Raw genomic sequence first — 136,334 nt, forward strand, 5'->3', positions numbered from 1 at the left:
CGTCCAAGTGACTTCGACAACTGGGAGAGGATCTGGCATTTTTTCTCAAGTTGGGGGGAGCTAGGCTTGATGAATTTCTCAATACCTCCGCTGCTTGTGCGCATGTTTGAAAGTCTTTCCATAGCAAACTTTGATATTGTTTTGTTTGTTTGTTTGTTTGAGCCACAGTCTCATATTAGCCCAGGTCTGCCTGGGACTTAAGATCTTCTGACTCCTGAGTGCTGGAACTGCAGGTGTGTGCTGCTCTGCCCAGCTCAGAATAGAATTTCTAGAAGATCAAGTGCCTGAAGGATGGGTGGGGCTGTCATTCCTGTGGTCTCAGCCTCAGTCTGAGCAGAAGTCTCCAGGGCAGGTGTCCACACTGGAGACACAGCAGTGGGCAGCGGTGGCCGGATTCAACACCAGAGAAAAGCTGGCCACTGCTGGCTCCCGCCTGTCATGCCAGCTCCTCAGGAGGCCGAGATCTGAGATCAAAGTTCAGAGTCAGCTTGGGCAGGAAAGTCCGTGAGACTTTAAAAAAAATGTTGGGGCTGGGAAGGTGGCTCAGTGGTAGAGCACTTGCCTTGCATGAATGAGGCCCTGGGTTCGATTCCTCAGCACCACATAAGCAAAAAGAAAAAAGCCGGAAATGGCGTTGTGGCTAAAGTAGTAGAGTGCTAGCCTTGAGCTGAAGAGCTGAGGGACAGCGCCCAGGCCCAGAGTTCAGATCCCACGACCGGACCCAAAAAAAAAAAAAAGTTTCAGCTGGGTACCGGTCGCTCATACCTGTAATCCTAGTTACTCAGGAGGCTGAGATCTGAGGATCACGGTTCAAAACCAGCCCGTGCAGGAAAGTCCGAGAGACTCTTATCTCCAATAAACCACTAAAAAACCAGAAGTGGTGCTGTGGCTCAAACAGTAGAGCGCTCACCTTGAGCTGAAGAGCGCAGGGACAGTGCCCAGGCCCAGAGTTCAAGCCCCACGACTGACAAAATAAATAAAAAATAAAATTTCCCTCTGTATAGCATCTTTACAATATTTTTAATCTAAAAATAAAACTGTATCATAAAGGTGATACAGATGGATTACAGTTACATAAGTAAGGTAATGAGCACCTTTTTTGTGAATATGTTACCCCCTCCCTCATTTTCTCCTCCTGGCTCCCCTCCCCCCCTCCCCCCTCTCCCCCGCATCTCCAGTTAATCACAGAAAAAAAAAAAAAAGAAGTGGTGCTGTGGCTCAAATGGTAGAGCGCTCACCTTGAGCTGAAAAGCTAAGACAGTGCCCAGTGTTCAAGCCCCACGACTGACCAAAAAATAATAATAAAATTAATAATTATAAAAACAGGAACGCAGGATCCACACACAGTGGCTGTCTGGGTTGGGTGCCGCCAGGTCGCATTCATTACTTGCATAAGGAATTGCTTTAACGCTGCCAAGGCTTATGCCGCTCTTTCAATCCAAAAAACCGCTCCAGAATGTTATGTAGGTTTTACTACAATTGGAAAATTAGAGGAAACTGGGGGGGGGGGAGCAGGGTGGCTCAGCAGAGCTCAGAGGTGGAAAGGGGGCAGAGGGAGAGGGAAGAGAGGGGTGGGGGGGAGAGGGCGGGGGGGAGGGGGCCCTGAGGGCCAGGGTGTGGAGGCAGGAAGATGGCGTCGGAGAGGGAATTCTCAGCTCTGCTTCCCCAGCCCCCTCGCTGCCCCCCAGCTCTCTCGGAGGTGAGCGCGCACCGCCTCTCCATGGAGCCCATCATACTGCCCTGCCTGGCACTTCTGTGGCACTTCTACATCCATCTGAAGTGGAATTCCGCCAGCAAATGGGCTTGCCTCTGCCCTCCTGGGCCTCTGCCCTCTGCCCCCTCCTCCCTGGTCTGTCTGTGGCTTGTTGAGGATAGACAGCAGGGCTTTCTGCTCCAGGGCTGGGCTCCCTCAGGCTGGCCACTGGTCCTGTGAGCTCATCTGTCCTCTGCCCTCTGCACCCTGTGAGGCCAGGAACTAGACTGTCTGCGCAGGTCCTGCCCAAAGGCTGGGGACATACTTGGTGTCTCATCCTCTCCACTGCCTTCCTGTTGTTTCAGAGAAACCTGGAGGCAGCCTTGGGGTCTGAATGTTCATGTGTCTGTGCATGTGTGTACCAGCCCATGTGCATGTCAGTTCTGGGAAGTGGAGTCAAGATCAGGCTTTCCCAGGGCTGGCTGAGGAGGACCCCAGGGGCCCAGCACTCTGTAGAGTGAGGAACTCCAGGACCCCTCTCTTTTGGCTGAGCTCTGGCTGCTGTCTTCTGCCCAGGTAGCCAGGCCCTGGGTCTTGATGCCAGGCCACAGCTTGAAGGACAAACATCTGAAAATGAAGTGGCCAGGCAGGCACTGTGGCTCACGCCTGTAATCCTACTCAGGAGGCTGAGATCTGAGGATCGAGGTTCAAAGCCAGCCCGGGCAGGAAAGTCCGTGAGACTCTTATCTCCAATGAACCACCAGAAAACAGAAGTGATGCTTGTAGCTCAAGTGGTAGAGCACTCGCCTTGAGCTGAAGAGCTGAGGGACAGAGCCCAGGCCCAGAGTTCAGGCCCCAAGACTGACCAAAAAAACCCAAAAAACGAAAGTGGCCAAAGGTGAGATGCGGTTCCTCCCAGCCCTGCCTCAGCCTGGGCTCGGCCCAGCCCCTCCCTGCCCATGGTGATCCCCAGCCTGCGGGGCCAGAAGGCTGGGGCCGGGGACCCCGCCTTCCCTGCACAGAGGCTGCCCAAACAGACCCTGTCTGCTGGAGAAGCAGCCTTCCATCACGGGCCAGCAGGTAACCACACTGTCCCTCATGGCCCCCTCTGCCAACCTTGTGTGATGGGCTCCTCTCGCCCAGAGCCAAGCTGCACTGACAGCCGGGTCTGCCAGCCTTGCTGGGAGAACGGCCAGGCAGCCTGGTGTCCCGAGGACAGTGGACAGGCCTCCGTCCAGCCAGGGTTCCAGAGGAGGCCTTTCTAGGGTGGGCATGGATGGTCTTCCTCCTCCCTAGGGCTCGTGTGTGTGCGCGCGTGCACACGTGTGTGTGCGGACCAGCCCTACCTGTCTCCCGGGCCTCTGATGGGTACCTGCAGCCCCACACTCCCAACCTCCCGGTGCCCCTAGGTCTCCAAGGGAAGCTGCTCAGCCAGGCGCCCTGGCCTGCTGGGTGCGGAGCGGACCCATCCGGAAGCCCGGGCCGCCAACAATGCCTTCGCGTGGCTGGCTGACTCTCCCCGGTGAGAGAACAGTTTCCTAGAATGACCGCTTCCTGCGTTTGTGCGAGGTCTGAGTGGTGACTCATGCGGAGGCCTCCCCACCCCCACGGCGGGCCAAGGGTCCATCTGCCGACCTTTGACCTTCTCCTCACGGCTTCCAACTTTCTCTTGGACTCCAGACACCAGCAAGGCTGGCCGGTGCCGTGGGGTCTTCCTGGAGGAAGCAGCCTAGACCTATGTGGAGCCAGTGGGTGGCTGTAGGGAGATTCTCAGTGGACAGAGGACTCAGTGGTCTGGTGGGAAAGAAAGGACATCATTCCCTGGACAGCCAAGACCCCAGGAGCAATAAAGTTACAGGCTGGGGCCTCACCAGCCCTGGGAGAGCCGGGCGGCCACAGGGGCAGGGGGGAGCCGGCGCCGGGCCGGGCCTGTGGCAGCAGAACGGGCCGTGGCTGAGCTGCACCTTCTGGGGCATTGCCCTGCTTCCTCCAGCCCCCCCAGCTCCGCTTCACCCCTCTGTCATCTAGACCCGCTCCGTATTTCGTGAGGTCGCACGCCACCAATGCACCTGGGGCGCTCTCTGGCCGTGCCAGGACTGACCTGGCCCCTGCCGGCCCTACGCCCCCCTGCCGGCCCCGGGGTTCTTGCCTGGGCTCTCGCTTCCTCCCGTCCCCTCCCATTCCTCGAAAGACCCCTTGGCGCTCAGAGCCGGCCGGGTCAGCCTCCGGGCTGCGGCCCGGGTCACCCCGCCTTCCGGCTGGCGCTGGCCTGTGGTCGTGCGGCCCAGCCCGGCCCGCTGCCTGGGTCACAGCGCCTTTCAAGCGCCCTGTGGTAGCGCTCCCTGGGGTCCTGGCTCAGAGGACCTGAGCAGCCAGCAGTTCCAAGCTCAGTCCCGGCCAGCCCGTCCTCGTCCCCGGGTGCGGGGCCGCTCGTAAGGCCCAGTGCCGCGCGCTGGCCTCATCTGCCGAGGAAGCTCGGCTATTCCCGGGGAGGGACCGGCCCGGGTCACCTCGCCCGGAGCCATCCCGGCCTGGGGGGGGGCGGACGCCCCACGGCCTCTGCTAGTCCCAGTCCCCCCCCCCGCCCCCGCTACGCTACCCCGAAGGGGCCCCGGGGGCTTCCTCCCCCGCCACGCGCCCCTCCGTGCGCGGAGGGCCCTGTGACGGGGCGGCGGGGCACCCTGTGCGCGGAGGAGAGGGGCGGGGCACCCTGTGCGGGGAGGAGAGGGGCGGGGCACCCTGTGCGCGGAGGAGAGGGGCGGGGCACCCTGTGCGGGGAGGAGAGGGGCGGGGCACCCTGTGCGGGGAGGAGAGGGGCGGGGCACCCTGTGCGGGGAGGAGAGGGGCGGGGCACCCTGTGCGGGGCGGCCGGGGCGGGGCGGGCGGCCGGGGCGGGGTGGCCGGGGCGGGGCGGGGCGGGGCGGGGCGCGGCGGGGTGGCCGGGGCGGGGCGGCCGGGGCGGGGCGGCCGGGGCGGGGCGGGGCGGCCGGGGCGGGGCGGCCGGGGCGGGGCGGGGCGGGGTGAGGCGGCCGGGGCGGGGCGGCCGGGGCGGGGCGGGGCGGGGCGGGGCGGGGCGGGGTGGGGCGGCCGGGGCGGGGCGGGGCGGGGGTGGCCGGGGCGGGGCGGCCGGGGCGGGGCGGGGCGGGGTGGGGCGGCCGGGGCGGGGCGGGGCGGGGCGGGGCGGGGTGGCCGGGGCGGGGCGGCCGGGGCGGGGCGGGGCGGGGGTGGGGGTGGCCGGGGCGGGGCGGGGCGGGGCGGGGCGGGGTGGCCGGGGCGGGGCGGCCGGGGCGGGGCGGGGCGGGGCGGGGCGGGGCGGGGCGGGGTGGCCGGGGCGGGGCGGCCGGGGCGGGGCGGCCGGGGCGGGGCGGGGCGGGGCGGCCGGGGCGGCCGGGGCGGGGCGGCCGGGGCGGGGCGGGGCGGGGTGGGGCGGCCGGGGCGGGGCGGGGCGGGGTGGCCGGGGCGGGGCGGCCGGGGCGGGGCGGGGCGGGGCGGCCGGGCCGGGGCGGGGCGGCCGGGGCGGGGCGGGGCGGGGCGGCCGGGGCGGCCGGGGCGGGGCGGCCGGGGCGGGGCGGGGTGAGGCGGCCGGGGCGGGGCGGGGCGGGGCGGGGCGGGGCGGGGCGGCCGGGGCGGGGCGGGGCGGGGCGGCCGGGGCGGCCGGGGCGGGGCGGCCGGGGCGGGGCGGGGCGAGGCGGCGGGCCCTCGCGGCCCGGGATCCGCCGAGCCGGCGGGGGAGCCCGGTCCGGGCCCGTCCTCCTCCGCTCGCGCGCGGCCCGGGCCCGGCCGGCCGGCCTCCGCGTCCCGCTTCCTGCCGCCCGCCCCCAGCCTCGCGCGGCAGGAAGTGGCCGCCTCCCGAACAAAGGGCTCGGCGGACAATGGCCATTGAATTGGGCCGGGGCGCCCGCGCCGCCAGCTGCCCGCGCTGATAAGGGCCGCCGGGGCCCCGCGCGGAGTGCGGCGCGGCGCGCGCCCGTCCCCGCGGCCCGTCCCCCGGGCCCGCGGGGTCCCCGCCGCGGGGCTCCGTGCCTGGGCCGCGAGGACGGGCCTCCCGGCTGGCGGCCAATGGGAAGCCGGCGCGCTGAGCTGGCCGCCGTCCGGCCAATAGCGGGAGCTCGTGCAGAGCTGGCCCCGCCCCGCGGCCGGCTGGGCCGGTTGCCGAGGCAACGCGCCGGCCCCGTGGCGCCGCGTTCTCCCGGGGCCGCGGCGGTGGAGGTTCCCCGCGGAGCACCGGGCGTCCGTCCTGGCGCTGGGCGCTGGCAGGGCCAGCAGCCGCACCCCCGATGCCCGCTGTCCAGCAGGCTCCGCGGCCCGTCCCTCCCGCGGCCCCGCAGCGCGCTCCGGAGGCGGGACAGCGCGCGGCGCCAGCCAGCAGGGGCCCTGCCCGGCCGGTCCCGGAGCTCCGCCGGGGGCCGCGCGGCGGGGCCGCACACCGGGCTGCCCGAGGCAGGGTGGTGGCAGTCGGCCGGGGTCCGCCCGGCCCGGAGGGCGCACCCCGCCGGCCGCGAGAGTGCTGGGGCCCAGAGGGCCCCGCGGGCTGCCCCATGGAGTCCGGCAAGGAGCCGGCCGCCTGACCTCTGGAGGCGACTCCATCTCCTGTCTAGGTGCAAACCCCTCCCTGCGGCCTGAGCAGACAGACACACCCGCAAGCAAACCCTCCTCCTCCTCTTGGCTAGCCCAGCCCAGGCTCCTCCCTGCTCTGCCCACTCTCCCAACATTCCTGCAAACCAGCTGCCCTTCCTCCTGGCTGCTGCCCACCCCACCTGACCTCGAGGCACAAGTGTGTCCGGTTTTTAGGCCTTCCACATCAGGCCACAGACACCTGGGCCTGATACGCAGATGCCTGGCCCCACCACACGGGCTGCAGAAAGTGGGAGCCCAGCAACGTCCGGCCTCCGCCCTTTGTCAGCCCTGTCCACTTCCCGCGGCCAACAAGGTCTGGGCCCCTTGGAGCCAGGACACAGAGTCAGCAGTGACTCACCCAGAACCTGGCGTGGGGACGTCCTGACCCCATGCCCACTCCCTATGCTCTCCTGCCCGCTCCCACTACTTATGCTAGGACAGCAAGCCTATGGCAGGCAGACTGGCCCTTCCTCTAGCCCCACTGCTCCCCAGCGCCTCCCCCATTGCTTGGGGTTCTGCTCAGCTGTTCTACTCAGGAAGCAATGACCTCCAACCCCAGCAAGCAGCCGTGCACCTCGGGCCTGTGGTTCCCCTACCTCCAGCATGGCTGCAGAGGTCCTGAGACCAGCATGCGCCCTCACCTCTTTGGCCACGTGTCTGGGCTGGCCTCGGTCTGCAGGACTACCTCTGGGAAACCTGGCTCCTCCCGTCGGCAGAGGCCCCAGCCCTTTGTCAGGAGGGTCTGCCCAACTTCTGACACAGCCCTGCAGCTTCAGTGGCAATCTAGTAGGGAGGGGCAGAGAAGGCTCCAGGAAGCCGTCTTGTCTGGTCATGCAGGTGCTTGCTCCTGATCACATCCAGGTGGGGGCAGCTGACAGCTCCTACCTGAAGGGAAATACCAGTCCTCTCTAGAGCGCAGTCCTCTCTAGAGCAACGCTCTGGCTGGGCTTGGAGTCTCCCTAGGTAAAATCCACAAAAGGGACTACAGTACTGCCAGCTCCCATCTCAGGACAAAGCTCCCCACCCCTCCCTGCAGCTCCTGAGCTCAAGGGTGCAGCCCCATGCTCCACATGCATGCCTGTGACCTAAGCCTGTTGCCACCCCTGAATTTAGTATGTGAGTACTATTAATGGGATAGAAAAGCTCATTTCAGAATTGCTGCCTGTCCAGGGCCCAGGGCCAGGCGGGCATGCCAGCTGGGGGTACCCCTAGAGGCATCGAAGGCCATCTCCAGGTCAGTAGGCCCCAGATTCTACCTCATCACCCAAAGATTCTCTCTCCTGGCCGCCCCTCCCAGCACTAGAGCAGTGCTGGGTTCCAAGGCTTTGCCAGTGTAGTTGAGAACCCATGAATAAACGAGAGACATGCACTTTCCAGCCCGTGTGCACTTGATATTTGGTAAGGGGATTTCAGAAGGGGGAAGCGTGGAGATAAGCCCTCAGGGTGACCTAGGGGAGGGCAGCAGTCTGGACTGTGGGCAGATGCTTCAGTGCATTTTCTTTCTTTTTTTGTCCATCATGGGACTTGAACTCTGGGCCTGAGCGCTGTTCCTGCGCTCGTCAGCTCAAGGTGAGCGCTCTACCTCTTGAGCTACAGCGTCACTTCCAATTTTTTGGTGGTTTTATTGGAGATAAGTCTCATGGACTTTCCTGCCCGGACTGGCTTTGAACCGTGATTCTCAGATCTCAGCCTCCTGAGTAGCTAGGATGACAGGCGTGAGCCACCGGTGCCTGACTTCAATGCATTTTTTTCTTTCTCTTTTTTGCTGGTTGTAGGGCCTGAATTCTGGGCCTGGGCACTGTCCCTCAGCTCTTCAGCTCAATGCTAGCACTCTACCACGTGAGCCACAGCGCCACTTCCGGCTTTTTTCTGCTTATGTGGTGCTGAGGAATCAAACCCAGGGCCTCATACATGCAAGGCAAGTGCTCTACCACTGAGCCACCTTCCCAGCCCCATGCATTTTCTTTTATCCCATCACCAGTAATGCAAATACAAGTCCTTGTCTCCCTGCAGGAACATATAAATATAAAGCCAAGAGAAAACCTGGACTCCACCTTGGCTCTACCTGCTTGTAGGATTTCTCGTCAGAGGTTGGTCAGCTAGCTAAGCACCATCCTACCAGCTCAGCCTAAGAGCACCTTGCATAAATATGGGCCACAATGGTAATGGTGCCTTGTTTTCCAGTTTGGAGGTAGATTGGATTGGCTGAAACCACGAGTTCTTCTCTGGGCCCTGCAGGTGTTTTTAACTTTGGAGGGCTGGAAACCATCCTCAGAGCTCCATTTCTAAACATACCACTATGACCCTGCTCAACCTCTGGGCCTACAGCTTCACCTCCATCCCTGATCCCGCCCCCCTCCCCCCAGCCATAGGGGAATCTGCGGGGGGCAGCTTGGCTGGGGGCAGCAGGTGTGGGAGCCAGCCTCGAGGTGTGCCAGGTGTTCAGGCCAGGCTAGTCACTTTCCCAGTTCTGGGTGAGGTGGGTGACTGGCAATGGCAATCACTACAATCTCCAAATGAAGCGAGGCAAAGAACCAGGCACCCGTATGGCCCTGGCCACCTTCCACAGCCTTGGCCTGCAGGCCAGCAGGGCTGGCTGGTACTCAGCCTTGGCAGTGGAAACTTTCCCCCAGACCTCAGCCTTGGAGTCGGCCCTGGCTGAGGAACCTTCTCCACAGAGACCCCATGGACCTGCCCTGAGCATCCCCTCAGCAGGGCACGACTCCTTCCCGGCCTGATCAGCCGGATGGCGACAGACATGCAGAACCAGATTCGGTGATAGGCCAGGGCAATGGTCAGTGTATTGACCCAAGTTGGGACTACCATGTGTGAGGTCAGTTAGGTCCCACAGGCCATGGGCCCTGGCCTTCATGGGCCTCGGCCAGGTCTATTGTGTGGGGACAATGGTTTCCTGAGTCAGGTTCCTCCCGGGTCAGGAAAACCATAAAGGTCTTTGCCACCGCCCATGGTCCCTTTGAAGGCTGGGCAGGCCTCAGGCACCAACTGGAGCGTTGGCCCGGCCGTCAGGCCTTTCCCCTTGCCAATTGGCCTTGCCCAGGTCCCTGGGGATCAGGTAGCTCTCCAGGCACGTAGCAGGAAGTGGGGACAGGTACTGACCATCTTTTATGGCTACCCTTTATGGCTGTAGAGTCCCACAGCCCTACCCTAGAGCTCACCACAGGCCAGGGCCCCCACCTGAGAGCCGAGTCCCACCACGGGCCAGGGAGCATTTACAGGGTGGCTAGGCCCTGGGGGGCGGTGGGTACGGGGCCCAGGAGAGGGCTGACAACAGGGCAGAGACCAGAGCTGGGGGTGAGCAGGTAGCAGCAGGGGCACTGCAGGAACCACATCCGGCCCTCAGCCCTCCAACAACCCCACAGATCCTGAGCACCCCTGCTGGCCCAGCGCAGTGACGGAGCCATCCTTCAGGGAGGTCAGGACCGGGCTTCAGGGTCATGGGTGTCAGCTGTCCCCGCGGGGTGAAGACTAGACCTCTCGCAGTCTCTGGGGAGAGGTCCAGACCGCTGGACGATGGCGTGCCGGGCCCCTCGTGGTGAGGACACACAGGTGCCTGGTTGCCCTGTGACGGGTGGGTGGGGGTTGGTGTCAAGCCAGGTCTCAGCCTCGGCTCTGTCCTTAGCTGGGCCTAGGCCACACCATGGATGGCCACCAGAGGGCAGAGCACGGGGCCAGCCATTCACACCCGTGGTGTGGCGTGTCCTCTAACCCCGACTGTGGGAGCTCTGGCTTCGACTCCAGAACTTCCAGCAGGCCACAGAAGCCTGAGGGTGGGGGCCTGGTGGCCAGTCTGCCACTTGGCTTTCCTGTCCAGCCTTGGGGGCTGGGACACGGTGGCAGTCACCAGAGGACAAAGGGAGCAGCAGAAAGGCCTGGGAAGCTGTGCACCCAGGTTGAGGTGCGCCTGGCAGGCACGTGTGGAGAGCTGGCCACCAGTGGATGGAAGTGCACGTAGAGCAGCTGGGGATGGCGCCTGCAGGCTCACCTGTGTGCACTGTCCCCCGGTGGGCCCACCGCCTTCCAGGTATCTCCTGCGGCATGCTGGCAAAAGTCAGTGGGACTTGGTAGAGGGTAGGAAGTTGCCCGTGAATCTGGGTGGCAGGATGGAGGGCAGGGATCTCCCACTGTACCCTGACCTCGACCTCACCGGTCCAGCGTAGTGCTGGTCTAGGAGAGAGTAGATGGGCCTTTTGGCTGAGGGCTTTGGCCCCACAGAGGACCTGGCACATAGCACTGAACCCCACGTGGGCCAGAACTCCAGAGGCAACCCATTCTTTGTCACTATCCACGGCACAAGTGTAAGCTCATGCCTGCAACACGGATGGACAGGCGTCAGGGTCTGGTGCCAGATCTGGGGAGCATGTTACTGCCTCCAAAATGCCCCAGGCCGTGTCCTGCGCCTTCCCTGTCCCTGGCTAGGACCGTGAGTCCTGGGCACCACCCCTCAGGCATGGAGACGCTCTGTGCCAGCCACAGACACCTCGGGGGCTGCACCCACACAGGCCTCCAGGGCAGGTTGGGGAGTCCGCACCCCTCTAGGACAAAGGGGCAGCAGAAGGCAGCAAAGGCAGACCCCCCCATCCATCCTGGCTGGTGCTGGGTCTGCCACACCTGGGACACATCCTACACACCAGGGGACCTCGCCTGAAGCGTGGGGACGACCATGTTGTCTCTGTTGTGCTCTTCCTGGCTGGGGGTAACAGACTGCTACCGTCCACATCCCAGGTGTACCAGCTGCCGTCAGACCACTGCGGGTGTACACAGCTGGCAGACGTCTGTGGCCACAATGCTCTCATGCCTATGAGACCCTCTAGAGGGCTCGTGATTCATAGGCACAAACCTGACCCACCACAGGCCAGTCTCCAAAGCCTTAAGAGGGCTTGCTCCAAAGAGACGGGGCAGAGAGGGTGCAGCCTGTATGGAATCAATGTCCAGTTTGGGTGAAATCCTACCCGGAGCTTACAGAAGAGGGGACAGACTCTAGGTCTGCAGGAGGTCTGCAGGAGAGGGCCTAGTGTGTCTCAGAGGTTGTCTGCCCTCTGGCTGATGCCAAGGCCCTCCACATGGCTTGCTTTTCCCTGGCTTCCCACCACAGGACCCCTGATCCTGACCACAGCTGCTGGTCAGTGCAGGTGGGCTCCAGGGTGTCTGTAAAGCACAAGGAAGCCTAGAAGAGGGTGCTAGCCACCCCCCCCCCATTTTCTTCAACCCCTGCACCTCCCAGAGGTGAGCCTCAGGGAAAGGCTCTGAGCCAATAGGGTGTCTCCAGGGCACAGGTGCCTCTCCCCCAGCTGCCAGTCTACAGTGGTAGCCATGTCATGGCACCAAGCTAACATAGGCTCTTTGCAAGGAGCAAAGGTCTGTCCACCCTTGCTTCCTCCACCCAGCTGGCCATTGTGCCCAGGCCCATGATGGTGGGGAGGGGGCTCCAGGCAAAGGCAGGGTGCAGAGACAGACGGAGCCCCTTAGCTCTCTAGTCCAACCTCCCAGCTAGGTCTGAGTGACCCTTGCACCTCCCAAGGGGCCTCCAAGTGGGAGCACAGCTGGGCACAAAGCAGCTGGCCCAGGAAAGGACCAGGCTTGGCCAGGCCTGACAGCCCAGAGGGGCAGCCACAGGCTACTTGGTACCACATGGCAACGCCACCCACTCCCCAGCTACAGCAGACAGACCTTGGGCCTCAAGTCTGAAGCTAGCTCCAGGTGGAGACTTACCTCCAATTACCTAGCAAAAAGCCAGAAGTGGAGGTGGGTCAAGTGGTAGAGCACCAGTCTTGAGCCAAGTCTGAGTCTAAGACCCAGAACTGGCACAAAAATAAAGTGGGCACATGCCTGGGCCCCATGCATAGGGTTACTAGGTACCCTGATGGCTATTACCCCATTTCCAAGAGATGGCATAGTACAGCTTCCTCAGCTAGCCAGAATCCAGGATGGGACCTCCAGGCAGCCTGCACCCCACCTTTGGGGGGAGGGCGGGAAGCAGAAGGCAGAGGTGGCACTCACATGTGCACACCTACCAGGGGCCAACATGGAACCCAACATCCTAGGGGCCGACTGGAGGAAGAGCAGGAAACAGACACAGCTGAAGCCCTGGCTCCCCTCGCTCCCTAAGGCCCAGGGCTCTGGCTCCCCTCGCTCCCTAAGGCCTGGGGGGGGGGTCTCATCTGGGGACCAATCCTAAAGGGGCAAGGCCAAGAGGCCTGGCAGGGCACTGGAGCAGGCACTGAGCAGGTTCAGGACAAGGCGCAGTGCAGCTGGGAGCCAGGTTTCCCTGCAGGCGTCAGGAAGCAGCATGCAGACACGGCCCCACATGGCCTGCAGATGGCAGTGCAGGCTCGGATGCCCCTGTGGACCCCACTGCTGATGGCCCAGACTGGCTGCCCCTGCGGGAGATGCGGGCTATGGTGAGTCTAGCACCGTGTCCTCTGGGCCAGGCCTCACGCCGGTGCCTCCACCCCATCTCAGCCTAGCCCCACAGGGCCTGACTCCAGACCACATTCAGGCTCTGCTGCCATTTACGGAGTGAGTCTGGGAACTGCCTACCACGCTGCGCTGTCCCAGGGGCGCTGTGCCCCACCCCCACAGGTTTTCGCCTCCGGCTCCTTGGCCAACTCCCCTAATCAGGCCTTTCAATGTTCAACACCTGAAGACCCCTCCTGCCCGGCTCCCACCCCTGCTCTGCTGGGGAGTCCTCCAGTCTCCCCAAAAGCATCCAGCCGTGCTGCACCCCTTCCCACAGCTGTGGCCTCGCCTCTGCCTGGGGGGTCCCTCACACGGTCCCTTAGGTCTGGCGGCTGGGGTCCTTGATTCTGGCTTCCACATGCCCTATACTTGAGGCGGCGTTTTGTCAGCTTTGCGTCAAGCTCACCCCAGTTTAGCTAAGTCCCCAAGCCCAGCCCAATAATCTCTGGCCTGGTTCCTGCAACCTGCCACGCCCTGAAGGGCATGTCAGGAGCAGTCTACTCTGTCCCACGTAAGCCCCAGCTCCTGACCCAACACCTGAATGGAGATCCCTGCCTCACCCCAGGGAGCCTGGGAGCTTCCGTGGGCAGGGTGGCTGTGAAGCAGGCAGGGGGCGCGTCGGGAAGGACCCAGCAGGTTGTCCGTGGTGTCTACAGGCCAAGAATGCTGAGCTCAGAGCCCGGCCTGCCAGGGCATCCTGTGCCCAGCCGGAGGGTCATGGAGCCAGACACACCAGCTGCCTCGCCAGTTCTTGTTTGGGTGATGGTGTGTGCCTTTCTAACCAGTGCCTCAGCCTCCCACCCAGGCTTGGAGGAAGTGGCTGCAGACTCAAAGGCCCCCCAAGTAGCTGCAGTGGACAGAAACTGGCATTTAGACTTTGATGCTAATGTGTATGAGAGACCCAGCTCTCCTCACCTAGGTAGAAACTGGGCCTGGAGAAGGTGGTATGGCGCAGCTGTGTGGCAGCCACCTCGAAGGCAGGGTGAACTCAGGCCGGGCCCTCAGGGCCTGTCTGGTGCACAGGTATCTGCCTTCCTGCCCAGGGCTGCCTCAGGACAGGACAACTGGGCTGAAAGCCCTGCCAGTGGGTTCTTCCTGTGAGGGGCCAAGACCCCTGGGCAGATGGAGGACTTCCTGGCTGCTCTCTATGCACAGATGCTAAATGCAGCCCTCGCTTAGACAGGAGCTGCAAAGGCTCTCAAGTCTCATTCCCTGTGATGGGAGGGGTCAGGCTGGCACTCGGGACCCCCCTGCCTGAGGCTGGCACCAGCAGTACCCACTCTGGAGCAGGGGGTATACAGCCTCAGTCTACCAAGTGCAACCAGATGAACCTGACTGATCGGTGGGAGGTGGAGGCCTGCGTGGCCCCAGGTGCCGGCACAGAGGGGCTGAGGAGGCGGGGAGCTGAAGCTCTAGGCTGATGTAGCCACCTGTGAAATCTCTTTCTGCTGTCTGCCCAGACTCCAAGCGCTATCAGAAGAGCTGGAGGAGATGGGGCACAGTGCTTGGGCAGGGCTCTAGTGTGCAGGCCTCCACATTTTCTCTAACAGTGCCTACCTTGGAGGATTCTCAGGTGGGCCATGGCTGAGCCCGGCTGTAGGACCTAGGCCTGGGCACTGCTGGCATATCTGATCAGACACATGCAGTTTCCCTTGCTCTGGATAAAAATATTTCTTACATTGTTCAAAACTGACCCCCACAGCAGGTACCCCAGAGGCCACATGTGGCTGTAGATAATTTCAAAGCCAGTGGGACAGAGCTCAGCTGGACCTGAGACTTGGTGTTCACACCTGTGAACTATGGCCCCAGGCCCTGACCCCAACAGACATATTCAAAGTCCAGCGCCAGGACTCCGCCTGGTGTATAGGTTGTGTTTCCAGGTCCAGCGCCAGGACTCCGCCTGGTGTATAGGTTGTGTTTCCAGGTCCAGCGCCAGGACTCCGCCTGGTGTATAGGTTGTGTTTCCAGGTCCAGCGCCAGGACTCCGCCTGGTGTATAGGTTGTGTTTCCAGGTCCAGCGCCAGGACTCCGCCTGGTGTATAGGTTGTGTTTCCAGGTCCAGCGCCAGGACTCCGCCTGGTGTATAGGTTGTGTTTCCAGGTCCAGCGCCAGGACTCCGCCTGGTGTGTAGGTTGTGTTTCCAGGTCCAGCGCCAGGACTCCGCCTGGTGTACAGGTTGTGTTCAGTAGCCATCGTCGTCGTCAGCATCACAGCCATAATCTGCAAAGCACAGGATCATCATGGAAGTCTAGAGGCTCTGCTAGCCTTTCTTGAGGCCCTGCTGCCTGGTCACACAGGCCCTTCACCAACAGGGGCCCCATAGGGTTCGTGCATTTGGTGTGTACCCAGCATGGGGCCTCGGCTCTGTACTGGAACACAGGGAACAATGTGGCCACCTCACCTCACCGTCGTGAGCACAGGTCTGCATCTGTCTATGGGATCCTCACCTGCTGAACAGCTGTCCTACTGACTCTGAGCAAGCCCAGAACCCACAGCCCTCAGTGGGAACCTCACCACCCCCACGGAGTGGGCCTCCCGGACCCTAGGACTCAGAATCAACACGGCCACTTTATGGTGCTTTAGTTCAAATTTCTTTCCTTTAGAGAAGACTTTAGTTTGAAGCCAATAGGCTTGAGTTCAAGCATGATCAAGGGTAGTATGTGCTTTACTTCTCTAGAAGGGCCCCATCTGCCCCCAGTCCTACGTCAGGCCCACCAGCCAGGTGGAGCCACACCCACCATTGCTGCCCATCATCTGCAGGGCACTGACACAGGGCTCCCCATCCTCCTCGTCTGCCTCTTCCTCGTCTGCCTCCTCATCAGGGTGGTACGACACAGGGCCGCTCTCCACCAGGACAGCCGAGGGCCTGACAGGCTCCGCTCCGAGCGCAGGGGAGTTTGGGAGCAAGGCCTGGAGATAAAGGATGATTGCTGAGATGTGAGTGGAGCCTACCCTGTCCTCCTGACCCCTCCCAGGGCACTGTCAGGCTGGGCCCGCCCCACACATGAGCTGGCCAGTGTCCTCCTCTCCTCCTGACTCCTCCCAGGGCACTGTCAGGCTGGGCCCGCCCCACACATGAGCTGGCCAGTGTCCTCCTCTCCTCCTGACTCCTCCCAGGGCACTGTCAGGCTGGGCCCGCCCCACACATGAGCCGCTCAGTCTGCCTGTCCTCTAGCCGGTAAGGACCCTATGGCCAGCCAGTAGCTGGGTTCTCACCCCACCTGACCAGCTCACCCTTGGCCTCATCATCCCCTTGCTCTGCTTCTGCCACCCAGGAACTAATGCATCCTGGGCTGTAGGAGTCCCTGCTGTTGCTAGGCCAGCACAGGAAGTGCTGCCCATGGGTACCTCCTCTTTGCAAGGCCTGACTGTGACCCACTATTCCTAAGGCCCCATAATGCAGATGGGCAGGACAACACACCTCTCCTATGGCTGCCTTCTTAGTGGGCTGAGCAGACACCAGAGGCTTCAACCTGAAAGAAAGCAAAGCATGAGCCTTAGCAGGCCCAACTGCTGCTTGCTAGCAAGGAGGCCAGAGGCAGTACCCAGGAAGATGCATGGTCTCAGCTGGTCCTCTGTCCACTTAGGATCAACCCTACTGCTCAATGGGCAGAAATTCCCAGAGACATCTGCTAGACACTCCACTGAGGCACACAGAGAAGGGGGGCTTGACATTCATTGGGTGCCCGAAGTGGACTCACTCCAGGAGTCCCGTCTGTCCAGGGGCTGAAGGTGCTGGAGTCTGGAATGTACCTCTAGCAGTGTGCTCAGCCTCACATGGCTCTCCTACCTGGCCACATCCCATCCATCCCAGTGCATCCATCATGGGCCCTCCCCTCCCGCTCTGCTCACCTATGACCTCCCGGTGACCTGGGCCCCACTTGTTCCTCAACATCTCTGTGTGCACTGCCCTTGCCACTGCCTCCCTACAAGCCTGGTCGTGTCCATCCTGCGTCTGCTTTGTGGTGTCTGCATCGTTCCACGGTGAACAGGTGGTACGGTGCACAAGCCAGAAGGAAAGGCTCTCCCCTCCTGACCATGTGGAGGACCCACGCGGTCAAGGCTCCTGATGGTCTGCTCCCCCACACATCTGGACCACTGTGCAAAGGCCATGGTCTCATGGGAAACTACCATGGGGCTTGAAATCTGGGCCTGGGCGCTGTCCCTCAACTCTTCAGCTCAAGGCGAGTGCTCTACCACTTGAGCGAGAGCACCACTTCTGGTTTTCTGGTGGTTTATTGGAGGTAAGAATCTCCTGAACTTTCCTGCCCGGGCTGGCTTTGAACTGCAATCCTCAGATCTCAGCCTCGTGAGTAGTTAGGATTACAGGTGTGAGCCACCGGCTCCTGGCTACTGCTGTTTTTTTTTGGGGGGGGTCCGGTCGTGGGGCCTGAACTCTGGGCCTGGGTGCTGCTCCTCAGCTCTTCAGCTCAAGGCTAGCGCTCTACCACTTGAGCCACAGTGCCACTTCTGGCTTTTTTCTTTTTGCTTATGTGGTACTGAGGAATCGAACCCAGGGCCTCAGGCACGCAAGGCAAGCACTCTACCACTGAGCCACCTTCCCAGCCCTACTGCTCAGTTCTTAAGTGTAGCCCATGGAGTCGGGTCAGGGGAAGATGCCAGGACAATGGGCAGAGACAAGGAAGAGGAAAGAAGAGGAAAGTCCAAGTACTTCAAGACCCTTATCACCCCTTTGGCCTGATGCCCTCTATACCACCCATAACTCCTGGGCCTGCCTTCTCCCAAATGGCTCCCTCACATACAAAGTCATCTTTGATGCCAATGCTGGCAAAGGGCAGGATGAAGCCAAGCATTCTAAGGGAGGGCTGTGTTACCTGTGTGAAATCAGGTGGGCTTTGCACCCACATCCTGGCTGCACAGTGCCCACTAGGTCAACAATAGTGGGGTCTAGGAGGAAGACAGGACCTCCTTTTTCTAGGGCAAGCTACAGGGAGGTCGATGGCTTGAGACCCCCCCCCCCCCCCCACCTGCTGCTGAACTCTCAGGATCAGCCCTGCCCAACTCTGACAAGCCAGACACACTGAGACACTGGAAAGGGGACTTGTTTTTTGTTTTTTTGGGGGACGGGGTGCTGGTCCTGGTGCTTGAACTCTATCACTTGAGCCACAGATCCACTTCTAGTTTTTTGTTGTTAACTAGAGATAAGAGTCTCACAGACTTTTTTGCCTGGGCTAGCTTTGAGCCATGATCTTCAGATCTCAGCCTAGAACAGCTAGGACTACAGGCATGAACTGGTGCCCAGCTAGGAAAAAAAAATTTTTTTTGATGCTAGTCTTGGAGCTTGAACTCAGGGCCTAGGCACTATCACTGAGCTTTCAAATGCTCAAGGCTAACACTCTACCACTTGAACCACAGCTCTACTGGCTTCTTAGTGAATAATTGGAGACAAGAATCCCATGGACTTTCTTGCCAGGTTGGCTTTAAACTGTAATCCTCATACCTTAGTCTCCTGATTAGCTAGGATTACAGGTAAAAGCCACTGGCGCTGAACAAACACTGGATTTTTTTATTTTTTGGCTAGTTCTGGGGCTTGAAGCTAGGGCCTGGGCACTGTCCCAGAGCTTCTTTTGCTCAAAGCTAGCACTCTACCACTTGAGCCACAGCACCACCTGCTTTTCCTGCTTTTGTGGTGCTAAGAGATCCCAGGGCCTCAGGCATGCAAGGCAAGCACTCTACCACTAGGCCACATTCCCAGCCCAGTTTTGTTTTGTTTTGGAAGGGAATTTTTTTTTTTTTGGTCGGTCATGGGGCTTGAATTCAGCCTGGGCACTGTCACTGTGCTCTTCAGCTCAAGGTGAGCGTTCTACTGCTTGAGCCACAGCACCACTTCCGGTTTTCTAGTGGTTTATTGGAGATAAGAGTCTCCCGGACTTTCCTGCCCGGGCTGGATTTGACCGTGATCCTCAGATCTCAGCCTCATGAGTAGCTAGGATGACAGGCGTGAGCCAATGGCATCTGACTGGAAGGGAATTTTTTTTTTTTTTTTTTTGGGTCCGGTCGTGGGGCCTGAATTCTGGGCCTGGGCGCTGTCCCTCAGCTCTTCAGCTCAAGGCTAGCGCTCTACCACTTGAGCCACAGCGCCACTTCCGGCTTTTTTCTTTTTGCTTATGTGGTGCTGAGGAATCGAACCCAGGGCCTCATGCATGCAAGGCAAGCACTCTACCACTGAGCCACCTTCCCAGCCTGGAAGGGAATTTTTAACAGGTGGATGGACACAGAACCTAAGCACAGGAAGCCAGCCTGCCCTGGGTGGTTGCTGATGTGACCCGGGAACTGAGATGGGCTGGGCTCATAGCTAGCAAACATAGACCTTGTCCAGAATACCTTAGCCCACAGCCTCTGGCCAGCAAGTTGAGACCACTGCCCCCCCCCATTTCCAAGACCCACCAATGGCTCCAGATGTCAGCCTCTGGAGAACGAGCCACACGGTGGATTCCCATGAGAGCACTGTGACTGGGCATGGTGGTCACCCTGTCCACGTTCCCTCTGCTGGCCAGCATAGAGCACATGTGGGCCAGCACCTCCTGTTAGGCTGAAGCCCGCCTGAGCCTGGTCTGGGAGGCTCCAGGAGCCCTGATCAGGGTGGAGGAAATCCTGGCTCGGACCACTAGGGTCCCACCTCCCAGAAGAGATGCTGAACACCACCATGTACGCCAACCCCACCACCCAGCTCTGAGGCCAGTGCTTCTAGTGGACTCGCAGCCGTGAGTCCTATGGGTTTTCTTCTTTCCCTACACTTCCAACGCTGGGCAAAGGTGGGCAAAGGTGCAAGGGGAAGGTGCTACCAGCTCTGAGGCCTTCACCCCATGCAGGACAGAAGACATCCACACACTGTTCTGGCACCCAGGAAGGCTGATGAGCTTCCTGCTGACAGGAGTGTCAATGGCCCATGCACATGCCCCAGGGGTACTAGAATCAGCACCCTGGGACAGGACTCCCCTTACACCGACAGAGGCTAGGTGGGTGGGAGGGTGAGCCCAGACCTGCTACCTTAGGAGTGGTCCACAGCTTCTGCCACCCACTGACTAGCCACCCACCCCCCCACCCCCACATGTACAAGAAATGGCTCTGCTAGGAATTCATGCCCAAGACTTGCAACAGAAATGGGAAGGAGAGGCTGGAGGGTCAGCTAAGAACACAATGCCCCCTTGGAGGAAGCCCTATCTCAAGCAGCCTCAACACTCTTCCCAGTACTGGGTAACAGGACACCAGCACCGGGCTGCAGGAAGCCTCCTGAACACCAGGAGTCCACAAGGTTCAAGAAACACAAACCTGGCCCCCACCCAGGACACAGCTGGAAGACTTCACAGAAGACTCTGTGGAGGCAATTGTATCACAAGAGAAACACCCATGTGTTCGGGACTCTAAGACAACTGTGCTCTACCTAAATGTATCCAAGAACACTTCCCACCTCAAATGAGGCAGTCAAAATGCCAGTGAGAAAAGGCCCGGCCTAGACATAAGCTGTGCATAGAAAACAGAGGCCTCAGCCAGTGCTCCCCAGGGGAACCAGGAGAGCCAAGTACATACCCAACAGCTCAAGGACCATCAAACAGACCCTGACACAGTCAAGGTGGGGGTTCTTACAGTCCTGTTCACAGCACCACCTAGAACACCAAGCAGGCCTTGTCTTCTACCAAAGTTAAGTCCCAGGTGAACCAGAGACTTATATAAAAATGAAATAATATTCAACCTCCAGTAACAACACAAGTGTGGGTGCGTGTGCATGCACGCGCACGCGCACACACACAAAATAATAGCCATTAGAAGGAGCCAGGTGCCAGTGGTTCACACCTGTAATCCTAGCTACTCAGGAGTCTGAGATCTGAGGATTTTGGTTCAAAGCCAGTCTGGGCAGGAAAGTCCATGAGACTCTTATCTCCAATTAACCACCACAAAGCTGAAAGTAGTGTTGTAGATCAAGTGGTAAAGTGCTCGCTTTGAGAGAAAAAGCTCAGGGACAGCACCTAGGCCCTCAGTTCAAGCCCCAGGAATGCCTCCCCCTCCCCAAAACACAAAACCTAAAACCAACAACTAAAATATTATAAACAACTGACAGCCTCCCTCCTGTGCTGCTAGAGGACCCTCAACCCAGGACCTCCCAGGCCATGGAGTCAGGACACATTCCCACTAACAGCTGGAGATGGCCTGGCATGCAGTGGAACAGGTCTGGTTCCTGGGTGCTCCTGAATCCCACCCCTGGCCCACAACAGCCCAAATCTGAGGCATGAGTTCTCTGTTGGCCTCCACCTCATGATCTGATGTACTCAGCCAGAGGGGACGGTACAGTACCTTTTCCCTACGTTGGTTCCAGGGTCAGGCCCGCTCCTGCTGGCTGGCGTTTTCCTCCGAGGTACCTTCTTGGCACTGGCTTTCTCTGCAGGCTGAGTGTCTTCCCTCTTTGGGCTGGTCCCACCCCTGCTGTCAAGGTCCCGGAGTACACTGTAATTGATTTTGCTGGATATCTTCTTCTGCTCCAGCATTTTCTCGATGGCCTCTCCCGCGGTGCTGGCTAGGATGGGCTCCCGGCGTTTGCAGGACTTCTTGGGCTTGACAGGAACACAAAAGTAATGTTTCTGTCCTCTACTGACCCACCATCTACCACCTGGGGCCTCCTATAGAGCTGCAGCCAGACTCACCGGGAGGAACGAGGCTGGGGGCTCACTCCTGGCACAAGCCTGCTTTAGTCTGAGGCTCAACCCAGAGGCCTGACTCTTCCCAAAGGCACCACCTGGAGGCTAATTGTGTTCAGGCCCCAGCATGGGCAGCAGAACCCAGACACTAAGATAGCCAACAGCGCAGGGAGGAGGGCACCATACCAGGCTTCTCCAGTGGATGTAGACAGTCCTTTTGTCTGTGGCAAGGCATGCAAGTCCAGGGTTCTCAGGGTCCAGTCCTGAGGCTTACCTCAGCCTGACCTGGCATCTGTGCCAGGACCACACCCCCAAACCTGGGGCATGCCCACCCATGAGGGAGCAAATCCCTAGTGCACAGGACCAATACGGGACAATATGATAGCCCAGGGCTGAGTGTCTGGGTCCAGAGCACAAAGCTCCTGTAGCCTGTCCTGGACCCCAGGCTCTATGGTCACAGGGAAGGGAACACTGCTCACTTCACAGCACAAGCAGAAAACCCAGCCCTCAGAGACTCCTACCTTGTGCTCCTTGTAGATACCCAGCTCCTTCTCCTTAGCTATTCTCTCTTCTTTCTCTAGAAATTGAACCAAGTTGCCGCTGTCAGTGGAAGGCTATGCCACAGGGCCGGAGAGGTAACAAACAGCTGCTTACCCCTCTGTTCCCGCAGGTACTCTGCGTTCTCCTGCATCCACAGCTCAGCCTTCACTCGGGCTTCGGATTCATTCAGGATATACTGTGTGAAGCACAGGGAAGGCTTCAGCTTCCAGCTTCTGCATTCAAGATACACTAAGAGCTCTCACATCACACTGCCCCTTTATGTGAGTAATTGCTAAAGGAAGAAGAAATGCTGGCGAGACTCTACGGTAGAAACAGGTTGCTTCTTTACCCTTTTCAGCTGACCAGAGTTCATTTAGCTATGAACTAGAGTCCAAGGCTCCCAGATCCTCACTGGCAGCTCTCAGCTGTGGGACACAAGAGTACAAGCTACAGGCCCCATGAAGATCCCAAGCTAAGGGATAATATAATGTCAACATTATATTGATAACATAATGTCAACAAATATCTTAGGTATGGTAAGATGAGAAGGAGAAAGACCTATAGCAGACCAGTACTACTGAGATAAGCTGCAAAGAGCCAGTGCACACGCCTGGGACCATAGAGGCTTGGGATCTGGAGATGCTCAACATACTTGCATCTACAGAGGCACCCAATCAGATGGCCCAATAGCAGCAACGGCCAAATGCAGATACTAACAGCGTCAGCCCAGAGCCTGGCTCTGGCTGCCAGCAGGAAGGGCATATGGTGGCTGGGGCTGCCCTGGAGAGGAGCTGGAGGAGGGAAGTGAGGAGGCAGGGTCTGGCCGCGAGAGCACGCTCATGCCTGTGTGGACACCCAGGCAAGGCCACTCGCGTGGCAGGGGCTGGGTCTGGAAGACCAATTCCACTCTGTGCTCCAGAGAACCTAACCATCTCTTGGGAAGTTTGCTCACTCTGTCAATCTCAAGGTCGTCAATACCACTGAGGTCCAGCTCGCCATCCTCTGAGGTGTCTTCTAGAAGAAAGTGCACATCAGTGTCACCTAGGGAGAGCTCTGTCAAAGGAACACAGATACCTGGTGCTGAAGGTGGGTCCAGGCCATGGGGCTGTGGGAGCACTGCCCTCCTCTGACCCCACTGCACGTCCACCCTGTCTGAGTCCACAGAGGACGGCACTTACATCAGAACACTACGTGAGAAAGCAGGATATCAGACTCAGGCTGCGCAGGAAGCCCCCACACACCTGTGCCCTGCAGTAAGACATGAATGTCTGTGGACAGACACTGGCTCTGTGGCCTCAGCAAGAAGCACATGGCCCAGAGCAAGAGCACAGTGAAGAGCTGCTAAGAGCAAATACCATGAGAGTGTGACCGAGGCCTGGACTGACACAAGGGAGATCTGGGAGTCCAGGCCTCTAGAGGTCTTGTATGGTCACAGGCAATCTGCATAGCCTGGGGTCAGGCAGTCCCTTCTCCCCACAGACCTTCACCCAATGCCTTTAATAAGACTTGTCAACTCCGATCACACTGCCAATCTTCATCCTTGACAGGTAAGACTTGTGGGCAGTTCTATGGTTAGAACCATCCCTCAGACCCTCTGAAGTCTGCTCCATGGCCTAGCTCTCTTGCTCCAGGGCCACTGTGCCTGGGCTTCTGAACGTCTTTGCACATGCCTTCTGCCCAGAGCCCTGTGGGGGCCCACCCAGGCTTTCCTGCCCTGTGGACAGCTGGCCCAGATGCTGTACTGACTGGGTGGTATCCTGCTAGAATCCCCCTCAGTGAGCTTTGGCACCTGCCAGGAGGAGGGCCTGGGACTGGAATGGGACCCGTCCACCTCTGTAGGAGAGGAAGGGAAATGAGCAGGGCCTGGGCCCTAGGTGCTGTGGGGTGGGGACAAAGGTCCTCTCAGGTGCCTTGTCACTGGGGCTGAGGGTCAGCAGTGTTCTGACTGCACATGCCCAGGCCAGACTTTCCTGCCATAGTATCAGGAAAAGTGCCAAGGGACATTGGTCCCAACCTGTGCAGAACTTCAAGCTACACCAGTGCTACCTCCCAGTTGCATGGCAGTCATTCCAGCCCTGGAACACAGGCCACTAAGGGCTACCTAAGGCCATCAAGGGAATGTGTGACAGTGGAGGGCGCCTGATGGCACTCTGGGGTTTGGTATATACCCCACTTCTTATCACAGAGCTCCATTGTGGCCTGGTAGTACCCCACCCACAGCCTGCTTTCTTCCCTTTCTGAATAAACCATGGGATCCAGTCCATTCCAATGAGACAGTGTGGACTGGACTCCTCCCTGCTCAAGGGCACTCACTGGGGTCCAGGCTTGGGGAGGAGATGCACTCTCGGATGGGATCAGAGATGCCCAGGCTGGCTGCTGTGGGCAGGGGACCAAGCAGGGACTCCAAGGCCAGGGGCCTGCCACCCCCCTCAGTGCTTTCTTCTGCTTCTGAACTGCTGCCACCACCTAGGAGCTCCTGGTAAAAGTCTTTGTTCATGTGGCTGGCGGCAGCCTCCAGCTCTTCATCCTCAGCATCTTCTTCACCCAACGGGCTAGATGTAGCTTCCTCGGCAGAACCTATGGACACATGATGCACAGACCACCAGTCAGCCAGGCAGAGGAGCCCACCTGTGACAGAAACATTCCTGTTAAAAGAAAAGTAGCAGCACAAACACTACCAGAAGCATGCCTCTCCTGTAGCAGAGAAAGAAGTCCTACTGGCCAATGGTCCCAGGGTATCCACATGAAAGAATGTTTTACCATTTCTCATACTCAGACCAGAGGCCTAAGTGTGACAACTAGAAGCAGAGGAATTTCAGGAAAAAGAAAGATGTCTGTGACCTTGGATTAGGCAAAAACATCTAGATATCATGTTAGAGCACAATACATAAAACATTGATAACATGGAGTTTGAAAAATTCTCATAACCATTCCCTCTGTAAAAACATGGAGTTTGAAAAATTCTCATAACCATTCCCTCTGTAAAAAACACTGTCAATATGATGGAATAGACTCAGGCACCGTTAGTGATCACACATCTGACAGATACATCTACAACACGCAAAACTCCTAGACTCCACGAACAAACACACAGTCCAACTAAAAAGCAGGCAAAAGAAAGGATGGCAATGGCAGCACAGAGGACACTGAACAGGGGCGCAGCAGGGAAGGTCCTCTCTGTATGGCTGTCATCAGGAAATGTCAGGTCAGCTGAGTGCAAGCACAGAGTGACAGCACTGCACACACAGAGCGGCTAGGCTCTGACAGGCTGCTGCTGAAGTACATGGGGTGGCCACTATGCAAACTGAACTTTTAAAAACATCTGCATGCCACCTTACCCCTACCTACCAACTCCACTTTCTTCCCAGGACAAAGGAATTAAATGTGGCTGGTCACAGTGGCTCAAGCCTATAATCCTGGCTACTTAAGAAGCAGAGTTTGAATCGAAGATCTGAGGACTGTGTTTCAAAGCCAGCCCAGACAAGAAAGTCATTGAGACTCTTTTATCTCTAATTAGCTAGCAAAATGCCAGAAGCGGAGCTGTGGAACAGTGGTAGAAAAACAGCCTTGAGCATAAAAGCCAAGGGACAGATCCCAGGCCCTAAGTTCAAGCCCCAGTACAAGCACCCCCTTCCTGAAAAAAAAAAAAGAGCAAAGCACTGGTGGCTCTATCCGATCAGGAGTCTGAGATCTGAGGACCTCCGTTTGAAGCCAGCTCAGGTAAGAAAGTCTGTGAGACTCTTATCACCAATTAAGCACCAAAGGAAAAAAACAAACAAAAAACCAAAAAAAACTAGGAGTGAAGCTGTGACTCAAGTGGTAGAGTGATAGCCCTGAGCAAAAGAGTTCAGGGACAGTGCAGGCTTTGATCAGGACTGGTGCACGTGCACTCACGTGGTGCACACACAGACAGACACATAGACAGACACACAGACACAGACACACACAGACACACACAGACACACACACACACACACACACACACACACACACACACACACAGAACAGAGATTAGGGGATTACAGTTTCAGGACAGCCCAGACATAAAAGTTTGAGAGCCAGGTGCTGGTGGCTCACACCTGCAATCCTAGCTATTCAGGAAGCTGAGATCTGAGGATCACAGTTCAAAGCCAGCCTGGGCAGGAAAGTCAGTGAGACTTTTTTTTTGGTCGTGGGGCCTGAACTCTGGGCCTGGGAACTGTCCCTCAGCTCTTCAGCTCAAGGCAAGCGCTCTACCACTGAGCCACCTTCCCAGCCCCTGTTTGTGCTTATTGTACCACAATAAAAAGTGACAAATTAGTGAGGAGTGATTCAAAATAATTACACCAAGTGGAAAAAACAGGGGAGGTAGAATGCATGCACACTGTGTATATAGAAGACTTGTGGGACAGTCTAGCAATGCCACTGCCTCCGTGGCAGAGAGCATCCAGAGCAGCCTGGGCGCACAGTGGGGTGTGTGGCAAAGGGCCTGGGGACATGAAGCAGCGCCAGGTCTGAGGTCTGGGAGTCAGCCTGATGGTGCTGGCTTCTCAGCTCTGCTCAGGTTCAAGCAACAGCCAAAGGGCTTTTCATCTATGTGCAGCTTGCTGTGTGTGTCACACCTCACATGACGAAAATATCTAATGGTTAAAGGCATATCTGAAAGAATCTCCCTGCTTCATCTGCTCTAAGCAGGCCACACTGAGGCTGCTTCTCAGTGTGGCTCACGTCACCAGGGGTACAGGCTGCTACAGGCAGCCACCTTGCCCCAGGCTGCCAAAGTGGACCCTACACCAAGGTGTCATATGCCCGAGAAGTACCGCCAGCGTCCACTGTGCAGCCCCTATCCCGTTCATCTATTGTCTGAGACCTTGCATGGCCCGCACCGCCCCCATGCCGTTCAGAATGCCCTATCTGTGGCCAGCTCTGTGCTGAGAGAGTAGCAGGAACCATGTCTGTTTTCCTTGGGTGGGGCAAGTACGAGCAGACATTGTCCAAGAAACAGAGGAACGAAAAAAGTTACAAAGAACACTGCTAGAATGGAAACAAGACCAAAGTTTAGACAATTCCTTGCAAGAAGCTGATCAGTAAGGATATCAGCTTATTTCAATTAGAAGAAAAAGCTTTTCAGGTCGCAGCAAACAGGCAAAGCAGGTCTCTGCCATGTAAGGCATTCCCAGATAGGCCAACTGATGGAACAGGACAAGCAAGGATGAAGTAAGACCTGTTCTCACTGGGTAGAGGGGAACCTTCAGAGTAGGTGTCCAGGGCAGAAGCCAGACCACAGCCATCACAACAAGGGCAGTTAGAGGGCAGTGGCCAGCCACCTTGTGTTTGCAAGGGTCAATGCAACGAGGACCAGGCCTTCAGGACAGCAGCCTTCTGGCAAGTGAAGCAGTGAGTGCCGATGTCAAAAGTGGCAGAGCCCTACCCATGCCTGGGCCACAGGTGCCTCTACCTCCTTCCCAAGTGCTCTGGAAACTGCACCCCGAAGGACAGCACAGAGACAAGAGGTTCGTGTCTACATTTGACCCCACCCCACCTCCACAATGGCACAACTGTCTCACAGAAGAGCAGAAATAACCCAGGATGGAGAAACTGAAACACTTCACAGTAGGACCAATGGCCACCAGTGGAAAGCTTGCTAGCTAGAGGTGCGGCCAGCAGTGATCCGAGGACGTCAGTGAGGTGTTGGCGGAGGGTAGGGTGACAGGGGTAAAAGGAAGCATGGAGGTAAGCAAAGACCTCCAAAGGCGGAAATGTGAACCAACACAAAGGCTGCCAAATGGGCAGCAATAACCTAGCTAGGAAAAAAACAGAGCAAAACTATGGAAGAAATAATGAAAAAAAGAACAAAGAATCCAAAGTACCTTACAACGTAACTATGTTTAACTCTGCACCGTTAGGACAAAAGCCTAAATGGGCAGGAATGGGCAACCCTGCGGCTCAGTGGCACCTCCTGGGAAGCAGGAAGGCATGCAGTGGGCATGTCAAAATCATGGATGGCACTGGTCCACCATATGAATGCCTGTGGCCTACAAATGCTGTGGATGCCCAGAACACACACTCACTGACCAGACCTCTCGGTGAGTGGTGGGGCCTGTCCTTGGTATTAAAGGTAGAAGGTGACTGGCAGTGCAGATATCCTGGCCTATACAAGCTGGAGGGTCAGGGGGCATGGGGACATAACACGGCTGTCAAGATTCAGAGAGGCAAGGTAGAATCAGGCAACTTGAGGAAAAAAATTAGGATGCAAGAGTTAGTAAAGCTGGGCACTGGTGATCCATACCTATAATCCTAACTACTGAGGAAACTGAGATCTGTAGGATTGCAATTTGAAGTCAGTGCAAGCAGAAAAATCCACAAGACTCCCTCTCCAAAATAACTAGCAAAAAGTAGGGCTGTAGACATGATTCAAATGAAAATGTCAGTCAGGCAAACAAGCTGAGCAAGAAGTGCAAGGCCCTCATAGATCAAACCTTGGTACAACAACAACAACAACAACAAAAGTCTGTAGAGAATTGACTATTATGTATAGATGACACAATTAATTACTTGGAAAAACTCATGGATACACCGAAAACTACTAAATGCAGTAACAAGATTCCTCCCACACAGGAGCAAAATCAGTAGCAAGTCAGCAGCAAGCAGATGTGGAAATAAGAGGAAAAATGATAGCCACACAGAGGACAGAGCCTGGCTGAGCCATGTCTACAGACTTTAGCATGCAGAGAGCGACAGCAGAGCCTGGCTGAGCCATGTCTACAGACTTTAGCATGCAGAGAGCGACAGCAGAGCCTGGCTGAGCCATGTCTACAGACTTTGGCACAGAGGACAGCAGAGCCTGGGCAAACCATATCTACACACTTCAGCACACAGAACAGAAGACCAGAGCAAAGAGATGCCTATTCTCAGGAGGGAGAGGAAAGAGCAGAGTAAGTGAGGTAGCCTCAAGCTCTGCCAGGTGAAGCACAGGGAGGACTGGGAAGATGAGACAGGTGGTCCTAAACCTCACATGAAACAAATGTCTGGAGAAGCTGAGATGATGAGACGCTTGCCTGTTTCTGAGAGCCGTTTCAAAGGGCAGCAAGCACTAGGCGCACAGCCCTGGCTGCTGCTGGTGCAGGTAGTTCCTCCAAACACAAACCAAGGCACAGGAGACCAACGCAAGGATGCAGAGCATATGTATCTCACACTGCCCCCCAAGGAGGGTGGCGGTATGCACTCTCTCATCCCGCTGCACAGCCCAGAATAGAGCCCTGTCTAATAGCATGAATGCTCATGGCAGTTCTCAAAGCCCAGACTGGAAACTGGAGGTGTGTGGGTAGTGGACAGGCATGAGCACTGAGCATCAGCTGCCACGGCCAGTGTTCACAGTCCCGCAATTCATAACTCCACGAAGGCCAGCTCGCACTGTACATGTAAGCTGCTGGCAGCTCCGGAGCCAGAGGAAGGATAATGACCCTGGGGGTGGGGCACAGCTGAGGCAACAGGAGGCCAGCCTACAGAGACTAGGGACAGGAACTCAGATGATAAGGAAGTGCTTGAGTGGTGTGAGTAGCCACGCATGCCAGGAGACATATATGAACAATGACTCCAACACATCAGGACCAGACAGGACCAGAAGGCAGGTAATCAGCAGCCTGGGTGGGCATGGGACCTGCGGTGCAGAACCAACCGTGTTTCCTGGGAAATGGTGGTGAGAAGGGTGGTATCCAATGTCAGAGAGAGGTCCTAGGGCTGCGGGCCTGGAGTCATGTGTGCCCAGGAAGGCAGGGAGTACTCACCATCCTTCGACAAGTTGGCAAGGGCTCCCTTTGGCCTTGGCCGGCTGTTTTCTAGTTCAATCTCAATGGCATCCTGGTAACTGGATATTTCACCTGAAGTAACCCAGTTAAAAGCAAAAGGTAAGTGCAAGCCAATTATCCTAAGCAAACAGAAGCATTGGTATGGGAATTCCGGTTGGTTACCTTCAACTTCCTCCAGTTTTTTGGACAGGACTTGTTCAAGCTGAAAGAGAAGAGAGGACACTTGGTGAGTTCAATGTCTGCGGGGTTCAGTGTCCATCAGGCCATGGGTGTCATGGGATATGTGCTTCACTGGAGGAAATGGAAGTAAAGCGACCTGGGCCCTCTTGCAAGTAACATCACACTGGCACTAGAGACAGGTAGCTCACCTTGAGAACCCAGAAGCGAGAGAGTCCTCTACTAGGCAGCCAAAGCTCACCTCTGTCCTCCTCACTGGAAATAGCAATGGCATGCAAGAAGGCCCATGAGCCCAATGACAAAAACACAAAGGAGATACAGCCGCAGTAGCAGCTGCCTCAGGTGACGAAGCACTCACTTGTGGTATATTCTAAACCACACATTATTTGTGGAGCTCACTCTACATTCTAGCTTTGAAATAAAGCCTAGCTCTGGGATGGGCTCAGTGAGCTGGGCGTGGGAGCCTGGCAGCAGCCCCAACATGAATGGGGCTGGGAGGGTTTCAACACTCAGCATGCCTCTGCGACCTCCTCATTCCAAGGGCTGAGAACACAGCCTATGCCAGGACACAGATGAAGTTTGCCCTAGGTTGCTAAGCCGTTTTTTGGGAACAACAGACTCAAAATGTTAGACCTCAAATGCTCTTAGAAACCCGAGTGCTGGTGGGAAGGGTGCAGTAAGAGGCCCAGATTGGTGCCACCTGCTTCATGCGCAGCTTCCTTTGTCCAGCTGTGTACGACGGTGGATCACATTCCTCTTCCAAATCAATCTTCATAAACTCATCAATGGTCAGCTGACTGGTGGGCGTATCCTCAAATTCTGTGAGCCTAAAACAGGTAAGTAAGGTTCAATGCCATGAAAACTTAAAAAAAAAATTTTTTAGCAGTCCTGGGGTTTGAACTCTATACCTTGTGCTTGCTAACCAGGTACTCTTACCAACTTGAAACATACTCAGAGCCTTTATTTACTTTAGTTATTTTTCAGATTTAAGTCTCACAGTTTTTGCCAGGACCAACCTCAGACCATGACCCTCCTACCCTTTGTCTCCAGGATAGGTAGGATCACAGTTACATACCACCAGGCCCAACTTATTTCTTGAGATATTACTAAAACTTTTTGTCTCGGAGGGCTTTGGACAGCAATCCTCTCAATCTCTGCCTCCAAGGTAGTGAGGATTAGAGGGACAAACCACCCTGCCCAGCCTAACACTTAACTAAACCTGTGTCTGCAAGCAGGTTCTCTCATAGACCCTGGTCACACTGAGGCAGGAAGGCCACGGGAAGTGAAGTATGGAAAACAGCAGCCATAAACTCAGACATAAATACTGGATTAATGAAAACTACTGAATGGTTTGATTACGAACACACAAGTACTATTTTACTTCACACCTGACACCCTTTCAATAATAAGCTGCAACATTCTAGTAAAAAGAATAAAAGGGAAGAAAGAACAGCTCTCTCTGTCTGTCTCTGTCTCTCTCTTGCCGGACTTGGGGCTTGAACTCAAGGCCTGAGCACTGTCCTTGAGGTGTTTTTTTATTTTTTGCTCAGGGCTAGTGCTCTACCATTTGAGCCACAGCTTCACTTCTGGCTTTTGTGGTGGTTAATTAGAGATAGGAGTCTCATGGGCTCTCCTGCCTGGGCAGGAGAGCTGCAATCCTCAGAATCAGCCTCGAGTAGTTAGGATTATAGGTGTCAACACTGGTGTCCAGTGGATCAAGATATCTTAAAAACAAACATCCTGGGGAAAACTTTAGGGAAAAATGACTCTTTGGTGCACTAAGAATATTTGCAAGGGGAAAAATGAGGGGGTGAAGGAAAAAGTGACATTGTCAAGAAGCACTGTACTTATAACCTGCAACCCCCTTAATACAACTACTTAGTAATAACAATTTATTTCTTTTTTGGGGGGGGGGGGTTCCGGTCGTGGGGCCTGAACTCTGGGCCTGGGCGCTGTTCCTCAGCTCTTTAGCTCAAGGCTAGCGCTCTACCACTTGAGCCACAGCACCACTTCCAGCTTTTTTCTTTTTGCTTATGTGGTGCTGAGGAATTGAACCCAGGGCCTCATGCATGCAAGGCACGCACTCTACCACTGAGCCACCTTCCCAGCCCAGTAATAACAATAAAGAGAATTTGCAAAGGAAAATACCATGTAATGAATACCTGTCTTGAAGGAAGCACCTGGCAGAACCCAGCCTTTGTTTAAATCAGGTGTCAAGGGCCATATGGATATTATTTTGATGTTGTTTTCAATTTACTATTATTTTTTAACTTTTTTCCAATTTATTTTTATTTAGAGGTGATACACAACAGGGTTGCCATTCATGCATCAGGTAGTAAGTACATTTCCTTCTGTATAGTGTCATCTATTCCATCGTTCTCTCCCATTACCTCTCTCCCCTCTCTACCCACGAGGTGCACAGTTCACTTTCATCTATGTCCAGTGCACTCCACTGCTGCAATTCTTCATCCTTTTATCTGGGATTCTGTGCCCTCCCTCCACAGATGTGCATGTGAATGTACTATGTTTAGGTGCCGGGGGCTCATGCCTATAATCCTAGCTACCCAGGAGGCTGAGATCTGAGGATCGCAGTTCAAAGCCAGCCTGGGTAGGACTTTCCTGGCTGGTTTTGAACCGCAATCCTCAGATCTCAGCCTCCTGAGTAGCTAGAATGGCAGGCGTGAACCACCAGTGCCCGGCCTATGTTTAGTTTTTTGAGGAACCTCCAGACTGTTGTCCAGAGTGGTTGTACTAATTTACATTCCCACCAGCAGTCTAGTAGGGTTCTTTTTTCCCCACATCCCCTCTAGCATTTGTTGTGTGAATTCAAAATGTTGGCCAATCTTACTGGGGTGAGATGGAATCTCAGAGTTGGTTTGATTTGCATTTCTTTTATGGCCAGTGATGATGAGCATTTCTTCATGTGTTTCTTTGCCATTCTTACCTCTTCTTCTGAGAAGTCTCTTCTTAGTTCCCTTGCCCATTTAGTGATTGGTGTAGTAGGTTTGGGAGAAGTCAGTTTCTTGAGCTCCTTGTATATACTAGATATTAGGCTTTGTCTGATGTATTGCTGGTGTGTCTGGTGTATTGCTGGTGAAGATCTTTTCCCAGTCGGGCTGTTTGTCTTTCTAGTTTAGTAACTATGTCCTTAGCTATGCAGAAACCTTTTATTTTAATGTAGTCCCACTTGTTGAGTCTCTTGCCTCTCCATTGTGCTCCTGGGACTCTGTTCAAGAAGTTCCTGTCTGTGCCTGTAAGTTCTAATGTTTTTCCAGAGTTTCAGGTCTGACACTGTGGTCTTTGATCATTTGGATATTATTAACAGAGGCAGATGGCTATGGGCAGCTGACCAAAAGCACACGAGAGAAGCCAGGTACGGTGACTCACACGTGTAATCGAAGCTACTCAGGAAGCTGAGAGCTGAGGATCGCGTTTTGAAGCCAGCACAAGCAAGAAAGTCTGTGACTCTTATCAACAATTAAGCACCAAAAAAGCCAGATGTGGAATTGTAGCTCAAGTGGCAGAGTGCTAGCCTTGAGCAAAAAAGCTCAAAGGACACATACACACACACACACACACACACACACACACACCACACACACACACATGCACGTGTGCGAGCATGCCGGTGGCTCACACCTGTAATTCTAGCTACTCAGGAGGCTGAGATCTGAGGATCACAGTTCAAAGCCAGCCTGGGAAGGAAAGTCGGTGAAACTCATCTCTAATAAACTACTCGGAAACCGGAAATGGTGCTGTAGCTCAAGCAGTAGAGCGCTCGCCTTGAGCTGAAGAGCGCAAGGACAGCGCCCAAGCCCAGAGTTCAAGTCCCATGACCGACAAAAAAAAGCATATGAGAAGCATATTTATCTATCCTATGGTGTACCAAATTATTTCATGGACCATGGTTTAAAGGAATACTCTGACATCTATGTCATAAGGACTCAAGCTTTAAAAGCAGTCTAATCTTTCAATCTCTGGATCTGATAGATAAAATAGTGTAACAGCAAGAATAATTACATATACCAGGACTACCATTTTGAGCCACCAGCTCTGAGCTTTTTTTTTTCTCCTTCATCTTAAATACACATGATATTAGAGCACTCATGGCACTTGTGATCAGATATGCCAGCAGATATGCTACTTATCTCTCCATTCCTTTGCTTTACTAATAAACTTTCTTGGTGTCTTACCTCCATGAGCAAATATTCTTTTGCAATAGTATCACAGCCGCAGTATCTAAAGGCCAGGTGGAAGCCTCTCCTCCCTAAAGCATTGCCAGCTCAGGTAACCCAACCACAACCGTGGGCTCATCAGTCTCCTTCTGAAAGCTTCTCAGTCCCCACCCATCCTCTCACAAGCTCAAGTCCCTGGGAGAAAAGCCTACAATACTCTCATCTTTACGGTAACTCCCCCTGGGTTCGGATATAAGACAGGAAGCCCCAGAATCTCCATCTGCCCTAAGTCAGGGTAGAGATTAGACATGTCTGTGTTGGCTAACAAGATTATCAACTCCTTTCCATTGTATATGGTCTTCAAAATGTTTAATGAAATGATTTTTAAAGATAATTGGAGTCTAAATATTCAAAGCAAAATAATTTCCCTCCTGCTTCTGGAAAGCTGCTATAACAGACGAACACAGCCATGGGATGGCCAGGTCTACGATAAAGGCAATAGTGATTACCGTCTGCAAGCAGGTCTGCCTCCTGTTTATGTCATGGGGGCTTTTCCAGATAGGCTGTGAACAACTTGTCAACACTGCTGCCAAAGCAGGGGTGCAAAGCCTCTGCCACATAACTGGCTAGCTAGCTATGCCACTGGGCAAACAGACATAGTGACACTTGTCTAACTCTTAGCTTCCCATAGGGAGACAGCTCACTCAGGCTCAAAGACTGCACTGAATGGGTAAGGAGGCATCCACTGGACGCCAGAGCAGTCTTCCTGCCTGTTCCCTGACGTTGATGAGTTGGGGCATGGTGCACACATCTCGTATTGCTCTGCCCTGATTTAGCTTAGACACTAGAGCAGGAAGGCTGAGTGCCCCTGCAGGTCAGGCTGGTCCTAGGGGAGCAGCCACAGTGCCAACAAGCAGCCTCCCCTGGTGGCCCCCACACCACGCCCAGCATACCCACCTCTTCCGCAGTGTGGATTCACATACTTTGACCACACTGATGACTTCTTTCACAGTTCTCCGGAAGTCATGCATTCGGGCAGCAACCAGAAGTGCTAGAGAAGAGCAAAAGGAAAACTGAACCACAAATGGTAACTAAGAAAACAATGTTTTCCCTTTCTGGTACTATGCTTGCTAGGCAGGAGTTCTATTATTTGAGTTGCTCCAGCAGCTTCTTTCAGGGTTGATTTTTGGGTTTCGTTGCCAGTCCTGGGGCTTGAACTCTGGGCCTGGGCACTATCCCTCAGCTCTTCATCTCAAGGCTAGTGCTCTACCACTTGAGCCACAGCACCACTTCTGGCTTTTTCTGTTTATGTGGTGCTGAGGAATCAAACCCAGGGCCTCATACATGCGAGGCAAGCGCTCTACCACTGAGCCATCTTCCCAGCCCAGGTTGGTTGTTTTTGAGATAGATCCCTTTATGCCTCCCTCTGGCTGGGCTGAGCTGTGATTCCCACCTGTGCTTCTCTCATCACTGTGATAACCACTCACCACCTATTCCAGCCATCTGTTAAAATGGAGTCTTCAGGGCTGGGAACAGGTGGCTCAGTGGTAGAGCGCTTGCCTTACATGCATGAGGCCCTGGGTTTGATTCTTCAGCACCACATAAGTAGAAAAAGCCGGAAGTGGTGCTGTGGCTCAAGTGGTAGAGCGCTAGCCTTGAGCTGAAGAACTCAGGCCCAGAGTTCAGGCCCCACAATCAAAAAAGAAAAAAGAAAAAGATGGTGTCTTCAGCAGGGAGCCAGTGGCTCATGCCTATAATCCTAGTTATTTAGAAGGCTGTTGGGCCCTGAGTATCAAGGTTTGAAGCCAGTCCAAGCAGGAAAGCCTGTGAGACTCTTATCTCCAATTAATTACCAAAAAAGCTGAAAGTACAGCTGTGGCTCAAGTGGTAGAGTGCTAGCCTTCAGCAAAAGGAGCCCAGAGACAGGACCCAGGCTCTGAGGTCAAGCCTCAAAACTGGCGTGCGTGCACGCACACAGACACAGACACACAGATGGAGTTTTTCAGAAAGAAGTCCAAAGGTACAATGGTATAATTCTTCTGAACAACTAACTAGTCATTTAATGAAAAGAATACCAGGAAGCTGAAACACGTTTTTTTGTGAGGGGAGAAGGAGAAAAGGTAAGCAAATGCAATCATTATACAATATTAAACATGGCATAAAAGTTGAACTATGTGACTTGAGGGTAGAGATGGGATAGGGAGAGATGGGGGAGAAGAATGGAAAGATTGACATTGTCAGGATGCATTGTACTCATCATCTAACTTGTGGAAGTGAAACCTCTTTGTACAACTACTGAAGATTTTTAAAAAATTTAAAAAGATGGAGCCTTGAAAATTTTTTATGCCTAAACTGGCCTCAAACGGAGATCCACTGATCTCTACCTCATAAGTAGCTAGGATTACAGGCATAGAAAACAATTCTGCTAAAATCCTGGAGGGTGAGGGCTGAGCCTGGGCAAGATGAGTCTGCCACCAGGGCAGTGGTACACTTGCCTGCTGCAGCAGCTCCTACAAGTGAGCAGAGAGGGATAGAATGATACCCACCGTCCTTAAAGAGACAGATGCGTGGTATGGAATTGCTAGGCAAAGATGTTCCCCAACTGTTAGGTTGTGGTAGCATTATATTCTACTTTGAAATACAGGGAAAATTAAAATAGGAAGTCTGAGAACGCCATATAACATTTCAAAGCACACAAGCTACCTCAGAAGTCACTGGTCTGTGAAACGCTGGTTGCAACAAAAGCTGAGGATCCTGAGGATTCTGAGGATGTGGCCAAGGGCATGGAGCCACAGGTACTGGTGAATACATGTTCACCAGGGCCACTGCAGACCAAACGGGGCTGGAATCTGTAGCACAAATGTGGATGGCAGGCTTTAAGTGAAAACTGGATTCAGCTAGAATCAGTCCTGCTTGTGGCTGACTGTAGAAGCTGGTGCCTGGCACTCTTGAGAAGAAATAGTACCAGAAGGGCAATAGGGCTTTGCTGTCACTGGGGTTTTCGTAGGCAGGAGCCCTGGGCCACGGTCCCATCCAGAGCAATGCACAGCATTCCTCTGCGGTGGCCAGTCTGAAGGTCCTCATCGTGGTGACCCAAACAACCACACTGCTGGGCCCAGTGGCATCTCTGCCCAGGACTCAAGCCTCGGAGGTCACACCCTCACCACACTAAGCACAGGTAATCCATCGTAAGTGGACAACCTGGAGTCAAGGCTAGAGCTCCCAGTTGGTCCCCCTCAGCCTCTGAGGATCTTGTTCCTTATGTGGGACCTACCACTGCACGGTAGCAGGAAGGGTAATGCAAGTCCTCAAGGGCTGAGGACCCTCCTGGGCATACAAGACAGCTCTTAGTATGAGGTCTGCTCTGGAAACAGAATCTACAACTCCCATGGGCTTGGCTGCTCCAGGGTCCAGGTAGAGGGCTGAATGGCTTAACTTAGTGATGCAGATTTGTTCACCATGGTACAGGTCCTGGATTTGATTTCCAGATCAAAGCATCAGGGAAGTATCAGGAAAAAAAAGAACAGCACAGAAACATCCAGCCAGTGACTGCCTCCTAGGGGCAGGCCCAGGGCCACCGCACCTGCTCCACAGAGACATCCAGCCAGTGACTGCCTCCTAGGGGCAGGCCCAGGGCCACCGTACCTGCTCCACAGAGGCCTGAGGGACGCCGGCCTGTGTGCATCCAGTCTCTCTTCATCCTTTGCAGGAGCCTCAGGGCTGTCATGGACACTTCATGGTTCTTCTCTCCAAACTCCAGCAGGTGGGCAAAGCGTGGGATGTACAGGCATGGATCTAAAGCAGATATATCACCTCAGTGTGTGTACACACATTCATGACTGTGTGTTTATACCAGACAATAAAACACACCCCACACAACACTGCCCAGAGTGAGTGACCCTCTCCCACCTCTCCACGTACACAGGTCTCCCTGACCTTCTGCTGGAGGAGTGTTCTCACTGCACCTGGGAAGCTGCTGCTCCCACAGAGGACTATAGAAGGACTTCTACCCAGCAGCCTTTCATCAGAGAAGGCAACCCAACCCTGTCCTTAGTGTTTAGAGGGGTTAAGAGGTCAAGAACAGACAGGTATAGGCTCTGCATACAAACCACCTTGTGAACTCACTGGGTGACTTGTGTCAGCCCACGCATGCTGAGAGGTGCTTGGATGGGCAGTGACAGGGCTTCCAGGGACAGGCTTATGTGTACACACATGCACACAAATGCTCCTTAAAGCAGCGGGCACTCAGTCATGTACTGGGAAAGCAAGGGTTTTATAGAGGTCATGACTGGGGCCAGCAATAATGACCAGGTCACTTGATGAATTCTGTTTATAATACAATGTCTTAAATGCACTGAAGGAAACAACACATAGGGACAGAGACGATCAAGAGAGATTGTCCAAGAGAGCCTCACTAAAGGTGGTCCATTAAGACTCAGAGGAGGCAGTCAAGAGAGCCAGGGCAGCAGACAGGCCCTGGGAAAAGATGAGGGAGAACAATGGCTAGTAACAGAAAGCCCTGTAAGTGTGGGGAGTCAGTTAACTCACCTTGAGACAGCAGGGAGGTGGAGACTAGCGCACAGAGGCTCACTGACCCCCAGAACCCTCCTCCCTAACTCCCAACTGACCTCCCTCCGTGGCTCCTGCAGTCCTAAGGGCTCAACTCTCAGCTCAAATAAAGACCCAGAGAAGGAAACGGAGCACTTTGCTGCATGCCTGTGATCCAAGCTACCGAGGAGGCAAAGGCAGAAGGATCCTGAGTCAAGAAGTCCCAGGTTATCCTGGACTAAAACAAACACTGCTTCAAAAAGGAAGAAAGGGTGCTGGTGGCTCACATCTGTAATTCTAGCTACTCATCCAAGCCAGCCCAGGAATACAAGTCCAAAAGACTCTTATCTCCAATTAACCCCCAGAAAACTGGAAGTGGGATATGGCTCAAAGTAGTAGAGCACTAGCCTTGAGCAACCTTGAGCAAAAGAGCTCAGGGATAATAAACAACCAACAACAACAAAGGAATAGAGGGAGGGAGGGAGGGAGGGAGGGAAGGGAAGGGAAGGGAAGGGAAGGGAAGGGAAGGGAAGGGAAGGGAAGGGAAGGGAGAGGGGGAGGAGAGGGGCGGGTAGAAAAGGGAAGAGGAGGGAAGGAAGGAAGGAGGGAATGGAGAGGAGGAGAAGGAAGAGGAGAAAAAGGGGAGAGAGAAAAGGAAAGAAAAAGAGAAGTGGAGGCATAATTCAGCTGTAGAAGATATCAAACTCTAATACAGAGAAAGACAGAGATAGAGAGTGAGAGAGAGTCAAGTTAGACAAAGGTGGAGAGGCCATGTGGCGTATGTGGGATTACAACCTTAACATCTTTACTTTCTAGCAATGTTATTTATTCATTTATTTATTAACTCATTTATTTTTTGTGCAGGTACTAGGACTTGAACTCAGGCCTGGGCATTCTTTTTTTAGCTTTTTCACTCAAGGCTGGCATTCTATCACTTGAGCTATAGCTCTACTTCTGTTTGTTTATTTTTTGGAGGTGCGGGGGATGATTAATTGGAAACCAAGTCCCACACTAGGGTGCTGGTGGCTCCTTCCAATAATCCTAACTATTCAGGAGGCTAAGGTTCAAAGCCAGCCTGAGCAGGAAAGTCTATGAACTCTATGTATGTAATGTATATATGTAGATTGTAGAGCTTGAACTAAGGGACTGAATGCTGTCCCTGAGCCTCTTTGTGCTCAAGGCTAGTGCTCTACCGCTGAGCCACAGTGCCACTTCCAGTTTTTTAATTAGTTGGAGATAAGAGTCTCACAAGGATTTTTTTACCCCATGGTGGCTTCAAACTTCAATCCTCAGATGTTAGTTTCCCAAGTAGCTAGGATTACAGGTATTTTTTTTCTTTTTTCTTTTTTTTTTGGGTGGGGGGTCCAGTCGTGGTCCTGAACTCTGAGCCTGGGCGCTGTTCCTCAGCTCTTCAGCTCAAGGCTAGCGCTCTACCACTTGAGCCACAGCGCCACTTCCGGCTTTTTTCTTTTTGCTTATGTGGTGCTGAGGAATCGAACCCAGGGCCTTAAGCAGCAAAGCAAGCGCTCTACCACTGAGCCACCTTCCCAGCCCTAGGATTACAGGTATGAGTCACTGGCACCTGGCTTATGAACTACTTTTTCTTTTTTGTTGTGGGGCTTGAACACTGGGCCTGGGTGCCTGTCCCTGAGCTCTTCAAGCTCAAGGCTAGCTTTCTGCCAGTTGAGCCACAGTGCCAATTCCAGTTTTCTAATGGTCAATTGGAGATAAAAGTCTCACGGACTTTCCTGCCCAGGATGGCTTTGAACCCTGATCCTCAGATCTCAGCCTCCTGAGTAACTAGGATTATAGGTATGAGCCACCAGAGCCCAGCTATTCTACTTCTAATAAAACATTAGCCTTCAAAATTAGACCTTAGCTGGGTGCTGGTGGCTCACACCTATAATCCTATCTACTCAGGAGGCTGAAATCTGAGGATCTCGGTTCAAAGCCATCTGGGGCGAGAAAGTCTGTGAGACTTTTATCTCCAATTAACCACCAGAAAACCAGAAGTGGCACTGTGGCTCAAGTGGTAGAGCACTAGCCTTGAGCTGAAGAGCTTCAGGACAGTGCCCAGGCCCCAGAGTTCAAGACCTACAACCAACAAAACAAAACAAAAAAACTAGACCTTATTTTGATCTGCATGGGACTTTGACACTAACCGCTGACATAGAAAATTGTGAGAGGGATGGTAGATAACACCTGTAATCCTAGCTACTTGCGAGGTAAAGACTGTGGTACCCCAACTCAACCAATAGAACGATGGATTTAAGCCAAGAGTTGGTTGCTCACGCCTATAATCTTAGCTACTCAGAAGGCCTTGAGATCTGAGGATCTCCGCCGTTTGAAGTCAGCCTAGGCAGCAATAGTCCATGAGACTTTTATTTCCAATTAAACAGCAAAACGTTGTAAGTGGAGGTGTAGATCAAGTGACAGACTGCCAACCTTGAGCAAAACACCAAGTGAGGGGCTGGGAAGGTGGCTCAGTGGTAGAGTGCTTGCCTTGCATGCATGAGGCCCTGGGTTTGATTCCTCAGCACCACATAAGCAGAAAAAGCTGGACATGGTGCTGTGGCTCTAGTGGTAGGGCACTAGCCTTAAGCTGAAGAGCTGAGGGACAGTACCCAAGCTCAGAGTTCAGGCCCCATGACAGACAGAGAGACAGACAGACAGACAGACAGACAGACACACACACACACAAACACACACACACACACACACACACACACACAAATACTTGTTGGGACAGGGAAGTTGGCTCAGTGGTAGAGTGCTTGCCTCACATGCATGAGGCCCTGGGCTCTATTCCTCAGCACCACATAAGCAGAAAAAGCTGGAAGTAGCTCTGTGGCTCAAGTGTAGAGCGCTTTACTTGAGCTGAAGAGCTGAGAGACAGCACCCAGGCCCAGAGTTCAGGCCCCACGACCGACAAAAAAAAAAAAAAAGGGAGAGTGTGAGGCACTGAGTCTAATGCACAGCACCAAATGGCAGCATAGACCTCTGTCTGGAATCTCAGCACTACAGAGGTAGAGCAGGCAAACTTGTGAGTTTGAGGCCAGTCTGAGCTATGTACGAGTTTCAAGGTCAGCCTGGGCAATATAACTAGACTGTCTAAAAAAACAGTACTGGTAAAGATTTTAAGATAAATAAATCAGGACAGTAGGGTGAAGCATGAGAGGAACACAGCACTTTAGGGAAGAAAAAATAAAAACTATGTGAGATTATTGCAAATTCAAACATAAAGCACATGATGTTATTTTGAATAAAAAGGAACAGGAAATACTGTTTACAAGTGTCACCCCTGGTAACACATGCCTGCAAACCAGGAATTCGGGGAGTTGAAACAGGAGGACCACAGTTCAAGGATGACTTGGGTGACCAAGTCAGACTCTGTTTGAAAAGGTAGCTACAGACCTCCAATTAACATGACTAACAGGCAAGGGGATGTCAAAAAGGATAAAAATGATCGGTGTATATGCAGGAAAATGTCAGTAATACTCAAGATAAAATAGTCAAATTTGTAGTTACATACTAATAGAGCTGGAATAATACAAACCAAGGAGCACTAGAAATAGAAATTTCAAAATCACCATGATGAGTGCTTTTAACACAATTTTTTCATATTTGAGAATTAGGAAAAAAGGAAAGAATAAAGGGAAATTAGGACACATCACTCCAGACTCAATTTAGCAAATGGATTTTAAATTCTCTATCTTACAAAGTAGGAAGAGGGGAAGAGTTATGAAAATGGTTGTGTTTAATTGAAGAAAGGAACTCTCAGAAACCTCTTGAGAAGAGAAAGCTCAAAAAACAAGGCCTTTGACCCCCCCCAAGTGAATAAAATTACAAAGAATAATAAACAACAATCTTCTTACCTCCAAACATTATTGGAAAATCTTAAAAAGAAATGCTTTGGATAAGTTTCTATACTTAAGCACCTTTCATAAATAAGGAACAATAAAAGTAATGAAGGGAGCAGTTAAATAGAAAATAAAATTATTTAAAGTAGACAAAAGGACTTCTAAAAATTATGAATAAATCTGTAAAACTTATTAACCACTACAGCATAAAGACATACAGACTTATGTAACAAAGAACAAGGAAATAAGCCCTTGCATTCAGGTCACATGATTTCTGACAAGGTGCCAAAAAGACACAATGGGATAGAGTAGAGTCTCTCCTGAAAAGGAAGGGGTAAAGTGGGGTGGGGGAGGTCAGATTTCCACATGCAGACCAGTGAACACCAAGCTTTTTATTTTTTTTTTTGGGGGGGGGGGGGTCTGGTCGTGGGGCCTGAACTCTGGGCCTGGGCACTGTCCCTCAGCTCTTCAGCTCAAGGCTAGCGCTCTACCACTTGAGCCACAGCGCCACTTCCGGCTTTTTTCTTTTTGCTTATGTGGTGCTGAGGAATCAAACCCAGGGCCTCATGCATGCAAGGCAAGCGCTCTACCACTGAGCCACCTTCCCAGCCCTGTGCTATTAATTTTTATGTATGGTGCAAGATAAAGCTTGGTGTTCAGGGGCTGGGAAGGTGGCTCAGTGGTAGAGCGCTTGCCTTGCATGCATGAGGCCCTGGGTTCGATTCCTCAGCACCACATAAGCAAAAAGAAAAAAAAACCAGAAGTGGCGCAGTGGCTCAAGTGGTAGAGTGCTAGCCTTGAGCTGAAGAGCTGAGGGACAGCGCCCAGGCCCAGAGTTCAGGCCCCACAACCAGACCCAAAAGAAAAAAAAAAATTTAACAGCACAGGCCAAAGACCCCAGCGTAAGACTTGAAACTATAAAGGTCCTGAAAGGAAACACTGGAAAAGCATTCTTGGCAATGATTCAACAAAAGTAGAAATAGACTTAAAAGAAAAAGAGAAGGATAAAGGGATGGATGAGGAAAGAAAGGAGAGCAAGTCAATCTACAAAATGGGAGAAAATATATACAAATCATATATCTGATCAGGGTTAATTCTCAGAGTATGGAAGGTAATTCGACAAAGAACACTGAAAGAAACTGGTAAGAAAAAGGACAAAGAGCCAGGTGCCAGTGGCTCCTGCCTGCAACCCCTAGCTATTCAGGAGGCTGAGATCTGAGACTGTTAGCTCCAATAAACTACTCAGAAAAAGCTTAAACGGTGCTGTGGCTCAAGTGGTAGAGCACTAGCCTTGAGCCAAAGAAGCTCAGGGACAGTGCCTAGGCCCTGAGTTCAAGCCCCAGCACTGGAAAAAAAGAAAAAGAAGGCAAAGAGCTTGAATATACATTTCACCAAAGGAAACATGCAAATGAAAAGATGCTCGACATAATCATTAGGAAAATACAAGTCAAAACCACATGATACTAACTCACACCCACTATTATAGCTACTGTAAGCATTATGCCCACCTTTGGTCCTCAGCTCCTCCCAGCCCTGGAGTTCTGGCCATACAGCTGGCCCTTCCCTCTCTCTGCCCAGACCCACCTGAGCTCCCACCTACCTCACTTCCTGCCCCAGACCTTCCTGCTACCTGGATAGGAAAGGGTGCCGTGTGCTGGGGGGGGGGGGGGGGGGGAGGGGGGGGAGGGGGAGGGATGTGAGGGGGAATATGGCTCCACTAGTAAACCTTGTAATAATCTTTATCCTGTGCCTGTCTGCCTCTGCGTGGTCCCCTGGGATGGATGTGATAGATCCTTTCAGCTACCTACTATCAAAACAACGGAAAATTAACGTGTTCTCGGGGAGAAATCAATCTACCTGTGCACACTGCTGGTGGGAATGAAAATGTAAGAAAGGACTCTCAAATCTTCCTCAAAAATGAAATGAAGCTGGCGCTGGTGGCTCACGTCTGTAATCCTAGGTACTAAGGAGGCTGAGATCTGAGAATCGCATTTAGAAGCCAGCCTGGCCAGGCAAGTCCTTAAGACTTTTATCTCCAAGTAACTACCAAAAAAAAACTGGAACTTGAGCTGTGGCTCAAGTGGTACAGGGGTAGCCTCGAGCAAAAGCAGCTCAGGGGCAGCCCCAGGGCTGGCATTGAAAATAATGGCCAGCTGCACGTCTACAGGGGTGGCGACAGCATCATCACAACGGCTGAAGCACCCCCCCAGGGTGGCAGGTGAAGATAGATGCACACGGTGGAACGGTGGCGGGACGGTCCTCGCCAACTAACACATTTGATCAGAAAAACAAAATACGGGCGGGGGGGGGGGGGTCGTCTCCCGTTACTGGGCTGCTGAGGGCGACAAGGAGCGCGCCCACAGGCGCTGCGGGGCGGCAGTGCGTGGCTCTACAGCGCATGGGCAGCGGCCTGCGTGTCCGCCGGACAGGAGCACCCGGGGGCGGGGCCTCGGGCGCGGGGCGCTCGACGCACTGTGGAGGCGCCGGTGACGCGCCGGTGACGCGCCGGTGACGGCGGCGCGCTGGCGTAGCAGGTACGTGCTGGCCGGCGCCCCGGCCGGGCGGGCTCGGCTGGGGGCGGGCGCGGGCTCCGCGGCCCCATGCTGCTGCCGCTGGCCTGCCTGCACGGGCGGGTGGCGCAGTGCCTCACCTCGTTGCTGGTGCTCGCAGAGCCGCTGCCCAGGCCGCGGCGCGGCGCGCGGGAGCCCGGCGCGGCCAGGGCCAAGGCCGCCCCCGCCGCCCCGCCCGCGAAGATGGCCGCCGAGCTGTACCCCACCCCCGGCGCCGCGGCCGCCACCGACATCGCCAACAGCAACGCGGCGGCGGGCAGGAAGGCCGGCCCCCGCAGCCCGCCCCGCCCGGCGCCCGCGCCGCCGCCGTCCCCGCCCGCGCCGCCCGCCCCCGACAACAACAACCCGGAGAGTCCGCACTGGCAGTCCTTCCACCCGACCCTGCGCGAGAGGTGAGCCGCGACCGCCCGCCGGGCCCCGGCCCCGGCCCGATCCCGGCCCGACCCCGGCCCCGGCCCCGACCCTGATCCCGGCCCCGACCCCGACCCCGGCCCCGACCCCATCCCCGGCCCCGACCCCGACCCCGGCCTGACCCCGGCCCCGCCCTGGCCCGACCCCGGCCCCGCCCTGGCCCCAGTCCAGCCGTGTGCCTCTGCCTTTGCAGGAACGCGCTGATGTTCAACAACGAGCTCATGGCCGACGTGCACTTCGTCGTGGGGCCCCTGGGAGCCTCCAGGCGCGTGCCCGCCCACAAGGTGGGTAGGGGCGCGGCCCTGGTCCTGGCCGGCGCGGCTGGACGCAGTCTTCCCGGGCCTTCGTGGCTGCCCACTGGCTAACGGCGACTCTCTCTCACCCGCAGTACGTCTTGGCCGTGGGCAGCTCTGTCTTCTATGCCATGTTCTACGGGGACCTCGCGGAAGTCAAGTCGGAAATTCACATTCCCGACGTGGAGCCTGCTGCCTTCTTGGTCTTGTTAAAGTAAGTGCTCTGCTCCAGGGCTGAAAGGATGGATGGGGTGGTTCCTTTCTGATGGTCCCGGGGAGGCCTCTGCAGACCCGAGCCCAAAGGGTCCTCCCCCGGCAGCCCCCCGAGTTCATGCCTTGCTCAGGTACCTGTACAGCGACGAGATCGACCTGGAGGCAGACACAGTGCTGGCCACGCTGTATGCTGCTAAGAAGTACATTGTGCCCGCGCTGGCCAAAGCCTGTGTCAACTTTCTGGAGACAAGTCTGGAAGCCAAAAATGCCTGCGTCCTGCTGTCCCAGAGCCGGCTATTTGAGGAGCCTGAGCTGACCCAGCGCTGTTGGGAGGTCATCGATGCCCAGGCAGAGATGGCTCTGCGCTCTGAAGGCTTCTGTGAAATTGACCGGCAGACACTGGAGATCATTGTGACCAGGGAGGCCCTCAACACCAAGGAGGCAGTGGTCTTTGAGGCTGTCCTGAACTGGGCGGAGGCGGAATGCAAGAGGCAGGGCCTGCCAGTCACCCCACACAACAAGAGGCACGTCCTGGGGCGAGCTCTCTATCTTGTCCGAATTCCAACCATGACCCTGGAGGAGTTTGCCAATGGTGCTGCACAATCAGATATCTTGACCTTGGAGGAGACCCATAACATCTTCCTGTGGTACACAGCAGCCAACAAGCCTCTCCTTGACTTCCCTCTGACCAAGAGGAAGGGCCTGGCCCCACAGAGGTGCCACCGGTTCCAGTCTTCTGCCTATCGCAGCAACCAGTGGCGGTATCGTGGGCGCTGTGACAGCATCCAGTTTGCAGTGGACAGAAGGGTGTTTATTGCTGGTCTGGGCCTGTATGGGTCCAGCTCCGGGAAAGCCGAGTACAGTGTGAAGATAGAACTCAAGCGGCTGGGAATGGTCCTGGCACAGAACCTGACCAAGTTTGTATCAGACGGATCCAGCAACACCTTTACAGTCTGGTTTGAGCACCCGGTCCAGGTAGAGCAGGACACCTTCTACACTGCCAGTGCTGTCCTGGATGGCAGTGAGCTCAGCTACTTTGGGCAGGAGGGGATGACAGAAGTACAGTGTGGGAAGGTGGCTTTCCAGTTCCAGTGCTCCTCAGACAGCACCAATGGGACTGGGGTCCAGGGTGGGCAAATCCCAGAGCTCATCTTCTATGCATGAAGCCGTGAGAGGGCTTACCACCTGCCCTTCCTTGTAGGAGGCCTCCTGGCAAGTGTGTGGGAGGTGCAGGACACTGCTGACTGCCTTACTGACACTGGTAATGCTTCTCCCAGCAGCCAGGGCCCAATGTCCCCGATGGCTGAGTCCTAGGTGTTTCCTGTACACTAAGGTACATGCCTCAAGAAAGTGGGCAGGTATGAGGCAGGCCCCAGACACCTGCCCAGTGGCATTCAACAACTTTGAGGGTACATGGACATTTCTCCTACCCTTCTGGATTCTAAGTGGCTATAGGCTTACCTTGAGACTTTTCCTTCAAACCCCAAGTTGCTGAAAAGTCACTTAAAATACTTTTATCTATTTAAGTGGATTTTTATAATAAAGGTTTAACAAAACCATGTGTAGGTAAAGTGAGTAAGAGTTATAAATTGGGGTGTTCTCTTTCTCAGCTGAGAAGAGCTGCCATGGAAAAAGCCATAATTGCTGAACAGTGCTGCGTGGTCAGAAACACATCATCAAGGGAGCTATTCTGTCCCTGAGACTCCTGTATGGTATCCAGGTTGGCTTTCTCTCCAGGGCTACAGCTAAGGACACTGTGGAAGGCCAGGTATATAGCCATTCCAGAGCATCAAAGTCTTAGCCGGGCGCTGGTAGCTCATGCTTGTAATCCTAGCTACTCAGGAGGCTGAGAACTGAGGATCGCCTTTCAAAGCCAGCCCAAGCAGGAATATCCGTGAGATTCTTATCTCCAATAAACCACTAGAAAACCGGAAGTGGTGCTGTGGTTCAAGTGGTAGAGCACTCGCCTTGAGCTGAAGAGTGCAGGGACAGCGTCCAAGCCCAGAGTTCAAGCCCCATGACCGACGAAAAAACAAAACAGTCCTATTGCAGAAGACATATTCAAGAGGCCAGCTGTGCTTCACTGTGGGTAAAGCAGCTCCCCAGCCCTGGTCTTTATTCTCCATGGCTGTGTACACCCAGGTACTTGCTTTGTCCTGGAAATCCTCAGCTTGACTACCAAGGATAGGAATGGCCCCACCAGCAGTGACCTGGCCTCCAGGGACATGCTGTAGGCCCCAGCCTAGTGTGCTTGTGTGGCTGCTGCCAAGCACCAGGATCTCAGCCCTCCACCCCAGCCCCTGGTAGTGCTTTGTTACCACAGAGAGACACTGATGGGTCAGGAGCAAGAAAAAGGCCACCTCCCCTCTTGATAACAAAACTCATAGTAGCTGGGAGAGTGCCTGCCTCCAAGAGCTGCGCTCATCCCTGTGAGGAGGCTGTGCCTGCCTCAAGGCACCTGCAGGCCAAGCATGATCAAAGCCTGTAAAGATAAGACAGGCTTCCCCAAAAAGAAATGTACTCATTACCTTTCTTATGAAATGGTAACCGCTCTGTGCAACACCTTAGCAATAAAAATAAAATTATATTAACAAATAAGGCAGGCTCCCAACATGTGGTACTATACCCTTTTCCCTCTGTCTACGCTCTGGTGCACACTCAGGCTCTGGCAGCAGGTCTAGGTTTGCTCCAAAACTAAAACCCTACCCTGCTGTACCATCAGCAGATTTTAGGAGTTTTTCTTGCCTTGGGGTCCTACATGTTTTATTCCCCCAACTCTGGAGCACCTTGGCAGGCTAGTTTGCAGGTGTTCCTGCCTAAGTGCAGCCTACCGATAGCTGGCGCGGTGTTGCAGAGCTCCCCAGGGCCGAGTGGCACCTGTAAAGCCTGCCAAGCTTACCTATGGCTGGCGCGTTGATGCAGAGCTCCCTCGCCAAAAGCAGAAACGTCTTTCCCAGCACATACACGTTTACCTGGAAAATAGCCAGAAATGCATTGGTGTTAAAAGAATGCGTGTGCACGTGCACAGCCTGCATGTATGTGCTGTTTCTGGGCTCAAGCCAACACTCCACCACTTGAGCCACACCTCCACTAGTAGCTTTTTGGTGGTTAATTGGAGATAAAATCTCATGGACTTTCTTTTCTAGGCTAGCTTCAAACTGTGATCCTCAGATTTCAGCCTCCTTAGTAGCTAAAATTAACTGACCTGACCTACCAGTGCCCAGCTCTTTTTTAATCTTTTCCTTTTTTCTGGTCAGTCATAGGGCTTGAACTCAGGGCCTTGGGTGCTGCCCCTGAGCTTTTTTCTGCTCAAAGCTAGCACTGTTACCACAGCTTGACTTCTGGTTTTCTGGGAATTGGAGATAAGATTGTCACAAACTTTCCTGCCTAAGCTGGCTTTGAACCACAATCTTCAGATTTCAGCCTCCTGAGTAACTAGGATTACAGGTGTGAGGCCACCTGACTATCTTTCTTTCTTGTCGATCGTAGCACTTGAACTCTGGGTCTGGGTGCTGTCCCTCAGCTCTTCAGCTCAAGATGAGCACTCTACCGCTTGAGCTACAGCACCACTTCCGGTTTTCTAGTGGTTTATTGGAGATAAGAGTCTCACACACTTTCCTGCCCAGGCTGGCTTTGAACCATGATCCTTAGGTGTCAGCCTCTTGAGTAGCTAGGATTACAGGTGTGAGCCACTGGCACCCGGCCTGGCTATCTTTTTCTTAAAGTGCCTCTTTTTCTGCTCAGACTTCAAAGAATCCAATGTCAGAGCTCCCTGCTGGCCCACAGAGTACCCAATCTCTCAGAATTAGGTGGTCTCTACTGGCCTGCAGATCAGAAGTGTCTATTTCCTTACTAAGCAGCTATTTAGGCTCCTCTCCAAATTACATTTGCTGTGGGGGGGGGGGGGGGAAGGAAAACAAAATACCTGTAGGGTGTGGTCAGGGTGCCCACTGTACTTGATTCAGAATCAGTATGACCTGCTTGCCATCCTCAGGTCAGCCACACTTTAACCCTGTACTCCCAGGGGTGCACAGATCTCAGCTTCCACCTTGTTGCTGGGGGGTTCCTCCACTGCTCCCTCCTCAGGGTGCCTGCCATGGCTCCCTCCTTGCCCTCGTGGGAACATGGTCGCATGGGTCACATATCAGGAAAGCAAGGACCTAGCCTGTGTGTAGAACCCCAGGCGCTCAGGGCAGCCCTGTAATGGACCATAGTATCAGCCCCAAGGAACCCAGCACTGGCCTGAGGTGTGGGCAGGTGGGGAGGGGGATGCTTCTGGGTGGGACCAGGCAGGTTCAGAGCAGGCCACACAGTGTGGAAGATATAAAGGGCCAATAAAGCCCAGGTTCCCTAACCCATCCAAGTCTCTCTTGCTCTTAGCTCCCTGAGGACCCAATTGCTACTCTGGCCCAGGCTTACCCGAGACTCCAGGACTCACCATTTAATCAGTCTGGCCTTGCAATACAGCTTTTCCAAAGAATTCCTTACCTAATTAATCCTGGCCTATGGGCCCCTAGGCAAAGCCCCTTTTCCTGACATGAAGGTAGCACCCATGGGTGCTTGCAGACTTCAAGGAGCAGGGAGCCTAAGGAATGACACACTGTGAAGTTCACATCAGAGGCAGGAACTAGAGAGAGGGTTTGGGACACGTCAGCAAGGAGTCAGCCTGCGGGGAGGGCTGGGGCTGGATCCGACATCCAAGCAGCCTAGGCGGTGGTTTACGGGTTACCTCCTGCCTCTGGCTGAGGTTCTCCCAAGGCTCCATCGTAAGCACTGATAGCTCACAGTGCACCTTCTAAACCAGTGCTACCTTCTACAAGTCCCTAGATCATCCTCCAAGCTGTATGAATGGACTGAATCCATGTGTGGTGTGTGAGCACGCACGTGGGTAGTGTGTATAAATGTCTAATGTGTACAGTGTTAGTGACATTGGTGTGCAACAGGAGCACACCAGAGGCAGGAGCTGGAGGGAGAGCTTAGAACATGATAGCAGTGAGTCTGACATGTGCCCTTTCCAGAAGCATTCTGGCCCTTGTGCTAGATCTGTGCAAGCCTCTGTTTAGGCCACGTCATTCTGATACTGGGACACCCAGCTCCCACTGAAGAGCTGGCCCTAACCTCGGTCTGCCCACTTCCCTCACACTCCTTACCATCTTAACCCTGGGTCCAGAGGGACACGGGTGGATGAAGAGACATGAGTGCTGGCCCTAGTGGTACCAGTCTTTCCTAGGAAGTCACTGGGCTGGAAACCAGGTCATATGGCCTTGCCCTGAGCTGAGTACAATGCGTCTGAGAGGCAGTCACTAAATTATCACAATTCCAACAAGTTATTTTTAGTCTGACCACAAAATATTTCACCAATAGCTGCTTAGAGATGCCATATATAAAGACAGCTGGAAAGACAAAAATACAAGGTACCATCTGAGTCAAGTCAGTCTAACTGTTGACCATTCCTGGAAAGCACTGAGCTCAATCATCAAAAGTGGTAGCCTGGCCTACAGCTCTCGGGGTCCCTGAGGGCACCCCGATCTACATGGGAGATTTGTCTTTGGCATGAAATCCATGGTATCTTCATGCTGCTATTACCTTCCTTTTCCATGACATATCTCTTTCCTAGTTCTCAGCAGATGATTAAATAGACCTCCAGCCTTGCTATAACCCAGGGAATGGTCTGAGGACTTGAGTCAACCTACAGCTAGCCCCACAGTCTCAGTCCACAAGCTCCCCGGACACCAGTTCCCCACAATGTTTAGTTGTCTGAAAAAGAGCAAGGCAACAGAAAGGGCTTTCTCAGTACTAGGAAAGCAGGTGACTCCACAGTTCAAAATGCATGCATAGGGGCCAATTTTCCTTACTTTGTAAAGACTCTCCCTTGCCTAGCACCAAAATTCACATGCATTTCCCAAATGATTCTAATGATGGACTGTATGGGTCCTGGATGGAACTATGACAGTGAACTTCTCCCACCCGACAAGCCTGAACTTCTCCCAGTGAACAGCTGCCTTCTCCCACCCGACAAGCCTGGGCCCTCCCTGCACTGCCTGTCTACCCTGCAGAGGAGGCTTTCTACCACACAGGCAGCACAGATAGGCCCCAGGTGTGTGGAGACAGGCTAGGCCCCAGTCACCCCTGCAGGTAGGGAAAGGCATAGAAACAAAAAGATATACCTGGAGCAGGTCACTGAGGTCGAGGAGCATGTCTGCAGCTGGAGTTAAGGAGCATTTACACAGAGGCTACCAGGACCACTCATCTAGGGAGCTGAAGCATCACTGTCAAATCTAAACCAGCACCTGGTCAGGGAGGTGAAGGCCACGATGGAACTGAGGCCTCACATCAGGCCTGGCCAGAACCTTTGCTGCTTCAGAAACAGAGGGAGAACTCCTGGAATCTACTTCCAGGATGGGGCATAGGAGGTATGGGGAGCAAGATTTGGGAACCATAAACAGGGCTTTAATTCTTGTACACCTGCCACTTGGTTGTCTGCCACACAGGGTCCTCTGACTCAACACAGCATGGAAACACACATAACACTCAAGCTGCATTTTTTTTTTTTTGGTCGATCATAGGGCTTGAACTCTGGGTCTGGGCGCTGTCCCTCAGCTCTTCAGCTCAAGATGAGCACTCTACCGCTTGAGCTACAGCGCCACTTCCGGCTTTCTAGTGGTTTATTAGAGATAAGAGTCTCACACACTTTCCTGCCCAGACTGGCTTTGAACCACGATCCTTAGATCTCAGCCTCCTGAGTCACTAGGATTGCAGGTGTGAGCCACTGGTGCCCGGCTCAAACTGCATTTTTAAGTGCTTACTGAGTGCTTGCCAGATACCAGGAACATCCTGGGGTAGCAACCAGAGATTCCTTGGAGACAGACACTGGTGCAGCAAGGTGATGAATCCCAGCAGGCACTGCCATGGAAGGGCTGAGGGACTCCCACATGGGACCTGTCCTCACATTCAGCAGATGAGTGAGTCCAAGCTCACATGGGCACTTGACAAGATATGAAACAAGTAAGGGGCAGGGCCCACGCAGCGGTCAGGCTGAAAGCCACACTATTGGCTGGAGGTACAGCCAATGTACACTGAGCATTTAGCAACCCCGAGGCCCTAGGGTACAGATCCACACACACACACACACACACACACACACACACACACACACACACCATTCACATTTAGCAACCCCGAAGCCCTAGGATACACACACACACACCATTCACATTTAGCAACCCCGAAGCCCTAGGATACACACACACACACACACACACACACACACACACACACACACACACACACACACACACACACCATTCACATTTAGCAACCCCGAGGCCCTAGGAGACACACACACACACACACACACACACACACACCATTCACCTGCTACTGGCTTGAGAAGAAACCAAGAAACTCTCCTAGTGCTGAGTCAGAAGTCCAGAGCAGGGGCTGGGAAGGTGGCTCAGTGGTAGAGCGCTTGCCTTGCATGCCTGAGGCCCTGGGTTCGATTCCTCAGCACCACATAAGCAAAAAAGAATAAAGCCGGAAGTGGCGCTGTGGTTCAAGTGGTGGAGCGCTAGCCTTGAGCTGAAGAGCTGAGGGACAGCGCCCAGGCCCAGGGTTCAGGCCCCACGACCGGACCCCCCCAAAAAAAAAAAAAAATTCCAGAGCAGGTGTCTAGGGGAAGTCCTCAGGACCAGACATACCAGATGGAAGAAAGCCCATAACATCCTAACCCTAGAACCATAGCAAAGCACAGGCTTCAAGCCCTTGGCGGTAAGGACATTTATTAACTCTACCTGGCCTCTACTGCATTATGGAGTAATAACAAGACTTAGTAGCAGAGAGAACTGAGAAGAACTGAGCAAAGAAAAGCACAATCAAAATGAAAAGAGGAAGACAGACACTGGTGGGTCATGTCTGTAATCCTAGCTACTCAGGAGGCTAGATCTGAGGATCATAGTTCTGGGCAGGAAAGTCTATGAGACTCTTATCTCCAATTAAAAAGCTAGAAATGGAGCTGTGGCTCAAGTGCTACCCTTGAGAAAGGAAAATGCTTAGGGCCAACGCATTCAGTCCTAGGACTGGCACAGAAAAGAGAAAAAAAATCAGGTAACAGAAAAAGGTACATGCTTCAACTCTATAAATCTGGAAAAGATTGCAAGAAATAGCAACTATTGGCTAGGGCTGAGGAGAGCTGGGGGAGAGGTACAGCAAAAGGGATTTTAGTCAGGCTCTTATTCCACAGGATAATGTAGTGGTTGATACATGTGTCTAGATCTACAATAGACACAACAACACAGTGAAGGCCGTGGACTTGGGGTGAGGATGTGCTGATCAGTCCATTAACCGTGGACGAACACACCAACCAGGTGTAGAGGTGCTCCCTTACAATCCCAGCACTCTCAAGCTTGAGACAGGAGGACTGCAAGTTTGAGCACAACCTGAGCTAGTGAGACCTTCACCTAAAAAAAAATCACACTGATACAAAGCTTGGCAAATAGGGAATCAACGATGGGATATTGTGTATATTTTCCACATAATCTTTTGTAAGCCTAAAACTACTCAAAAAGTAGTCTATTAAAATTATACTGACAATCCCGGTGCTGAAGTATGTGCCTGTAGTTTCAGCACTAGAGAGATGGAGGCTATAGGATCACTTGAGCCCACGAGTTCAAAGACAATCTGGCAAAGACTTTTTTTTTTTGGGGGGGGGTCAGTTGTGGGACTTTTTTAGGGGGGGTGGGAAGTCAGTTGTGGGACATTTTTAGGGGGATGGGGATCAGTTATGGGGTTTTTAGGGGGAGGTCAGTTGTGGGACTTTTTTGGGGTGGGGGTCAGTTGTGAGGCTTTTTTTAGGGTGGGGGACAGTTGTGGGACTCTTTTGGGGGGGCAGAGGGGTCAGTTGTGGGACTTTTTTTAGGGTGAGGAGGTCAGTTGTGGGGCTTGAACACTGGGCCTGGGCCCTGTCTAAACTTTTGTGTTCAAGGTGAGCACTCTACCACTTGAGCCACAGCTCTACTTCTGGTTTTCTGGTGGCTAAATGGAGACAAAAGTCTCACAGCCTTTCCTGCCTAGGCTGGCTTTGAACCGTGATCCTCAGATCTCAGCCTCCTGAGTAGCTAGGAATACAGGAGTGAGCCACCGGCACCTAGCTAAGAGAGGCTTAAAAAAATACAATAAAGGGCATTCACACACAGTGAAGATCAAAGGAAGATACTCTTAGGAGAGGAACATAAAGGTACAATGCCTATGTGCCTTTGTGCATACAAATAGTATTTATCTAAATGAACTCCAGGAACTCAATGGAGGGGGGGGTATTTTATTTTTGTTATTTGTTCGTTTGTCTTTGGGAGGGTAAAAGGAGGCACAGAAATGGAGGAACAAAGGGTAAACAAATGCAGACATTATGCTGAAAATGAACTACACAAATTGTGGGTGGTTATGGGAGGGGAAAACTAGGAGAGTGTAAGGGAAGGGGTCATATTGTCTAAAAACTGACATAAGTAACCTCTCTGTATATCACTTTTTTTCTTTTCTTTTTCCAGTCCCAGGGTTTGAACGCTGGGCCTGGGCTCTGTCCCTGAGCCTGTCTGAGCACAAAGCTAGTGCTCTACCACTTGAGACACAGCACCACTTTCAGCTTTTTTAGATTATTGGAGATAAGAGTCTCATGGACTTTGCTGCCCAGACTGGCTTAAAACTATGATCCTTAGATCTCAGCCTCCTGAGTAGCTACGATTACAAGTGTGAGCCACCAGCACCCGGCTATACATCACTTGTATAACAATAAAAAAATTAATATAATGAGGGCCAAAATATGGGCAGTTTGTGAACAGAAGCCTCAGGGGGAGAAACAGTTGACACATACATGAAAAGAACTTGACCACAGCCATGCTGGCGCCCACCTGTAACCCTAGTACCAAGGAGGCCAAGCCAAGAGCATCACAGACCCTAGGCTAACCTGGACTTCACAGTCAGACTGCCTCAGAAAACTGAAAACAGGGCTGGGAAGGTGGCTCAGTGGTAGAGCGCTTGCCTTGCATCCTCGAGGCCCTGGGTTCGATTCCTCAGCACCACATAAGCAAAAAGAAAAAAGCCGGAAGTGGTGCTGTGGCTCAAGTGGTAGAGCGCTAGCCTTGAGCTGAAGAGCTGAGGTACAGCGCCCAGGCCCAGAGTTCAGGCCCCACTACCGATAATAAAAAAAAAAAAAAAAAAAAAAAAAGCCGGGCACTGGTGGCTCACGCCTGTAATCCTAGCTACTTAGGAGGCTGAGATCTGAGGATCGCGGTTCAAAGCCAGCCCGGGCAGGAGAGACCGTGAGACTCCTATCTCCAATAAACCACCAGAAAACCGGAAGTGGCGCTGTAGCTCAAGTGGTAGAGTGCTCGCCTTGAGCTGAAGAGCTGAGGGACAGCGCCCAAGCCCAGAGTTCAAGCCCCACGACCGACAAAAAAAATAAAAAAATTAAAAATAAAAAAAAATTTAAAAAAAGAAAACTGAAAACAGCAACAAAAATATCTGGGTGTGGGACTAGGGGTGTAGCTCAAGTGGTAGGGCACTTGTCTAGCAAGCACAAGGCCCTGGGTTCAACCCCCAGTGCCGCCAAATGGAAAAATATCTGGGTGTGGTGGCACACATCTGAAATCTCAGCACTTGTACTCAGAAGAGACAAAAGGATCACCAGTTTGAGTTAGGTCTACTCTATAGGGCAAAATCTTGTCTCAGAAACAGCTATGAGGCTGGGCACCGGTGGCTGATGCCTGTAATCCTAGCTACTCAGGAGGCTGAGATCTGAGGATCCCAGTTCAAAGCTAGTCCAGGCAGGAAAGTCTGTGAGACTCTTATCTCCAATAAACACTCAGAAAACCAGAAGTGGTGCTGTGGCTCAAGTGGTAGAGCACTTGCCTTGAGCTGAAGAGCTGAGGGACAGAGCCCAAGCCCAGAGTTCAAGCCCCACAACCAAAAAAAAAAAAAAAAAGCTATGAAAAAAAATTCAGGCTGGGAAGGTGGCTCAGTGGTCGATTGCTTGACTCACATGCATGAAGCCCTGGGTTCCATTTCTCAGCACCACATACACACTAAAAAGCTGGAAGTGGTATTGTGGCTCAAGTGGTAGAGTGCTAGCCTTGAGCTGAAGAGTTGAGGGACAGCTCCTCGGCCCAGAGGTCAGGCCCCACAAAAGGAAAAGAGAGACAGACAGACAGAAAGAAAGAGAGAGAGAGAGAGAGAGAGAGAGAGAGAGAGAGAGAGAGAGAGAGGGAAGGAAGGGAGAAAGGGAGAGATAAAAAGACAAAGAAAGAAAGGAGAGGAAAAAAGAAAGAAAGAAAAAAGAAAGAAAGAAAGAAATGAAGTAAGTTAGGAAGGAAGGAAGGAAGGAAAAGAATTCAACTGTGTTAGCAGTCATAGAAACAAAGAGCTCATAGCAGTACCAACTACTGGTGAAACTACACAGCCATGGCTCACCTACCACCCTGGTGAAGAATTGGTAAGTGACATGAAACAGACACTGGGGAATGGCCAGGAGGTTCCTTAGAAAAAGCAGCACAGGCCGGGCGCCGGTGGCTCACGCCTGTCATCCTAGCTACTCAGGAGCCTGAGATCTGAAGACTGCGGTTCAAAGCCAGCCCGGGCAGGAAAGTACGTGAGACTCTTATCTCCAATAAACCACTAGAAAATCGGAAGTGGCGCTGTGGCTCAAGTGGTAGAGCGTTCGCCTTGAGCTGAAGAGCACAGGGACAGAGCCCAAGCCCAGAGTTCAAGCCCCACGACCAACCAAAAAAAAAAAAGAAAAGAAAAGAAAAAAGAAAAAGCAGCACAGGCTGGGCGCCAGTGGCTCACGCCTGTAATCCTAGCTACTCAGGAGGCTGAGATCTAAGGATCGTGATTCAAAGCCAGCCCGGACAGGAAACTCTGTGAGACTCTTATCTCCAATAAATCACCAAAAAACCACAAGTGGCACTGTGGCTCAAGTGGTAGAGCACTCGCCGTGAGCTGAAGAGCTGAGGGACAGCGCCCAGGCCCAGAGTTCAAGCCCCATGACTGACCAGAAAAAAGAAAAAGCAGCACAAGGACACTCTTGACTAAGCTATGTACTCTTAGGCATTTACCCAAGAAAAAGACTTCACAAGAATGCTCATAAGACCCCCAAAACTGGAAAAGCAGAGGCACCCATCAACAATAGAACTGGTATGCCTGTGTGCACACAGTGATAGTAGTCAGAATGAAAGCAGTATGAACAAAGCATGTCAGTACAGAAATCTTATGGAAAAAGAGTTCAGCTTAGGGGACTCCACTTACAGTGGTTGTTAATGCAGACAGAAGAATAATCACCCCTGTGGGGCCAGGGATCTGAGGCATGTTCAGTGATAGCAATGCTATTCAAAAATGCATACAGGTGCATGCATTTGCTGGAACTCATCAAATGGTACAAATAAGACTTGTGTACACAAAAGACCCATAAATAGCTGGGCACCAGTAGCTCACCCGTGTAATCCTAGCTACTCAGGAGGCTGAGATCTGAGGATCGCAGTTCAAAGCCAGCCCGGGCAGGAAAGTCCATGAGACTCTTATCTCCAATTAACCACCAGAAAACCAGAAGTGGCTCTGTGGCTCAAGTGGTAGAGCACTTGCCTTGAGCTGAAGAGTTCAACAGTGTCCAGGCCTAGAGTTTAAGATCCACAACTGACAAAAAAAAAGTCTCATAAATATCCCTTAATCAAGTCATCCACTTGCTCCACAGGGCTGAGAGAGATGGCAGAGGACTACAACTTGCTCTGAAATAGGCCAAAAATAAAGACAGAGAGCTGGGGAAGAGGGGACAATTGGGACAGAGAACCACAAAGTATTTCATGGAAGACTACCATTTCTTCAATTCTATAGGTGTTTGAAATTTTTCTTAATAAACCAAAAGCACATAAGAGATTTAGAGAAGACTGGAACTTTTTTTTTTCTTTCTGCTTATGTGGTGCTGAGTTCGAATGAACCCAGGGCCTCAGGCATGCAAGGCAAGCACTGTACTGCTGAGCCACCTTCCCAGCCCTGGAACTAAACGTTTAACTAGGTTAATCTGATCCTTTTCCTTGACATGACAAGCCCTGTCCAAGGAAGTTTCCAGTAAGTGCAGCCACATTCCTGGGCACTCAGGGCCTGGGCGCTGTTCCTGAGTGTCCCTTGCTCAAGGATACAACTCTGCCATTTGAGCCATAGCACTACTTCTACTTCCAGCTTTTTCTGTGTATGTGGTACTGAGGAATCAAACCCAGGGCTTCATGCATATAGATGTAGGCGAGCATTCTACCACTAAGCCACATTCCCAACCACTTTTTTTTTTTTCAAAATAAGATTCATAATTGAATTTCTAAATTTATTGGAAATGAAATAACCATTCAAAACTCTACTATACTTTTATATGCTAGTACAGAAGATGCCACTCACATTAGCTCTAACCATCAAGTACTTAGGAGCAAACCTAAGTATGATATTGGAAGATGTTCAACCCACTGAGAAAGAGAAGAATATACACAGAAGGAAAGGACAGTCACCATTTTGAAGAATCAAATTTGTTCAAATTGATGTCACTTTTCCACAAGGCTCTATAAACCCAATATGCTTAAAAACAAAACAAAGCAAAGAGGCCCAAAGCAACCAATTACAAACAGAAAATTGTTTTTAATCTTTTTTTTTTTTTTTGTCGGTCGTGGGACTTGAACTCTGGGCCTGGGCGCTGTCCCTCAGCTCTTCAGCTCAAGGCGAGCGCTCTACCACTTGAGCTACAGCGCCACTTCCAAATTGTTTTTAATCTTATGTCACATATACCAAGACTGTATATGCAACTGTACTGTGTGTGTGCACACACACATGCATACCAGTGCTGGGGCTTGAACTCAGGGCCTAAGCCACAGTCCCTGAGTTTTTGGGGTTTTTTTTGGTCCGATCGTGGGGCCTGAACTCTGGGCCTGGGTGCTGTCCCTCAGCCCTTCAGCTCAAGGCTAGCACTCTACCACTTGAGCCACAGTGACACTTCCAGCTTTTTTTTTTCTGCTTATGTGGTGCTGAAGAATCGAACACAGGGCCTCATGCATGCAAGGCAAGCACTCTACCACTGAGCCACCTTCCCAGCCCTCCCTGAGTTTTTTTGCTCAAGGCTAGCACTCTACCGATTGAGGTAAACCTCCACTTCCAGCTTTTTGGTGGTTAATTGAAGGTAAGAGTCGCAGGACCTTTTCTTTCCAGGCTGGTTTCAAACTACGATCCTCAGATCTCAGCCTGGTAGCTAGGATCATAGGCATGAGCCACCAGTGCCTAGCTCCAGACAATCTTAAAATACAGTTGTAAACGGGTGTTGGTGATTCACACCTATAATCTTGTCTACTCAGGAGGCTGAGATCTAAGGATTGCAGTTCAAAGCTAGCCCAGGCAGGAAAGACTGTGAAACTTACATCTCCCATTAACTGCCAAAAACCCAAAAGTGAAGCTGTGGCTCAAGTGGTAGAGTGCTAGCCTTGAGCCAAAAAGCTCAGGAACAGTACTTTAGTCCCTAAGTTCAAGCACCAGAAGCCTGGTATTACATAAGTTTGAGCAAACAGAACAAGGGCCCAAGTCCTGGCAACAGACATATATTTACAGGGTCCACAAAACAGTGGGATGGGAGAGGCTCTCCAGAAACAGGTACCACCTCAACTGGACACCAGGTGAGAAGGAAAGGGTTTGTTTATTTTCCCCCTGGTCCTGGGGCTTAAACTCAGGGCCTGAGCACTGTCCCTGAGCTTCTTTTGCTAAGAGCTAGTGTTCTACTACTTGAGCCACAGCGCCACTTGCAGCTTTTCCTGTGACTAACTGGAGATAAAGAGTCTCGTGGACTTTCTTGCCTGGGCTAGCTTCAACCTGCGATCCTCAGATCTTAGCCTCTGAGTAGCTAGGATTACAGGCATGAGGCACCAGCACCTGGCTGCAAAGGATTTTTTTTTTTTCATTTCTTTATTGTGATTAAGTGATTACATAAATTTCACAGTATTGCGGGATAGTGATACTTAGCTAAAGTAACAAACACATTCTAACCTTCACAAGGCAAACTGTTATTATTTTGGTCTATGAAACTTATGAACTCTATGAACTTTGACAATACGAAGCTTATGAACTCTATGAACTTTGACAATATAACTATTTCTTCCACGTTGGGTGATATGTACATTTCTTTCCTTTTGCTTAATGTAAGCTGTTCCCTCTTTCTCACTCATTCCCTCCCTCCCATCGCTGCCCTTGTGTTGCTTAGTTCACTTTCATCAATGTCCAATACAGCTGATGGGCCCCTCTGCTATATTTTTTTCACCCATTTTCCTCTGATTCTGTGCCTTCCTCCAAGCTTCCCTCAGATGTACACATGTATATACCATATGTGGGGTCAAGAACATAAGAATCATCTAAAAACAATGGGACAAAGTAAGAAGCGGTCCTTTAATTCTTGAGTCCTGTTGCAAAGATTTCTTAGGACACAAAAACACTACTCACAAAGGAAAGGATGGATAATTAGGTTTAAATGAAATAACGAGTTTCTGCTCAAAAAATGCTACTGATGGGCTAGAAAAGCAGCCAAGAATGCAAGGGTAATTTTCCCAGGACAAACAAAGAACCCTGGGGCATCTGTTTGCCCAGATGATGGACATGATGCTGTATCCAGTTCACTACTGCTGAAATGCTCAGCTCTAAAGGCTGAGTACAGCCAAACTGCTGACCATAAGGTGGGCACAAGTAGGCCTGCTAGTCTGCAGGCCTGGGATCCAATACTGAGTACAGACAGCCCTTTACGTGTTAGTCTTTCGGAGGTATGACAAGGCAACTTCTTTATGTCTGATGATGGCTACTGGACATTTGAGCATCTATCCACTCAAAAAGTTAAAATCTAGCTGGGCATTGGTGGCTCACACCTGTAATCCTAGCTTCTCAGGAGGCTGAGACCTGAGAACCACAGTTCAAAGCCAGCCCAGGAAAAAAAGTCCATAAGACTCTTATCTCCAATTAACTACCTGAAAACTGGGAGTGGCACTATGGCTCAAAGTGATAGAGTGCTAGTCTTGAGCAAGAGCACAGGGATAGTACCTAGGTCCTAAGTTCAAACCCATGACCGACAAAGAAAGAAAGTTTAAATCCACTATCCTTGAAGAAGTGGGCAGTGTTTCTTCCCCAGGCAGGGCGAGCCGGGGAATCTCCTGGCAAGAGGACGATCTATCATAGTCACCAAGCCATAACAGCCTGCCCAGTCCTTGCCAAAAAAAGGCAAACTACAATTAGGTGTTGATATAATCCTAGCTACTTGGAAGACTGAACATGGAAGTGAAGATCTATCCTAGCCCAGGCAGAAAAGTTTGCCAGACTCCTTCTCAAATCATCACTGGCAGTGGCATGCACCTTTCATTCTAAAATACATAGGAGTTGTGAATGAGAGACTCATGGCTCCCGGCACTCTAAGCTGAAAGTCCAGAAGATTCCATCGCAACCCAGAGAAGCTGTACAGGGTAGACTGGCCTGTCATCCAGCAACAATGGGAAACCTAAAATGGATGAGAGTTCAGGTAAGTGCTTGAGCACAAAGAAAGGCCCTAGATAGCTGATCGTTCTTAGCCTTGCCAACCCCTGCCCCACCCGTGGCCCACCTAACAAGAACAGATTTTCTCTAGGGTAAGGTCTGGTGGAACTCAGCTTTTCTAGGAGAGTGATAGAGATTGGAAGGGGTAGAGCCCTAGTACTGTGAATGGTCCTCTTAGGACTGTGTTAGACATACTTTGATGGTAATAATAGGTAGAGAGGAGGGGAAGAAATGAGCTTGTCCTTAATCTTTTTTTTTTTTTGCCAGTCCTGGGGTTTAAACTCAGGGTGTGAGCACTGTCCCAGAGCTTCTTTTGCTAAAGCTAGTGCTCTTACCACTTGAGCCACAGAGCCACTTGGGCCTTTTCTGTTTATGTGGTACTGTGGAACAGAACCTAGGGCAGGCTTCATGCATACTAGGCAAGCACTGTACCACTAAGCCACATTCCCAGCCCACCCTTAATCTTCTGAACAAGGGCTTCCTGGACTGAACTGGGTACAAGAAGAATCCTGAGATGCCTCTCTGGGGCAGGGCCACACGTCCCGTCCTCATCACCACATTGTGACTCACAGCCCAGGACTTTCCATGTCCCACCAACAGAGGTAAGTATCAGAGTGGTTGGGAGTTGGCAAGACAAATGGGAAGGGGGTTGAGGGTGCGCCCCATCTAAAAGGAAGGACTCCCAGAGGACCAGGTATTTTTTTTTTTAATAATTTTATTATTTTTTTTCTGTGTATGTGGTGCTGGGGAATTGAACCCAGGGCCTTATGCATGCTAGGTGAACACTCTACCACTGAGCCACCTTCCCAGCCCAGGACCAGGTATTCTACAAGCAGTGTGAATCAAACATGGAAGGAGATACACATCACACTTCCAGCACACCACAACATCTCATGGTCACATGTCACAGAGACCCCTGGACAGAGCAACTCAGAAAAGCAGAGACTCAAGGGATGAGAGCTCAAACACTACCTCCTACAAGGTAAGAAAATGACATACCCATGAAGAGTGAGAAAAGAAGAACTATTCCAAGCACATAAAGAGTTCTTTGAAGTAAAAAAAAAAAAAAAAACATTTCATGAAAGCAAAAATTTCTCCTCTGTTGGGAAGAAACATCTAGGAACTACCCAAAGCCAACACGGAAGTAAAGGAAGCAAAGTGCTCCCAAGGCCCTTGGTAGGCACGCAGAGCGACTAAAGGAAAGCCCAGGCAGGAATCATGGGATCCAATACAAGCTCAAGGCAGGAAGCAGGGCAAGGAGAGCCCACTCGGGAGAAGATGCCCAGGCCTCAAAGCAGCAGTGTGGGGCCAGGAAGATGGCTCAGTGGTAGAGTGCTTGCCTTGCCCTGGATTCGATTCCGCAGCATTACATACACAGAAAAAGCCGCAAGTGGTGCTGTGGCTTAACCCTGAGCTGAAGAGCTGAAGGACAGCGCCTAGAGTTCAGGCCCCACAACCGACCAAAAAAAAAAAAACAAGCAGCAGTACAGTCCCACATGAAGAGCTCAGGCTCAGAGAGCCCCAACCCTGAACCAAGCACCTGGGAACAAGGAGCTGGGACAACGCTGCATTTTTAGATGTACAAAGGTTGAAGCAGGTCTCTTTCTAAAGAGCTTTCAAAGAAGATGCCCCACAAAATAAGGAAGGTGTGAACCAGGGAGATCAGACCAAACAGCCCATGCATGACAGGCCTGGATAGTGGACAATAGAAGATGAACAGGTTGGAAAGGACCAGAAGAAGTGCTCATGTACCTATAGAGCTCATTACTAGATGCTCAGCAAAGGATATGCTCACATATCCTTATGTGCCTGTCCCCTCAAGAAGGCAAAGGGACAGGACGGGAGGCCAGACACCGTAAGGTATTCCCTCCTTTTATATCACCCAAAGTCACAAGGACATGGAGCCCAGCCTGAGTACACCAAAATCAGCAGCAGTATTTCAACTCCTCAAACCACACAACACCAAAAACAGTGCCCAAGTTCAAGTCAGTCCATGAGGAAGAAGAAAGTCCTGAGCCTGGTATCTAGAGGCCGATACAGGCTGTGGGGAAGGAAGCCCTGCACTCATCAGACCACGTATCTAATATGGTATCTGTTGCTAAGTAAAGCTGCCAAATCCACACAAGGGAACACCAAAGCAAGGATACGCGGTGTGCCTTCTGTGCGGCAGACCAGGTAGAGGCAGGCGGCAACCACGTGCGCCATCTTCCGGCCTCGGGTCAGATGCTTGCTCACAGCCATCTTGAAGAAGTTGAAGGCTGTGTCCAGACAGTGCTGGTTCAGTTGCAGCTGGCTCCCCAGGTGGTGGATGTGGCGTCGCCCTAGGACATAAATGGGTAACTTTATCCAAACATCGCCGCTCAATTGCAGTATTCAATTAAAAGCATAAGAATCAAAGGACTACTATAGTAATTTAAGAATACAAATTTACCTTTGTCTCTTACATTTCTAAATTCACTTTGTGAATGAATTCCATAAAAAAAAAAAAAAACTGTCAGTCGTGGACTTGAACTCTAGATCTGGGCGCTGTCCCTCAGCTCTTTAGCTCAAGTTGAGCACTCTACCACTTGAGCCACAGTGCCACTTCCAGTTTTCTGGTGGTTAACTGGAGATAAGTCTTATGGACTTTCATGCCTAGGCTGGCTTTGAACTGCAATCCTCAAATTTCAGCCTCCTGAATAGCTAGGATTACAGGTGTGAGCCACTGGCTCAATCAATTTTTTTTAATGGCTGCTGAAACGTGGATTGATTGATTGATTGATTGATTCCTTCCTTCCTTCCTTCGTTTCCCTTTTTGATGCTAGTCTTAAGGCTTGAAATCAGGACCTAGTTGTGGTCCTTGAGCTTTTTTGTTCAGGCTAATGCTCTACTACTCTACTACAGCTCCACTTTCTAGCTTTTTATTAGTTATTTGGAGATAAGAGTCTCCTGGAGCCGGGCATCAGTGGCTCACTCCTGTAATCCTAGCTACTCAGGAGGTTGAGATCTGAGGATCCCAGTTCAAAGCCAGCCCAGGCAGAAAAGTCCATGAAACTCTTATCTCCAATAAACCACTCAGAGAACCAGAAGTGGTGCTGTGGTTCAAGTGGTAGAGCGCTTGCTCGCTTGAGCTGAAAAGCTGAGGGATAGCACCCAGGCCCAGAGTTCAAGTCCCATAACCGGCCAAAAAAAAGCCTCATGGACTTTTCTACCTGGGTTGGCTTCGAACAGCAATCCTCAGATCTCAGCCACCTGAGTAGCTAGGATTATGGCATGCACCACTGGCCCCCGGCTGAATCATGGATTTCTTACAGTTTTCACATGCTATGAAATCTTATTCCTCCCATATCATGCTTCAAAACAAATCTGTTAAGTGGCTGAGTGTTCCTTTGTCAGGGACTAATGAAGACTGGGTATCTGGCAGAAATCTGTTTGGGCTGGTTGGCCTGGTGCTATTTTGTGGTTTTCCATCACTGTGATAGAAATGCTCCTTCTCCCAAAGCTATAAGCCTAGGTAGAACTGCTTCCCCACAGCACAGGGGCCAGCCAGGCCAGACCACCCTACCCTCCCAGTTGGGCCCTCTGCCCAGTCTAGCCTTGAACAGCTGTCAGGCTAGCTAACCTCCAAGAGGCAATGGCCTTACCTAAAGAAAGAAACAGCCTAATGAGCCACTCTGTGCACACCTGCAAAGGGAGGGCACAACAAGAAGGATGTACACAATCCCAAGTGAACTTGAAGGTAACAAACCGTTTAGAAACTGCCAGCCAGTCAGATAGCTGGAATGGCCCCGTCTGTGTACATACCCCTTCTTGAAGGAGCAATACCTTCAGTCCAACAGACAGCATTCGGAGAGGGAGAAAGGCACTGTCCCTAGCAAGGCCTCTTGCACTCAGATCAAAATGCAGGGCAGAACCAGCCAGAGCCAGCAGTAGAGGGACTTAGGTGGAGAGCTGCTGACACCAGCAGTATTGGCATTCTGCACAGGCCTCACATCTATATCCACTACATGGGCAGAAAAGCCTTCTCCAGACAGGAGACCCTAGGGTCTAAGAGAAATCTATGACAGGGTCAACATTAGAATGCCAAGAAAGGCAACCATGGACTTTCTAGTACTACCAGAGCTCTTTGGATTCCAGACTCACTCCTGTGGTGCCTAGCAGATCCACGTCACAAAATATTAAGTGTATTAAGTATGGTTTCCTGGTTTCTTTGATAAGGACTTGTGGACTAGCTAGCTACTCACAGACACAAGCCTCACTAACTATAACCACTGCCCAAAGGCAGTAAGTACCACACCTACGGTATGTGGTCTGCCAGGTTGGAGATGAACCACGCAGATAGAGCCCACCTTGCTGTATCCCTGAACACCCTTATGAACACATACTTCAAGAACCTCTAGTCAGGAAGGTGGCTCAGTGGTAGAATGCTTGCCTCACATGTTTGAGGCCCTGGGTTTGATTACTCAGCACCATATAAACAGAAAAAGCCAGAAGTGGTGCTGTGGCTCAAGTAGTAGAGCACTAGCCTTGAGATGAAGAGCTGAGGGACAGCGCCCAGGTCCAAAGTTCAAGCCCAAAACTGACCAAAAAAACTTTTTTGCTTTTTTGATTGGAATTCATTCACAAAGGGAAACAATAAAAACATCACTGTCATGTCAAATTGCTATAAACTTATTGATCCCATACTTATATCCACAGACATCAGGAACAATGTGGGCAATGGTAGGGTCCAGGGACCTCCTCTGGTGATGGTAGTAGAACCTGCAGGATGCCAGGGCACTGATGATGGAAGGGGGCTCAAGAAGCAACTCCTTCAGGAGTTTGACTAGCCACCGGCTTCACAGGAAGCAGGATGTGAAAAAAACAGGAAGTAAGGCTGGGGATGAGATGGGGCAGAAGCTATAGGACCAGAAGCAGTAGATGAGGCCTGGTCTGACCTCACCCTTAGCAGCGCAACCCCAACTCCTGGCCCCACTGCAGGGTCAGCTCTGTCCCTAGTGGGTAATACCGTTTTGCAGTGTCTGTGCTCTTGACTCCTTCCCCAAGTTCACATGGAAGCCACCGCCTAGGGTTGGGGTCTTACCAGCACCTGGAAACAGAAAGACAGATTAGTGGAGCCTGTAGAGAAAACTCAGGTAGCCTTTCACTGCATGCAGTACAAAGCAGAGACCAGCATTCATGCAGGGAAGAGATGCAGGCCATGCAAAGAAGCCCCTTTCCTTGCCTCGCCAACAGATGTGGCTGCAAGCTGGAGCCAAAAGTAGTCCATGTCCACCTATGTGTTCCTAACGTTCAAGTCCCAGCGGAGCACTATCGCTTAGAACCTCCCCATGGTAGGAAGGTGTGCCTGACTGTGTGGATGGTGCTCATATTCCACAACCAGCCATTAAGACATGTTATGCTTGCACAGTGATTTCCTGCTGGACTACAGCACCTGGAGTGAAGGGATCATTCCTGTGAGGCCCTGGAGCCCTTGTCTAACCAGTCGCCAGGGGGTATCATCCACATTTCCACTCACTTGTCCATGACTTGCCCACGAGAGTGATAGCTTACAACTGACAGCAAGCCCAGCATCTGGCTTGCGTGTCACTCTATGAACCTGCCACGGAAGCCTGATCTTCAGGTGGGCACACGTTCAAGTATGAGCCAGAATGAGCCTCCTGTCCTGCAGGCAGTGGCCTTAGGCAACCATCACATTTGTGACAAAATCTAAGCAGAACACTGGGCTTCTTTCTATGGTGAGGGGCACATGCACAAAACCTCAGCCTGATGAGGGAGCTGAGCATGCAGAGCCAGTCACAGGGACACAGTGGAAAGAACTGTAAATGCAGGAGTGACAGAGTCAAAGGAAGTACAGAAGACAGGGCTGAGGACAGCCCTGTGCCAACAGTATAAGGCGCCACCTCTATCAGCGGGGACCTTGTGCCAGGCAGGAGGCAGCCACCACAGGGCAGTCACTACACAGCAGGCACAGTCTCGGGATTATCTGTAGATACAACTGGATGCCAAACAGGTACTAATAAGGCTCTCTAAAAGGCTGGCAAAACTACTCTAAACAAAAAGAATTAAACAATGTTCAAGAGGAAGTGTACTCATAACCTCACTCATGTAACTGTAACCCTCTGTATAGTAGCTTTACAATAAAAAAAAAAAAAAAGAATTAGCCAGGCTCTAGTGGCTCACACCTGTCATCCTAGCTACTCAGGAGGCTGAGATCTGAGGATTACGGTTCAAAGCAAGCCCAGGCAAGAAAGGCATTGAGACTCTTATCTCCAATGAACTACCAGAAAACCGGAAGTGGTGCTGTGGCTCAAGTGGTAGAGCGCTAGCCTAGAGCTGAGGGACAGCGCCCAGGCCCAGAGTTCAAGTCCCAAGACCGACCAAAAAAAGAAAGGAATTAAGCTGGGCATTGGTGGCTCACACCTGTCATCCTAGAGATCAGGAGGCTGAGATCTGAGGATCACAGTTCAAAGCCAGCCTGGGCAGGAAAGTCCATGAGACTCTTATTTCCAATAAACCACTAGAAAATCACAAGGGATGCTGTGGCTCAAATGGTAGAGTGCTCACCTTGAGCTGAAGAGCTGAGGGACACCACCCAGGCCCAGAGTTCAAGCTCCACGACCCACAAAAAAAAAAAAAAAAAATTAAGAGTACCAAAGAAATTTTGAAAAGAACAATGTATGGAGCCAGGTGCCAGTGGTTCATGCCTGTTATCCCAGCTACTCTGAAGGCTGAGATCTGAGGATCACAGTTTGAAGCTAGCCTGGACAGGAAGTCTATGAGACTCTTATCTCCAATTAACCATGAAAAAAGCTGGAAGTGGATGGAGCTATGGCTCAAGTAGTAGAACACCAAGCCTTGAGTACAAAGGCTCAGGGATAACACCCAGGCTCTGTGTTTAAATCCCAGGACTAGCACAGAAAGAAAGAAAGAAAGAAAGAGAGAGAGAGAGAGAGAGAGAGAGAAAGAAAGAAAGAAAGGAAGGAAGGAAGAAAGGAAGGAAAGAAAGGAAGGAAGGAAAGAAGAAAGAAAGGAAGGAAAAAAAAGAAGGAACGACGGAACGAAGGAAGGAACGAAGGAGAGAGAAAGAACGATGTGTGGGCCTCGCTGGGCAGCTCTAGTCATGAGCATGAGGCTGGCCTGCAAGCAGAGCTGAGTAGGGTGCCAGCCTCTCTGGAGCCCACAGCCCTCCTCCATCTGCAGCAGAGTGCTGCGGAGTCCCAGCATCATGGTGGTGTAGTGAGGGAATGAACTCAACCGCTCAGTGGGACCAGGAGCAGAGTTCAAGTGCCGCAACCAGGGAGCTACGCATTATACGCTGCTGTAACAAGTAACACATTTCTAAATCCCACAAGTCCATTGCCTTCAAGGATCTGGGGCAGGGATCAGTGGGACATGGTTTGCGGTGAGGGAGACCAGGAGACTTCTGAAGAAGGGATCAAGTAGAGAGGCCAGTGTCCTGGGGCCACTGCAGGGCCCAGGGAAGACCTGGTCCACCTGGTTCCAACACAAACATGTAACACTGCATCTCCACCCACCTGTCACTGCGTCCCACCCACCTGTCACTGTCACTGCGTCCCACCCACCTGTCACTGTCACTGCGTCCCACCCACCTGTCACTGTCACTGCATCTCCACCCACCTGTCACTGCCACTGCGTCCCACCCACCTGTCACTGTCACTGTCACTGCGTCCCACCCACCTGTCACTGCCACTGCGTCCCACCCACCTGTCACTGCCACTGCGTCCCACCCACCTGTCACTGTCACTGCGTCCCACCCACCTGTCACTGTCACTGCGTCCCACCCACCTGTCACTGCCACTGCATCCCACCTGTCACTGTCACTGCGTCCCACCCACCCGTCACTGCCACTGCGTCCCACCTGTCACTGTCACTGCGTCCCACCCACCTGTCACTGCCACTGCTTCCCACCTGTCACTGTCACTGCGTCCCACCCGTCACTGCCACTGCGTCCCACCTGTCACTGTCACTGCGTCCCACCCGTCACTGCCACTGCGTCCCACCTGTCACTGTCACTGCATCCCACCCGTCACTGCCACTGCTTCCCACCTGTCACTGTCACTGCGTCCCACCCGTCACTGCCACTGCTTCCCACCTGTCACTGTCACTGCGTCCCACCCACCTGTCACTGTCACTGCGTCCCACCTGTCACTGCCACTGCGTCCCACCCACCTGTCACTGCCACTGCGTCCCACCCACCTGTCACTGCCACTGCTTCCCACCTGTCACTGCCACTGTGTCCCACCCACCTGTCACTGCCACTGCTTCCCACCTGTCACTGTCACTGCGTCCCACCCACCTGTCACTGTCACTGCGTCCCACCTGTCACTGTCACTGCGTCCCACCCACCTGTCACTGCCACTGCTTCCCACCTGTCACTGTCACTGCGTCCCACCCACCCGTCACTGCCACTGCGTCCCACCTGTCACTGTCACTGCGTCCCACCTGTCACTGTCACTGCGTCCCACCCACCCGTCACTGCCACTGCTTCCCACCTGTCACTGTCACTGCGTCCCACCCACCTGTCACTGCCACTGCGTCCCACCTGTCACTGCCACTGCGTCCCACCCACCTGTCACTGCCACTGCGTCCCACCCACCTGTCACTGCCACTGCTTCCCACCTGTCACTGCCACTGCGTCCCACCCACCTGTCACTGCCACTGCATCCCACCTGTCACTGCCACTGCGTCCCACCTGTCACTGTCACTGCGTCCCACCCACCTGTCACTGTCACTGTCACTGCGTCCCACCTGTCACTGTCACTGCGTCCCACCCACCTGTCACTGCCACTGCGTCCCACCCACCTGTCACTGCCACTGCATCCCACCTGTCACTGTCACTGCGTCCCACCCACCCGTCACTGCCACTGCGTCCCACCTGTCACTGTCACTGCGTCCCACCCACCTGTCACTGCCACTGCTTCCCACCTGTCACTGTCACTGCGTCCCACCCACCTGTCACTGCCACTGCGTCCCACCTGTCACTGTCACTGCGTCCCACCCACCTGTCACTGTCACTGCGTCCCACCTGTCACTGTCACTGCGTCCCACCCAACCGTCACTGCCACTGCGTCCCACCCACCTGTCACTGCCACTGCGTCCCACCCACCTGTCACTGTCACTGTCACTGCGTCCCACCTGTCACTGTCACTGCGTCCCACCCACCTGTCACTGCCACTGCTTCCCACCTGTCACTGTCACTGCGTCCCACCCACCTGTCACTGCCACTGCGTCCCACCTGTCACTGTCACTGCGTCCCACCCACCTGTCACTGCCACTGCATCCTACCTGTCACTGTCACTGCGTCCCACCCACCCGTCACTGCCACTGCGTCCCACCTGTCACTGTCACTGCGTCCCACCCACCTGTCACTGCCACTGCTTCCCACCTGTCACTGTCACTGCGTCCCACCCACCTGTCACTGTCACTGCGTCCCACCTGTCACTGTCACTGCGTCCCACCTGTCACTGTCACTGCGTCCCACCCACCCGTCACTGCCACTGCTTCCCACCTGTCACTGTCACTGCGTCCCACCCACCCGTCACTGCCACTGCGTCCCACCTGTCACTGTCACTGCGTCCCACCCACCCGTCACTGCCACTGCGTCCCACCTGTCACTGTCACTGCGTCCCACCCACCCGTCACTGCCACTGCGTCCCACCTGTCACTGTCACTGCGTCCCACCCACCCGTCACTGCCACTGCTTCCCACCTGTCACTGTCACTGCGTCCCACCCACCTGTCACTGCCACTGCGTCCCACCTGTCACTGCCACTGCGTCCCACCCACCTGTCACTGCCACTGCTTCCCACCTGTCACTGTCACTGCGTCCCACCTGTCACTGCCACTGCGTCCCACCTGTCACTGCCACTGCGTCCCACCCACCTGTCACTGCCACTGCGTCCCACCTGTCACTGCCACTGCGTCCCACCTGTCACTGCCACTGCGTCCCACCCACCTGTCACTGTCACTGCATCCCACCTGTCACTGCCACTGCGTCCCACCTGTCACTGTCACTGCGTCCCACCCACCTGTCACTGCCACTGCGTCCCACCCACCTGTCACTGCCACTGCGTCCCACCCACCTGTCACTGTCACTGTCACTGCGTCCCACCTGTCACTGTCACTGCGTCCCACCCACCTGTCACTGCCACTGCGTCCCACCCACCTGTCACTGTCACTGTCACTGCGTCCCACCTGTCACTGTCACTGCGTCCCACCCACCTGTCACTGCCACTGCGTCCCACCCACCTGTCACTGTCACTGCGTCCCACCCACCTGTCACTGCCACTGCGTCCCACCCACCTGTCACTGTCACTCCGTCCCACCCACCCGTCACTGCCACTGCATCCCACCTGTCACTGTCACTGCGTCCCACCCACCTGTCACTGTCACTGCGTCCCACCTGTCACTGTCACTGTGTCCCACCCACCTCACTGTCTATATCACCGTTCTTTTTTTGGGGGGGTAGTAGTTTCTTCAATGTTGTGATTTTTACATTTGAAATCTTTCAGATAAAGGAAATTTACTTAAGATCACGAACATTTGTAGTCACTATAACAACACCACACAATAGCAGCTTCTTTCCAATATATACCCCTCCAACTTGTTTGTGCGTGCCAGTCCTAGGGCTTGAACTCAGGGTCTGGGCACTCTCCTTGAGCTTCTTTTGCTCAAGGCTAGCATTCTACCACTTGAGCCACAGCGCCACTCTCAGCCTTTTCTGTTTATGTGGTGCTGAGGAATTGAACCCAGGGCCTCATGCATGTGAGGCAAGCACTCTACCACTGAGCCACCTTCCCAGCCTGAGCCTCTATAACTCAAGACTAGCACTCTAGCACTTCCATCTTTTTTTACATCTATAGGACATGAGAGTCTCGTGGGCTTTCCTGCCCAAGCTGGCTTCAAACTGTTACACTCACTCAGGTCTCAGTCTTCCTGAGTAGCTAATGTTACAGGTGTGAGCCACTGACGCCCAGCCCAACTATTACTGTTTAAAAAGAAAAGGAAGAGAAGGATTGCTCTGTTGCCCCAGTGTAAGTGGATATATGCTTTCAATAAAAGTCAAATAACAAATAACTAACGGACACTGATCAAAGCATAAAGGCCACTGTCCAAGGACAGTTACCTCCATTCTAGCCACTTTTCTAGCTCAGAGACAGAGAGGACAGCTGGGGGGTCTCCTGACAGGACATGACCATAAAGAAATGCCATGTTAAACAACATGGTGACTTCAACTTCAGTTGTTTAATTCAGTGTCTTTATCCCTCAACCTGTTCCATCGGCTCCACCCGGAACACCTTGCACAGCTACCAAGTCACTGCCACCTCCACATGCACACCACCTCCCCCTCCCTGGACACCTCCCCCTCCCCCCACCCCCGCCACCCTGCTCTCCCACTTTGAAAGGAACCCAAGTGCCCAACACTCCAGCGGCCATGCCGGGGCTGGCTCTGGGTGCGCCTGCTCTGGGAGCAGCCTCATGACTGTCGCGTCCCCCTGACCCCATCAGGCACGTGCAGCCCAGAGCATTCATGGTGGTATAAAAGCACTTACTCAGCAAATCTCAGCATGCTGAGGCTGAGATATGGGCTCACACTTGGGCTCCCTGAAGTGTGAAAGAAGAAAGGCTGTGTAACCTTGGGCTAGAAACACCCACTAGCAATACTTGTCCTTCAGATGTGCTCTACTTCTCTAAACATGTTTTTTTTTTTTTTTTTTGCCAGTCCTGGGGCTTGAACTCAGTGGCTGGGCACTGTTTCTGAGCTTCTTTTGCTCAAGGCTAATACTCAACCACCTAAGTAAGCCACAGCACCACTTCCGGGTTCTTCTGTGTATGTAGTACTAAGGAATGGAAACCAAGGCTTCATGCATGCTAGGCAAACACTGTACCACTGAGCCATGTTTTTTTGTTTGTTTGTTTTTTGGGGAGGGGGGGGGATCCGGTCATGAGGCCTGAACTCTAGGCCTGGGCACTGTCCCTCAGCTCTTCAGCTCAAGGCTAGCACTCTACTACTTGAGTCACAGCGCCACTTCTGGCTTTTTTTTTTTCGCTTATGTGGTGCTGAGGAATCGAACCCAGGGCCTCAGGCATGCAAGGCAAGCACTCTATCACTGAGCCACCTTCCCAGCCCTGAGCCATGTGTTTACCGTCTTGCAACTGCCTCCAAATATTCTGAGATTATAGGTGTGCCCTATTATGTGCAGCTAACATTTGGTATTTTCTATACGTTTCTATAACAAACATACTGCCCTATCATGGACAGAGGAGAGGGACTTTAAATTCCAGGCCACCAGAAAAGAGCCCCGAAGGAGCCAAAGGTGCTGAGGTTTGCACAACCAAGACAGCAAGGCTTTGTCACAGGCTGGCTACTCTGGGTATACAGTGCCATATCCTCTGTGCTAAACCAGATCAAGAAGAGGGACCAGGTACCTTCAGCTCCAGTTAGGCCCTCACGCAGCACCTGTCAACTCGTAGGCTCTTCATGAACTATGTGTTGATTTAACTTAACCGAGGGCTTCTGTTGCTGCTGTTGCTGTCCTTTTAAAGGCATCCAGAGGCCAAGAACTAGTGGTTCATGCCCATAATCCTAGTTACTCAGGAGGCGGAGGATATAAGAGGATCTCAGTTCATAGCCAGCCTAGGCAGTAACCTCCATGAAACTCATCTCCAATTTACCACCAGGAAACGGGAAGTAGAGCTGTAGCTCAAACTGGTAGAGCACTCGCCTTGAGCAAAAGTGCTCAGGGACAGTGCCCAGGCAAAGTTCAAGCCCCACAACTGACTATTAATACTTCCAGCTGTCTAATACCAAGGTGAGCAGTACAGAAGAGAGAAAAATATGGCCAGACCTGCAGCTGAATTCACCACTCATGTACACAACCAAAGAAGGCTTAACAAGACCATGGTGAGTTCCACCAGAGAAGCCTGCTGAGGACATCCGCAGAGATCACAGCAGTGCCAAATGCAAGCTACAAGGAGTGGCATGGGAACACCACGGACAAGCAGCTGGACAACTGCAGGACCCACTGTTTCTTCTCAGAGGGCCCAGTGTTGAAGAGTTGGTGAGTAGTATGAGAAAAACTTTTAAATTAAAATGGGTCGCTTCCTTTCTGGCAATCTTATGGGAATTGTTTTTCTGAAAAGTCCCTGCTTGCCAGGTAGCTTGGCCCTTACTGATTAAAATTTTGTTATATCCTCTTCCTGTTAATTAAGCCATATCCTTTTGCAGACTGTAAGCCTGAGCCCATCTAATCTGAGCAGAGGGGCAGGACCTGCTGGGCTAGGGATAACAGGGGAGCAGCGTGTCTGCTCTGTGGGATTGCTTGGTGGATTTTGACTGATGGCGCACCCTTCTGCAGAACTAAGCTTTGCCTTATCAAGTTCCTTCTGAGTTGTCTTCCTTATTCCTTTGTGACACCCCAATTTCTCAAGATATATCTATGAGTAGTGAGCACAGCATAGTCACAGAGGCCTGGGAGTGTACAGCAAGGCAGAAGTGACACCTTTTCAACCCATCTCTCATCCAGAGATCAGGCCGGCACTTGTCTTTCACCAGGGTATGGTGAGGCTCTGAGGAGCCGCAGAATAGAAATAAGAGATCCCAAGCCTTCTAAACTAAAAACTAGGATATGTCAAGATTGAGAGGCCCAGCCGGGTGCCTGTGGCTCATGCCTGTCATCCTAGCTACTTGGGAGGCTGAGATCTGAAGATCACGGTTCAAAGCCAGCCCAGGCAGGAAAGTCTGTGAGACTCTTACCTCCAATAAACCACTGGAAAACCGGAAGTGGTACTGCGGCTCAAATGGTTGAGCGCTCTCCTTAAGCTGAACAACAGTGCCCAGGCCCAGATTTCAAGCCCCAGGACCGACAAAAACAAAAAAAGATCGAGAGGCCCACACTCAGCTTTGGTGACAGGCCTCAGACACATGCTGGACTACTGGACAGACCCTTCACGGTAGAGAATTCCCCAACAGACAGAACCACTTCTCTCCTGAGTCCCCCTTCCAGGGTTGAGGCAGCAAGCTTTTCACACCCCCAGCACAGGAGCATCTGTCATAGAGGGGTCTTGGGTACCTAACTGATCATACCTGAAAACACAGCACTTACAGATGCCTTAACTTGAAGGAGTCTGCAGACATTAAAAGTTGTTTTGTTGCCAGGTGCTAGTGGCTCACGCCTGTAATCCTGTCTACTCAGGAAGCTGAGATGTGAGGTTCACAGTTCAAAGCCAGCCCAGGGCAGGAAAGTCTAAGGAGACTCTTATCTCCAATTAACCAAATAGTATTGTAGCTCAAAGTGGCAGAGCACTAGCCTTGAGCAAAAAAGCTCAGAGGCAGTGCTCAGGCCCTGAGTTCAAACCCCACAACCAAGAAATAAAATAAAATAAATAAATAAATATTCTGATTGCAATAGGTACCAAGTGGTTCATACATGTAATCCTGGCTACTCAGGAGACTAAGATCCAGAAAATCATCGTTCAAGATCAGCCCAGCCAGGTGCCGGTGGCTCACACCTGTAATCCTAGCTACTCAGGAGGCTAAGATCTGAGGATCTCGGTTCAAAGCCAGCCCAGGCAGGAAAGTCCATGAGACTCTTACCTCCAATAACCACTAGAAAACCAGAAGTGGCACTATGGCTCAAGCAGTAGAGTGCTCATCTTGAGCTGAAGAGCTGACGGACAGTGCCCAGGCCCGGAATTCAGCCCCCACAAGCAACAACAACAAATATCAGCCCAGGAAGAAAGTCCAAGAAACAAAAAACAAAACCAGCCAGCAAAAATATGAGTAGAAGGCATGGCTCAAGTGCTAGAGTGGCAGCTGAACAAGCAAGCTGAGCAAGTACAAAGCATTGAGTTCAAATCCTAATACCAGGGGCTGGGAAGGTAGCTCAGTGGTAGAGCGCTTGCCTTGCATGCCTGAGGCCCTGGGTTTGATTCCTCAGCACCACATAAGCAAAAAGAAAAAAGCCGGAAGTGGCGCTGTGGCTCAAGTGGTAGAGCACTAGCCTTGAGCTGAAGAGCTGAGGGACAGTGCCCAGGCCCAGAGTTCAGGCCCCAAGACCGGACCCAAAAAAAGAAAAAGAAAAAAGCAGGAAGTGGCACTGTGGCTCAAGTGGTAGAGCGCTAACCTTGAACTGAAGAGCTGAGGGACAGTGCCCAGGCCCAGAGTTCAAGCCCCACGACCAGACCCAAATCCTAATACCAAAGCCAAGAGATAATGGCTCATACCTTATCATCCTAGCTACTCAAGAGGCTGAGATATGAAAATTATGGTTCAAAGCTAGCACAGACAAATCCAAGAGACTTTTTATTTTGTCAGCTGTGGGGCTTGAACTTAGGCCAGGGCACTATCCCTGAGCTTTTTCACTCAAAGCTAGTGCTCTACCACTTTGAGCCAGAGCGCCACTTCCAGTTTTCAGGTGGTTAATTGGAGATAAGAGTGTCACAGACTTTCCTGCCTAGGCTGGCTTTAAACCATGATCCTCAGATCTCAGGCTCTTGAGTAGCTAGGATTATAGGTATAAGCAACAGGGGCCCAGGCCCAGAGACTCTTATCTCCAATTAACAAGCCACAAGCCAGAACTCCAGACATGGATCAAAAGGTACAATGGTATCTGAGCAGTAAAGCTCAGTTAGAGTACAAAACCTAAAGTTCACGACTAATACCAGCACCCCCCAAAAAAGTCCCCTTCTCAGTGTCCCTGGAATTCATCTGGCTTGTCAGAGTTGGGCAGAGCTGATCATGAGGGTCCAACAGCAGAGTATATATGTGGCTCAAGACCTCTACCTTCCTATACAGCTATGCATTCCCCCTACAACACACTTTTGCCAGTCTAGGTGGCACTGTGGAGCCCAAGAGGCCTTGGAATCCCCATCCTTTGCATCATAAATGAGGAAAACAATTGATTATGAGAACCATTAAGAAATACTTTTACAAGCCACACCTGTCACCCTAGCTACTCAAGAGGATGATATCTGAGGATCGCAGTTCAAAGCCAGCGGGGCCGTGAAACTTTTTTTTTTTTTTTTGGTCGGTCCTGGGGCTTGAACTCTGGGCCTGGGCGCTGTCCCTCAGCTCTTCAGCTCAAGTGAGTGCTCTACCACTTGAGCCACAGCACCACTTCCTGTTTTCTGAGTGGTTGATTGGAGATGTCTCATGGACTTTCCTGCCCCGGCTGGCTTTGAAACGAGAGCCTCAGATTTCAGCCTCCTGAGTAGCTAGGATTACAGGCATGAGCCACCAGCGCCCACCCGTGAAACTCTTATCTCCAATTAACCACCAGAAAACCAGAAGTGGCACTGTGGCTCAAGTGGTAGAGCTTTCACCTTGAGCTGAAGAGCTGAGGGACAGCACTCAGGCCCAGAATTGAAGCCCCATCACCAACAATAAAAAAAAAAAAGAAAGAAAGAAAGAAATATTCTTATAGACCCCCATGTGTTCTGACAGTAGAGATTTGCTGCTCCCAGCAGAGGCAGGAGCCCTGAGGAGTCATGAGCACAGAGTACCTAATATGGGGACTCCCTAGAGTGTGAGTGTAGTGACTCTTAGAGGGCCCAGAGTCTGGGGTCAACCATCCAACCACAGAAGAAGGATCCAGGGTACATGCAGTTTGGGGAAGCCCTTCTTTGCTTACATACACATACACACACGTACACACACGTACACACACGTACACACACACACACACACACACACACACACACACACACACACACAGGTTTGCCCAGCTTCTTATTCAGTGGCACAGACCTCTCCAGACTACCCACCACCTTGCATTCAACTATGCTGGGCTGTGGTCCTCAGATTCCTACCCCCTCCATTAGCAAACATTGTGTTTGGAAAGGCCTCAGATACCAAGGCACAGGTGGGGTGATTTCTGCAGGCAGGACCTTCCTCCTACAGATGCTGAGCACCTATCCTGATTGAGGTCTCAAGTTACATATTGAAGCTAGCTCTATTAAGTATCCAGCTTATATCTCAATAAGCAAGAACACGTAGGAATATAGATAGTGACCTTAAAGCTTAGAATGCAGCCAGCCAATGCTGCTGGGGGAAGTGAGCTGAGCAAAGAGTACTGGGCACTCGCCTGAGAATAGGAAACTAACAAGTCACCAGTTTCATGATCCTATGAGGAGGGCACTTGGGACACAGAGGGAAGGTACGGAACAGATATCTCCCAGGCACAACTTGAATTGCCCCCATGGGCTAAGAACCCATGGCCACAGGCCTTCCCAGGGCCCTGATGGTTGGTTGCTAAGGCTCCCTCTCTGGGGCTAAGAGTCCTTAAGCTTCTTCTGCCAATACCCCTGAGCCAGATTACCTGATGTGCAAATTTCTGGTACACACTGTGCAGAACCAACTAGGGCCCTGCTCTTCCCTGCATAGGTGGTGGCAGGATTCCTGATACCTGGGGCCTGGCACTAGTTCTGCTGGAGAAGGAGTACGCTGTGCGTGTGCGTATGGATGAGTCTGTGTATGTGCATGGTAGGAGGAGCTTACTCCACATCTATTCCACACCACCTGCTCTTACACTCAAGAAGTATGGTGAGAGCAACATGCTGTCACCAGACCAAGAGGCACACCTAGGACAGGACCTTCCTGTGGGAAGCCTTATATGTCTGCTACCAAGATAACTTATTCAGTTTATTTTTGCAATTATGTGTTTGCACACACATGCATATCTACGCACGCGCACGTGCCAGACCTGCGACTTGAATTCAGGGCCTAGGCACTGTCCCTGAGTTTCTTTTCCCAAGGCTAATGTTCTACCACTTAAGCCACAGCTTCTTGGTGGTTAATCTGAAATAAGGCGGGGGGGTGGGGGGGGGGGGGGAGATGGTAAATGATGGGAAGGGGAAACAAAGGAGAAGGCAACAATGCTTGATAAGAAACGTACTCATTGCCTTGCTCATGTAATTGTGACCCCTCTGTACAGTATTTTCACAATTAAGAAAGAAAGGAAGAAAGGAAGAAAGGAACAAAGGAAGGAAGGAAGGAAGGAAGGAAGGAAGGGTCTCACACTTTCCTGTCTGGGCTGGCTTCAAATCACAATCCTCAGATCTCAGCCTTTTGGGTTCCTAGGATTATAGGCATGAACCACTGGCACCAGCTAAGATAACTTGTTTTTGTTTTCCAGTCCTGAGGCTTGAACTCGGGGCCTGGGCACTGTTCTCGAGCTTCTTTTGCTCAAGGCTAGTGGCTATAACAACTTTGAGCCTTGAGCCATAGCTCTACTTCCATTTCTTGTGGGGGGTTTTGTTGTTGTTTGTTTTTCTAGTGGTTAACTGGAGATAAAAGAGTTGCATAGACTTGCCTGTCCAGACTGGCTCTGAACCACAATCCTCAGATCTAAGCCTTCCGAGTAGCTAGGATTACAAGCATGAGCCACCAGTGCCTGGCTTTACTTTTTGCTTGGCATGGGAGTATGGAATATGGTTTATTCAGACTAGTCATGATAAGAAGCATTAAACTAGCTATGTGATTCTTCAGAAGTGGACAAGATGCCTCTTTCAACCTTGTCAGTGCTTCCACAGGGCAACAGGCAATAAAGATTTTCCCAAACCAATGTAAACTAGTACAACCACTCTGGACAAGTCTGGAGGTTCCTCAGAAAACTACACATAGAACTTTCCGGGGCTGAGAAGGTGGCTCATGGGTAGAGTGCTTGCCTTGCATGCATGAGGCCCTGAGCTCGATTCCTCAGCACCACATAAGCAGAAAAAAAAAGCTGGGAGTGGTACTGTGTCTCAAGTGGTAGAGTGCTAACCTTGAGCTGACGAGCTGAAGGATAGCGCCCAGGCCAAGTTCAGGCCCCACAACTGACAAAAAAGAGAACTTTCCCATGACCCAGCCACTCTTAGACATGTACCCAGAACATCATAAGTCAAGATACAGTGAAGAGGCTTGCATATCCATGTTCATTGCTGCAATATTCACAATAGCCTAAATGCCCTACAACAGTTGAGTGGATTAAAACAAAAGTGGTTCCTACACATGATGGAATTTTACTCATCCATAAGAACAACATGATGTCATTACAGGAAAAAGGATGGACCTAGAACAAGTCATGCTAAGCGAGGAAAGCCAAGCCCAGAGACAAATGGCACATGTTTTATCTCCTATGAAGAAGCTGGATCTAAAATACAACCGGACATGATAACCTATACAGGACTCTAGCATTCACAAAGTCAGACCGAAGGAGGATACTTTAAGGGAGGAATCCAAAGGTGTAAGTCCTCTGAATACTTAAAATACTATTATTGAAACAAATTCAAGGAAATGAAGATATAAGTATTTTTGTTGCTGTTTTTGTTTGTCTTTTTAGGCAGGGGAGGGGGGACACAGAAATGGAGGAAGGGTAAACAAATGTGGTTATGGTATTCATGTGCAGTACATGGAAAATGAACTATGAAACTTGTGGGCAGAGACCACAGGTGGAAACTGGGGAAACATGAAGGAAGGGGTGACTCTGTCCAAAAAAAGTTGTATTCAGATGGCTCACACATGTAATCCTAGCTACTCAGGAGGCTGAGATCTGAGGATTATGGTTCAAAGCCAGTCTGGGAAGAAATGTCCAGGAGACTCTTATCTCCAATAAACCACCAGAAAACCAGAAGTGGAGCTGTGGCTCAAAGTGATAGAGTACTAGCCTTTAGCAAAGAGAGCTTAGGAACAGCCCAGGCCCAGAGTTTAAGTCCTAAGACTGACCGAAAAAGAGTTGTACTCATTAGCTGACTTATACAACACCTTAATAATAACAATAAAAATATCTTTTGGGGGCTGGGAATGTGGGCTCATGGTAGAGAGCTTGCCTAGCATGCGTGAAGCCCTGGGTTGGATTTCTCAGTACCACATAAACAGAAAAGGCCTGAAGTGGCCTGTGGCTCAAGTGGTAAGAATACTAACCTTGTGCAAAGCTCAGGGGCAGTGACCAGGCCCTGAGTTCAAGCCCCAGGACAGGCAAAAAATATTTTTTTTTTGAAAAATCTTCCCAAACCTTAATATAAAACAAAACAAAAACAAAAACAAAATCCCTTGGAGCTGGACGCTGGTGGTCACTCCTATAATCCTAGCTACTCAGGAGGCTGAGATCTGAGGATCATGGTTCAGAGCCAGCCCGGTCAGAGAGTCCATGAGACTCTTATCTCCAATAAGCCACCAGAAAACCAGAAGTGGTTCTGTGGCTCAAGTGGTAAAGCGCTAGCCTTGAGCTGAAGAGCTCAGGGACAGTGCCCAGATTTAGAGTTCAAGCCCCATGACCAACAACAACCAAAAAAAAAAAAAAAAAACCTTCGACTGGGCATAAGTGGCTCACCCCTATAATCCTAGCTACTTAGGAGGTTAACATCTGAGGATTAAGACTGAAAGCCAACCCAAGCAGACAAATCCATTCTAATCTCCAATTAATGAGCAAAAAGTCAGAAGTGGAGGTGTAGCTCAAGCAGTAAAATGTGAGGGTATAAAAAAGAGTGAGGGGGGGAGGAGGGCTGGGGGGGCGGGGAGGGGAAACAAAGGAGGAGGCTACAATGCTTGATAAGAAATGTACTCATAGCCAGGCGCTGGTGGCTCACGCCTGTAATCCTAGCTACTCGTGAGGCTGAGATCTGAGGATCGCGGTTCAAAGCCAGCCCGGGCAGGAGAGACCGTGAGACTCCGATCTCCAATAAACCACCAGAAAACCAGAAGTGGCGCTGTAGCTCAAGTGGTAGAGCGCTCGCCTTGAGCTGAAGAGCTGAGGGACAGCGCCCAGGCCCAGAGTTCAAGCCCCACAGCCGACCAAAAAAAAAAAAAAAAAAGAAATGTACTCATTATCTTGCCTATGTAATTGTAACCCCTCTGTACAGTATTTTCACAATAAAAAAAAGAATTAAAAAAAAAAAAGAGTGAGAGGGCTGGGAAGGTCCCCAGGAATGGCACGAGCGCACATGCACATGCACACACACACGCACACACACTATAGCATACATATGCATATGGCACACACACACATATATATATATATCTAGATAGATAGATAGATATAGACTAAAGTATGGTATACACAGGAGAGGATTCCAAGAGTGTACAATTAACTTACAATTAACAAACAAATACCAGGAATCTAAAACATGCTTTTAGAGGGTACAGGGAGCGTGTGAAGGGGAAAAGGGGTCAGATGAATGAAGAGAGGAGAGTAGGTGAACAGTGTTAATATTCAATGTATATGTATTACTTGAGCTGGATGGAGTTGAGACAGATGGGGGAGAATAATTTAAAAAGTGACATTGAGGGGCTTGGGAAGGTGGCCCAGTGATAGAGCACTTGCCTTACATGCATGAGGCCCTGGGTTCGATTCCTCAGCACACCACAAAAAGAAGCAAAAAGAAAAAAGCCAGAAGTGGCGCTGTGGCTCAAGTGGTATAGTGCTAGCCTTGAGCTGAAGAGCTGAGGGACAGCGCCCAAGCCCAGAGTTCAGGCCCCACGACTGGACCAAAAAAAAAAAAAAGTGACATTGATTAAGATGCATTGTACTTATAAGAAGCTGCCATGGTAAATTGAAACCCCTTTGTACTTAAAGATAATTTTAGAAAAGAAGAAAAAAAAAGCCTCAGCAAGGCTGAATGCAGTAGTTTATTCCTGTAATTCCAGCTATTTGGGAGAATCACAGTTCCATGCCAGTACAGCCAAAAAGTGAGGCCCTTTCCCCATCCCAGTCAATAAGCCAGGCATGGTGTGCCTATGATCCCAGCTATGAGGGAGGAGTGGATCCAAAGCTCACAGTCTGAGTCCAACCCTAGGCAAAAACTCTACCCTCCTGAAAAAAGACTAAAACAAAAAACATCAACAAAAAGGAGTGTGTTCCCCTGGACACTGGTTGCTCACACCTGAAATTCCAGCTGCTCAGAAGCTGAGATCTGAGAATCGTGGTTCAAAGCTAGCTCAGACAAGGAAGCCTGTGAGACTCTTATCTCCAATTAACCACCAGAAAACTGGAAGTGGTGCTGTGGTTCAAGAGGTAGAGTGCTCACCTTGAGCTGAAGAGCTGAGGGACAGTGCCCACGCCCAGAGTTCAAGCCCCACAACCAAAAAAAAAAAGGGTGGGGGGGAAGCGTGTTAAAAGGGGAGTCCATCTGTCTAGCAATCACAAGGACAAGTTCAAACCCCAGTAGGGGGGTGGGAAACCTCAGCAAAAGGAACTTCCTCAAGTTTACGGATGAAATAAATGCAGGCTCCAAGAACCTATTTCCAACATCCCACTGACTAAAAGAGATTGAATGCTTCTAAGATTCAGAACAAAGGGGTGGGAAGGTGGCTCAGTGGTAGAGCGCTTGCCTTACATGCATGAGGCCCTGGGTTCAGTTCCTCAGCACCACATGAGCAAAAAGGAAAAAGCTGGAAGTGGCGCTGTGGCTCAAGTGGTAGAGCGGTAGCCTTGAGCTGAAGAGCTGAGGGACAGCGCCCAGGCCCAGAGTTCAGGCCCCACGACCGAATTCCCCCCCCTCCCCCAAAAAAAGTCCCATTTGGGGCAAAAGAGACAAAGGGGGGCAAAAAAGTCTCTATAGACACAGATTTCTATGTAAATAAACCCCAGGCAGTCCATAAGAAATTCCTAGGACTAGCAAGTAGATCTAGCAAGTTTACCGGTGGCATGCTATCACATATAAATCAATGGAAACGGGCTGGAGATGCAGTCAGTTGCAAAGCACTTGCCTAGCATGTGAAGGCCCAGGGTTCCATCCCAAGGACTAAAAAAAAGAAAACACGAACTTAACTCTAAAAGTAAAGGGGAAAACTACTACTTTGATAGGGAAGAATAAAGTTGAAGGGCTCATACTATCTGAATTCAAAACAACATAAAGCCAGGCACAAGTAGCTCACACTGTATGTAATCCCAGCTACCCAGGAAGGTGAGATATAAGGCTGAGATCACAATTTGAAGGCAGCCTGGACAGGAAAAGTCTGTGAGGCTCTTCAAAAAGCCAGAAGTGGAGGTGTGGCCCAAGCCTTAGAGTGACTAGCCTCGAGGGGAAAATCTAAGGAACAGCACCCAGGCCTCCTGAGTTCAAGCCTCAGAACCAACACCAAAAATAAAAGGGCAACATAAATGTAAACAGGGAAATACAGTGGTGACCGTGAAAGTCTCAGCAGCAGCCCCAGACAGGTGTGGCCTAGGACCCCGGTCAAAGCAAAGGCTGCAGACAGCAGGCTGTCCCCACGCGAGAGAAAAACTCCACTGCAGCGAGGCTCCAGGAGGGCAGCACACCAGGGCAAAAAGCTCGGGCCAGAGCGAAGCCGAGAAGCCGCCGGCGGCCGCCGCTCCTGTGGCCCTGGCGGCCCTCGCGCGCGCCGCGGCCGGTGGTGGGGCCCGGCCTGGGTTCGAGGCTCGGAGCCCGGACAGACGAGTTTACCTGGAAACGGGACGCACATTTCAAGGAAGACAAAGCATCACAGCGCCTGAGCCCCGGGTGGACCCCCGCACCCCGCGGGGAAACAAAGGCAGAGGAACGTAAAGCGGGAGACAGGCGCGGGGGCCGCGCGGGGCTCGACCGCGAAGCCAGACGCGGGGGAGCCGCCACGAGCGGACGGCGCCCCGACGCGCCACCTCCGGTGCCGGCGAGCGGAGCCCCGCGGGGCCGTGGGTCCCCGGACAGAGCCACGCAGCGGTCCGAGTGCCCGGAGGAAGGCCGCGGCGGCGGCCCCGGAGCGAGCCTGCCCGACGCCGGTCCCCGGGACGCCGGCCCCTCGCGGGGGGCGGGCTGCGTCGTCGCGCGGCGCGCCCCCGGCCCGGCTGCGCGCGCTGTGCCGCGGCTCCCCGCCGGCCCCGGCCCCCGCGCCGCGGGACGCACCGTCCAGAGACACGAACTGGCCCACGGCCGACGAGCCGCCGCCGCTGTTCTCCACGAACTGCACCTCCGACACGATGATGTTGTCCTCGAGCACCGAGCCGCACCCGGTGCACACGGCGTCGCCGCGCGCCGCGTCCAGCTCGATGTCGGTGCCGCCGCAGCCGCGGCACACGCGGCCCGTCATGGTGCGGCCGCGGGGCGCGCCCGGCCCGCCCGGCTGCCCCGCGCTCGGCCCGCGGCCCTCAGCGCGCCAGGTCCGCCGGGCCGCGTCCGGCCGCGCCGCACTCTCGCGAGGCCTCCCGCTCCGCGCCTGCCGTTCCGCAGCGGCAGATTCGCCGCGCGCGCCCAGGCCGCGCCGCCCGCAACCGCTGCCCCTGAGGGATAAGGAAAACCACTGGGGCCGCGGAGGACGCGAGGACTCGAACCGGCGTCTGCCGCGCCGGACGCCAGACCCCCCCCCCAACCCGCCCGGGAGCAGCTGCCCCCCCAGCCCCCGCGGCTCACCAGCGGAGGGGGCGGGGCATAAGGGGCGGGGCAGAGAGCCCGGTACCGGACCGGAGCAGGATGGTGGGCGGGGCCTAGGGCGGGACAGCGGCGGTGAGCGCAGCCCAGGATGGCGTCAGGTCTGTGGGAGGGGCCTGAGGCAGAACCGGAAGCTATGGGTGTGGCCTAGGCGGGCGGAAGTAGTGGGCGCGGCGTTGGGCAGCACCTGCGGCGGTAAGCGGAGTCCAGTATAATGTCAAGGCTGTGGGAGGGGCCTGGGACAGGACCCCGAGTTCAGAGCGGGACGTAGGAGGGCGGAAGTGGTGGGCGTGGCCTGGAGGCGGGACCAGCGACGGTAAGCGCGGTCCAGTAGTGACAGGGCTGTGGGAGGAGCCTGGGACGGGACCGGGAGTCGTGGGCGAGACTTTGGAGGGCGGCAGTGGTGGGCGTGGCCTGGAGGGGAGCACGAACACCAGCGGGGGGGGGGGGGCTGTGGGAGGGACTAACGGTGGGGCACGGCTGGGTCTGGCCCCGGGTGGAAATCCAGGCAAACTGGCTGGTCTCCAGCCCCGCATCCGCCGGCCTCGGCGATCTGCTCCCCAGCGCACTCCCCACTTCCTGACAGTCTGGGTGGCTGCGGCCGTGGAGCTCGCGAGACTGGATTTGCCTCGCCCGACTCACCTGCGCGCCCCTGCCCGCGCGTCCCTGAGGAAGCGCGCCCCTCGCCTGCGCGCCCCTGCCTGTTCCCCGAGGAAGCGCGTCCCTCGCCTGCGCGCCCCTGCCCGCTCCTCCCCGAGGAAGCGCGCCCCTCGCCTGCGCGCCCCTGCCCGCTCCTCCCGAGGAAGCGCGCCCCTCGCCTGCGCGCCCCTGCCCGCTCCTCCCGAGGAAGCGCGCCCCTCGCCTGCGCGCCCCTGCCCGCTCCTCCCGAGGAAGCGCGCCCCTCGCCTGCGCGCCCCTGCCCGCTCCTCCCCGAGGAAGCGCGCCCCTCGCCTGCGCGCCCCTGCCCGCTCCTCCCGAGGAAGCGCGCCCCTCGCCTGCGCGCCCCTGCCCGCTCCTCCCGAGGAAGCGCGCCCCTCGCCTGCGCGCCCCTGCCTGTTCCCCGAGGAAGCGCGCCCCTCGCCTGCGCGCCCCTGCCCGCGCGTCCCTGAGGAAGCGCGCCCCTCGCCTGCGCGCCCCTGCCCGCGCGTCCCCGAGGAAGCGCGCCCCTCGCCTGCGCGCCCCTGCCCGCTCCTACCTGAGGAAGCGCGCCCCTCGCCTGCGCGCCCCTGCCCGCGCGTCCCCGAGGAAGCGCGTCCCTCGCCTGCGCGCCCCTGCCCGCGCGTCCCTGAGGAAGCGCGCCCCTGCCCGCGCGTCCCTGAGGAAGCGCGCCCCTCACATGCGTGACTCCTGGCCGAACTGGAGGCCCTCGGTTGGCCCCATTGCAGCCAAAATGTCCTAAAGTTTAAGAGCTTTTGGGGGGGCAGTCTCGTGCGTGCACGCGTGTGCGTCCGTGTGCGCGCGGGTGCGCGCGCTGGTCCGGGATTCGAACCTTGGGCCTGGCGCCGTCCCGGGATTCGAACCTTGGGCCTGGCGCCGTCCCGGGATTCGAACCTTGGGCCTGGCGCCGTCCCCGAGCGTCTGGGCTCGACGTTCGCGCGCTCCCACTCGAGACGCCAGTCGCTGTCGGCCCTCGGGAGTTAACGGGAAGCGAGCATCCCGGAATCCCCGGCTTGGGCCGCCTTTGAAGGACAGCTAGGCTCGGGGGCTCAGACCGGCGCAAGGCCTCCTAAGCAGCAGGGTTCCAGGCACCAGCCCCCGGCAGCCAGCTCAGGATCATGTTCTCGTGTTTGCCCGTGGCGGGGTTTGAACGCAGACCTCGGTGCCCGCACATGGCCCACCACCAGCCGCTGGCATTCTTTTCCCTCTGGGCCGTGCCACCAGTCCTGGGGCTTGAACTTAGGGCCTGGACCTGTGCCTTACCCGACCTTCTTTTGCTCAAGGCTAGTGCTCTACCATTTGAACCACACCTCCACGTTTTGGGGGGAGGTGTTTAGTGGAAATGAGTCTCATGGACTTTATTGCCCTAGCCGGCTCTGAACCCCTTTCCTTTGTTCTCGGCCTCCCGAGTGGCTAAGACTAAATTCCATCCTTACTGCGGAACGTGACAAGAGTTCTAATAAAGCAGAGAAACACCCAGTCTCCTGTACTGCACATATGTAAATGTTCACCCGTCAGTTTGTAAATTGGAAGTAATGCCAACACAAATACCAACAGGATTTTTTTTTTGGAAGGTCTGGTCGTGGGGCCTGAACTCTGGGCCTGGGCGCTGTCCCTCAGCTCTTCAGCTCAAGGCTAGCTCTCTACCACTTGAGCCACAGCGCCACTTCCAGCTTTTTTCTTTTTGCTTATGTGGTACTGAGAAATCGAACCCAGGGCCTCATGCATGTAAGGCAAGGGCTCTACCACTGAGCCACCTTCTCAGCCCCAGGATATTTTTTTTAGAAGTTCATGCACTTGAACTGCATGTGCTTCAGCAGCTCACATCTGCAATCCTAGCTACTCAGTATGAAACCTGGAGAATCACAGTATAGAAGCCAGCTGGGTCTCTAGTGAACTACATGATGCTGTACTGGAGGTGTGGCTAAGGTGTTAAATCTCTAGCTGTGGGCACAAGGACTGGAGTGCAAGCCCCAGATTTCAAGCCCCAGTTGGCCACTGATAAAACACACACACACACACACACACACCTTAATCCCAAATTCATCTGAAAGAGATCATCAAAGATAAGAAAATTCATAAAGGGGCTGGGTGTGGTAATACACAGAAAGAGAAAGGGGAGCTATTCAGAATAACTACTCCTACAGATCAAGAGACAGATGTTGGTGACTCTCACCTACAATCCTAGCTACTCAGGAGGCTGAGATCTGAGGATTACAGTTCAAAGCCAGCTCAGTCAGAAAAAAAGTGTAAGACTCTTATCTCCACTAAACTATGGAAAAAGCTAGAAGTGGAGCTGTGGTTCAAGTGGTAGAGTGCTAGCACTGAGCCAAGAAGCTCAGGGACAGTGCTTGTCCTGGGGCTCCAACTCAGAGGAGCCCCAGTAGAGGTGGGGCCTGAACTCAGGGCCCAGGCACTGTCCTGAGCTTCTTTTCTTCAAGGCTAGCACACTACCACTTGAGCCACAGTGCCATTTCCAGCTTTTTCTATTTTTGTGGTGCTGAGGAATCAAACCCAGGGCTTCACGCATGCTAGGCAAGCGCTCCACCATGAAGCCACCTTCCCAGCCCCCATCAGCTCCTTTTTGCAACAGTTATTTTGAAAACCAAGTCTTGATTTTATGACCTGGCCAGCCTAGACTTTGTATCTCATATTTGTGCTTCCCTTTGTCATTGAAATGACAGGCATCATTGAGCCCAGCCTAGGTTAGAGGGCATCGTGCCAACTTTTATGCCCAGGCTAGCCTCCAGTTCAGTCCTTCAGTCTCTGCCCAGCTATGGTTTGGGGATTTTTTTTGGGGGGGGGGGCAGGGGTTGGTCATGGGGCCTGAACTCTGGGCTTGGGCGCTATCCCTACACTCTTCAGCTCAAGGCCAGCGCTCTACCGCTGAGCCACAGCACCACTTCAGGTTTTCTAGTAGTTTATTGGCGATAACAGTCTCACGGACTTTCCTGCCTGGCTGGCTTCAAACCGAGATCCTCAGATCTCAGCCTCCTGAACAGCTAGGATTACAGGCATGAGCCACTGGCGCCCAGCTTGGGGATTTTTTTTAAGGTACTGGGATTAGAACTCAAGGCCTTGCACTAGGAAGACACTACCATTTGAGCCATGCCCAGCCCTTTTTTACCTTATTTTTCAGATGTAGCCCCATAGGCATCCAGGCTCAGAGCATTCGTACCTATGCCTCCCACAGGCACCTTTTGCTCAGCTTATTGGCTGGGAAGGAATCTTGCTGACTTTTTGCCCACACTAGCCTCTAACTTTGATCTTTCTCATTTTGCCTCCCAAATACTGGTGTGAATAATTACAGGTATAAATAACCACACCAGGTTTGTGCCTCTTGTTACTTTTTGTTTTGATTTGTTGGTTGTGGAGCTTGAACTCAGGGCCTGGGCACTGTTCCTGAACTTTTGTGCTCAAGGCTAGCACTCTACCACTTGAACCACAGCACCTCTTCTGGATTTTTGTTTATTTATTTTTTCTTTTTTTTCTTTTTTTCTTTTATTTAAGCCAGAGGTGGCGCTGTGGCTCAAATGGTAGCGCGCTAGAGCTTCTTTTATTCAAGGCTAGCGCTCTGCCACTTGAGCCACAGCGCCACTTCTGGCTTTTTCTGTGTATGTGGATTTTTCTGTTTATATGGTGCTGAGGAATCTAACTCAGGGCTTCATGAATGCTAGCCAAGAACTCTACTGCTGGGCTGGGAAAGTGGCTCAGCGGTAGAGCACTTGCCTTGCATGCATGAGGCCCTGGGTTCGATTCCTCAGCACCACATAAGCAAAAACAAAAAAGCTGGAAGTGGCACTGTGGCCCAAGTGGTAGAGTGCTAACCCTGAGCTGAAGAGCTGAGGGACAGCACCCAGGCCCAGAGTTCAGGCCCCACAACTGGACCCAAAAAAAAAAAAAAAAGAACTCTACTGCTAAGCCACATTCCCATCCCTAGTCCCAATTTTTGTTTTGTGAATCTTCTGTCACTCCTCTGCATTCCACTGAGATTTTTTTTTTTGTCAGTCATGGGCTTGAACTCTGGGCCTGGGCGCTGTCCCTCAGCTCTTCAGCTCAAGGCAAGCACTCTACCTTTTTTTATTTTTTGTGCTGAGATCTTTTTGTATGTTTTTCTTCCACATTAAGAATGTTGCTCTTAGGCTGGGCGCTGGTGGCTCACGCCTGTAATCCTAGCTACTCAGGAGGCTGAGATCTGAGGATCGCGGTTCAAAGCCAGCCCGGGCAGGAGAGACCGTGAGACTCCTATCTCCAATAAACCACCAGAAAACCGGAAGTGGCGCTGTACCTCAAGTGGTAGAGCGCTCGCCTTGAGCTGAAGAGCTGAGGGACAGCGCCCAGGCCCAGAGTTCAAGCCCCACGACCGACAAAAAAAAAAAAAAAGAATGTTGCTCTAACAAAGCACTGGTGGTGGTTCATGCCTGTAATCCTAGCTACTCAGGAGGCTGAGATCTGAGGATTGTGGTTTGAAGCCAGCCCAAGAAGGAAAATCCATGAGACACTTACCTCCAGTTAGCCACCAAAAAGCTGGAAGTGAAGCTATAGATAAAGTGGTAGAGGACTAGTCAGGGAAGAAAGCTCAGGGACAACATCTAGGCCCTGAGTTCAGGCCCTAGAAATGTCACTGTAAGTCCAGCACCAGCTTTAATTTTTAAAAATCTTAAAAAAAAATAAAATGACATGGTTACTGGTTTTTGTTTTTGTTTTCGGTCATGGGGCCTGAACTCTGGTCCTGGGTGCTGTCCCTCAGCTTTTCAGCTCAAGGCTGGTTTTCTGGTGGTTTATTGGAGATAAGAGTCTCATGGACTTTCTTTCCCCAGGCTGCCTTTCAACTGTGATCCTCAGATCTCAGCCTCCTGAGTAGCTAGGATCACAGGTGTGAGCCACCAGCACCTGGCCCGAGACTGTTACTCTTGTGAGCAGTCTTCTTACAAAGTCCTCATTTTGCAGCTGCTTCCTTTGGTCATTTCATCTTCCAAGAAAATCCCAGCTAGAGGGGTGTCCACAGTAGTTGTCCTGAAAACATTTCACCACAGAACATGTGTTGTTTTCCTGAATTCGCAGAACTCCCGATTCTTCCCATTGTGGGCACAGTGAGCCAAGAAGCCCTGACATTGGCCAAGGAGGGATCTCAGAACTCTTCTTTTTTTTTTTTTTTTTTGTTGGTTATGGAGCTTGAACTCTAGGCCTGGGCACTCTCCCTGTGCTCTTCAGCTCAAGGCGAGCGCTCTACTACTTGAGCCACAGCACCACTTCCAGTTTTCTAGTGGTTTATTGGAGATGAGAGTCTCATGGAGTTTCCTGCCTGGGCTGGCTTTGAACCTCGATCCTCAGATCTCAACCTCCTGAGTAGCTAGGATTACAGGCATGAGCCACCAGCGCCCAGCCTTCTTAGACCAATTTCTACATGCACAGTTTGTCTTCTGGGATCCTGGACATGCAGAACAGTCTCAACCCAGTGACATGTTAGACACAGACACACACAGACACACACATACACACACACACACACACACACACACACACACACACACACACACACACACACGGTCTGAGAACTGTTCCTTAGCTTTTATGCTCAAGGCAGGTACAGACCTCAGGCTCCAGCCCTCAGCATTAGGGCCACAGGCATAAGCCCCTGGCACCTAGCAGGGTCTCACATTTCTGCCCTGGCTGATCTAGGTCCTCAATCTACCTCCAGATACCAGGTGTACAGGTACCAGCTTGTATGGGTGTGTACCTTACTTTTTTGTTGTTGCTGGTGGTCATGGGTTCTGAACCCTGGTTCTGGGCACTGTCCCTCAGCTCTTCAGCTGAAGGCTAGCACCCTACCACTTGAGCCACAGTGCTACTTACAGCTTTTTCTGCTTATGTGGTGCTGAGGAATTGAACCTAGGGCCCCATGCATGCAAGGCAAGCACTCTCTACACTGAGCCACCTTCCCAGCCCACCTCATATTTTTAACTTGTCACGCTCCTAGGTTTCGCATTGGCCTTTCGTACAAAGCAGCTTTGAAAGTAGGCTGTCCTTACCTAGCAGGTGTGGACTCCCTGTATCCAGGCCTCTGTGTATGTCCACTGCATTTTGGGATATTTATTTATTTGGGATTGTTGCAAACACACCACACCACGTAGCTTTAGTTACTGACATCATGTGACACACTCAGATTTTGTTAGGATGACGTCCTCCATCCACTGTGTCAGTAGCTGACCTCCCTTGTGGAGCACCTGCAAGCACTACCTTGGCTGGATTTCAAACCAGTCCTTGTAGCTCATGATGAGAGATGAGGGTGGCCATGCTTTGATGCATCCGTGAGAAAACTCAGGCTACTCCTGAGTTTATTCTCCCACTTGGACTGGGACTTGAGTGTGGTTCTTGGGCCCACTTGCGGCCCCTTTAGAGATATACAAATGTTCTGGGGATGCAGCGCTTTCTCATCTCCCCACAGGCATGTTTTGTCACTACATTCTCAAGTATCCCGTACAACCCAGCCTCAGGTGCTCTGCCAGGAGGAAGTGCATCTCTCTCCTGGGAAGCCCTGTTTCTAGCTTCCCATTGTGAGCTCTGTCCCAGAGGATGACGGGAGGACAGACATTGAGCCCACCAGTTTACCTCTGATGCCTTGCAAGTTTCTGTCCCTCAGGTTCATATTGAAACTGTATCCTCAAGGTATTGTCATTGGATGTGGGGCCTTCAGGAGCCCCATGTTTGGAATCAGTGGCCTTTGGAAGATAAACCAGAGCTGTTTAGCCCCACAGACATGTGTTGGCCACAAGGGCCTTGCCAGATACCAAACCTGCCAACCCCACGATCTTGGACGTCCAGCCTCCAGAACTGAAAGAAACATGTGATTGGTTTTTTTTTTTTTGGTCAGTCATTTGGCCTGAACTTGAGGCTTTAGCTCTGTCTCTGCTGTCTCTGCCTTTTTTTTTCTTTTTTTTGTCGGTTGTGGGGCCTGAACATTGGACCTGGGCGCTGTCCCTCAGCTCTTCAGCTCAAGGCAAGTGCTCTACCACTTGAGCCACAGCACCACTTCCAGCTTTTTCTGTTTATGTGGTGCTGAGGAATTGAACCCAGGGCCTCATGCATGTGAGGCAAGCACTCTACCACTGAGCTACCTTCCCAGTCCTCATGATATTTTCTTATAGCATCTGAACTACAATTACCTTCCATATAGTTTTTCATTTTTACCAGTCTTGGGGCTTGAACTCAGGGTCTGGCACTGTCCCTGAGCCTCTTTGTGCTCAAGGATAGTGCTTTACCACTTGAGCCACAGTACCACTTCTAGTTTTTTGGTGGTTAATTCTCCAATTAAAAGTCTCATGAATGGATTTTTCTGCCTGGGCCGGCTTTGAACCGTGATCCCCAGATCTCAGTCTTCTAAGGAGCTAGGATTACAGGCGTGAGACACCAGTGCCTGGCTGAGTATATTTCTTTTTTTTTGTGGGGCTTGAACTCTGGACCTGGGCACTGTCCCTCAGCTCTTCAGCTCAAGGCAAGGGCTCTAGCGCTTGAGCCACAGTACCACTTCCAGTTTTCTAGTGGTTTATTGGAGATAAGTGTGTCACAGTCTTTCCTTCCCAGGCTGGTTTTGAACCGTGATCCTCAGATCTCAGCCTCCTGAGTAGCTAGGATTATAGGCATGACTCAATGGTGCCCAGTAGTACATTTCTTTTGGGGGGCAATGTTACCTCTTCCTTCGCTTTCCCCTACTTCCCCCCTTTCAGCCCTGCCCACAAGTTACATAGTTGATTTTCCACAAAGTGTATACTGAATAGCATGGTTGCATTTGTTCACCCTTTCTCTCTCCATTTCTGTGTCCCTTTGTGCACAATGCTAGCACTCTACCCCTTGAGGCACAGCTCTACCTTTAGCTTTTTAGTGGTTAATTGGAGATAAGGGTCTCATGGACTTTCCTACCCAGGCTGACGGCCCCATTTTGCATTGGTATTTTCCAGATGGCGTTTCATTTTATGGCTTGGCTGGCCTGGATGCAGCCCACCTGTTTGTGCTTGCTAATGTCCCTGGGACTACAGGAGCAGCACCTGATCCAGCCAGTGTGCTTCCCTTATAACTGAGGATGAGAGCTTCAGTGCTGTTCCTAGCTGTAGGTCAAATGGCTGGCCTTAAATAATGATTCCTCTGATCTCTGCCTCACAAGCAGCAAGGGCTACAGGCCTGAGCCACTGTGCCTGGCTGTAACTTAGATGTCCTTAACAGACTAATTTTAGCATTTTCCTAGGTTTTACACTTACATTTATTAGATTATTACCAAATTTTATTCATAATGATAATATTACTCATATATTACTCATAACTCTTACTAAGGTTTTAAGGGCTCATTGTGTGTGTGTGTGTGTGTGTGTGTGTGTATGTGTGTGTGTGTGTGTGTGTGTGCGCGCGCACGCGCTGATCCTAGGCCTTGAATTCTGGGTACTGTCCTAGAGCCTTTTTTGGTTCAAGGTGAGCGTTCTACCACTTGAGCCACAGCTCCATTTCTGGCTTTTTGGTGGTTTTTAGTGATAAGAGTATTACAGAGCTCCCAGCTCAGGGTGGCTTTGAACTGTGGTGCTCAGATCTTGGCCTCCTGACTAACCAGGATTACAGTCATGAGCCACTGGAGCCCAGCTGTCATTGAGCATTTAATGCTCACTGTGTGCATGGTCTCCGTGCTGGGAAGTAGAGGTCTGAGTGGCCGGTCTTGGCATGTTCTCATCAGTGTGTTCCAGAGTCACTGCAGTGATCTCAGCGTACACTTCACATCTGGGTAGCTGCTCATGGCATTTGCAAGTATCAGATGTGATATTTATACCTCAATCCAAGCTTCAAAAGCACATAGGAAAAACACCACGGAAGCCAGAAGTATAAGTGCACCCTTGAAACACCAGAACATAGCAGACACAAGCAGGATTGTGAGATCAAGACCAGCCTGGGTTACATAGTGAAATGTACCTTTAAAAAAGTAGGGCTGGGGCTGGGAAGGTGGCTCAGTGGTAGAGCGCTTGCCTTGCATGCATGAAGCCCTGGGTTCGATTCCTCAGCACCACACAAGCAAAAAGAAAAAAGCCCGAAATGGTGCTGTGGCTCAAGTGGTAGAGCGCTAGTCTTGAGCTGAAGAGCTGAGGGACAGCGTCCAGGCCCAGAGTTCAAGCCCCACGACTGACCGGAAAAAAAAAAAAAAAAAAGTAGGGCTGGCCTGGGAATGTGGCTTAGTGGTAGAATGCTTGTCTAGCATGCATGATGCCCTGGGTTCAATTTCTCAGTACCACATAAACAGAAACTGCCAGAAGTGATGCTGTGGCTCAAGTGGTAGAATGCTAGCCTGAGTAAAAGAAGCTAAGGGACAGTGCCCAGGCCCTGAGTTCAAGCCTCAGGCCTGGCAAAAAAAAAAAAAAAAAGTAGGTAGGTCTTGGTACCAGTGGCTCATGCCTGTAATCCTAGCTACTTGGAGGCTGAGATATGAGGATTGTGGTTTGAAGCCAGCCCAGACAAGAACATCATGAGACTTATCCCCAATTAATCACCCAAAAGCAAAAAACAGAGATATGGCTCAAGTGGCAGAGCCTTGAACACAAAAAGCTAAGGAACAGCACCCACGCCTTGAGTTCAAGTCCCAATACTGGCAGTAGGTATTTAGGGACCCTGGACTGTCCAGAGCATGGGCCAGTCAGAGGTGATTCTCCCTGGCTAGTGCTGTTTTCCTGTGGCTGGCCCAGGATGCCATTCAGGTCTTACTCAAACACTATTGGCCCTGCTTACCCTTCCCCACTCTGCATATCTGAAAGAACTTTGTTTCTGCACTGAGTGACCCCTATATGACTTCACTCTAAGGGAGTATGTTCCTTCTGATGTTTGAAACTAGGTCGATAATCAGTCACTGCCTCTCACCTATTAGCAAGCAATCTACCAATTTTTTAATTTTTTTTTTGTTTTTGGTCCGGTTGTGGGGCCTCAACTCTGGGCCTGGGCGCTGTCCCTCAGCTCTTCAGCTCAAGGCTAGCGCTCTACCACTTGAGCCACGGCACCACTTTCCAGCTTTTTTCTTTTTGCTTATGTGGTGCTGAGGAATTGAACCCAGGGCTTCATGCATGCAAGGCAAGCGCTCTACCACTGAGCCACCTTCCCAGCCCCCAATCTACCAATTTTAACCATGCACCAGGTACTATTGCCTTCTTTTTCTTTTTGTCAGTTGTGGAGCTTGAACTCAGGACCTGGGAGCTGTCCCTGAGCTTCTTCACTCAAGGCTAATGCTCTACCATTTTGAGGCACAATGCCATTTTTAGTTTTCTAGTGGTTAATTGGAGGTAAGAGTCTCACAATGGACGTTCCTGCCCTGGCTGACTTGGAACTGTGATTCTCAGACCTTAGCCTTCTAAGTAGCTGGAATTACAGGTGTGAGCCACTGGCACCTGGCTATCTTTGCTTTTTTAGTTTGTTTTTCAGATAGGGTCTTGAGAGCTCTTGCCAAGGCAGCCTTGGACCACAATCCTACCTCTGCTTCCAGAGTAGCTGAGATTACAGGGCATACAGCACCACGCCTGGCTTAATAATCAGCTATTAAATGAATGAATGAACAACTTCATAAATCTGTGAGATCACAGAAATGTCTCCAATAGTAGCTCCTGTTCTTTTAGAACTTCTGACTTTAGAGTTGTTAGCCTCACTGGTTTAGTGTGTGTTCCACCTAGCAGGGCATTATATAAAAACCCAGACACAAACTTGACATCAAAAGGTTCTGACAGGATGAAGTGGATAGATGCGAAGGGGTAGGTATAGCAGGCAGCACCAATCTCTAGTCTCTTGGTGGTGCCCCAGGGCCAGTCCTCCAACCAGGGGTAGCCCTTGTTCCAAATGTCCACATTCCTGTTCCTCTCCCATGGACCATATCCACAGCTTTGAAACGACTTGGGGTCTGGTGCTCTGCAGCGTCTTCCTACCCAGGGCCCCTGCATATACACCTGCCCTGCACCAGAAGGCTACTTGGGGCCCTAGACACGATTCCTTTTCCTGAAGAAGGCTGTGTCTCCGGCACATGTGGCTGTTGGATCTTCTGGGTGTGAAGCTTCTGTCCCTGACTCTGTGATGTGGCTCAGACACACAAGGCCACATCTAGGTGTCTATAGCTCTGTCTCTGCCACCGCAGGGGCTGGTCAGGGATGTGTCTCACATAGGGCTGCTTCCAGCCACCACAGCCACAGAGCCACGGACTGCAGCAACCAAGTAAGATGGTGAAGGGGCCTTGGGGGAGGTCCTGGACACTGATACGCTAGACAGACTGGAACTGCTCTCGAAGGTAGCAGTGCAGAGGAGTGCATTAGCCCTCCCTGCGAGGTGAAGCAGTCAGATGCGCAGTGCTGGCCAGTGCTCTTTCACTGACTACGTGCACACCAGCAAGCTTAAACATGTTCAGAGGTACGTTGTGAGCCCCATGGTCCTTGCATTTTGGAGACAGCCTAAGGTCCTTGGGCCTGGATTGGAGCTCTTCTCATAGGTGGAACATGCCTGTCCCACACTACATCACGTCCCCACTCCAGGTTTGTGTTGCCTTTACTCAGCTGGATAGAAGAATAGTTTCCAAGGAGCCCACAGTCCTGAATGCTAGCCAAAAGTGCGTGAGTCCTCCCACAGGATGACCACCTAGTGACTGCCAGTGGGCCTTCAGGAAGGAGCCAGAGCCTCTGCCTCATCTCACTGCACAGGGGACAGGGCTTTGGTTTCTTTCTTTTTTTTTTTTTTTTTTTGTGTCGGTTGTGGGGCTTGAACTCTGGGCCTGCGTGCTGTCCCTCAGCTGTTCAGCTCAAGGCGAGCGCTCTACCACTTGAGGTACAGCGCCACTTCCGGTTTTCTGGTGGTTTATTGGAGATAGGAGTCTCACGGTCTTTCCTGCCCGGGCTGGCTTTGAACCGCAATCCTCAGATCTCAGCCTCCTGAGTAGCTAGGATTACAGGCATGAGCCACCAGCGCCCGGCTGGGCTTTGGTTTCTTTAAGCCCCAAGTCCTGCGGACAACTTGCAAGTCTGAGAAGCTTACTTACTACGAACACTTCAAACATACATGCTAGCAAGCTGTGGGCTGTCGGGCTATTGTTTGGGGACTGGGGTTTTCTGCAGGCCCTCCTCTGCATGCCTCCTTCCCAGCCACCCCAGGTGTCCAGACAGGCCCTTCTTTAAAGTCACTGGAAAGTAATCTGAAAAGCCACGTTACTGTCAAATAGAGAGCAGGACCATGCAAAGAAGTCTTGGCCAGGATAAAAAAGACTGGTTCAAAGTATCTGCTCACCTGGAAATCATCTACCCACCACCATTAGCATGCCTCATGTGTACCTCAGTTTCCTCCTCTGTAAAATGGAGATGGGATGCAATGTCATTGCGGGCTCACACGGGGTTCCTGGTACAAAGAGGCGCAGCTCCACCGCGCCACTAGTGTCAAGCCCCAGTGTGCACGGCGAAGTCACCCCACATTTCCTCCCTGGGCCCTTATTGTACGGCCTGGTGCACGCAGACACGCGGTCAGGCAGCCCATTCATCTGCCTGCAGTGGCACCCGGCCTGTCCTGAGCACTGCGTGCCAAGTGCTGAGGTCAGTGGATGTCTGTGCCCTGGTCCTCGCAGGGCCGGTCCCCTCCCTGCACCGACCCCATCTTCTAGGTACTAGCCCGATGGGTCAGACCCGACCGGGGCGGGACCACAGTGTAGGCAATACCCGGTCGGCCGGCCGTGGACAGACAGACAGGCTGCCTCCGGCCGACCCGGGCCGTGGCGGGAGCGCTGCCGGGGCAAAGGGTCCGAGCCGGCCGAGCCTGGGCCGGGACTGGTTCAAAGATAACACTTCGCGGACGGGAGCGGGAGAAGCGCGCTACGTAAAGCCGCGGGACAGACACGGGACGCGGCGAACTCCGCGGGGATCCGCGGCCGCCCCGGGGCCCAGGCCTCGGGCGGCGAGCGCGGAGCCGGGCCGCCCGCGAGCCCCGCGCGGGAGGGGGGCCCGGGACAGCCCCCGACGCCTCGAGGAAAAAGCACGGCGGAATAACGAAGGGCCGGCGGCGGCGGCGGCGGCGCGGGGCCGGCCGGGGCCTCGAGGCGGGAGGGTGGAGGCTCCGGCCCGGGAGGCCCGGTGGCCCCGCCGGAGCCCGGGAGGCGCAGAACAATGAGCGTTCCGGAGCCTCGGGACTCGGACGCGGGGGGCAGGGGCGCGGAGCTGGCGAGCGCACCGACCCCGAGGCCTCGAGCCGTCCCGGGGACCCGCGACGTCTCGGGGCCCGCACATCCCAGGCGGGAGTCCCAGGGGGCGGGGCGCGCGCCGGGCGGGGCTTACGCGCAGGCGCGCCAGCGCGCGCTCCCGCGGCCGGCAGCTGGGACGCCCTGGGGGGCGCGCGCAGCACCTCATTTCCGGCGGGCGGTGATTGGGCGTGGGGCGCGAGCCCAGCCCAAGCGGCCAATCCGCGGCGCTGCGCGGTGAGGGGCGGGGCGCGGGAGCCGCCGGGACGCCGCCCGCGGGCCTCCTCGACGCTCTCCCGGCCGCCGGCACCATGTGACCGCGCCGCCGCCCTCCGCGCGCCCGGCCCGCCCGCTCGCCCGCCGCGCTCCCGCGGCCCGGCGCAGCCCCAGGCCGCCGAGGGACGGCGGGGCCGGCGCCATGGCCGAGCGGGGCCGCCTCGGCCTCCCCGGCGCGCCCGGCGCGCTCAACACGCCGGTGCCCATGAACCTGTTCGCCACCTGGGAGGTGGACGGCTCCAGCCCCAGCTGCGTGCCCAGGTACGCCCCACCGCGCCCGCCGCGCCCCAGCGCCCCCGCGCCCGCCCCGCCGCGCCCGCCGCGCCCCCGCGCCCCCGCGCCTCAGCGCCCCCCGCGCCCGCCGCGCCCCCCGCGCCCGCCGCGCCCCCCGCGCTTTGTCCACGCGCACCTGCCGGCGCCCCGGCCCGCAGCCAGCCGGCCCGGCCCCCGGACGCCCGCCTCCCGGGCGGGACTGTGCGGTGGACCTCGGGTGGGCGCTCGTCCTCTCGTACGGGCACCGACGTTTCCGACGGTGTCCAGTCCCCGCGGCCTGCACCTCCCGACGCCGACTTGGGACCGCGCCGTTTGGGGCGCCCCGCGCCGGCCCCGGTGGAGACCGCTCCCGGCCCCGGGCCCCTGGTGCTCTTTGCCTGCAGCTGCTAATTTTGACATTGCAAAGGGCTCTCCGCGCCCGGCCCCGCGGCCTTCTGCCCGCTGTGCCCCCCCCCCCCCCCCCCCCCCCGCCTCGCTGCCCCAGCTGGAAACTTCTGTGACTTCTTCCTGGCTTGGTTCCTGTGCTGCAGGGGAGAGAGAGGAGAGGCCGGAGACCCCGGAGGGGAGAGACCCCCGGGAGAGGCCTGCAGGTCCGCCGCGCCTCTCCCCAGGAGCGCCGGGGTGAGCGGTCGTTCCCCGCGGGGACGTCGGACCCGGCCAGTGGACCTTTGAGGGGACCCCACGGGCCGTGGAGAGCTGCGAGGACCGGGGCTCATGCAGATAGCCTTCAGGAGTGCCCGTCGCTCCTTCAGCTTGGTAGGATCGCAGGGCGCTGGATGGCGGGTGTGTCCTCTCAGCGCAGGACCAGGACTTCAGGGTCTTGGCTGAGCCCTGTGGAAGTTGAGTGCTGAGCATGACTTCCGTACATGCAAGACCCCCAGCGCCCAGGTAGACTGTGTCCACGAGAGATCCAAGGGTCAGCGTTTGCCTCAGAGCCAAGCTTAGGAGTGGCTCACAGGCTCAGCCGAACCCCAGGATTTGCCTGGCGCCTCTCTCCCGACATCACCACTGTCATCCACCTTATGACTCTTGTGCTGGCCCTCAGCTCTCCCTGGATGCCAACCCCACCACACCGAATGCCCCCCAGCAGGCAGGCAAGCAAACATGGCCTGCCCTTTCTCCATCTCTTCAGCGGCCTCTGAGGCTACTGAACAAGGGCCAAAGTCTCATCTCCTCCCTCTTCCCTCCCCGTGTGTGTGTGTGTGTGTGTGTGTGTGTATGTGTATACGTGTGTTTGTACATGTGCATATGGGCCACATGCAGGGCTTGAGCTCCCTCCCTAAGCTTTTTTTTTTTTTTTAAAAGCTCAAGGCTAGCACTCTACCACTTAAGTCACAGCTCCATTTGGCTTTTTGGTAGTTAATTGGAGATACTAGACTCACAGCCTTTCCTGCCTGGACTGGCTTTGAACCATGATCCTCAGATTTCAGCCCCTTGAGTAGCTAGTATTAGAAGCATGAGCCACAAACACACCTAGCTTTTTTTTTTTTTTTTTTTTTTTAAGACAGTCTTGCTGCTTTGTCACAAACTCCTGTCTCAGATGATCCTCCTGCCTCAGCCTTCAGAGTAGCTGGAGCCATATGTACAGGCCATTGTATTTGGCTAGGAAGGACTAAAGTCTTTCTTTTTGGTTGGTCGTGGGGCTTGAACTCTGGGTTTGGGTGCTGTCCCTCAGGTCTTCAGCTCAAGGCTAGCACTCTACCACTTGAGCCACAGTGCCACTTCCGGTTTTCTAGTGGTTTATTGGAGATAAGAGTCTCACAGACCATGCTCAGATCTCAGCCTCCTGAGTAGCTAGAATTACAGGCGTGAGCCACGGGCGCCAGGCAGGATTGGTCTTTAACCTTAGAGAGGTAGAGGAGTGTGGTACAGGAGGCGGGGGAGGGAATGGAGTGGTTAGCGCACCCAGTGTAGAACTGGGCTATGTTTTCTTGTTGTTTGGTTGTTTGCTTTGAGACAGTCTAACCTATGTAGTCTGTACTGACCTCAAACTTGTGGTTCTTTTGCCTCAACCTCTGGAGTGCCAGATTCTCAGCTGCATAATATTCCCTGGAATGGCAACACTTTGTCTTTGCTTCTGTCTTTGTTTTTGCCTAATTATCAACCTTCCACTGTATACATTCTTGTCTCCTTTGGTCTAGTCTCTCCCTGGGGATGGTGGGTCTGCCTTGATTGCTTTGTGGCAGGATTCGAGGGTGTGGGGCATTATTACCTGGTGGCTTCCCAGAGTGGTTGTGCCAACTCCAGCCCCTAGGGTTGGGGAAAAGAGTCCCTGTTGCTCTACATTCTTGCCAATGCAAGTCTGACTTAGTTTTTACCAGTCCTGTGAGAGTGAAATGGTATTGTGTTTTTTGTTTGTTTGTTTGTTTTTGTCCGTTGTAGGGCTTCAACTCTGGGCTTGGGCACTAGCCCTGCGATCTTCAGCTCAAGGCGAGTGCTCTACCGTTTGAGCTACAGCGCCACTTCTGGTTTTCTAGTGGTTTATTGGAGATAAGAGTCTCATGGACTCTCCTGACGGGGCTGGCTTTGAACCGAGATCCTTAGATCTCAGCCTCCTTAGTAGCTAGGATGGCAGGCGTGAGCCACTGGCGCCCAGCTTGTTGTTTTTTGCTGGTCCTGGGCCTTGACTTTAGGACTTGGGTGCTGTCCCTGAGCTTTGTTGCTTAAGGCTAGCACTCCAGGGCTGGGATGTAGCTCAGTGGCAAAGTGCTTGCCTAGCAAGTGCAACATCCTGGGTTTGATCCCCAGTACCAAAAAAGAAAAGACAAAAAAAATACAGTTAAAAAAAAAAAACCCAAACAACAACAACAAAAAGGCTAGCACTCCATTACTTGAGCCACAGCTTCACTTCTGGCTTAATTGGAGATAGAGTCTTACCAGCTTTCCTGCATGTGCTGGCTTCGAACTCCGATCCTTAGACCTCAGTATCTTGAGTAGTTGGGATGACAGGTGTGAGCCCCAGGGTGATGCTGAGAAAGCCCTCCACCACCCAGCCCAGCCCAGCCCAGCCCAGCCCAGCCCAGCCCAGCCCAGCCCAGCCCAACGCTTGTGTGACGCTTCCCTTTTCTTTTTTTTCTTTTTTTTTTTTTGGGTCCGGTCATGGGGCCTGAACTCTGGGCTTGGGCGCTGTCCCTCAGCTCTTCAGCTCAAGGCTAGTGCTCTACCACTTAAGCCACAGCGCCACTTCCGGCTTTTTTCTTTTTGCTTATGTGGTGCTGGGGAATTGAACCCAGGGCCTCAGGCATGCAAGGCAAGCGTATTACCACTGAGCCACCTTCCCAGCCCCAACGCTTCCCTTTTCATTGCTTTTTTTTTTTGTTGGTCGTGGGGCTTGAACTCTGGGCCTGGGCGCTGTCCTTCAGCTCTTCAGCTCAAGGCGAGCACTCTACCACTTGAGCTACAGCGCCACTTCCGGTTTTCTGGTGGTTTATTGGAGATAGGAGTCTCACAGTTTTTCCTGCTCGGGCTGGCTTTGAACCGTGATCCTCAGATCTCAGCCTCCTGAGTAGCTAGGATTACAGGCGTGAGCCACCAGCGCCTGGCTCCCTTTTCATTTCTACTGTGGTAATTACATAAACTGATTTGCTAGTATTAAGCTAATTTTTCTTGGAAAAACCTTGTTTGGTCATGTTGTGGTACCTTTTGTTCACTGGTGGATTTAAAACTGCTATTATTCAGAGCTGGGACGATAGCTTAGTGGTAGAGCCATTGCACACGCGTGCCCACACACGCGCACGCGCACACGCACACACACACACACACACATACACACACGACATTTTTAGACAGTTAATACTGTGTGTAGAGCTCTTGGCAGCGAAGGGTTCGCAGCCCTCCCTCCTGTCTGCCTTCCTTGTAGGTGTGATGCAGCATGCCTTGGGCAGAGGCTGGGCAGTGTGTTGTCCAGTCTGCTCTATGCATCGTGGTAAAACTGGTATTGTTTCTTAAATGTTTGGAAGAATTCACCATAAGATAACCTGACCACTGGGCACATGTAGTGGCTCATGCCTGTGATCCCAGCTACTCAGGAGGCTGAGATCTGAGGATCACAGTTCAAAGCCAGCCCCGACATGAGCGTTTGGGAGATTCATTTCCAGTTAACCAGCAGAAAACTGGAAGTGGTGCTGTGGCTCAAGAGCTGAAGAGCTCAGGGATAGTGCTCAAGCCCAGAGTTCAAGCCCATGACTGACCAAAAAACCCTGACCTTAGCTAGGTTAGGGTCACGCCCACCTCCTGCTGGCTGAGATCTGAGGATCATGGTTTGAAGCCAACATGGTAGACAGTCCAGGAGACTTTTTTTTTTTTTTTTGGTAGGTTGTGGGGCTTGAACTCAGGGTCTGGGGCTCTATCCCTGAGCTCTTTTTGCTCAAGCCTAGTATTCTACCACTTTGAGCAACATCGCCATGTCTCATTTCCTGGGGGCTAATTGGAAGTAAGAGTCTCACAAGCTGGGTGCCAGTGGCTTATACCTGTAATCCTAGCTACTCAGGAGGCTCCAATCTGAGGGTCATGGTTTGAAGCTAGCCTGGGCAATAAAGTTAGTGAGACTCTTATCTCCAGTAAACTACTCAGAAAGAGCTGGATGTGGCCCTGAGTTCAAGCCCCAGGACTAGCAAAACAAAGAGTCTCACAGACTTTCCTGCCTGGGCAGGCTTTGAACTGTGATCCTTAGATCTGAGCCTCCTGAGTAGCTGGCATTATAAGTGTAAGCCATTGGCACCCAGCCTCCATGAGACTCTTATAAACTACTCAGAAAAAGCCAGAATTGTAACTGGCTCAAGTGGTAAAATGCTATCCTTTTTTTTTTTTTTTTGGTCAGTTGTGGGGTCTGGATGCTGTCACTCAGCTCTTCAGCTCAAGGCTAGCCCTCTACCACTTGAGCCACAGCACCACTTCCAGCTTTTTCTGCTTATGTTGTGCTGAGGAATCAAACCCAAGGGCCTCATGCATGCAAGGCAAGCGCCACCTTCCCAGCCCTAGAATGCTATCCTCAAGAGAAAAAGCTCAGAGACAGTGTTCAGGACCTAAATTCAAGCCCCAGGACTGACACAAAATAAGTAAGTAAATAAAATTGATCTTAGAGAAAGGTTTTCTTGCTGGGCCCTAGTGGCTCATGCCTATAATCCCAGCTACTCAGGTGGCTGAGATTTGAGGATTGTGGTTCAAAGCCAGCCCCGGCAGAAAAGTCTGTGAAACTCTTATCTACAATTAAATTACAGTTGTGCTCTGCCACCCCTGGCTTTCTTTGTAGAAAGTTTAAAATCAGTACCTATTGATTTTATTTCTTTAATTGTTTTTAAAATAATTAATTAATTAATTAATTTTTGTCCGTTCTGGGGCTTGAACTCTGGGTCTAGGCGCTGTCCCTCAGCTCTTCAGCTCAAGGCTAGTGCTCTACCATTTTTATAATTGTTGTAGAATTCTTTTCTCCTTTTTAGTTTTGAAAAATCTATTTTTCAGAGAAAAAAAAATTGCAGGTTTATTTTGTTGTTGATACTGGAAATTGAACTCAGACTCTCAAACTCTTGGTTTTGTTTTGTTTTTTGGTTGATCCTGGAGGCTTGAACTCAGGGCCTTGGTATTGTCCCTAAGCTGTGTTTTCTCAAGACTAGCTAGCACTCTACTACTTGATCTGCTGCTTCTGGCTTTCTGCATGCTAAGCGAGCACTCTACCACTAAGCCACAGTCCTAGTCCCAAGATTTTCACACTCTTGCTTAGCTTTTTCCCTCAAGACAGGGGCTCTACCCCTTGAGCCATACTTCTGTGTCTAGATTTTGCTGGCTAGTTGGAGATGTGAAGTTTGAGGACTTTTCTCAAGTATAGATTTTTTTTGTTGTTGTTGGTTGTGGGACTCGAATTCTGGGCTTGGGTGCTGTCCTTGCACTCTTCAGCTCAAGACGAGCGCTCTACTGCTTGAGCCACAGCGCCACTTCTGGTTTTCTAGTGGTTTTTATTGGAGATAAGAGTCTCATGGACTTTCCTGCCTGGGCTGGCTTTGAACCGCAATCCTCAGATCTCTGCCTCCTGAGTAGCTAGGATGACAGGCGTGAGCCACCGGTGCCTGGCTTCTCAAGTATAGTTTTAAACCTTGATCCCCAATTCAAGTTTTTAGGCTTACTGGCATAAAAAAGTTTGTAATTTTTTTTTATTTTCCAAATATGTGCAGTATTTGTAGTGCTGTGTCCTTTGCATTGTTAAATGATTACTTGTTCATGTGTAATCTGTTCTGTCTGAGGGCTTCCAGTTGTTTTTTTTTTTGTCTGTCGTGGGACTTGAACTCTGGGCCTGGGTGCTGTCCTGAGCTCTTCAGCTCAAGAGTGCTCTACCACTTGAGCCACAGATAAGAGTCTCATGGAGTTTCCTGCCTGGGCTGGCTTTGAACCGTGATGCTCAGATCAGCCTCCTGAGTAGCTAGGATTACAGGTGTGAGCCACCAGTGTCCCACTAGTTGTTGTTGTTGTTGTTGTTGTTTCCAGTTCCTCTGTGTGTGTGTGTGTGTGTGTGTGTGTGTGTATGTGTATGTATTGGAGCTTCAACTCAGGGCAGGCCCCTTTCCTTTATCTTTTTTCACTCAAGGCTGGCACTCTAGCACTTGAACTACACCTCCACTTCTCACTTTCTGCCTGGTTAATTGGAGGTAAGAGTCTGATTGATAAGTCTGCCTAGGCTTCAAACCTTGATCCTCAGATCTCAGCCTCCTGATTAGCTAGGATTACAAGTATGAGCCACTGATTCCCACTTTTATCTCTTTTTTTTTTTGTCATGGGTCTTGAACTCTGGGCCTGGGTGCTGTCTCTGAGCTCTTCAGTTCAAGGTGAATGCTCTACCACTTGAGCTACTTCCAGTTTTCTGGTGGTTAATTGGAGATAAGAGTCTCATGGACTTTCCTGCCTAGACTGACTTTGAACCACCATCCTCAGATCTCTGCTTTCTGAGTAGCTAGCTTGGATTACAGGCATGAGCCACTGGCACCCAGCAGGTTTTATCTTTTTTTTGGGGGGGTCCGGTCATGGGGCCTGAACTCTGGGCCTGGATACTGTCCCGCAGCCTTGAGCTGAAGCGCCACTTCCGGCTTTTTGCTTTTTGCTTATGTGGTGCTGAGGAATTGAACCCAGGGCCTCATGCATGCAAGGCAAGCACTCTACCACTGAGCCACCTTCCCAGCCCCTGGGTTTTATCTTTTTTAAGTCAGAGTCTTGCCATGCAGCTCTGGTCTCAAATATGTCATACTCTTGCCTTCACTCCCTAGTGCTGGGATTGTAAGTGTAAACTACAACACTTAGCTGTTTATTTATTTGCTACTGTAATTAAATACAAGGCCCTGAATGCTAGACAAGAGCTGTACCATTGAACCACAGCTCTAGTCCTTTGTTTCTAATTCCTTAAGGTAAACATAGAACTAATTATGTTTCTTCTTTCTTTTCCTTAATGTAAGCATTTTTAGCTGCATGTTTTGCACTAATGCTTGAATTGCATTGCACAGCTTTTTTTTTGTTGTTGTTGTTGGTCATGGGGCTTGAACTCTGGGCTTGGGCGCTGGTCCCTGCGCTCTTCCGCTCAGTGTGAGTGCTCTACCACTTGAGTCACAGCCGCTTCTGGTTTTCTAGTGGCTAATTGGAGATAAGAGTCTCAGGGACTTTTCTGCCAGGTCTGGCTTTGAACCGTGATGCTCAGATCTCAGCCTCTTCAGTAGCTAGGATTACAGTCATGAGCCACCGGCGCCTGGCTTTGCACAGCTTTTATATGTACTATTATTCAAGTGAAAGTTCATTTATTCACATTAATTATTTTTGGTCAGTCATGGGGCTTGTACTGTCCCTGAGCTTTTCTGCTCAAGGCTAGTACTCTACCACTTTGAGCCATAGCTCCACCTCTGGTTTTCTGGTGATTTATTAGAGATAAGGGTCTCACAGATTTTTCTGTTGGACTGACTTTGAACCACCATCCTCAGATCCCAGCTTCCTTACTAGGATTTACAGCCATGAGCCACCAGTACCTGGATAATTTTTTTTCTTGCTTTTTCCTTACGTTGTTTTTTCTAAGTTTAACATACAAATGTTTTTTCCTTAGTTATCTCTCAATTTTCTTCTTTTTTTTCCCTACTAATTTCTGCTTTACTTAGTGGTAGTCACTGAAGATAGTCAACATGACACCAAGTCCTTAAGCATTTTGGAGGCTTGCTTTCTGGCTTAGGATGAGGTCAGATTTTGTGTGTGTTCTGTATGCACTTAAAGAGGACATGTGTTAGGCAGTTTATGCAGTGTTTGCTATCTGTCCGTGAGATCAGGCTTGGTTTATGGTGGCTGTCAAATTTGTTTCCTTTTTATTTACTTGAGAAGTATGTTAAAATCTAATTTGAGGGAGGATTTGCCTATTTCTCTACAGTTTTGTTACTGTTTTAAGGTAGCCCTCTTCATAGCCCAGGCCTAATGAGAAATGCATGTGTGTGGCTCTCTGGTATCACCACACCGAGCCTATTCACAGTTCTGTCAGCTTCTGCTTCACACATTCTACGTGCAGACATGTTTAAGATTATTATGCCTTCTAGGGGCTGGGAAGGTGGCTCAGTGGTAGAGCGCTTGCCTTGCATGCTCGAGGCCCTGGGTTCGATTCCTCAACACCACATAAGCAAAAAGAAAAAAAGCCGGAAGTGGCGCTGTGGCTCAAGTGGTAGAGTGCTAGCCTTGAGCTGAAGAGCTGAGGGACAGCGCCCAGGCCCCGAGTTCAGGCCCCACGACCGGACCCAAAATAAATAAATAAATAAATAAAGATTATTATGCCTTCTAAGGGTTTGAACTTTGCATTATATGACTCTTCCTATCTGATAATACTTTCTGCCTTAATGTTAACTTTCATGGGGGTGTAGCGCTATGTAACCTTTCTTCTGGATAGCAGTACTTGCCTCCTAGATCTTTTCTTACCTTTTTTTCTTTAAACTTACATATGGAATATTGATAGGTGGTTATTCAGCATGTATTTGGGATTGTGTTTTTATCCAGTCTTACTATCTTTGGTTTTCAGTGGACCAAGTACTCAGTTTATGTTAATCCAAATTGATAATATTTCATTTTTGAGCTTTGTAGCATCTTTTACTTTTTTATGTGTGCCAGTCCTGGGGCTTGAACTCAGGGCCTTAGCTTCTTTTTTTGTTCAAGACTAGCACTCTACCACTTGAGCCAGCACCACTTCTCGCCTTTTCTGTGTATGTGGGACTGAGGAATCAAACTCAGGGCTTCAGGCATGCTAGGCAAGCACTCTACCACTAAGCCACATTCCCAGCCCTCTTTTACTTTTTGTTTGTTTTTCTTTAATTTTCTATTTTGCATTTTTTCCCCTTCCATTTTCTTCTGTTAGTGGTAAAAATTAATCACTGCTCCTATTTCTTTGGTGGCTTCCCATGAATTTTAATGTGTACACTTACTGTCATATTTTAGAGTTCTATTCAGTATGTTTTTTATTTTTATTCTGAGCAGCAGACTTGGAGCACTTTACTCTAGTCCAGCCTTTTCATTTCATATGCTTTTGTTATGGCAAATTTCAAGCATGCTCTTAGCCATCTTCCCCATACCTATTATCATTATTGCTGTAGCAATGAATACTTGGTAACTTTTTTTGGGGGGGGGTCAGTCATGGGCTTGAACTCTGGGCCTGGGCGCTGTCCCTCAGCTCTTCAGCTCAAGGCTAGCACTTTACCACTTTGGCCACAGCTCCGTTTCTGATTTTCTGGTAGTTTATTGGAGATAGTCTCACGGACTTTCCTGTCTGGGCTGGCTTTGAACCACCATCCTCAGATCTCAGCCACCTGAGTAGCTAGGATTACCAGCGTGAGCCACCAGCACCCAGCACTTGGTAACTTTTTTTTTTTGGGTCGGGTCGTGGGGCCTGAACTCTGGGCCTGGGTGCTGTCCCTCAGCTCTTCAGCTCAAGGCTATTGCTCTACCACTTGAGCCACAGCATCACTTCCGGCTTTTCTCTTTTTGCTTATGTGGTGCTGAGGAATCGAATCCAGGGCCTCATGCATGCAAGGCACACGCTCTACCACTGAGCCACCTTCCCAGCCCCCTTGGTAACTTTTATCTTACCTCTTCCCTTGTTCTTCATTCTTGTATCTCAGAACCTAGTCATTGTGCACAGCCCTAGACTTTCCTTTGGGGAGGATCTGTTGACAGTGAGCTGCCTTTTTGTCTGAAGCTATCTTGTCTCCTTCACTCCCATGAGGCCTTGTGCTAGTTCCATGCTGGCTCTCGCTCGAGATGCATCTGCCCCTTGGTTGAGGTGCCTTGACTTTCACTTGCAGTCTTGGTATAAGCCAGCTGTGCCTCCCTGGAAGGAGGTCTGAGTGGTGGTTTGTGGCCCTTGCTGTTGGGGTGGCCTGTCTGAGGGTGTGTCCAGGCACGATTGCCTATGCCCTGCCCGCCCTGCCCCGCCCCGCCCCGCCCCCTACCTGTTGTTATTGCTGTAGCAGTGAATACTTGGAAACCTTCCGTGTTCTCCATTCTTACATCTCAGAACCTGGAGTCATGTTTGCAGACTGAGACTTGCCTTGGGGAGGAACAGGTGTCCTGTGGCCCTAGTTACTGGACTTGGGAGGTTTTCCTTAGTTCTTGGATGTTCTTTGCTACTTCCTGGTCAGTTATTGCACCCTCTGCACCACTCTCCTCTCACCTCCGGGGCACTGTGTGGCCTTGTTATCCCTCTCTCTCCCTGTTCTGTAGATGAGCAGGGTGTCGTGGTGGAGAGCAGGCCTGTGTGCCTTTGTGTTCGTGGAAGGCCCTTGGGGACACAGGCTGCTCCCCTCTCCATTACCGCCATGTGCTGTGCTCCCATTCTGGGCACCGTGTCTGACTTGCTCAGCAGCCATGCACACATGGATGGGAAAGCTGTAAGGCATCTCCTGTGCCCCACTATTGGGTGTCTGTTGGACTCTGTGTTAGGCCTGTGTAGGCAACAGGATGATGTCAGCTGGTATGGCCTCCAGGGCCCTTTGGGAGCCCAGGCATCAGGTGCTGTGGTGGTGGCAGTGGGGGCCCAGATACAGGTGGAAAGGTAATGCCCCACACTACTGTCTGTCCCCACCTCTCGGCTCCAGCAACTCAGTGTATCTTTCCCTAGGCCTTGGGCATTATGGACTGGACTCGCTTGCTTATTCAGACCTGGGCTCTGGCCACTGGCTCCCCCTTGGGGTCCCACTAGGGCACAAGAGATGCCTTACAGCTTTCCCATCCACATGTGCTTGGGCTGCTGCCTTCTCTTGAGGACCATCTGGTTGGCTATGTGGACCTCTTCAGGTAGCACTGAGGAGAGATATGGCCTAAAAACAGTGTGCAAATGCATTTAGAAATCAGTTCCCTTTGCTCTGGGGTGAATGGGAGCAGATGGGCTATGCATTCTTCCGCCAGCACAGGCTTCGCCAAGCTGTGGGATGGTGACCCCAATGCCTCTGAGAACCGAGATCCTTGCCGAAAAAGTCACAACTTTCTGCATGTCTCCAAGGAGTCCAGCCTACTCAGGAAGCTGGTACCCTCAGATCTGTTCTTTACAGAGGGAAGGATAAATACCCAGGAGGCCCTGCTGTTGCTGGGCCATTGTTGGGCCATGTAGAATCCCAAACTGTAGCTGAGTCTCTTGTGTAGTGTGTAGGATTCCTGCTAACCAGAAGTTTCTGAGCTATGAGAAGCAGAAATAGGTGGTGGTAGAAACCAGAGAAGCCAGCAGACTGCTTCCTGCCCCGGTCTTTGGGTGTGAAGTCTGGCAGGGCATCCACATGCTCCGAATTTGCCTTTCCCTCCATCTGTATAAGCATTTCCTGCCCCAGCTGCCAGCCCAGGTTCCCCCGTGTTTCAATCAGCACTGTGGTCCCTGTCAGGACGGGTTTTATGTTTGGTAGTCAGCACTGGGGCACTGTGGTCAGGAAGGGTCCTGTGCTCAGTAGTCAGCACTGGGGCACTGTGGTCAGGACAGGTCCTGTGCTCAGGAGTCAGCACTGGGGCACTGTGGTCAGGACAGGTTCTGTGCTCAGTAGTCAGCACTGGGGCACTGTGGTCAGGAAGGGTCCTGTGCTCAGTAGTCAGCACTGGGGCACTGTGGTCAGGACAGGTCCTGTGCTCAGTAGTCAGCACTGGGGCACTGTGGTCAGGAAGGGTTCTGTGCTCAGTAGTCAGCACTGGGGCACTGTGGTCAGGACAGGTCCTGTGCTCAGTAGTCAGCACTGGGGCACTGTGGTCAGGACAGGTCCTGTGCTCAGTAGGCAGCACTGGGGCACTGTGGTCAGGACAGGTCCTGTGCTCAGTAGTCAGCACTGGGGCACTGTGGTCAGGAAGGGTCCTGTGCTCAGTAGTCAGCACTGGGGCACTGTGGTCAGGAAGGGTTCTGTGCTCAGTAGTCAGCACTGGGGCACTGTGGTCAGGACAGGTCCTGTGCTCAGTAGTCAGCACTGGGGCACTGTGGTCAGGACAGGTCCTGTGCTCAGTAGTCAGCACTGGGGCACTGTGGTCAGGACAGGTCCTGTGCTCAGTAGTCAGCACTGGGGCACTGTGGTCAGGACAGGTCCTGTGCTCAGTAGTCAGCACTGGGGCACTGTGGTCAGGACAGGTCCTGTGCTCAGTAGGCAGCACTGGGGCACTGTGGTCAGGACAGGTCCTGTGCTCAGTAGGCAGCACTGGGGCACTGTGGTCAGGACAGGTCCTGTGCTCAGTAGTCAGCACTGGGGCACTGTGGTCAGGACAGGTCCTGTGCTCAGTAGGCAGCACTGGGGCACTGTGGTCAGGAAGGGTTCTGTGCTCAGTAGTTAGCCCTGGGGCACTGTGGTCAGGACAGGTCCTGTGCTCAGGAGTCAGCACTGGGGCACTGTGGTCAGGAAGGGTCCTGTGCTCAGTAGGCAGCACTGGGGCACTGTGGTCAGGAAGGGTTCTGTGCTCAGTAGGCAGCACTGGGGCACTGTGGTCAGGAAGGGTCCTGTGCTCAGTAGTCAGCACTGGGGCACTGTGGTCAGGACAGGTCCTGTGCTCAGTAGTCAGCACTGGGGCACTGTGGTCAGGACAGGTCCTGTGCTCAGTAGTCAGCACTGGGGCACTGTGGTCAGGACAGGTCCTGTGCTCAGTAGTCAGCACTGGGGCACTGTGGTCAGGACAGGTCCTGTGCTCAGTAGTCAGCACTGGGGCACTGTGGTCAGGACAGGTCCTGTGCTCAGGAGTCAGCACTGGGGCACTGTGGTCAGGACAGGTCCTGTGCTCAGTAGGCAGCACTGGGGCACTGTGGTCAGGACAGGTTCTGTGCTCAGTAGTCAGCACTGGGGCACTGTGGTCAGGACAGGTCCTGTGCTCAGTAGTCAGCACTGGGGCACTGTGGTCAGGACAGTTCCTGTGCTCAGTAGGCAGCACTGGGGCACTGTGGTCAGGAAGGGTTCTGTGCTCAGTAGTTAGCACTGGGGCACTGTGGTCAGGACAGGTCCTGTGCTCAGGAGTCAGCACTGGGGCACTGTGGTCAGGACAGGTCCTGTGCTCAGGAGTCAGCACTGGGGCACTGTGGTCAGGACAGGTCCTGTGCTCAGTAGTCAGCACTGGGGCACTGTGGTCAGGACAGGTCCTGTGCTCAGTAGTCAGCACTGGGGCACTGTGGTCAGGACAGGTCCTGTGCTCAGGAGTCAGCACTGGGGCACTGTGGTCAGGACAGGTCCTGTGCTCAGTAGTCAGCACTGGGGCACTGTGGTCAGGACTGGGTTCTCCCAAAGTGCATTGTTTCTTTTCAGGGGGACTTGCCCAATGTGGGTACACAAGGCTGTCGTGAGCCGTGGTGGGGGAAGGTGTGGCCAGCTAGGAGAGCTCTGTGGGCAGAGGTCTGGCTCACACAGGTCATATATGGTGCGAGGACCCACAGTGTGCTCCCTGTCCATCTGTTCATTTCCTTGCCTTGATTTCTTCCTTGTCCAGCTGTGTTCTCTGCAGCAGTGCAGTTGGCACTGTACACAGCGGTGTACTTGTGCCAGGCTGGTTACCTGGAAGCCACTTGGACATAGGTGAGCACTGCAGTGGCCAGCCTGTCCATCCTCTTTCAGTGCTCACCAGAAGAGTGCTATGTCCTCCCTCGCCAGGCCAGGCATGGACCTGTGTCTGGTGAGGCATACATACATTCCTTTCCTAGATGCGTTCTAGATTATGAGTGTAGGCAAAGATGGAGCACGTACTGGTGCGAGTACCTGCCCTGGCCACCTGTGCTTCCATCTTGACTTACAGACTTGACCCCTAATGCCTCTTCCTCCTGTGTTTTACTCTCTATAGTCTTGTTTTAGTTTTTGGGTTTTTTTTGGTCGGTCAGGCTATCCCTGAGCTCTTCAGCTCAAGATGAGCACTCTCTACCACTTGAACCACAGTGCCACTTCCATTTTCTGGTGGTTAGTTGGGGATAAGAGTCTCAATGCCTTTCTTGCCCTGGCTGACTTTGAGTCTCGATCCTCAGATCTCAGCCTCCTGAGTAGCTAGGATGACAGGTGTGAGCCCGGTGCTTATCTCTCTAGTCTTGTTTAACTGCCAGACAGAGGTGGTCAGAGGTATGTTGGCAGTTGAGAACAAAAGCATGTGAGCCTTGCCCTCCACCCCACATCTGTAGTTGCCCTGTAGGAGGCATGAATGCCATGTCTTCTTTTGTTGTGTCACACTTGGGGCTTGCAGGTGAGATGGACAGCCTTGCTTGAACTTCCGCATCGTTTGAGCTGCTGGGCACAGACGCTGAGGTGTGTGTTAAGGTCCTGCCCTTGTGTCTTCTGGCCCTGGGAGAGCAGGTGTCACTGGGCTCCCTGAGACCAGCGCCTTTGTCGCTGCTTCTGGACACGAATGCAGCAGGCCTGGGGCTTCCTCAGTTGCGGGGTCGTGGGGGCTCTCATGGCTCATTCCGGCCAGGGTGAGTGAACCTAGCGGTCTTCCACCCCTGGAGCAGTTCAGGAAGGTGTTTGGCTGGAAGCTGTGCCTGTGGGTAGAAGAGTGCCTCGTGGCAGAGGTTTCCAGCTCCCACTGGTGCCCAGTAAAGGTGCACTGCAGTGGGCTCACGAGAAAGGTCAGGGGGACAGCCTCTCAACACTTGGGGCTCCCCTGTCCAGGTGAGCATGCGGTGATGAGTATCCTCTGTGTGTCTTCCAGACTCCCCTCACCCCTTCTCACCTTGAGCCTGGCCTCCCTGGCCAGGGCGCGGTGACCTGCGTGTCCAAATGGACTGGCGTGGTTTCTGTGTCCTCCCTGTGGCCAGCTGCTCACCCCTGCTGCCCAGAGGGGGAGGGTCCCTGCCTGTGCCCTGCCATGGGCAGCTCCACTGGTTTCCAGCCTGGCTTTGGACTTCCTGCTTTCAACTGCCAAGCGCTTTTCCCGCAGCACGACTTACGGGTTACTGCACTTGGAAAGTTAAAATAGCCCAGAAGTTGCCACGTCCGAACACATTACTCTCCTCTCCTTCAGCCCAAGCAGGAAATGGAGCTGCTGCATGTGGCATGTGTTTATTACGACGTCACACGACGTCACTGATCAGATCCAGCACTGGGCAGGACGGTGAGCGCATTTGCTGTGTGTATTAGCTGCATTTCACCCCGGGGAGCTGGCAGCTGGAGGTGGGAAGGAAGCTGGACCTGGGCCACTTGAGGTCTGAGGGCCACACAACAGAAAGCCCTCAGAGGTGGGGACTTTTGCCAGGCACTGTCTGTCCCATGGGCCTGGCAGAGGCAGGAGGCCATGCTTGTTGGGAGCAGTGAGAGATGAGGCTGACCTTTGTATTCTTGCCTTTATCCTGTTCAGTTTTTGGTTTTTTTTTTGGTCAGTCATGGGTCCTGAACTCTGGGCCTGGGCGCTGTCTCTCAGCTCTTCAGCTCAAGGCGAGTGCTCTACCACTTCAACCACAGTACCACTTCTGGCTTTTTCTGCTTATGTGGTGCTGAGGAATCAAACCCAGGGCCTTATGCATGGGAGGCAAGCACTCTACCACTGAGCCACCTTCCCAGCCCCTCAGTTGTGTCTTAATGGTGTTTGGGGGCAGGCACAGGATCCTTGACTGGTATTTGACCCAGGGTTGGCCGTGCTGGACAATGGCTCTGCCCCTTGCTTTCCACATACCTGGAAGCATGATGGGCTGAGGGGCCCAGGTCACTCCCACACATGCCTGCCTCGGCCCTGGTCACCACCACACATGCCTACCTCAGCCCTGATCACCACACATGCCCACCTCAGCCCTGGTCACCATACGTGCCCACCTCAGCCCTGGTCACCACACGTGCCCACCTCAGCCCTGATCACCACCACACGTGCCCACCTCAGCCCTGATCACCACCACACGTGCCCACCTCAGCCCTGATCACCACCACACATGCCCACCTCAGCCCTGATCACATGTGCCCACCTCAGCCCTGATCACCACACGTGCCCACCTCAGCCCTGATCACCACCACACGTGCCCACTTCAGCCCTGATCACCACACATGCCCACCTCAGCCCTGATCACCACACGTGCCCACCTCAGCCCTGATCACCACACGTGCCCACCTCAGCCCTGATCACCACACGTGCCCACCTCAGCCCTGATCACCACCACACATGCCCGCCTCAGCCCTGATCACCACACGTGCCCACCTCAGCCCTGATCACCACACGTGCCCACCTCAGCCCTGATCACCACACGTGCCCACCTCAGCCCTGATCACCACACATGCCCACCTCAGCCCTGATCACATGTGCCCACCTCAGCCCTGATCACCACACGTGCCCACCTCAGCCCTGATCACCACCACACGTGCCCACTTCAGCCCTGATCACCACACGTGCCCACCTCAGCCCTGATCACCACACATGCCCACCTCAGCCCTGATCACATGTGCCCACCTCAGCCCTGATCACCACACGTGCCCACCTCAGCCCTGATCACCACCACACGTGCCCACTTCAGCCCTGATCACCACACGTGCCCACCTCAGCCCTGATCACCACACATGCCCACCTCAGCCCTGATCACCACACGTGCCCACCTCAGCCATGATCACCACACGTGCCCACCTCAGCCCTGATCACCAGCACACATGCCCGCCTCAGCCCTGATCACCAGCACACGTGCCCACCTCAGCCCTAGTCACCACACGTGCCCACCTCAGCTGTCAGGCTAACAGAGATTTGGGAGGTTTCTTTCATTGGTAGCATGAGTCCCTCACTGACCCTGGTCCTCAGGGTGGGCTGGATCTAGCTTTCATTACTGGAAAATGCCTCCTCCCATGTGCCAGCCCTTGGCTGGCCAGGGTCTGGAGGCCACGTGGAAGACTGCTTCTGGGCATGCTCCCTGTCCAGTGGAGGGGACTAGTGTAGGTGTGGGGATGAGAGGACAAGGGGAATCTCTGGCACTCCATACAGCAGTCGGTGAGGCCAGAGGACCTGCTGAATGGAGGGCACATCCAGCTCTTCCTGGGAGCTAAGAGAGGCAGCCTGGGGAGTCTTTGCACATGTTTTCATGACTTCGTATCCTGACTCCTGGAGAATATGTTCCCTTGATTTTTGTTGTTGTTTTTGTTGGTTATGGGGCTTGTACTCAGGACCTAGGCGCTGTTTCTGAGCCTCTTTGTGCTCAAGGCTAGAGCTCTACCACTTGAACCACAGCAGCACTTCTGTTTTTTGATTGGTTAATGGAGATAAGCATCTCCCAGGGGAAGTAGTGCTGTGGCCCAAGCTGCAGAGCAATTGCCTTGAGCTGAAGAGCTGAGGGACAGCGCCCCGGACCAGAATTCAAGCCCTGTGACTGACCAAAAAAAAAAAAATTGATTTTTAGCCTGGCACTGGTGGCTCACACCCCATTCTAGGATGCTACTCAGGAGGCTGAGATCTGAGACCGCAGTTCAAAGCCATCCCAGGCAGGAAAGTCCATGAGACTTTTATCTCCAATAAAACCACCAGAAAACTGGAACTGGCGCTGTGGATCAAGTGGCAGAGCGCTCACCTTGACCTGAAGTGCTGAGGGACAGTGGCCAGGCCCAGAATTCAAGCCCCATGACTGACCAAAAAAAAAAAAAAAAAGAGTCTCCCAGGGACTTTACTTCCCGGGCTGGTTTCGAACCGCGATCCTTAGATCTCAGTTCTCTGAGCTAGGATTACAGGTGTGAGCCACTGGCACTTGGCTGTGTTCCCTTGAGAAAGCAGTAATACCTCATAAAAGCCCTGCTGCTTCCTGAGGCTCTCAGCAGTGCTACTCTAGACACACAGACATTTCAGCTGTCAGTGTTGGATACAGCATGGTCTGTACCGTAGGCCTCTGCCATGTTGCTGGTCACGGCTGCGTGGAGGCCCAAGGCAGGGAACAGGCAGGCCCAGGGGGACAGCTGCCACCACCAGCTGGGGAATGCAACTCAGACCCTGCTCTGCTCTGGGGTCATCAAGCCACACATGGCTACACTTAAAATAGGAGCTGGCTGCCTTACCAGGTGGGATGTGGCTGGTTGGGGCATCGGTCATGACCTGTGCTTTCTGTGGGGATATGGCTGAGCTTTTCTCTAACACATGCTGGTGGAGATATGACTCACTGTCTGCTTAGCTGCAAGGTCCTTGGCTTCTTTCAATGAAGCTATTTGTCCAAGAATGAAAGGAGTCTGATCAGACTCACTTAAGAGAGTTCCTAGCCAATTTCCTCATTTGTGTCTTCTAGTTACTTTAAGAATAAGAAAGAGCCAGCTGGATGCCAGTGGCTCATGCCTGTAATCCTAGCTACTCAGGAGGCTGAGATTATGGTTCAAAGCCAACCTGGGCAGTAAAGTCCATGAGCCTCTTATCTCCAGTAAACCACCAGAAAACTGGAAGTGGCACTGTGGCTCAAGTGGTAGAGCATTTGGTACCTAGTATACTGTCAGCTAGAGGCAGCTGCAGAGTGAGGGGAGCTAAAGAGCTAAACAGAGGCCTTGGCAGAAGCAAAGTTGTGCTTAGTGGGTAGGTACCCTGGGTAGAGAAGGAACTTGCCTGGTGTGGCTCTCATCCCTCCTACCGTCTCCTAGTCTCTCAGGTCCTAGGTGTCCTCTGTGGCCTTGGAGATTTGCTTCCTGTTTATTGCCTCCTTTCCCACCTGAATGAGAGCCCTTGGAACCAGAACCAGCCTACTGTCTCCTGCCTGCTGTCCCTGTCTTTGGGGCCAGGCTGGCTGATGGTTGAGTCCAGTCTCCCAGCACATGGAGCAGTAGAGTAGGAGGCTGGGGAAGTGCTGTGGTGTTAGCTGAGTGGCAGGAGTCCTTTAGAGCACAGTATCCATGCAGATGGCTTCTTAAGAGCTCAGCTCTTGTGGAGCACAGTTGAGGCAAATAGCTGTGACACACACGCGGGCTCTTTCCCCAGACAGGACGTGACAGAGGATGTGGCAGCCCAGCCCAGCCAGTGTGCAGCCAGACCCCGCAAGTCTGCCCGTGGGGCTGGGTGTGCGGGTCAGTGGCAGAACACTTGCCTGGTACGCATGAAGCTCTGAGAAAGTGGGAAAGAAGACACTACTGTGGCAGTTAAGGGTAATAAGTGGGAAAAAATATTTTTTGGAGATGTCAGCGTGCAGCCGTCTGCTGAAGAGCGTGCCTCTGGCTACGCTGAATCAGCTTGCAGGGAAGGTGTGAGGCCATGGTTATGTCCAGATTCTGTGCTGGGGCAGGCCGTTCCTCATAGACCAGCTGTCAGTGCTGCTGGGCAGCACCGCGTGCGGTGCGTGCACACGTCTCCTGTGCAGGGAGCCTGGGGATGGCTTCCAGGCTGGAGGACAAAGCCACACCTCCAGGGTAACAGCAGCAGAGATCTGGGGGGAGCTGGTGGATGCCTATAAGAAGACGAGGTCTGTTTGTGGGAGGCAGCAAGGACAGAAAGCCATGAAGGGCAGGCGTGGACATGGCACCCGTCCCAGCTGTGGCTACTCAGGTGAAGGGTGTGGGTCTCTGCTGTGCATCTCCCTGAGGGCCAACATGTATGCCCCCCCCCAGGAGCCAGGCCCAGCACAGTCCCCTGGGGCCCCTCCCTCTGTGGCCCTGAGTACCAGAGTCCCAGCATTTGCCTGCCTTGGACTCCTGGCTGGGCCCCCCAAGACTCCTGCATCTCCTATCTGCTCCCATCCTGGGCTCTGGGGGCCGGCCATATTTCCACTTGCCCTGAAGTACCTCTTCCTTGTTTCTGTCATCCCGCTTCTTATGTGCACTGCTCTGTATCCTCTCCACCTGGTAACCTCCCACTTAAAGGACACTGTCCTTCCTGGGCCCTGGGCTCTGGCCTCTGGGTCATGGCCTCACTTTTGGGAGTGGCTCTGTTAATGCCTGGACAGCTTTGCGAACAGGCACATTTAGCCTGTGTATCCTTGATGATGGTTATTTGCAGTGATTTGTGTCATTTTACGTTCTCCTTATTTTTTTCTTTCCAATCCTGTGTTCTCTCATTTCTTCCTTGAAGGTCATGTTTGATGAAGATTGGTTGAGTTTTCTTTATTACCCACTCCAAGATACTGGTTTCTGGTCATTTCTTTTTCATTTCTTAGAACATGATACTTGCCTTTTAAGGTTCAGCATCCCTCTTAACCCCAAAGGAAGCTGGCTTATACATATGGGGGTCTGGTTCTTACTGGGCTGTCAGTGCTCTGGCTGCTATACACTGCAGCTCCTTTACTTTTTTTTTTTTTTGTTAGTTGTGGGGCTTGAACTCTGGGCCTGGGCGCTGTATCTCAGCTCTTTAGCTCAAGGCAAGTGCTCTCCCACTTGAGCCACAGCACCACTTCCAGTTTTCTGGTGGTTTATTGGAGATAAGAGTCTCACAGACTTTCCTGCCCAGGCTGGCTTTGAACCAAGATTCTCAGATCTCAGCTTCCTGAGTAGCTAGGATTACAGGCGTGAGTCACTGGCGCCCAGCCTTCTTTTTTACTTTTTGTCTGTCATGGGGCTTGAACTCTGGGCCTGGGTGCTGTCCCTCAACTTTTTAGTTCAAGGCTAGCACTCTACTACTTGAGCCACAGTGCTACTTCCAGTTTTCTGGTGGTTTATTGGAGATAAGAGTTTTATGGACTTTCCTGCCCAGATTGGCTTTGAACCATGATCCTCCAGTCTCAACCTCCTGAGTAGCTAGGATTACAGGGCGTGAGCCACCAGTTCCCAGCTAAGCAGCTTCTTACAGGAATCCTGTAATCCTAGCTACTTGGAAGGTGGAGATAGGAAGATCACAGTTCCAGACCAGCCCAGGCAACAAATTTGTCTAGACCTTAGCTCAAGTAACAAGCTGGGCCTGGTAGTTCTTGCCTCTAATCCTAGCTACTCAGATTGGTCAAGTATACCTTTGCACTTGAAGCAACTGTGGAGAAGGAAGGGGTGGCTTCCTGGGGCCTTTGGATTCTTGAGCTAGAGGATGCAAGTCCAGTGAACCTGAAACCAGCAGCCTCTTATGATGTGACCCTGAGCAGGTGATGGCTGATGCTCCTATGTGGAACCATGAGCTCTGTGCTGACGTGTGTGTGTGTGTGTGTGTGTGTGTGTGTGTGTGTGTGTGTGTGTGTGCGCGTGTGTGTGCGTGCGTGCGCGCGCGCACCTCATCTCCACGGCCCCAAGGCCTCCTGCCGCAGATGTTCATGTGCCATGGGGATGTGGTGTTCCACACAGGTACCACACGTGGCCCGTCCATGCTGGCTGTGCTGTGCCCTGGCTCTGGCCCCCCTGCCACCTTCCTTCCTATAGTTCCAGACCCTGGCCACACCTCTGCCCGTCCCTATTATTCCTGGACAAGACTGGCCTCTGCTGTGGCAGGAAGGTGACCAGCCTGGTCCTGGCCCTTAGAGGCCTATCCTTGAGCACTGGCAGTGTGGGCATTGAGGGCACCTCTGACCTTCTCTTCTCATTAGTAGGGAGCAGCTATGTTCAGATAAGGCTTGAACACTGGAGAAAGCGAAGCTCAGTAGTTGAGAGCTGGCTGTGTTCCAGGCCACCCTAGTGCAACTTGGGGACCCTGGAGGGGGACAAGCGCCCAGCAGGTGGAGTGAGGCCATGGCCACGGATGGAGCCTGCTTCGTGAGGGGTGAGGCCACAGACATGTGTGGAGTCTGCTCCATGAGTGGAGTCTGCTCCGTGAGGGGCGAGGCCACGGACATGTGTGGAGTCTGCTCCGTGAGGGGTGAGGCCACGGACATGTGTGGAGCCTGCTCCGTGAGGGGTGAGGCCACAGACATGTGTGGAGCCTGCTCCGTGAGGGGTGAGGCCACAGACATGTGTGGAGTCTGCTCCATGAGTGGAGCCTGCTCCGTGAGGGGTGAGGCCACAGACATGTGTGGAGTCTGCTCCATGAGTGGAGCCTGCTTCGTGAGGGGTGAGGCCACAGACATGTGTGGAGTCTGCTCCGTGAGGGGCGAGGCCGTGGCCGTGTGCGGAGCCTGCTCCGTGAGGAATCTCCTCACCTGGTTGGTGTGGCTGCGACCTGCGACCTTTAACCAGAGTCCTCTCCTCAGTCACTCACCACAGTGGGATCTGGCCCCGTCCTGTGGGCAGCCTTGAGGATACATGGCAGGATGCTAAGGCCTCTAGGGCGCTGTCCTGTGGTATTCCCCTGCCTGGAGGGTGTGGGGAGCCAGGCTGGCTATACATACATAGGGGTGGCTTCTGGACACAAAAGGCTCTTTAGTTTGCTCTCCTAACAAAGCTCATGGTCAGCAGTCTGGGGCCCACGTGCCGCCCCACACAAGGCTGAGGTCTTAACTATGTGCTTGCCAGGTGCTTGAAGGAAAGAGGAGGTTGTTAGTGTTCTCAGAGTGCCAACCAGGGTGCACAATGCTTTTCTGTTCTCCTTGGGTTCTGCCATTGAGGTAGCTCAGTCCTCCCAGAGCTGCAGAGGTGGCCGCAGATCTGCTCCCCTGCTCTGGGTAAGAGCCTTTCTGGTGGTGACATGGCCTGGGTGGGGCTCACGGTGGGGACCCTGTGAGGTGGTGGACTGTGAGTGGGCTGGGGACTCCGATGTCAGGGCCGGGTGCGGGGGAGTGAGAGCTGGGGGGCTGGCCGGAGGATGACGAGGGATGGCCGCTGGAGGGACTGCTGCGAGGTGTGTGCAGGCGCTGTGCCAGTGTCCCCATGCCAGCGGTGAGCGCCTGTTGTGGCGGCTGGTGCTGTGGAGAGCCTCTGCGCCCTGTGGGGGGGTCTCCAAGTCCCCCTCCTGCCCCCACTTCTTGCTGTGAGCCCCAGCGGGGCTGGTAAACCTGAGCTCTTGGCAGCGGCCGGTAGAACATTGGAGACACAGTGCAGGAGCAGACAGGTCACCTCCTGCAGAGTGGCCCCTCAGGCCAGGTGCCCCACCTGCCTGACTTGAAGGTGGGTGTCCTCACCTACGCTGAGGACGTTCACGCGCCTGCCAAGGCAGCCCTGGGTGTGTGAGAGCTTCTGGAGATGTACTCAGCCACTTGCTTGCTGTGTGAACTGGTGACTTGCCCTGGAGGCCTTCCATGCCAGACTCCCCACAGCTGCCCTGTTCTCCTGGAGGCTAGGTTCTTGCCCATCTCTACCAGTCTACAGGGCCTGTGAACCAGAGTGCGGGCTGAAGCACAGATTGGGCTGTCCAGAACACACTTACCACATGCACTTGCTCCTGGCGCCCTGTCTGGAGCCCACTGTGCCCACTCACACTTCTCCTGGCGCCCTGTCTGGAGCCCGCTGTGCCCACTCACACTTCTCCTGGAGCCCTATCTGGAGCCCGCTGTGCCCACTCACACTTCTCCTGGAGCCCTGTCTGGAGCCCGCTGTGCCCACTCACACTTCTCCTGGAGCCCTATCTGGAGCCCGCTGTGCCCACTCACACTTCTCCTGGAGCCCTGTCTGGAGCCCGCTGTGCCCACTCACACTTCTCCTGGAGCCCTGTCTGGAGCCCGCTGTGCCCACTCACACTTGTTCCTGGCGCCCTGTCTGGAGCCCGCTGTGCCCACTCACACTTGCTCCTGGCACCCTGTCTGGAGCCCGCTGTCCCACTCACACTTGCTTCTGGCACCCTGTCTGGAGCCTTCTGTGCCCACTCACACTTCTCCTGGAGCCCTATCTGGAGCCCGCTGTGCCCACTCACACTTCTCCTGGAGCCCTGTCTGGAGCCCGCTGTGCCCACTCACACTTGCTCCTGGCACCCTGTCTGGAGCCCGCTGTGCCCACTCACACTTCTCCTGGCGCCCTGTCTGGAGCCTTCTGTGCCCACTCACACTTCTCCTGGAGCCCGCTGTGCCCATTCACACTTCTCCTGGCACCCTGTCTGGAGCCCGCTGTGCCCACTCACACTTCTCCTGGAGCCCTGTCTGGAGCCCGCTGTGCCCACTCACACTTCTCCTGGAGCCCTGTCTAGAGCCTTCTGTGCCCACTCACACTTGCTCCTGGTGCCCTGTTTGGAGCCTGCTGTGCCCACTCACCTTCTCAGCATACCACGGCAGGTCTGCAGCAGGACCTGGGCCCTCCCAAGACCCATGTCCATCACCATCTGTTGCTGTATCTGCTGGACAGCAGGTCATCTTGGAGAGAAGAGGTGGGAACTAGAAAGGGTGTGGTGTGACAGTCCATAGCCCTCTGGGGGCAGGATGGGCAGTGTGGAGTAGCATGGCTGTCCAGGAGATAGTTGGAGCTGGGGTGGTGGGGTGAGGCGGGTCTGTGGGTGACCCCCATGGTCAGGACATTGACTAGGTTTTGCAGAGGCTTTTCCTTATTGAAATTGCCGAGAGACATTGGGCAGAGATGGTGGTTCATCACATATGCGCCCCTTTGCTTCTTTCTGGAGCCTAGGAAGAGATGATGAAGGAGACCCAGGCCTGAAACCGAGGAGGAGATAATGAAGGAGACACAGGCCTGGAGCCTATGAAAAGATGGGGGAGGAGACACGGGCCTGGAGCCTAGGAAGAGATGATGGAAACACGGGTCTGGAGCCTAGGAAGAGATGATGAAGGAGACCCAGTCCTGGAGCCTAGGAAGAGATGATGATGGAGACACCAGCCTGGGGCCTAGGAAGAGATGGTGATAGAGACTTAGGCCTGGAGCCTAGGAAGAGATGATGGAGACCCAGGCCTGGAGCTGAGGAAGAGATGATGAAGGAGACACAGTCCTGGAGCCTAGGAAGAGATAATGGAGATACAGGCCTGGAGACTGGGAGGCGATGATGGAGGAGACACAGTCCTGGAGCCTAGGAAGAGATGATAGAAACTCAGGCCTGGAGCCTAGGAAGAGATGATGAAGGAAACATAGTCCTGGAGCCGAGGAAGAAATGATGAAGGAGACATAGTTCTGGAGCCGAGGAAGAGATGATGAAGACAGAGGCCTGGAGCCTGGGAAGAGATGATGATGGAGACCCAGGCCTGGAGCCGAGGAAGAGATGATATGGAGATGCAGTCCTGGAGCTGAGGAAGAGATGATAAAGGAGATACAGGCCCTTTAGGAGCCATTGGAATAACCTCAGGCTGGCTTTCCTGGACCACCGGTAGGGTGGCCCAGGAAGACTGGGCTGTGATTCCCAGAGGAGCCCAGGGGTCTAGGGTTCAGAGGTCATCTGGCCAGTACCTGTATCACCTACTTTGGGCTCGACCAGTTTCTTCATTCCACAGACAGGTTGAGAGAAGATGTGAGGCCAGGGACAGGAGCTCAGAAGAGCGACAGTCGGCCATTATCGTTGCTCTGCCTGGAGCTTGCAGGCCTCTGGCCTCCACTGTGTGGTGTGGAGAGAGGTGGTGACTGTTGGATGAGTCTTGATTTCCTCCTAGGGGTTTCTAGGAGGCAACTGCAAGAGAAACCCTCTTGACAAAAGGCTTAATACACGTTAAAAACCAATCTCATGTGCACTGTTGGTGGGAATGTGGAATAGTGTATCTGTGCTGTGGAAAACGGGATGAAGACACCTCAGTTAAACAGAGGGGTACCCTGTGGTCCAGAGATTTCATTTCAAGTATATATTCAGAAGAATTTAGAGTAGGACTGGTAGATACATTTCCACACCTATGTCTGTCGCAGCATAATCCACAGTAGCCAAGAGGAAGCAGCAGCTTGAGTACTCACCAGTAGAGGACAGGTAAACAAAACATGTTCTGTCCACAGGGTGGGACATTATTCAGCCTTCAAAGGAAGGATGTTCCAACACATGCTGTAATGCAGATGGACCTGAGGCTGTTGCGCCCAGTGAAGTAAGATGGTTGCGAAAGAACAAACACTGATGAATTTGTCACACGGAGCGGAGTCACAATCACAGAGACCAGAGAGGGGATGGGCAGTGTGTGTTCAGTGGTGCAACTTCAGACTTGCAAGATGGATGAGTTCTAGTGACTGATGGGGGTGGGGGCTTGGTCTAAGGCCAAGCCCAGCAAAGAGCAGAATACCTCACGTCAGCCAGCAGCTGGGCATGTGGTGTGCAACTGTCATCTCAGCTAGTTACCCTGGTACCCAAGCCCAGGATTAAACATGAGACCCTTGCCGGGTGCTGGTGGCTCACGCCTGTAATCCTAGCTACTCAGGAGGCTGAGATCTGAGGATCACGGTTCAAAGCCAGCCCGGGCAGGAAAGTCTGTGAGACTCTTATCTCCAATAAACCACTGGAAAACCAGAAGTGGCGCTGTGGCTCAAGCAGCAGAGCGCTTGCTTTGAGCTAAAGAGTGCAGGGACAGCGCCCAAGCCTAGAGTTCAAGTCCCATAACTGACCAAACAAAAAAAAAACCATGAGACTCTTAAAAAATAGCTAGAGCAATAAGGTTTTTGTTGTTGTTGTTTCTTTTTAAGAGGGACAAAAAGAAGTACAGAAATGGAGGGAGGAAGGGTGAACAAATACAGTCATGATATTCAGTGTTCTCTATGTAAAAAATGAACTCTGTAACTGTGGGCAGGGATGAGAGGGAGAAACGAGGGGAAAGAGAAGGAAGGGGCGATGGTGTCCAAGCAGAATTGTACTCTTTACCTGACTTGCAGAATTGTAGTCCCTCTGTACAACACCTATAATAATAACGATAAAATTACACTAAAAAAAAAAGCCAGAGCTAGGAAGTGGCTTAGTGGTAGAGCGCTTGCCTAGCATACATAAAGCCCTGGGTTCCATTCCTCAGTACCACATACACAGAAAAGGCCAGAAAGGGTGCTGTGGTTCAAGAGTGCTAGCTGGGTGCCAGTAGATCACGCCTCTAATCCTGGCTACTCAGGAGGCTGAGATCTGAGGATTGTGGTTCAAAGCCAGCCCGGGCAGGAAAGTCCATGAGATTCTTATCTCCAATAAACCACCAGAAAACCAGAATTGGCGCTATGGCTCAAGTGGTAGAACACTAGCCTTGAGCTGAAGAGATGAAGGACAGCGCCCAATCCCTGAGTTCAAGCCCCATGACCAACCACCAACAAAAAAAACCCAAACACACACACACACACACACAACAGCTAATCAGGTGCCTGTGGCTCACACCTGTCATCCTAGCTACTCAGGAGGCTCAGATCTGAGGATCACGGTTCAAAGCCAGCCCGGCAGGAAAGTCCGTGAGACTCTTATCTCCAATAAACCACTAGAAAACCGGAAGTGACACTGTGGCTCAAGTGCTGGCCTTGAGTTGAAGAGCACAGACAGCGCTCATGCCCAGAGTTCAAGCTCCATGACCGACAAAAAAACAAACAGCTAAAGCAAAAAGTGCAGGATACCCGTCTGGCAAGTACAAGCTCTACATTCAAGCTCTAGTATCACACGAATACGGTAATAATCAATAAAGCAAACTGCATATGAAATGACAAGCAACTTTAATGAGAGCTAGGGTCTGTGTGGACATAGCTGCTGCCACCAGATAGACACGCAGCCTCATAGTTCCAAGCTGAAAATCCAGGTCGAGATGCCGGCCGCCTACCTGTGGTGAGTCCACTGAGGGCCAGAGGCACCCTTGCGCATGTCCTCACAGGACAGAAGCAGCAGCCATCTGGGATCCTTGTGGGCTCATCGTGCTCCACCTCCATCACCTGCTCCTCTCTCAAAGGCCTCACTTCCGATTCTTTCACCTTGGGATGAGGATTTCAATGTGAATTTGGAGGGGAACACAACATTCAGTCTTAGTCTTAACTGAAGGTAGTTTCTTACCAGATACAAATTAATTTAAATGAGTCATAAAAACTAACATGATACGTGAGTTGGCAGAAGGCCAGGCACAAGCCAGGTATGACGATACACATCTGTAATCCCACCTAGTGGGAAGGTTGAGTCAGGAGAATGAAGAGTTTGAGGCCAGCCTGGAAATTAGAGACCCTATCTGAAAAAACAGGAAGAGGAGAAGGTTGGGGACATGGCTCAGGTAGTAGAGCGTTTGCTATGGGGCCCTGGGGTCAAGCCTCACTACTATTGAAAAACAAAACACGACTATAATTTCTGGGAAACATGCTTAGAATATATTAAAAATTAAAAACTTGAGTGGCAGCCTTCAGAGAGGAGGAGATATTAGTCAAAGACTAATACCTAGAACACAGTATTTCTCTTTTTTTTCCTTTGTCAGTCATGGGGCTTGAACTCTGGGCCTGGGTGCTGTCTCTGAGCTCTTCAGCTAAGGGTGAACGCTCTACCACTTGAGCCACAGCGCCATTTCTGGTTTTCTGTGGTTTATTGGAGATAAGAGTCTCACAAACGGTCCTGCCTGGGCTGACTTTGAGCCATGATCCTCAGATCTCAGCCTCCTGAGTAGCTAGGATTACTGGCGTGAGCCACCGGTGCCTGGAAGAACAGAATTTCTAGACATCTATAGAAAGTCATCCTGATGGAAAAATAGGCAAAGGACTCAACAGCAATCGACAGGAAGTCCATGGCCAAGGAAACCTGTCGAGTTGCAGAGCTTCTCGTAACCACTTGTAAATACTGTCCTGGCCACATGTATTGTCCACTGGCATTGGCTGGCTCTGGGGGGGTCTAGGGCACAAGGAATTTCTGTAACTGGGAGCCAGAAATGAAAGGCTAACCACATCCCAGCTTACTGATGGCCTCTGTCCAGGCAGCTCTCCACCCCTAATCTGGTCCAAGGTAGCTCTGGCATTGAAGCAAGGGAAAGGAATGAACATGGACCTGCCATCTGGGAAGTAGCCCTGGTCACCATCCCTGCTTGATCCCCAGACCAGAGGCTGCCTGTTCAATAGTCTTCCCCAGCTGTCCACAGAGGGAAGCTGCCACCCAGCCAGCATGGGTGTGTGGGCAGCCTGCTGGAGACAGCTGGCAACCTTGGCCAGTCATGGATACACCATCTTCTCAGGACAATGGGAATCAGGTGCTGGAGACACATTGTCTTCTGTGGGACATCTCTTTGTCTCTTCAAGAGAATACCTGTTACCTATATACAATGGAATATTATGTAGTCATTAGAAAGGACAAAACAATGGCATTCTCAGAGAAATGGATGGAACTAGAAGAAATCATGTTGAGTGAGGTAAGCCAAGAGCAAAGAGACAAACAGGACGTGGTCTCCCTGATAAGTGGATGTTAAATCCAAAATGTAAGGAAATACGACAAAGTTAACAAGACTTGAGAAACAAAGGACCTCCACTCAGCTGGTCAAATCATTACTAAATAACCCCATGCTGCTGATCATATATATGGTATATATGTACACATGGGAGGGAAACTAGGAGGACAACACAGAAACAGGGAAACGGGAAAACATACAACAGTGAGACCCATCAGCTGCCCTGGATATTGATCAAAACGAACTAAGCAGCTCAATGGCAGCGATGGGAGGGAGGGAACAAATGGGAAAGAGGGAACAGCTGACACTAAGCAAAAGGAAAGATCACCTGATGTGGAAGAAATAACTGTATTGTCAAAGCCCATAGAACTCATAAACTTTATAGACCACGATAAAGACAATTTGCCCCAGGAAGGTTAGAATGTGTTTGTGACTTACGTACCACTATCCTACAATACTGTGAAATTGTGAAATTTATGTAATCACGTAATCACAATAAAAAATTGGTATAAAAATAAATTATATTTTCCTCCTAAAAAAAAGAGAATACCTGTAAGCCACATTGGTAGGTACTCTGAGCCCCCTCACATTTCTGAACCAACAAGTGGCTCTGCTCTTATGAGGTTTCACTGGATGGGCCATCACTCACCAGTTGCAAGCTGACACAGTATCAGAGGAGGCAGTAATACTCATGCTCAGCAAGCCACTTTGGGTGTGACCTCTGCCTCTTAATGGGATTGTGGACTTTTTTTTTTTTTTTTTTTTTTGTGCTGTCCTGGTGCTTGAACTCAGGGCCTGGGTGCTGCTATCCCTGATCTTTTGATCAAGGTTAGCTTGAACCATAGCCCCACTTCTGGCTTTTTGATGGTTAATTGGAGATAGGAGTCTCATGGACTCTCCTACCATGGTTGGCTTTTTTTTTTTTTTTGGTTGGTCGTGGGGCTTGAACTCTGGGCACTGTCCCTCAGCTCAAGGCAAGCGCTCTACCGCTTGAGCCACAGCACCACTTCCGGTTTCCTAGTGGTTTATTGGGGATTAGAGTCTCACGGACTTTCCTTGCCCAGGCTGACTTTGAACTGTGATCCTCAGATCTCAGCCTCCTGAGTAGCTAGGATTACAGGCGGGAGCCACCGGCGCCCAGCTCCAGGGCTGGCTTTGAACCATGATCCTCAGATCTCAGCCTCCTGAGTACCTAGATTGTAAGTGTGAGCCACCAGCACTTTTTTTTTCATTTCTTTAAAAGTTATATGGTAGGGTTAGGAAGGTGGCTCAGTGGTAGAGGGCTTGCCTTGCATGCATGAGACCCTGGGTTCATTCCTCAGCACCACATAAGCAGAAAAAGCCGGAAGTGGCGCTGTGGCTCAAGTGGTAGAGCGCTAGCCTTGAGCTGAAGAGCTGAGGGATGGCGCCCAGGCCCAGAGTTCAGGACCCACGACCAACCAAAAAAAAAGATATATGGTAAAGTTCCTTTTCCTGTGTCCCTAAGTTATATAGCTCTGAGTTTTAACAAATGTAGATTTCGATGTCTTCACATTCAAGTAGGCCCAGAGTGTTGGACAGTCCTGGCCATCATGGGATTGTCACCCTGGGCTCACCGGGGCCACTCTTGCCTCTGATCTCTCTCTGTCCTATTAGCCTTATTTTTTCCAGAATGGGACTCAGCTCTGACTTCCTGACAGTGGCTTTTGTGTCAGAATAATGCTGCTACAGTTTTAACTTTGCCGGGTTCCCAGTAAGTGCTACCTGAATGTCATATCCATTGTATAGATCGACGGAGTTTTGGATTTTAGTGGTACTAGTTGTTGAACTCAGGGCCTTGGACCTGCTAGGCAGGTCCTCTACCACTTATCCAATTTTCCTCAGCCCTTCTTGTTTTAGTTATTTAGAGCCTGTGTTTTTTTTCTGGACTAGCTTGGATTGCAATTGTCCTGTGTAGCTGGGATGACAGATACATACCACCAAATCAGCTTTTTGTTGGTTGAGATGGGATCTAACTAACCTTTCACCTAACCTTCCATGGTTCTTCTCATCTCCACCTCTCAAGTAGCTTGGATTATAGGCTTGAGCACAAGACTCAGCTCTGAGATTTCTGTGTATGCGTGTGCATGTGTGCGTATGTCAGTAATAAGACTTGAACCCAGGGCCTGGGCATGGTCCAAGGCTGGTGTTCTACCACTTGAGCCACAGCTCCACTTCTGGCTTTTAGGTGGTTAATCAGAGATAAGAGTCTCGCGGACTTTCTTGCATTGGCTGGCGGCAACCCACAATCCTCAAATCTCAGCCTTCTAAGTAGCTAGGATGACAGGTATGAGCCACCGGTGCCTATACTTTGTTGATTTTAACAACAACAAAAGCTTCTGGAGTTGTACCAGAATAGTACCCTACCTACAGATGAGTCTGGGGAGAACTACCAGGCACGTATGAGCATGGTGGGCTCTGTTTGGATCTTTGATTTCCTCTGTCTATTTGGGCATCAGTAGTGTAGCATGCAGCTCTATGTTTGTTTTAGATTTGAGTATTTGATGCTATACAAGTGAATGGTTTGCTGGGCGCCAGTGGCTCATACCTGTAATCCTAGCTACTTAGGAGGCTGAGATCTGAGCCAGCCTGGATGGAAAGTCCGTGAGAGTCTTATCTCCAATAAACCACCAGAAAACCAGAAGTGGCGCTGTGGCTGAAGTGGTAGAGCGCTAGCCTTGAGCTGAAGAGCTGAGGGACAGCGCCCAGGCCCAGAGTTCAAACCCCATGACTGACGAAACACACACACACACACAAAATAAGTGGATGGTTTAGCACTTGACTTCCAGTTGCTCACAGCTGGCATGCGACTGGCATGCGGCGTGTGATCGCTTTTTACGGGTGATCTGGCCTCCTATGGTCTCATGAAGCTCACTGGTTCTCAGAGCTGGTCTTCACATTTCCTGCATTCCTTGGATTCTCTACACGCACAGTCCTGGTGTGTGCAGATGAGGGTTCTTTTCCTTTTCCTTTTCCTGTCCTCATGCCTTTTCTTCCCCTTGCTTGTCTGCTGCGCTGGCCGCAGCTGGCGGGGGAAGTAGTCGCTTTGGGCATTTTACACAAACTCTGTAGACAGAGCAAGCTGTCCCTTCCTGACTTTGCAGAGTGAGGTTTTTGTTTTTGTTTCTTTTTTCTGGTCATGGGTCTTGAACTCTGGGCCTGGGTGCTGTCCCTGAGTTCTTCAGCTGAAGGCACGTACTCTACCACTTGAGCCATAGTGCCACTTCCAGTTTTCTGGTAGTTAATTGGAGATAAGAATCTCATGGACTTTCCTACCAGGGCTGCCTTTGAACTGCAATCCTCAGATCTCAGACTTCAGAGTAGCTAGGATTACAAGTGTGAGCACCGGCACCCAGCTTTGCAGAATGTCTTTATCATGAATGACTGCACTCTCCACATCCTAGTGTTTCTCTAGCCTGCTCTTCCAGAGTTTCCAGATTCCTTCCAAAAGCTCAGTCAAAGGTTCTGCACTCTGTCAGGACGGCCTCGTCAGTGGCCCCACTCTTGGTAACAGTTCTCTGTATCAGCTTTCTGACATTCATTATAGCAGACCTCGGAGATAACCAACCTATAAAGAAAAATTTGTTTTGGCTCATAATGTTGAAGCTTCAGCTGTGGTCTGGTGCCCCATTTCTTGTTTTGAGGTTAGGCAGCACGTCATGGTTGGAGAGTGTGTGGAACAGGCGGGCCACCTGTGTCCAGGAAATAAAAAGGCAGGTGTGATGTAAGAGCAAGGGATGAGCCCTACAGCCCTCTGCCAATGTGTATCCCATGAGGCCTTTCTCCTAAAGGTCTGGAGGCCATGCCTTTAATACAAGGTCTTTACCACTGAGGTTATGAGAGGGAGGGAGAAAGAGAGTCTGATGGTATTGGGCAGGTCGTTTTCCTGTCAGGTATGGGGCTTGAACTCAGTGGGTTGTCCCTGAGATTTTGTGCTCAAGGCTAGCACTCTACCACTTTGAGCCACAGCACCACTTCCGGTTTTCTGGTGGTTAATTGGAGATAAAGAGTCTCATGGCCTTTCCTGCCTCGGCTGGCTTCAAATCAAGATTCTCAGATCTCAGCCTCCTAAGTAGCTAGTTCAAATGTGAGAATGGCTTCATTCTTTTTTTTTTTTTTTACAGCCCTGGAGCTTGAACCCTGGGCCTGGGTGTTGTCCCTGAACTTTTGCTCGAAGCTAATACTCTACCACTTGAGCCACAGTGCCACTTTCAGCTTTTTCTGAGTAGTTTATAGGTATGAGCCACAGGTGCCTGGCTTGGCTTCATTCTTCATGACTGAATAATACTTCACTGTATATATGCACATATGTCATATTTTCTTTATCCATTCATCTGTCACCAGCATCTAGGCTGATTCCATAGCTCAGCTATTGTGAATAGTGCTGCAGTGCACACAGGTGTGCCGGTGTCTCCATTGTATGTTGACTGTGGCATTCCTGTGCATGTATGTCTTGGGTGGAATAGCAAGATCATATGATGGTTCTGTGGTTATAACTTTGACGAACCTCCATACTGATTTCTTCTTTCTTTCTTTCTTTTTTTCTTTTTCTTTTTGTCGGTTGTGGGGCTTCAACTCTGGGCCTAAGCACTGTCCCTCAACTCTTCAGCTCAAGGCTAGTGCTCTACCACTAAGCTACCTTCCTAGCCCTAATGAGACTTACTAAGTAGGACTATTCTCCTTACTGGTTTCAGCTTGGTGAGTTTTGGTGGTTGGCTGCTTTCAGTGCTTGTTACATTGTGTCTCCATTGTTCATAGTTCTTACAGGGCTCCTTGGTCTACTTTCCTACTCTGAGGTCTGTAGTCCTATCTTTTCTTTCTGATAAAACTGTCCTTTTTGTCCTTGGATAACAGTTTAATGAAATTTGCTGATCTTCTCAACATTTTTTTTTCTCTATTTTCAATTTAGTTGTTTCTGATTTTACTTCGGTTATCTCCTTCCTTATGCTTTTTTCCTAGAGTGGTAATAGTCGTGATTTGGTGGTACTAAGGTGTGTGTGTGTGTGTGTGTGTGTGTGTGCGTGTGCGTGTGCGTGCGCACGTGTGTGTGTGTGCGTTTGCACACGCATCTGCATGCGTGCCAGCACATGCATACATATGACTTGAACTCAAGGTCGTGTACTCTTGCTTGGCTTTTTTGCTTAAGGCTGTCACTCTACCACTTGAACTATAGCTACACTTCCAGCCTTTTTGGGTGGCTAATTGAAGGTAACAGTCTCACAGGCTTTTCTACCTAGCTAGTTTTGAACCACCCTCCTTCTAAGAAGCTTGGATTACAGATATGAGCCAGTGGCAACCAGCTATTTTGGGGTGTGTGTCTGTGTGTGTCTGTGCGTGTGTGCGTGTGTACGTACGTACTCACAGACATGTATATGCCAGTCCTGGGGTTTGAATTCAGACCCTGGGCACTGTCCCTAGGCTTTTTTGCTCAAGGCTAACACTACCACTTGAGCCATGGCTCCACTTCCAGCTTTTGGTGTTTAGTTGGAGTTGAGTCTTTGACTTCGGACCACTTTTTTTTTTCTCCCCAGTCCTGGGGCTTGAACTCAGGGT

General features: G+C 52.5%; 3 protein-coding genes across 12 annotated transcripts in view; 2 read left to right on the forward strand and 1 right to left on the reverse strand.

Moving 5' to 3' along the window:
* Positions 1–14,443: 14,443 nt before the first annotated feature.
* Positions 14,444–86,627, reverse strand: Brf1 (BRF1 RNA polymerase III transcription initiation factor subunit). Of its 3 annotated transcripts, none has more exons than XM_042669143.1 (18): positions 86,416–86,627; positions 67,578–67,658; positions 64,738–64,911; positions 52,183–52,214; positions 48,915–48,987; positions 37,766–37,915; positions 35,078–35,171; positions 30,646–30,772; positions 29,931–29,970; positions 29,748–29,840; positions 24,295–24,558; positions 22,934–22,992; positions 22,096–22,177; positions 21,963–22,018; positions 21,101–21,357; positions 16,209–16,260; positions 15,526–15,697; positions 14,444–15,007 (listed from the first exon to the last, which is right to left on the reverse strand). In XM_042669143.1, exons 1-18 carry the CDS (start codon positions 86,597–86,599, stop codon positions 14,970–14,972), a joined length of 2,028 nt encoding a protein of 675 aa, XP_042525077.1. In that variant the 5' UTR covers positions 86,600–86,627; the 3' UTR covers positions 14,444–14,969. The 3 variants fall into 3 exon arrangements, with proteins under 3 accessions (XP_042525077.1, XP_042525075.1, XP_042525074.1); XM_042669141.1 differs by having other exon boundaries at positions 22,934–22,995; XM_042669140.1 differs by having other exon boundaries at positions 22,934–23,034.
* Positions 45,109–47,574, forward strand: Btbd6 (BTB domain containing 6). Its single transcript, XM_042669144.1, has 4 exons — positions 45,109–45,490; positions 45,703–45,793; positions 45,898–46,016; positions 46,147–47,574. Exons 1-4 carry the CDS (start codon positions 45,129–45,131, stop codon positions 47,177–47,179), a joined length of 1,605 nt encoding a protein of 534 aa, XP_042525078.1. The 5' UTR covers positions 45,109–45,128; the 3' UTR covers positions 47,180–47,574.
* Positions 86,628–101,220: 14,593 nt separating the features above from the next.
* Positions 101,221–136,334, forward strand: part of Pacs2 (phosphofurin acidic cluster sorting protein 2) — a 79,830-nt gene continuing 44,716 nt past the window's right edge. For all 8 annotated transcript variants that reach the window (XM_042669146.1, XM_042669147.1, XM_042669150.1 and 5 more), the window contains exon 1: positions 101,221–101,347. In XM_042669146.1, coding sequence (XP_042525080.1) covers positions 101,229–101,347 — 119 coding nt within the window. In that variant the 5' untranslated portion in view covers positions 101,221–101,228. The remainder of the gene's footprint in view (positions 101,348–136,334) is intronic.

The sequence above is a fragment of the Dipodomys spectabilis genome, unplaced genomic scaffold (assembly GCF_019054845.1).
Source record: "Dipodomys spectabilis isolate Male_0828 unplaced genomic scaffold, ASM1905484v1 ptg000486l, whole genome shotgun sequence".
In the NCBI taxonomy this organism is placed as follows: domain Eukaryota; kingdom Metazoa; phylum Chordata; class Mammalia; order Rodentia; family Heteromyidae; genus Dipodomys; species Dipodomys spectabilis.

Excerpts from the sequence above, each read along its gene's own strand:
- Btbd6 (XM_042669144.1), top strand. The coding sequence starts at position 45,129 with ATGCTGCTGCCGCTGGCCTGCCTGCACGGGCGGGTGGCGCAGTGCCTC. Across the intron at positions 45,491-45,702 it reads CACCCGACCCTGCGCGAGAG|GAACGCGCTGATGTTCAACA; the intron begins GTGAGCCGCGAC and ends CTGCCTTTGCAG. Across the intron at positions 46,017-46,146 it reads GCCTTCTTGGTCTTGTTAAA|GTACCTGTACAGCGACGAGA; the intron begins GTAAGTGCTCTG and ends TGCCTTGCTCAG.
- Brf1 (XM_042669140.1), bottom strand. The coding sequence starts at position 86,599 with ATGACGGGCCGCGTGTGCCGCGGCTGCGGCGGCACCGACATCGAGCTG. Across the intron at positions 52,215-64,737 it reads CCGCACAGAAGGCACACCGC|ACATGCTCCTCGACCTCAGT; the intron begins GTATCCTTGCTT and ends CTCCAGCTGCAG. Across the intron at positions 22,178-22,933 it reads ACGACCTTGAGATTGACAGA|TATATCCTGAATGAATCCGA; the intron begins GTGAGCAAACTT and ends TGCTTCACACAG.